This window comes from Monodon monoceros, unplaced genomic scaffold, assembly GCF_005190385.1.
Source record: "Monodon monoceros isolate NGI ecotype Baffin Bay Population unplaced genomic scaffold, NGI_Narwhal_1 Super_Scaffold_6, whole genome shotgun sequence".
In the NCBI taxonomy this organism is placed as follows: domain Eukaryota; kingdom Metazoa; phylum Chordata; class Mammalia; order Artiodactyla; family Monodontidae; genus Monodon; species Monodon monoceros.
In genome coordinates, this window is record NW_021703783.1 from 81,955,519 (window position 1) to 82,099,697 (window position 144,179).

At 43.9% G+C, this 144,179-nt stretch overlaps 2 protein-coding genes across 2 annotated transcripts; one reads left to right on the top strand and one right to left on the bottom strand.

The window, feature by feature from the left end:
* Positions 1–14,236: 14,236 nt before the first annotated feature.
* PAH (phenylalanine hydroxylase) lies at positions 14,237–85,161 on the bottom strand. The gene is made up of 13 exons (XM_029204655.1): positions 84,986–85,161; positions 77,479–77,586; positions 63,512–63,695; positions 48,081–48,169; positions 35,052–35,119; positions 28,092–28,288; positions 25,780–25,915; positions 24,652–24,721; positions 21,044–21,100; positions 18,597–18,692; positions 17,936–18,069; positions 16,444–16,559; positions 14,237–14,406 (listed from the first exon to the last, which is right to left on the bottom strand). The coding sequence occupies exons 1-13, from the start codon at positions 85,043–85,045 to the stop codon at positions 14,363–14,365; spliced, it is 1,359 nt and encodes a 452-aa protein (XP_029060488.1). The 5' UTR covers positions 85,046–85,161; the 3' UTR covers positions 14,237–14,362.
* A 24,503-nt stretch (positions 85,162–109,664) lies between these two features.
* On the top strand, positions 109,665–112,410 carry ASCL1 (achaete-scute family bHLH transcription factor 1). Its single transcript, XM_029206331.1, has 2 exons — positions 109,665–110,952; positions 111,294–112,410. The coding sequence occupies exon 1, from the start codon at positions 110,228–110,230 to the stop codon at positions 110,903–110,905; it is 678 nt and encodes a 225-aa protein (XP_029062164.1). The 5' UTR covers positions 109,665–110,227; the 3' UTR covers positions 110,906–110,952; positions 111,294–112,410.
* Positions 112,411–144,179: the final 31,769 nt, after the last annotated feature.

Below are 144,179 nucleotides of genomic sequence, written 5' to 3' on the forward strand. Positions count from 1 at the left end.
CACTGCGCCACCAGGGAAGCCCAGGAACCAGTATTGATTCTATTTGTGTGTTTTAAAAAATTTTATAGTTGTAGGTACTGAGAAACCTTATTGATGTAAGTAGGCAAATGAGAATATGAGGTTTATTATAGTAATGTCCCTCAATTATCTGAACACCTTCAGATTATTTGCCAAAAGTATAGAGTGATCTATCATCAGAAATTATTTTAATGAACAATCAGATGTTTATTTTCTTCATAGCCCTTATCACACAAAATATTGGGTTGGCCAAAAGGTTCGTTCAGGTTTTTTCCATGAGACGGTACGGAAAACCTTGAACAGTGATTCTGTTAGGACAGGGGATGAGGGAAGATTGGATGTATAGGTGACTGGGTTCTCCATGAGCTCAACTATTGAAACTTCTTTCTTCTCCATAAGTAACCTCTTTGAAGTACACTGTTGTTTCGGTAAAACAGAGATTCTCTTCCCATCCTCAAATGTGAAGCAGGGGCAGCTCTCTGATTCTCCTATAGCTCTGGCCTCAGGTACCTTGGCAGCCCTCCCCTGTCTGCTCCTCAGTAGGTCTTCTTGATAGATCTCCCAGTAGACTGAATGGCCATCTATGGTGTCCTTGGGTAATTTTAGGGTGTCTGGTATGTCCACCAAACTTTGTTCATTTCCCTACTGTGTGTCACAGCTTCTAGAAGGCTCCACTGGTACCTTAACTTACATTCCCTTGCCGTTTGAAGGTCTACAAGTTGCATTGTCATATCTGAGTTTTATTCTTACCCTGGCTTTGTGAGGTGGACAGGATTGGTTTTATCATCCTTAATTTAAAGATGAGGAAACTGAAGCCCAGGGAGGTGGAGAAACATGCTCAATATCACATCATTAGAAGATGGCTGAGTATGGGTTTGAACGCCTAGTCTAGAAGCAGTATAGAGTTCAATTTAAATCTAGTCCGCTTTAGCAATTTACTAATGGAACTACAGTACTAGGAAAGTAACTTAGCTTCTCTGAACTTCAGTTGAGGAAATTAATGTATTTACAGCTTTACCACTCACAAGTACATTGCCTTCCCTGCCATGCGTTACGCGGGCCTCTCACTGTTTTGGCCTCTCCCGTTGCGGAGCACAGGCTCCAGACGCGCAGGCTCAGCGGCCATGGCTCACGGGCCCAGCCACTCCGCGGCATGTGGGATCTTCCCGGACCAGGGCACAAACCCGTGTCCCTTGCATCGGCAGGAGGACTCTCAACCACTGTGCCACCAGGGAAGCCCTATCCCCATTTTAAAGATGAAAAACTGAGGCATAGCATAGAAGGGTAGTATAGCCTCAAATAGTATGCGCTTTGGAGTCAAGCCAGCTGAGCTCAAGTCCTGTCTTTGTCACTAACTAGTTAACTCACCTTGGGCAAGTTACTTAAAACCTGCCTGGCACAAGGTAAAAGTCAATATATATCAAATAATGTTATTAGGCAACTTGTCCAAGGCCAAAAACAAACAATGGCAGTGCTAGGGTTCAAAGCTAGTCAGTCTGATTCCAGAGATTATGCTTTGAACCATGATACTATGTTATCTTTAGAGCCAGAAATTTGGAAGGAGATAGGAAGGTAAATACGAGAGAGAGAAAGAAAAGTTTCACGGGGTGTGTGTTTGAGAGACATTAAGTACAGGAGAGAGAAAGGAGAGAAGTTTGTGGAGTATCAGGGTATTTTGTTGTAAGGAAAGAAATAGTTTCCTTTAGATGCCCTTTCCAAAGATTCCAGTAAGGAATTAAATTGCTCAACAGTGCTTCTTTATCACCAGTATGATGTTTCTTTAGAAAGCAATACTGTGATAAGATAGGCCATAAGGCAGTGCAGCTCTATTTGGGTTAAAATTTCTGAAAGAATTCCAGCAGTTCACTCTGAATAGGGCCTCAAATGTGGGCCTTTGGAGATAAGGGGCAGAAATTACTAGGGCAGATGCCAGTGTGTGTTCCACCAGCAGCAATGGGACCTGCGTATTATGGATACTCATTCTATCCTGGGAAATGATCAACCGGCCAATCAAGATTTCTACCCGGTAAGAGTGTCGAGGCAGAAGCCATGCTCCTTCTCTGTTCCTATGTACTTCCAACTCAGCGCCACACTAATGAAACCCACTCTTCCCTCTGGCAAACTGCACCCAGAGAGCCCTGCCTCCCCTTCCAAGGTAGCTAGGTCCCTGCCCACATTCTTGGCCTGGAGAAGAGAGATGGTCTCCTTTTTTCAGCTGGTGCTAGGTGTTACCTATGGCTACTTGCTGGGTGAAAATGAATAGGCTCTGCACTGGCCTGTAGCCTTAATACCTTCCATCAACTAGCTCTACCTTTCGCTTGTAGTTCCAACAGCAACACCAGCGCCAACAATCATACCTAACACGTGCTGAACAAGTGACTGCATTTGCTTGCTGAAGCCAAATGTGTGTGCTGTAGAGTGTTACCTCCCTTTATCTCAGAGGAATGCTGTACTGCAGGATGTCTATGGTCTCCTCCCCGTGTCCAGATTCTGTAAATGTATTGTATACTATACGGTCCTTTATGGTTCCTCTACAAGATGTTGTTATTATTATTAATAGTTAAAATGAGGGCTAACATTTCTTAGACACCATATGCCATTGTGTTAAGTACTTAATAGGTATTAGCATATTTAATTGCTAAAAAAAACCCCTGTGAGCTATGTATGTATGTATGATTATCCTCAATTTGCAAATGAGGAAAACCAAAGTTTAGCAAGATTAAATAAATTTCTCAAGGTTACACAGCTGGTTGTGAAAGAGCCAGGATGAAATCTCAGCCTGTCTGACTACAGGCTACCAACTCTACTATGTGGAATTTTTCCTTCCCAGGAACTCATGAACAAGAGAGTTCAATTTCCCTTTATCTGTACGTCTGGGGTTAGAGTTTGTGCAGTACATATACATTGGCCTAAATCCACGTTCACATTTCCAGCCTTATTATTAGGAAAGATAGGGGTCTGCCTACATGACAGATTCCTGCATGCCAGGGACAATAATTGTATTTATTCTCAGTGCAGCTGAGAAGCCTGCCTGGAGTCCCATTTTAGAACTTTGGAGAGTGTAAATTGTAAGCTCTGGAATGAATTTCAGACAAACAGGGTGATAGTGGTCCAAACTGTGTCCATGCTTCGTTGCCAGATGGTGGCGGTTGTTGAGAGCTTATATTTTCCTTGGAATCCAAGCAAATTTAAGAAAGAGAAATGAAGACATCTGAGTAAAGCGAGAGCAATTACATCATAGAATAAGGTTTAAGGATGGTGATTGTGGAAGAAAATATAGAAGCTCATGTGAGCATCACCTGGCACCACCATAGTCATCACTGAAACACTATAGTCCTCTCTTACTTTGGGTTCTCCCAGAAGAAGAACCCGAGAAAAGGATTCTAGTGCAAATAGTTTTTAGGAACTGAAGATAGAAAATTAGGAAAGAGAGATGGGGAAGGAAAGGTAATCATTAAAGGGAGTGTTATCGAGCAGCTCTTACTGTGGGCGACTGAGCTTAACCTCACTGAAGAAACTCTGAGAGCCAGTGTATATATACATTTAAAAAAATCCTCTACCAACTCTTATTGGTCATTGGTAGAAGACTGATGGAGGGTTATTAATTTCTAGGCATTTTTGTTCTACCATAGGGCAGGCAAAGTGCCTTAGAATCCAGTTAAAACTTTCAGGAAAAGAAATGCAGGAGCTGGCAGCTGGGAGTCAGCCTTCCTGCACTGAAGTGGATAGGGCACAGGGATATGGGTGGATCACTGAGAGTGTCTAAGCAGTTTTGATTTTAGAGGGCAAGAGAAACATAGTAGCTAACACTTCTTAATGATTAGCCTCAATTATCACAGCCACTGTATAAAGTGGGCACTATTATTGTTGTCATTTTGTAATTAACGAAAGGTACAGAGAGGTAACATAATTGCTCGTATGTAAATAGCTGGTAAATGGTAAAGCCAGGAGTTGAATCCAGTGGGTCTGACTCTAAAACCCATTATCTTATCGCATCTAAGTAGGCAGACTGTAGCTTCAGGCTCCTTAATCAATTCCCATTTCTCTAGCTCCATCCCTCTTGGTTATGCTGGGTATTTTTATCCAGAAAAAAAAAAAATCCAAGTTGCTGCCAACAGTTTTCTATTGCCCCTTGATTAGCATTTTTCTAGGCAGCGCCACAGATAATTAATGCTGCCACCTAGCACTCTCCTAAACTCTTTAGAGGTTTACCCATGAGGCATTTCCTGTCGTATTCCCACCTTACTGATGAGGAAACAGAAGCACAAGGTGGTAATAATTTGCTTGAGGCCATATATTCAGTGGATGGGAAAACCCAAGTTTCAAACTGACTTGACTCCCTTGCTTAGTCGCTATGTTCTGCTGTCTTCTTAGAAAGATTTACAAGAACGAAGTTTTGAGTAGAGGCTGCGGCACTTGGCAATTCCAGGAACTACCTTTAAAAAGAGACAAAGTTAGTGAGTATAGCCAATCCAAGGAAATGGTATCTCTACTCAGTTTTGATTCAGAAAGTATGAACAAGGAAATACAATGATATGCCTCTGGGCGAACTTGTGTATTTCTGAGCTCTTGTTTTAAGGCATCAATAGATAGGCTGGGGGCTTCCGTGGTGGCGCAGTGGTTGAGGGTCCGCCTGCCGATGCGGGGGACGCGGGTTCGTGCCCCGGTCCGGGAGGATCCCACATGCCACGGAGCGGCTGGGCCCGTGAGCCATGGCCGCTGGGCCTGCGTGTCCGGAGCCCGTGCTCTGCGACGGGAGAGGCCACAATGGTGAGAGGCCCGCATACCGCAAAAAAAAAAAAAAAAAAAAAAAAGATAGGCTGACACTGAACTTAGAAATGTCATATTCATGTAAATTTCCAGCTGGGACAAAGCACCCTTAGCCTTGGGAGCAGGTTTGGATTCTAGACAGCGGATCCTTGTTTCCAAGGACTAAAAGGGAGAGATGTATCAGTAATTGACATCTTCATGTACTTGTTTTTTCTCATTTCAGTGGTATTTGTTTCTACAGAAAATATTGAAATAAAGAAAATAAAATCAACCAAAAACGTTGAAATTTTGTCTTTAATTGCACCATCTTTTTTCTTTTCTTAAAACCACTATATAAGGTGAAGAATGAGAGCAGTCTCTGACCCCCTATCCCAGCCTCAGAAGTAACCACTGTCAACATTCTGGTGCTCACGAGTCTGTTTTTTCCTCTGTGATCGTAAAAATATACCTATAAACTAAGTACACACATGTACACCATTGACAGCCTTTTTTAAAAAAAATGAAAATGTGATCATGCTTTTTTTTTCACTTAACCATATCTCCTAGACTTCCCTGATAGTCAGTATTTACAGATTTACCTCATTTTATTTTGAGCCCCTGCACAATGCTCCAGTATATAGATTATAGTTTATCTAAACAATCTGTTATCGATGGACATTTGGCTTGTTTCAAAATATTTATTAATACAAAAAGTGCTACAGAAATCACCTTGGTGTATTTTTTTACATTGCCCAATTCATGTTTTTTTTAGAGCATTTAGCACTTGCCTGAAGGTGTCAGATGGTTGGGATTTCCACCCCCCTTGAACCACCCAGATACAGCTTAACTGAATATTTTCTTTTCAGAGTCCTAGACTCCCTTCCACAAATACTTCCTGCTTCTGATCCTAGTTTAGATGCCCACAACCAGTAGCAATAATTTAAATTATAAATCCCTAAAAGCAAGAGTGTGTCTGCATTCCCATTCTGACACCCAAACGGGAAGAAAATCCAGTGGGCATCTTCCCTCCTCCCTCCTCCCTTGTCTCTCCCCGCCCCGCTCAACCTGGTCATAGGTCCAGCCTTCCACCCTGACCACTGTCTCCTGGGCCAGCCCTGAGTACTTTTGGGGTTCGCAGAGATCAAAACCTTAGAAGATGCTGCTCAGTTGAACTGAAATATGCTTCCCGTGCTTCCTGCCATCCACCGACCCCAGATACACAAAGAAAGCTCCAGCTCCTTGAACAAAGGTTATATCTGTGGAAAGCTTCTTCAGACTTGTATGAACAGGAAGCCTTTTTCTCCTTGAGCTCTGCCTCTACACTTAGAATGGAAACCAGTAGAGAAGGCCAATCTGAAGCAGAAGGATCTCACGTTCTCTTCCCACCTTCCAACAAAAGGCAAGCACCCCCAGACCTCAACCCCCAGCTGGGCCCTGGTAACCAGGCCTCCCTCTCAGTTCTTTCTACAGGACCTGGGGATCCTGGGATCTGGAAAGAGAGGAGGTGGGCGTGAGGCAATCACCCAGTGGTTGGCGAAATGGGGACACTGGGACGAAAGACTAATACGGGTGAGGGAATTCCACACCTGGCCACCCCTCCCCACAAAGAGCCATGTTAAGAGGGATGGGGTGTGGAGGGGAAAACGGAGGGACTGAGCTTACCTGGGAAAGCTCAGCGTCCTGGGAAATCTCAGCTCCACTGCACGGAGAGGCTTCCAGAATATCTCTCTCCCTTCCCTCACTTTGAAGGGAAGGGGTACCTTGATGACTTGGGCAGCCTTTGACAAGGCAGCAGCCCTCGGGGGGGGGGGGGAAGCAAGGTCACCTTCACCCTGTCGTCTCCTGGGTCCTGCGGCCGCCTTTTCCCCTCTGTCATCTCCCTGGGTGCTGCCTCTCGGGCGCGGAAGCTGAGCTCCCAGCGCTGCAGACCTCGGTACTCATGGGGCGCCCCTTCTTGGCTCTCTGGTTCTGACCCTTCATAGGGCACTTAGCTCAAGGCGGGACTCCAGGCTCCCAGAAGTCACCGTTGGTGGTGGGGAGAGCAGAGCAAGAGAGGGCCGATTCCGGAGCCACAGTCCTCCCGGGTGGAACTGGAGACTGCCCCGGGCTGGGAGGACAGAGGGACCTGGAGGCGGCAGCTCTCCGTGGTCCTGCCCGACTTCAACGCGCGGATACTTAAGACCAACAGCATCCCGCCCATCTTCCGCTAAAACGGATGGAGTCCGGGGCTGTGGTACCGGAAATGGTTTTAATTAACCCGCTTGTAGGCGGGCTAATTGAAGTCTGCGTGCCGCGTTTCCGCACCCTCCCAACCGTGTGTCAATTGCCAGGGCGGATCTGAAAGTTTCTTTTCACTTCCCCCCCTCAGTGCTATCTCCCCTTGTGAACTAAAACGATGTGGACGCTTCCCACCCTCTCACCCTGCTTCCTCCTCGAAGCAATTCCGCCTCGGGCACCCTTACCTGCCCTGCCTCTCTGTGCAGGCGGAAAAGCGGAAGGTGAGGGCTGCGTAGCCACGTGCTCGTTTCCTGCTTTACTCGCGATCCCCAAGCCGCCAACCTGGTCCTGGAAGCTGCAGGGTGGAATGAGTCTGGAACTGGCTTAAAATCCACGGCCCTGGTCTGTGTGTCGGGGGATGCAACTTTAATTTCACCAAATAGAAACTAGATCTTTGGATCGGTGGGGTTTGAACCCCTTAAAAATGGAGCATGTGTTTCGGTTCCCTCCGAGCTGAATCTGAGCCAGGACTAAAACACGGGAAGTGCTCCCTTTTAGTTCGGCGAGCTCCTGGGAGGGAAGAGAAAAGGAGGTTTGGAAATGGGGTGGTGCAAAGGTGGAAACACACCAGTTAAACCAGCTTCCGCGTTGTCCTCGCAGTAATCATTTTAATGCGCCTGGTCCCGGGCTGAGCAGGAAGTAGACAGGCAAATAAATACTTGTTGAATAAAACCCGAAAAGTGTAATAAATTGCGTTTTAAAGCTTTGTATATTGGTTGATTCTTTCTTCCCTCTGTCAAAGTATACAGCCGATGGCAGATTTTGGAGACATTTATTCTCATCTTTTATGACGATGCTTTCTTACAACGTCCGCATCTTTGAGGGACTAATTCATTCTCTTCTATTTTGCAAGAATTGTTATTTCCATTTGGCCCTCTACATTGGCTGTTTCTTGGGTCGGCTTTGGAGCAAAATGTTCAGAGCGGGAGATGGCTTGACCATAGTACCAACTACTATTATTTTAAAAATTGGTCTCTACTTCCTGCCCCTGGAAAGACAAAAAGCCTGCCAACTCCCATGTCCCAAGGCGACCTTAAAATTGGGCAGCAAAGTGAAGGTAGGTTTTCTTGTGTTGGTTCCTCAGTAAAACAACATATCTAGAGAATGATGATTTTCAAGACAATTTCGTTTATATTAGCCATGTCACGGAATGAGCACAGCAGGATATTCCCAGCAGAAAAGAGTGGCATTAGCAGCAGAGTGAATGCTGGCCTTTTGGAGGTTATGGTTTAAAAGAGTGCTGGTAATGCCATAGGTCCAGAAGGAAAAAGAGAGCACACAAATGTGTGGGAATGTCAGAAATGGGATTAAAGGAGTGAAGGTCTATTGCGAGCTTTAAACAGGAAATTTCCATCTCAATCTCCAAAGTTATCTTTTTCAAGATATAGTTTTAGCTTCAAGTTGATGCACATTTCATTATTTTATTGCTCACAGCTTTAAAGTATATAGTATGTACAGCTGGATTGTGTTGAAAGGTTTAAATTCTGCTTTAGTCAAACTCCTTTCTCAAGTGTAAGCCAAAGAGTCTTTATGTAGGGCACCTCCACAATCATCCATCTCTTTGGAATGATGGGGTCAATTGGGATCATTTTGCTGGACCCAAACAACCATAATAATAATAACCAGTTCTTATGGGAGTTCATTTGTGCTTTATGCCAGCATAATAAACATTTAAAATTGTTAGAATGTTACTGAAAGTGGTTGAGAGGCATCTATAAACAAAATATGTTGTTTGATTTTTGTGACAATCTTATAAGGTAGGCATTTCTCTTCCCCATTTTACAGAGGAGGAAATTGAGACTCAGGGAGATTAAGAGTCTGTCCAAGTAGGTTCAACTTGATGGAAAAACTGGCACTTGAATTGGGGTCGCCAGAGCAATGCTACTGAAAGATGCTACATCTTCCGATCTCAAATAGTATCATGTGGGAGTGCACCACTAACAAAAACACGATACCCAAGTTTCATTTGTATAAAGTGCGAAACACTGGACGTTGTCACCAAGGGGACCGCATCACACTTGTCCACTTTGCCTTTCCAATATTCAGCCAAAATTTATTCAGAGTCTGTAATGAGGAAGACTACCATCAGAGTCATGCCTCTTGATCTTTGTACTTACTCCTTCTAGACTCTTTACCCCTCCTTACTTTTGCTTAGTAAAAGGATAGACTTCGGGCTTTTCCATCCTCTTCCAGGCCAGTAATTTCCATGCTGGGTGTGGGTACTGTCCGTGGTGCTGAGAAACGCGGCTTAGGGAGGCGCGGTTAGTCTGTTCCTCTCCCTCCTCTCCAGCCTCAGGCACGTTCTAGCTCTCTTACCTGGCACTTCACTGTCATAAAACCGCTCTTTTATAATCCCAGCCTGCCCTTTGCACTGGGAAGCGATTTTTTCTCCCTGTCGCCAGGACATTCTGGGAATGGAAAGTTTGGGAAAGTTTCTGTTTCCTCCTTCCTCACTCGAAAATTTGATTTTTTTTTTTTGGCCAATTTTAGATAGTTAATTTTTATTCTGTTTAAGGGGCAAAATTCTTGTCCATAAATATAGTTCCGCAAAGATCATCTATTTCTTTTTTTAAAAACATCTTTACTGGAGTATAATTGCTTTACAATGGTGTGTTCATTTCTGCTGGAAATTTGATTTTTTGTTAGGCCAAAGAAACAGAGCTCATTGGGCTCCACAGCTCTAGGGCTGGCGGTGTGAGGAGTATTTGGACACTGGAGGAGACTGAAAGCCTTCCTAGGCCAGCAGTTACCCTTTGCAAGTAATGCTGTTGTTCCAGGCTGATTCTCTACTTCTGGGTGGTGCCAATGGCTGGAGGCTCTCTAAGAAACAGATTTAAAACATGTTCTCCTTCAAATATGTTCTCTGTGCCTTCGTTGGCAGAGACCTCAACTCAGCCCCAACTCATCTTTTATAAAATCTCTTAGAGGTCAAAGGAATGGTGTGTGTATGTGTGTGTGTGTGTGTGTGTGTGTGTGTGTGTGATAGGATGAGTGACTTTTCAAAGAAACCCAAGGGCTGCAATTTTGAAAACAGAGACATAAGGGAGAAACTCAAAAACACAAAGGAATATACATTCCTGATCACTTCTTTCGAAGTCCAAACTCCACTCTCCCCTGACAACTCACAAGGAATAGTGGAAATCATCCTTTTGCCAGCACTCTCTCCATTTGAAATGTCATTGCAGAAAAGGACAGGATGCAGCTGACATTTCTTTGAGAACCTTTAGGAATAAAGAGGCCTCAGAGAAGACTAAGTTTATTTCTTCTTTAATAGATATTCCTTAATTTGCTTCTGGGAAGAATAAACCATAGACATCCAAAGTATGCACTAATTTTAATAACCTCCATGAAAGAGACTGATCCACTTACTCTCATTGGGCATCACCCACCTCCTAAGAATGATCTGAGGAAAAATACAGACTGCAGTTCAAGGGAATCACCATTCACCTTTCATCCACTTTGACAAACCTGAAAATGAGCAGGTATTATGCTTCCTGCAGTATCATCTCCTTCTTCTGGAAGACTTAAGTCCATCTCTCAGAGAAGCACATCTTCTTGTCTCTTTATTTTTCATAAATGTTCTATTATTTAGAGATTGTTTTCATAAAAGAAACCATGTGCAAGAAATATACAAAACAAATATTGTTAAAGAGTACCCTGAACAATTATGAATAATGTTATAGAGGAGAGTTGTATATACCCTGGAGGGCTAGAATCCATCTTCTCCGCAATTGCTTATCACTCTGAGCTTATTCTTTAAAGCAGCGGTCCCCAAGCTTTTTGGCACCGGGGCCGGTTTCGTGGAAGACAATTTTTCCACGGATGGGGGCGGGGAGCGGGGTGGGGAGGGAGGAGGGTTCAGGCGGTGATGCAAGTGATGGAGAGCGATGCGGGGCGGCAGATGAAGCTTCGCTGGCTCGCCTGCCACTCACCTCCTGCTGTGCGGCCCGGTTCCTAACAGGCCGAGTATCGGTCCTCGGCCCGGGGTTGGGGACCCCTGCTTTAAAGGAATTGTGCTTACTACAGGTGAGAAGGTAAATTGTGCCTTGAAGCTAGCGAAGTTGCAAGATTACAAATGAGGAGAAAATTCAAGGCACAGAAACTACTAGGTTCATTTATAGCATGTATCAAGCCTACTACTGTTTATGGTTTTTGAAACTGAACGGGAAAGCTATTAAAAAGCAGTGACTGTGTGTGTAGGTGCAGACTCCGTTGAGAAGAGAAAGGTTTGATCACATTTCTTTCTTTTTCTATTGAAAAGTCCATTTTTTACTAAGCTTTCTTCTTTTGTCTCCTCTGTGCTTTTTTGCAATTATTAGGCAAGTCGTTCATGGCTTTCTGACCATTTCAGCCCCACTGTGGATAACTAAGAAGTTTCACTGATGCAATTTTGTCCCCTTTATTCATTGACATTTATTAAGCACTACCATATGTCAGTTGTTGAAGCAGTATAAATACAAACTATCTAGCCATAACCTAGCCTATACAAGGGGTAATATCTTTCTTTAAAAAAGAAATCATAGCTTAGACTAAGATGCAAAACTTTCAATAGCTTTTAAAAGGGAAAATTGCACGTTTAGTTGTTTATCAATTTTTTCTTGCAAAGTAGTTCGTGAGAGACAATCTTCACTACACTCCCTGTGATTCAACTCAGAAAAATTTTTAAAAGATTTTGAGCACCTACCATGTGCTACGTGCTGAGGCTTTCAGAGGTGAAGACGATAATCAACGCTGTTGTATTATGAAGCTGCTACTTTAGTGGTAGATTCTTTGAAGCACAACTAAACGATATAACTTAGAAATCTAGAATTAAAATCGTTTCCTCCTTTCAAAAACTCATTGAACACTAATGTTACACGGTTTTAATATTCTTCCATATATTCCTTTTGTTTGGACACACCAAGATTAGCTGTCAGTAAAACATTAATATTGTTTCTTTCCAAACTGCTCGCTTATTATATATTAAATAGATAGTAATACTAACACATGGAAATATATTGAATTCCATCGCTATAGCTTTTATATCCAGATAAAAAGTACTGAGTAACACATGAAAATTTCAGAGACTATATCTTCCATTCAGTGTGTAACTTCTTCCTGCCAAAATTACAACCTAAACCTAAGCTTTGACTTAGAACACACTAAATTATCTTCAGTAGGACTAAAAATCACTATAAAATAAAATTTCCAGTCTAAAATACTATACAATATTTCAGTTCCAGAGTCAAGAAATTTTCTAATTTGCATTTAACGTAAAGAAACATTTATCAAAATAGTCCCTTTGCAGAGTGTTTGGGCACTAAAGGAACACCAGAGAAAAAGCCCGCTTCCACTTTTAGAATCAGTGCTTGTCAATGGGTTCTTCAAAGGCATGAGGAAATACATACAGACAAGAAAATCCCAGCTTCAAAGCAATGAAACCTCAGACACATTCAGACCAAATTGCTCTTTCCGCCCTGCTGGCATACTTAGGCGGGTATTATTACACCCTATTAATACATTAGGGACAGTTGTTTAAAGACACATGTTAGCATGTGAAATGTATTTCAAGGCTGGAAGGGATCTTGAGTCATCCAGTTTAACACCTCATTGTTAGAGTTAAACTGAGGTCCAAAGAGGGGAAGTGACTTATGCAAGGTGACCTAATTGGCAAGTGGCAGAACTGACCACCAGAAGTCAGGTTTTCTCAAACTTGATGTACCCAGTAGATTTGACTGAGCATAAAAGAATCGCTTGGGGTACTTAAAAACACAGGTCTCTGTGTCCCATCCCCAGGTATTCTATTTGGGTAAGCTGGGATGGCACCTAGGATTTACTGTGGATGATGATACAACTGGTCTGAGAATCACACTTGAAGAAGTACTACAAAAATCCTTTAACTATTTCCAAAATAATACGGTAGAGTGGTGTGAAAATTTAAAGCAAAGCTTTTAAGGCATTGTTACTCTCCCCACTGTTTCTCATATTCGTGTGAAATGCACAACCAATAAAAGTAAAAATCTGTTGACCTGACTTGGATTATCACAATGAGCCCCTGCGATGGGTTGGAAATCTGGGAATCGGATCATTCTTTCAGCACAAGTTTATCCAGATAATATATTTCTAAGGGCAGTGAGAGGACTATTTCATTCCAGGAAATATTTGAAACTACAAAATTGTGTAACCCCTAAAGTTTTTTTAAACATAATTAAAATTCTCACATCTGTTGAAGATTTGATGTTTAATAATGCATTCCTCTATTCATTCAATGAATATTTACTGAATATCTACCAGCCAGGCTTTTAATTAACATCTATTGCATCTTAAGGGTCTTCAAAATGTCTCCAAAAGCAGACTTGACAATCAACTGGAGAGTGACACTGCACGTTGCAGGAGTTAGATGGGGAGCTCTACTACCCTCCACAGTAGCATTTATGATTACAATAAAGCATACAGAAATATTTTGATTTTACACTTTGAACTTTAATATTTATAACTATTTTAATAGGCTCCTGAATTAAAGAAAATCTCCACAGGCAAAATAACAAAGCAGTAATTAGAATCATAGTTCCCTGAAATAGAAAATGATCTTTGCCACAGGAATAAAGACGCAGACATAGAGAATGGACTTGAGGACATGGGGAAGGGGAAGGGGAAGCTGGGACGAAGTGAGAGAGTGGCATGGACATATATACACTACCAAACGTAAAACAGATAGCTAGTGGGAAGCAGCTGCATAGCACAGGGAGATCAGCTCGGTGCTTTGTGACCACCTAGAGGGGTGGGATAGGGAGGGTGGGAGGGAGGCACCAGAGGGAGGGGATATGTGGATATAAGTATACGTATAGCTGATTCACTTTGTTATACAGCAGCAACTAGCACAACATTGTAAAGCAATTATACTCCAATAAAGGTGTTAATTCAATTCTGACAGACTTGTGTTTCACAACGAGTGATATATACTCCTTTAGGAATTCTCTAGAGCAAATAACAAAAGTATTTAGGAAGGTTGAATGAAGCAGGTCCTGAATTTTCATTAACTCTGATGAAATGTGACAGGTTATTGATTTTTAACTCAACCGAGAGTATGGGATTATCATCTCTAAATCAAAGATGACCCCAAAAGATCTACCATTATGCTTTTGGGTATGTATTAACATGCTGTCATTTCAGATTATTTTGATTTATTTGTTGACCCTCCATCTTGTTCTAGAAAGGATTCAAGGCTGTTATTTTGAATTAAGGTTTGCTTTTCAGACTTTTTCAGATGAAATGAAAGAAGTAGTTGGATTTCCATCAACAGATTCTCAAGTTGACAGATCAGGTTCAGTGCATGGCTTCACTTTAATTTCTGGAGGGCACTGCAAAGGATTCCAACTTCACCTACAAAGAAAAGCAAAGGAGCCACTCATACCATGAACAAACACCCTTCAAGTGTCCACAGTGTGTAAAACACTAGGGGATCAGTGGGGTGTGTGGATATACTAGGTACCACCGCAACCTTCAAGGAGCTGGCATCCTAGGATTTGGGTTGTCACAGGCGATTCCAAGTTGTAGGAGGCACTAGAGCTATTAATGTAATTAGTTTCCCTTTTCCATAGGCTGTTTCTCAGGGAAGGAGTTAATCATTTTCTCCCCGGGAAATCACTAGCTGTTCTGTTTCTCTTTTACATGACCAACCACAGATGCTTGCAAGGAGCTAAGCCACACAAACCCGCTGTGTCGGAATCACCTGGGGCCTTATTACAAATACAAACTCCTGAGTCATATCACGCATTCAGTGAATTTAGTCTGCGGATAGGACACAGGACTATTAATTTCTAACTAGCTCTCCAAATGATTTCTAGCTCTCCAAGTGATTCTAAGGAACACGAGGTTTGAGAAGGCATGGTCCAAGCAGGTAAGTCAGCCTAGATTGCCAGACCACTGGACTAAGGAGGGTACGATGGAGCTGCTTCCATTCATGACATGTTCTCACATGCCAAGAGGCCACAGGGACACAGACTCTTCACAGAAGTGGAAGGGGCCTTGGAGACACATCAGCCTCCCTCCTTCCTAGATCCTGAGGAAAGTACAGAGTGGTGATGGGGCCTTATATTAGGTCACACAGCTCTAAGGACCCTTCAGTTCCTAAATTTGCTGTTCTGTGATTTTAAAAATCACCTTATAAACAATAGTCTTTTGCTTCCTCGGGGGAAATGAGAGAGAGAGAGCAAACAGCTATGGCCTGACCCTTCCGTCTCATACCCCAGCCTCCGGAGCCCTTGGCTGGCCTCTTTGGTGAGCAGATCTGTTCCAGCCGAGCGTCCAAACGGTGTCTATGGGGGAGAATCAGCCTTGGGCTTTTTCAAGATGGCTGATTGCAGGGGGCCATACCTAAGGAGGAATGACTATAATGGGCTAGCTCTACGTCTTAGAAGTGGCCTCAAGCAACATAAGAGGGGTAGGAGAGGGATACTTCAAGCCCACCTGCCCTTTTGGCCTTCGTTAGCATTGTTTGAGATAGAAACCTCCACTTGGCCTAGAGCTCCTCCCTTTAGGCTTGATCCTTTGGTGGTTTTAGCCATTTATTCAATAGCTCTTGAGTACCTAATATGATTTTTAGGAACAGGGCTAACTGCTAGGGGTTTGACAGCAAATCTGACGTGGCCCTCTGCTCAGGTCTAGTTGGGGAGACAAGTAAACAATTACCAAATTATAAAAAAATGTAATGATAAATGCTCTGAGAGAGGGATCTGTGGGAATGCCAAGATGTAGGAGGGACACCCAAACCAGTCTTCCTATCAGAAGAGATATCTATGAACGATTAAAAGATGAACTGGGGTTGGGACCACTAAATGAGAGTGGTAAGGAGACTATTTTAAACAAGAACTGTATGAGCGAAGGCCAGGGCCCAGGGGAAAGCATGGTGGGTGTTGCTGGAAGGGAGTCTGAAGGCTAGAAAAAAATCGGGTGATGAACAAATAACACTGTGATTTTTTAAGAGCAACTATGATAACATCCTCATTATCCAGGAAGAGTAAGTCAATAGATGAGCTACTCTATGGTTGATAAAGTAGATAGAACCTATTCCTTAGGGGTTGGTATTCCAGGCAGAGCAAGATCCAGTGGACACTTAGAGAGAAAGGGGTGAAGATGCAAAGGAGAAAGAAGGATGTGGCAGCGACAAGCCAGAGTGGAAAAGTGGTGTGATGGTAGGAGGTGGGGTGAAATCTAGGAAGGTCAAAGGAGAAAGGACACGCAAGGCAATGCTGGCCTTTTTGCCAAGTTTTTCTCTTTCAGTAAATCAGTGGCTTCCCTGGAGATGCTTTTCTTCTTAATTAAAGATTTAATACATCTCTTATCGTTCCTATGGTGAAGGTAAGAAGACACAATCCTCTAGTTATAGGAGAATGGCCTCAAAGGGTGTAAATTACTTACTATTGATGGAGTCAGCCAAAATCGTAAGTTGCTGGGTATTGTCCAAGACCTCAATCCTCTGGGCGTATGGGTCATAACGAACTGAGAAGGGCCGTGGGATTATAGCAGCAAAGTTCCTGAAACCAAACCCATAGATCTAAGTGAAGGGTACCATTCGGGGAAAAATAATTTTAAAAGGTTTTTCCGTTGCATTTCACTTGGCTCTTGGTAGCACTGAAACCTCATTAGAACAGGGGCTTTAGAACCAGGCTGAGAAGTGAAATGGAACTTTAGTGAGGTCCTCTTGGGAAGCCAGTGCATTTGTGGGCTAGCATTTTGCCTTTGCTCACCTAAGCCCAGTGCATTGAAAGCTGACATGCCCAGCTTCACAGGATCCCAGAGGCTTATACGCCTCATGCTTTTTATCCATCACCGATAAGGTATAAAACAAGTGGTAAAAAATGGCATCATGGTTGTCCTGTGCTGGTAGACCCTCTGCCTGGCCTGCCTCCTGCTGGGAGCAGAGTGGCTCAAGCAGGTTGATGGCAAGGCCATCATCGCGGAGGGCTGAGAGTCTTAGAGCCCTGGTACCACTCCATCAGCCTCTTGCTGAACTGCCTCTGAGACTGGCACATTCGTTAATTCCTTACTGAGGGCCTACTATGTGTCAGGCGCTGTGCTAGGGTCAGGGAAAGAGCAGGAAACAGAGAAGACCAAAATCCCTATCCTCGTGGACCTTAAATCATACAAGAGTTTAGACATTAATAAGTGCTAAGGAGGGGGCTTCCCAGGTGGCGCAGTGGCCGATGCAGGGGACACGGGTTCGTGCCCCGGTCCGGGAGGATCCCACATGCCACGGAGCGGCTGGGCCCGTGAGCCATGGCTGCTGGGCCTGCACGTCCGGAGACTGTGCTCCTCAACGGGAGAGGCCAGAGCAGTGAGAGGCCCGTGTACTGCAAAAAAAAAAAGTGCTAAGGAGAAAAACAAACCACAGAAGGGGATAAGGAGTGCTGGCGGGAAAGGGCTGGGTCGTGACTGTAAATAAGCTGGTTAGAGAAAGACACACAGAGAAGGTTAAATGCCGGTGAAGATTGGAAGGAGGGGAGGGGACGAGTTATGCAAGTATCTGGGAGAATAAAGCGACAGGGACTTCCCCATGTTAGAAGACTTCTAGCGCTGCTCGGTGGGCGGACCTCTGTGGCCGCCCTGTACATAGGAGAGTTCAGGTGTGGACTGGGGGGCGGCAATGAGCAAGGATCGGCTGGCAGGCTTGTCTGCAGGGCTCGGCACAGTTCAGCCAATAAGCTATGAAATAGGGTCCCGCGAGGAAAGAACTTCTCTCAGCAGAGAGTGGAAAGAGACAAAGGTGGGGAGGCTGGGAGATAACGCGGTCTGATGCATGCCCTTGCTGTAGTCATTGGAGTCCACTCTCCAGGCCACCCACAGATCAGGGGCACTAGGGCAAATCAGGAGGGTCCCAAGAGCCGTTGACCCACCTTGGTCATCACCTCACCTCACTTTCTCCTTGGCATCATTAAAGCTCTCAGCCACGTAATACAGGGGCTGGAACTCTGTGATTGTGTACTGCTGGAGAGCCGTCTTCTCCAGTTCCAGAGGAAGGAGCTTCGGCTTGCCTGACAAGCAATACTGCAGGTCCCAGATGGAAAGTTTTCATGGTTAAATCAGGGCTGGTGTTCCCTGCCGCATCCCAGAGGCCATTGGTGCATCCCCTCCCATCCCATCCTGATTCCTTCCATACCCCAGCCCAAATGCAGTAAACTAAATTATTAGGCATATACTAGAAACCTTTATAGCTCGTCTAAAGCCAGCAGTCAAGATAGAAAGGAGTATTTTACCCCAACCATTTTCAAGTAAGGTGATCAATAGACAACGTGGGGGCCAACCACATTTTCCGGCATGTGTTTGCATATATCCCAATGTACAGTTCAACCTCGGGCTCAGGAGGCCCCTCTGCACTGGAGACTTGTGTACTACCTCTAACACCCACAGTCGTGACCAAATCATAGCCACTAAGAGATCAATCACTTGAGGAGAAGCCCCCAGGTTGAATTTCAAAGTGAATACAAATGGGTTTCAACAGCGCAAAGAGAAAAAGGATGGTCTGCTGCACCCACCGCTTTCAGATCCATCCTTGGTTTCTGTTAGGGTCATACCTGTAATTCACCAAAGGATGACAGGAGCCCAGCACCATATGCCTTTATGGAGTCTCCTTGCTTGCAGAGCCCAAACTCCACAGTAAACCAGTAAATCTGAAATGGAACGTCAAGTTGAGAGCATACCTCGAGGAAGGGAAAGGCCGCAGATGACCCAGGGCCAAGGACAGGACTGCCCAGCTGGGAGTTTGTGCAGGTCTGTTCTCTGAATCAGCATGACCTGGGGTCATGGTTTTGTGTCCTATGTCTTACCCTATCCAGTCACCTGTTGAATCAAGAGTTGGCTGAATGCAAGGTGTGATGGGACGCAGTGGAGGAGTACTGAGGAAGCCCCCAGAGGATACTCCCAGCAAGCAACTCTCTCTGCGACAGGAACTCCTCCACCCCTTTTGCCTTCTCCATGGCATCAACTAGAGTGAGATGCTCCCCTAAGTTGGTTGGAGTTACCAGACAATCCCATCAGGCTCCACGGGGGAGGTAGGGGATTCGGTCATGATAGAATCAGTGAGGGGGCATCTTATCATCTGTGTGGCTGAACCACACTGACTCCATTTTGTCAGCTCCATCTAAGCCTGCAGTCCTAACCCCTCCCCTTTCTGCAAGACTGAGCTTTAGCCTATTCACAGGGAATTCACCAGACAAGTTCCTCATCTACTTTTACCCTTGCCTGATATAAAAACTTCACCTGATATGAAAAATTTTGCTGACGCAGACGGTTAATGGCTCACGAGGAATAATGGTCATGAGACCCCCTGAGGGGATGAAAAAACCCTGGCTCCTGACGGAGCGGACATGCTTCTCCCTTAGTAGTCAGATTCTATCTTTAGTTTTGGTCCCTTTAAATCCCCCCTGTACCCTTCTCCTGTGGCAGAGTGAGGCTGCAAATGCCTTTGGGCTGTTGTCCTCCTGGCCCTGCCTGTGTGTAAGTTACACACAATAAACTTCATCATTGCATTTTATGGAGTTTCCTGCTTCCTTTTTTGGCCTCAAACTTCCTTCTCAGTTCGGAGGTTATTATTTAATATCCCCACCATCCAACAATCTGTGTTAAAACCCTGTCAGTCACTGCACTTATCCTCCCCAAAAACCAAATCCTTTTCTTTCAATAGCTCCCAGTGCAACGTGCCCTAGATAAATGGCCTGGGCAATAAGGTCCTGGAAGTCTGGCACCACCCTACTGAATAGAGCCAAGAGAAAGCCAAGGCCCAGTTAGTGCTAGAGATTGTCACAGTCTTGGAGAATTAGCTGTGGGTTTCTAGTTAAGTCCGTTGATTGCACTAGAGAATGCTAAACCTGCGAAGGCTGTCAGAACTTAGTCTGACCTCCGCACATACAGATGAGAAGTCTTTAGCCCAGAGAGGTCAAGCTACATGCATACAGTGGCACAGCATCTCAAGGGCAGAGCAAGGAGCCCAAGACTGTTTCCAGCTCAGTATATCAATAATAAGATTTTTTTTTTGAGAAGCTATGTTGGTAATGAGTACTTTTATCATTGTTACAGCAAGTAACATGATGCTCTGCATTTGAGTTTCTTTTTTTCTTACAAGTGAGAGATTGTATCAAGCTCTGCAGTTTTCTTTGAAAGTTGATTTTTGTATCACTACAGCATCTGGCAGTTAAAAACTCACATTCACACAAATTTAACTCTTCAGACCCTCAAGACGATCATGATATACTTTTGAGATGGGCAGAATATAAACGATTGTGTCTATTTTTAGAGATGAGGAAGCAAAAGCCACTTGCCCAGGGTCTCAGAGCAGCTGGTCAGTGAGAAAGGATCGGAGTTTTGGGCCTTCTGATAAACTGAATTCATAAACTTCTAAACTGATACATCTTCATGATATATTTGCATTCATCTGCCGTCCCTAATTCCATTATAAAGTTTTATTTCTCATCTTCCCAGCTGAGCACATTATAAGAAATGTGGCTTAGAGGCTGGGGAGGGATGCACGCAAGCTGGAAAGGGGTCTGTAGGAAGGAAAGCCCTGTGCAGAGTCTGTGCAGAGTCACTGCCTCCATGGCTTCAAAGGATGAGCCATCACATCCACTGGGGAAGGAAGTGTTCAGTTAGAAGGGGAAAGCCCACCCCTTTTTCTACCTGGTGTCTGAGAAAGGAAAGATCTTAATGCTGGCTCCAGTGTAAAGGTAGAGAGTAAATATTCCCTCTTCAAAGCTGTGAATCCAGCTTCCCACCCACTTAGGGGGGTTCTCAAGGACTATCATTATAGGCTGTTGGTGTTTTCAAGACACTGTTTAAAATTAAATGTCTACATACAGTTGATTTCACGATCAAACCATTAAGAAGTCAAAATGTGAAATGTCACTCGTGCAAACGTAACCCAGGGCATTCTGATTTTTTTCCGCAAATGACCTGGCTTTCAGGGAAGGAGCAAAGCTTCAAAGACCTGAGGCCCTGACACCATCCACCAGGAAGAGAGAGAACTTACTGTTGCGAGTTTCTCAATGTACTCGTCGGGGGCACCCAGAGAGGCGAGGCCAATTTCCTGTAATTGTGGAGAAACAAAGTCACTGGCATGGCTGGGGTCTGCCTATCTTCAACCTTTACCCTCGGGTCCGACCTCGTACTTAACCACAGGAAAGGGATGGGTGGCTAGATGCCTTCAGAAGGGCCCAGATAGACTCTCATTGTTCTGTCAAATCTTCCTTGACCACATTTCATAAAATCACAGATCTCTAGAATGGGGGAAGCCTTTATCCATCACTTGGTCCTTTGTATTCACTTTGCAAAAGAGAAAACGGAGGCACAGAGAAGGGAGACGACCTGCTCAAGGTCACGCGATAAGTGGCATCTGAAGTTTCATGTCCTGATTATTATTCCATAGTTCAAGTGGAACATTCCTGGAGCACTAGATGAGACTTAATCATGTACCCTGAAGACACCACAGGAGACTTGCAGAGAAGTGCTTGACATCTGTCCAGGTATATACATAGCTGGATAGTCTGAGATGTCACGGACCACCTCTCATCACAGCTCCAAATCCAGGATCCCCTAGTGGTCTCTGTCTCTTTCACAGCATTTGCTCCAGCCTACCTTGTATCAGACATACCGTATATATACAAATATATATGCTTCTTTCCTACTATATGAATTTATTTATTCCAAAAATATTTATCAAATGCCTTCTGTGTGGCAGGCAGTGTACCAAATGATAAAGATCCTTGACCTTGTAAATAGTGTCTAAGTGGATAGCGAAAGACAGAAATAATAAGCTTATACATAGGTATGTTACAAGGTGGTAAGTTCTTTGGAAAGAAGAAACAAAAGGAGGAAGGGACAAGGGGGGACCCGGAGTACCAGGAAAGCGGGGGTGGGGTGGGGAGGCTGGGATTTTAAATAAGCTTCCAGGGTAAGCACCATTGGGAAGGCGATATCTGAGCAAAGACTTGATGGAAGAGAGATTGATGGCATTGCTGATATTTGAGGGAAGAGAATTGTGCAGGCCAAGTGTACAGCCCGTGGAAAAGCTCGTGAAGGAGGGGCAATGCCGGTTGGTTCAAACAACGGGGAAGGACCACTGTGGCTAGAGCAGAGTAAGGGTTAGGGGTGGCAGGTGACAGCAAAGAGGGATCTGCAGCTCAATCATGTAGGAATTCCTTGGCTGTTTTAGGGTTTAGGATTCTCCTCTCTACAACACGGGGAGCCAAGGCAGGGTTTTGAACAGAAGGGTGGCAAGATCTGATTTGTGCCATCAAAGATTCACTCTGACTGCTGTGTGAGAGTTGACTGTAGGGGGTCAAGTGTAGAGGCATAAAGACGGGTTAGGAGGCTACTGCAGTCACCAGCATGAGAAGCGATAGGGCTGAGATGAAATTGGTAGCAGTGGACGTGATGGGCAATGGTCAGATTCTACACATTTTGGAGGTAAAAGACAGAATTTTATGCAAGATTGATTGTGGGGTATGTCCGAGAGGAGTCAATAATGCTTTCGGTTTGAGCGACTGGAAGGATGGAGTTGCCATGAGCTAATACAGGGAGAGCCGTGAGTGAAGAAGGTTTGAGTGGCAAGATCAGGAGTTCCACTTTGGACAGGATGAATAGAGGTGTCCGTCGGACATCCAAGCAGAGATATTGAGTAGATGGTTGGATATGTAAGTCTCAGTTTTGGGACTGAAGTCTGGGCTAGATGTATAAATGTGTTCATCGTCAGAGTGGAGATGGTACTTAAAGCCATGAGATTGGATGGTGCTTAAAGCAGACAGAGAGAAGGACCAAGGACTGGGCCCACTTGGAAGCAAGAGGCTACATGGTCTTCATCTCTGTATCCCTCCCTGGCCAAGCCCATTACATGCAAAGAAAATGCTGTCTGATTTAGAGTAAATCAAATTCAGACACTGACTTAGCCTGGCTCCACTCTCCTGCCCCTTCCCCATCTGTGTTCCATCCACCCAGCTCAGACATGCCACGGTCCTGAATCGAACAGAAGTCATAGACAAATGCAAGGTTGAAAGAGTGCCCTGTTCTCATAGTCACCATTCTTTGTGAGCCCAGATCTTGCCTAAAACAAGGGGCCCAAAGTGCTTCATCCCCACTCCATCCTGCACTCCAGTGTCCTGCTTTTAGATCACAAAGGAATATGCTCAGGGAACTCAAAATGACTCCCTGCCTTGGAACTGTCCAGGTCAAAGTTGGAACCGTGAACACTCATGACCCAGTAGCTTCTGTCTGCTGACTCAGGTAATTGTCCTGTCTTCTGTGGGGAGTCCCCAAAATGGAACCGGCTTGGGGAGAATGGCCACTTGGCCTCTGACTGGGCAGAATAACCTCTGGTGATGAGAATTAAAAGTTCCTATTCCCCGAGGAAAAAACTGATCTTCCTTTGGCCGTGTTAACAAATCCTGGTTTGAAAGCTATCCCAAGCAATCAATGACATCTTAGAAGCAGGAACCACACTTCTGAAAGTCAGCTGGTCGGCAAATAGCCTCGGTCCCATGGTGAGGCTTTCACAGTTAAAGTTCACCTAATCTCTAAACACTCCCACTTCTAAAAGTCCAACAATCTCTGAACTTCACAATCCCCCCAAACCCACAAAAAAGCAATCATTGTCTTTGTTTAGAGAGGCAGTGTCTAACAAGTGCAGTTTTCCCTTGGTTAGCAAGCAGTTAATTCTGCTTTCTGTTTGTTAGTTTGTTTCAGCTACTCAGTGGTAGCCTCTTCATTCAAGAGTGAAAATAGTTATTTCTTTCTGCTGAGGGGAAATGCTTGTGAAATTCACACACACGTGGCCCAGCCTTTGCTCATGGGTCATTCCATTTGATCCTCATTCTTCCTTGTGAGGAAGAAAACTGTCAGGGAGGGCTTTTATTGATGCACGTCTCTGTGACCCAGGCACAGGGTGGCCTGGCAACGTGCCCCCCCGGCAGCACCATTCAACTCTCCCATGATCGCAGTTACCCAGTCATGGTTTAGGGCTGCCTCTCAGTGCCAGGAGAGACTTACTAGGATCCTTTCACTCATCCAAAAAGCATTTTCGAGCCTGCTCACCACTGTGCTAGATGAATCAAAGCCTAGCCTGCTGCTTTGATGATGGTGACGAGGCAACTGGCTCTTTATTTTTTGTCAGCTATGAGTCAGGCTATTGGCATTGGATTCTTGTCAAATGCCATCTTACTTAATGAAAGCATATACAAAACTGACTGCCTGACAGGGGAGAAAGTGGCAAAGGCCCTAAAGAGGACGGGAAAAAAAAATGCCCGGAGAACTTGGAAGATGGTAAGGTTACTTCTGCATGGAGATCAGGGAGGTTTTCACGGATGAAAAGGCTCTTAAACTACACCCGGTAGGACAAGTGAGATTAGCTAAGTCAATAACACACAATTCAGAGGATGACTGAGCCACCAATTCCATGCTGTGGTCCCTGGGATTGGCAATTGGCCAGCTCCATGGGACCACATACCCATCTGTGATGGGATCACAGAACTGTACCTGGTTTCTACCCTTGCAGAGGACATGAAGGCCCCTCCATGGATTCAATTTACCTTGAGCAGTCCAGGTCTCACCCCTGTAAGTAGAAGGCTAGAGAGATCAGTTCCTCACCTGCGAAAACTGGGCAAAGCTGCGATCTGAAAACAAGGGTACATGTCCCAACAGCTCATGGCAGATGTCACTGAAAAACAGAAAGCACAGAGCTTGGAGGGGAGGAGGGTTATAAGCCATGACAGACTCAGTCTCTCTACGTGAGGAATGGGCGGAAGAAAGGAAGCAACTCATTCAGTCTTACAAACTCATTCCTAAGAATAAGTGGTGTGTAAAGCTTGCTATCAGTTGAGACAAGGTACAAGAGAAAAGGGAGAAGGGGAAAGAAAAGTAAGGGACAGGGCAGGGCACGGCAGCCAGGCGGTCTTTGGTGTACGCCCAGTGGGATGCAGAACAAAAGAGGCAATATTCCTATGAGCATCCTCCCATACGCCTGCGCGAGCTGTGGATCACAAACACTTCCCATCCCAAGTCTTCTCGTTGGTATTGACATCCCTGGGCAGATACAATATGCTCAGTTAGTTATTCCTCATGGGAACTAAATAATAATAGTAATAATAATGACAGAGTCCTCTCTTATTCTGGAGAGGGCAGCCGTTGGTCAGAGAAGAAAACAACATTTATTTAACACTTTCGGCACCAGGTTTATTAGGAACAGGTCTTTTCTGGTTTACAGTAATGAACTTTGCAGGCTGGGAAAGATCATTTGGGGCATCCTGCTGACTTTTCATATCAATTGCTTAAGTTCTATCTGACTAAGAAGATGGCTAAAAGCATGGCGGCTAGTCATTCATTACCTCCAGCCAAGACACAATCTAGGCAAAGAGAGATTAGAATCATCTAGGTGTGATTCAGAAATGAGGAGGTGTTGAGACAGCCTGGCCGTCACTTGTTCCTGTTCCCCTTGGGCACTTCACAGCTCTGACTTCTACCGTCTCTTTGGAATTTGAATGTGAGCTCTCATTCTCTCATTCGGAGGAGATCTGAACCTTTGAGTCACAAGATACCTAAATTTCCAATCAGTACAATCTATTCCGACAGAGAAAATCCCCAGAAGAGATGAGTTTCCCTTGTCGTACTGTTGTCATCCAGGCAACTGGTCCCATGGACCAGCCCACAGTGTGCCCGGAGCAGGGAGAGATGGCACTCACTGTGGCTGGCAACTGATAGCAGAAGGACGATACTCACGGTTCAGGCGTATACATGGGCTTGGACCCATGTCTGATGTACTGAGTGCAGTGGAAGACTCGAAAGGCCAGGCCACCCAAGAAATCCCGAGAGGAAAGCAGGCCAGCCACAGGTCGGAGGCGGAAACCAGTACAAGCTGGGAAGCAAAGGAGAAAGAAAACTGAAAGCCCATCACAGGGAACCAAAAGGGCCTAAAGACCTTTAGGGGGGGAACAAGTACACTCAACTGTCCAGGAGCATGGGTGTCGATGCCAAGCAGACTTGGCTTCAAATCTATGCCCCAGTACTTTCTAGCTGGGTGATTTGAGTCAAGGAGTTTCACTTCTCTGAGCCTCAGTTTTCTCATCTGCAAAATGGGGGTAGATACTTCTTAGGGTTAGTCTGAGAATCAGAAGAGCTAATAAATATAAAATACTTAGAGCCTAGCACATTGGAAACATCCAATAAATTTAGCTTTCATTATTGTTTGTTAGGGTGGAATGCTTATCCCCTACTTCTCATGTTTCCAGAGTGGGGAGGGAATTTTCACTCTACTTCCCAAGACGGAAGAATATGAAAGGAACACTTCTAGCTTTTCTATATGTGCTTCACACAGGACACCCCTTGAGGAACAGTGACTTCTCTGATTGAAGGATCTGAGAAGAGGAAATGAATATTCTCAATTTAACCCTCTCTGCCCTTTCTCTCTTCACGATCCACACAGGAGCTCATTCTGGTCTGCTCTTGGCCAGGCAATGGACTACACACTGCACCAAGTAAGTTTACCTAATCCAGGGGTGAAATATTAGGAAATCCATTTTGGTTGCACATCTATACCACATTCTCTAAGTAGCTTCTATCAGTAATACAGCTGACATTTTGATCACCCATCTCTCTGGTTCCTATATCTGTCTCTCAATTTGTTCCAAACCTGGAAGGAGAATAGTAATGACAGTGATAATGGTAATAATAGCTAACACTATATAATACCTACCACATGTCAGACACAGCTCTAATCACTTTATATATATTCATTAACCCTCATCCTAACTCTAGGAGGTAGATGCTCTTATTAGCTCCACTTTACAGATGGGGAAGCTGAGGCATACAGAGGTTAAGGCTCCTGCCCAAGGTCATAGCTACCAACAGTCTGGCTTCAGAGTCTGTTTCCTTAATTGCTACTCTATACCTCCCCAACTGCTAGTATTACTGCTGTATTCTTCTTGTTATTGGCCGTAGCAACCTGCGTAATTAATCAAAGAATGTCTTTAAGACTCCTTTGTCCCTCCGCTTACGTGCCTTAGAACCTCAGGCTAAAGTTCATTCTGCTTGGGCTCCCCGATCCTCTCTTTATCTGAGAAGTAAAGACTCTAAACGGAAGGGATTCAAAAGGTCATCTAGCCGCCCCCTCTCCCAATCTATCCTAGCTACCACTTCCCTCCCTGACACGTAGCTTCCCTGGCTTTTTGCCCCAGAGCTAGCCATAGCATCTCTGCATAGTTCAGAGGCACGGAAAACTCTTTCTATAACCCTGTGGTCTGTATCCCCACTTTCCCTCATTTTACCTGGCACGTAATAGGTGTTTAATATGTTTTGTCTGTTTATTTTGATTTTGCTGAGTCAACACCACCTGGCAGAAAGGAAAACATTTATCTCCCCTGGAAATGATGGGTAGGTCAACCCGATCACGAATTTACCCACTGAGTTACTCAGATTCCAACGAAGCCCAAATTCAATGAGCACCTGCCGTAACACTAGGTAACACTATGCTTTCACATTCAATATCTTATTTCATTCTCACAATTTCCCTAGGAGAAAGGCTAAAAGGCTGACAGTCTCCATTTGACAGATGACTAAACTGAGGTAGTTTTTCCCAACTAGAGAGGATCAAAGCAAGATTCCAGATACCAGATGCATAGACTTAGAGCTCAGGTATCTCGGCACAAATCTCATTTTCTTACACAAACGCACACTGCAGCCAGCTCGTACGTAAAGCAGCAGGAGCTGCAGGAAGAACCTGGACGAGGCACCTTGGGCTTTGAGTGTTAAAAAATCCTTTCAGGGGGCTTCCCTGGTGGCGCAGTGGTTGAGAGTCCGCCTGCCAATGCAGGGGACACGGGTTCGTGCCCCGGTCCGGGAAGATCCCACATGCTGCAGAGCGGCTGGGCCCGTGAGCCGTGGCCGCTGAGCCTGCGCATCCGGAGCCTGTGCAATCCCGGTTTTCTTGGGACAAGCAACCTGCCTGCATCAGCATGAACCCACTCACCTCCATTTACTTTTCTTCCCCTCCCCATCCTCCCCACACCGACCTTTTGACCCTGATGTGGACTTACTCTGCAGAAACTGAGAAACCTCTTCGAGCTGGGGGATGTTATCTTCGCGGAAGCCACAGTACTTTTCCAGAAGTGGGAAAATGTGGTTGTGCTCGTAGCAAGCATGGGTTTTGTACAAGGACTTCAGGGTCCTGAACACTATCCCCCATGTTTTCTTTTCTTCCTCCGTGTATTCCACTCGAGGGATGGGCTGCCCACTAGGATACAGACATGAAATATTTGTCTGCTGCAGGGCAGGTGCAAGAGTAGAGGATGAAGGAGCCGTAGCAGAGGGAGACGGGTTCAGAGTCTGTGAGCTGCCGCCCCCGACCACAGCGGATTTCATATTTCATAAGTGATTTGAAAGAGGGAAATTCCATTTCTTGATATAGCAAACATTCATGTGACTTGGTTAAGCAAGGATACAAGCTCTCACCTCATCCACTGCACCAAGGATTTCCTCTCACTTTGGGAAACCACTTGGCTTTTCTGTTCTCCTATCTCCTATTCTTTACCCAGTGTGGAAATTCACTTACCTTCGGGAGCCTGTAATATAAATGTGTGAAGTAGCAGGTATAGATAGGAGGGCAGAGGCTGAGTCAAGTGAAGAATACATCCTCTTTCTAAACAAAGGCATCCAAGTTCAAGCAAACTAAAGCAATTCTACCTGTTGGCTAAAGTGGATTTAATATGTGTACCGTGAGTTTGAGATCCCTTGTTTAATGGGCATGTACTTGCTGGATTTGATATTTCTGCCCCTAGGAAGTTATAAAGGTACTTAAATGCATGCTAGGTGCAAGATCTGCTTACCTAGCATCTTCCGCTATGACATAACAAAAGTACGGGGAGCTTATTAAAGTATCTGCCCCTCAGATCCGGAACCTGTGGGGAAGGGGAGGGCCCGGGCATCTGGATTCCAATAAGTTCCCAGGTGACACATTATAATTTGAGAGTCATTAGTTCGATAGGTCCTTCTGAAAACCATCTAAGAGTGAGCTGTGTCCTGAACAGCAAAAACAAATGAAAACCAAACAAAGCCTGACTTCAAAGGCCCGTGACTGTTCTCTGGGCTACAGGCCTGTTTCCTAACAGGGTACACGGTGTCTGGGACAAGGCGAGACTGTTTACCTTAGAATTATGGATCATCTTCAGGCTCCAAACTAGGTCCCTCCTGCCCTTTCAGAGCTGTCGCTCTTCCAAGGACATTAAAGCAAAGTCATCATTATGTTCCACGGAAAGATGGGCAGGGATTAGGGGAAAAAGACAGACTGTTGCTTCAGAATTGAAAGGAAGACAAGCCCAGAGGGTTCTATAATGGCGTAGGGACTGAAAAGAACATCAGGAAAGCCCCTGCCTATGGATGCACCATTGTTTCAGGGCTAAGTGCCGATGCAGGGAAAGAACAGGCTTTGGAAACTGACAGAGATGGGTTCACTGCTTCGCTCCGCCATTGCCTAGCTGAATGGCCTCAAGCAATTTAGTAAACCTCTTTGAGCCTAGTCTGCATAGCCGTTAGGTGGGCTAATGCCAACTAACTCTTTGGAGGGTATGGAAGAGAGTTAACTGAAATGCTACGTATACAATACAGATGTTAAAAAATTAAAAAAAAATTTTTAAATTAAAAAGAAAAGAAATGCTATGTATAAAGTACGTAACACTGGTGCTGACAATAATACCATTGGATAGTTGGTAATTATCATGATAATGGATTCTCATTTAGAAAGAAAGGTATCTGCTATTTCTGCAACAAATTTTCAAGAGTTAGTAACGTCCTAGGCACCGAGCTGTCCCCCTGGTTGACATTTACCATGCCAGGGGTTCAATATCCATTCCCATTCTTCCAGTAAAGCACCCTTCTCCCATCTCAGTCTGCAGGTTCAGGTAAGAGGAGACTCCACCACTCCTACCTTCAGAGGTGGGCATGTGACCAGGCCCAGTCAATTAGAGTGTCTCATTTCCCTGGCCACAGTGACTGGCTGAGAGATGGGCCCATGTCCTGATGAGAGCCAATGAGACTCAATGAGAGAACTTTTGTTGATTGTGTTGAAAAGAGACAGAATCTCTGGTTGGGCTGTGGTGTCAGCCTGGCGGTGCTGGGGTCCACCTCCAAGAGACATGAGGCCAGTGCCTCTGAGCAAGGCCACTACAGAGGACACCAGAGTCAGGGGGAGGGAGAGAGAATGAGACGCTGAGTCCCAGACCCACCTGTGCCTCAATTACTTCCCTTAAACTTTTCACTTATAGGAGCCAAGAAAAGCCTCCTTTTTGTCTGAGTTGACTTGCAGCTGAAAGATATAAATCCCTATAGTCCACTTAGCGTATTCTTACATAAAATTTTAAAGCCTAACCCCCACCCCAGTAACATAATCCAAACCTGCTGCAGCTGCCTTCTAGGTGATTCTCGGCACAATTCCCAGCTCCATCTCTGACTCACCACTTTGAATCTTTACCGTATGGTCTCTTAGGTTCATGCATTCATTTATTCATTCAACAAATATTTATTGAACACTCATGATGCTCTGGGAATATAGCAGTGAACAAAACAGTCAAAAATCCCTACCACTTACAATGGAATGTTACTCAGCACTAAAAAAGAAGGAAATCCTGCCGCATGCAAACACATGGATGAACTTTGAGGATATTATGCTAAGTGAATCTAGCCAGTCACTAAAGGACAAATCCTGCATGATTCCACTTACATGAGGTACATAAAAGAGTCAAACACACAGAAGCAGAGAGTTGAATGGAGGTTGCCAGAGGCTGTGGGGAGGGAAAAACAGAAGGCTGTGGTTCAACGGGTATTAAATTTCAGTTATGCAAGATGATTAATTTCTAGAGATTTGCTGTACAATATTGTCTATAGTTAATATTATTGTATTGTATGCTTAAATTTTTGTTAAGAAACTAGATCTCCTGTTAAATATTTTTACCACATCAAAAAAGAAACATCCCTGCCCTGTGGAGCCCACATTTCTAGTGGGGGGGGAGACAGAAAATCCACACAATTCTGTTAGATGATGAAAAGTGTAAGGGAGAAAAAGAAGAGCAAAGGTCCCTATGGGGAGTGTTAGGGAGGGGTTTCAGTCTTACATGGGACATTGGAGAAGACCTGGCTGAGAAGGTGCCATTTGTATAAAGACCCAAGGAGGTGAGGGTTCACTCTGGAGCCCTCATTTCACCTGCACTTGCCTGTTTGAGGTTCTGACTCAGACTTCCTGCAGATTCAGCCTGACAGCACCCATCCTTACAGTCTGGGGCAGTGACAGCTCTGTGCTCTTTACATGCCTCCTGGGGCAGCTCATCCCAACCTAGATGTGAGTGGCCCAGGGGCCCCTGCTTTCCTGGGAAGAGGCAGGAGAATCTGAGCTGTAACTCTGCAGCTTCCCAGCTGTGTCAGACCTTGGGCAAGTTATTGCCACTCTCTGATATCTATATCTATATCTGTACCTGTATCTATATATTTTTTTCAAAATAAGGATAATCAAACCTACCTAGTAACATTGTAGTGATAATCAAGTAAGCAATGTGTGAAATGCTGCCTGGATATAGTAAATACTTCAGAATTTTGTTTTATACACACACACACACACACACACACACACACACACACACCAGCTTCCATAGTCTACTTAGGAATTGAACTCAGCACATTTTTTCCATCTTCTCCTTCTACCAAGAGGCCTGAGATTCTACAAGATCCTCAGTCTTTGAATATATCGTCAATTAATTTTTTAAAACTATGATCTCATTAAGTAAAATAAACTAAGATATTTTGGGAAGAGTATCAATTTGGCTTGAAATAAAAGGATTTCTAGTTCAGCCAATTAGAATCCCTCTTCCAAAAAAAAAAAAAAACATGTTTTAAGGAGAAGACACTGCTTTTGAATTATTCCACCAACCAAAGATGGCATTCAAGGTACTCCAGCACCTGGCATAGCCTTCCTCACTCAGTCTTATTTTACACCAAGTCCCCACACATGGAATTATTACCAGGACAAATAATTTGGTGCCCGCAAAACACAACAGTAATCAGTGCCTCTTTAAAGTGATGTTTTAAGACTTTTGTTAAATATTCTTCTGGAGGAGAGTCAAAGCATCACACGGTAGATGGGCCTAGAAGAGGGTGGCAAACAGGAGCAGGGTTTAGCTGCTTCCTTACTGTCTCCAGTAATTCAGCTCTGTCCCCAGATATATACTGATACATCTACTAATAAAACAAAAGCCCTGTTTCTAACCAGACCTGCCCTCTCATCCACTATCCTCATTCTCTTCAGCTGATAAACTCCTACTCAATCTTCAATTCTCAGTCTAAATATCACTTCCTCTAACCAATTCCCCCGGTCTACATTAAAGTTCCTAATTATGTGGCCTCATGACACTTGTGTTTTGACTTTAGTCATACCTATTGCGTTTATTGTTCTTTTTGTTATTGTCTGTCTTTCTCAATGATCCCCCAGAAGACACAGAGTCTGTTTGTCTTGCTCTTGGCATGGGTCCTGGAACACAGTAAACACATTGTATCAACTGATCCTGTGATTCTAGGACTCAAGGGGCAGGAGTTTGAGCCCCATGTGGTAGGATGACTGGGAAGGCGCTAGAGACCAGAATGCGGGGCTGTTGGCATGGAGGGTGGCAGAGCCCAAGGAAGAGGGTCAAAGCTGAGTCCTGAAAGGCATGACAATTTCTGGGGTGGGAGGAGGAGGCCAGAGGAGACTGAGAAGAAGCCTCAAAGAGGAAGGAGGGAAACCAGCAGAGAGCAGAGTAGAGCTGATTCTCGTTTTTGGCGGCAGTTCTGTTCCATAAAGTCACCATGAACTCTGAGTGAGTACTGAACCATAGCTCCTGCGGGAAATGCAGGACACAACTGATAATCCCTTCCTTGTCTTGTGTGTGCTTCTGGTTAAAGACACCTTGGTTAACATATTTGTTGATAGATTCACACTGAACTCACAGCCAACAGCACTACAACAACTCAGGCCTGAAGGAAGCGTATCTAACACATTCTCCCCATTAAGCACGTCAGAGCCGTCCTGTACTTAGGAACACTAGCCAGCACTTCAGCACTACGCTGGAGGGCCATTTTAAACAGCAAAATTACTGACAAAAAGAACAAAAATTCAACAAATGTGGCAGGGGACACATTTTTCCCTGCTCTGTGCATGTCTGGGAATGAATGTGAAAGTGTCCCAAGTTTGGGGGTCTCAAATAAATTTAAGCAAGTAATCTTCAAAGAATGAGAATCAATTGTACCAGATACCGAGATAAAAGAAAATTGCAAAGAAGGAAGGGGTAGTAAATAGCATCAAAAGTTCAAAAAAGATGAGCTGAGATGAGGCTGGAAATAGGCTTTGAATTGGAGGACAAGTTCAGTCCCTAATGAGATATATGACCTTGAGTACATCACTTAACCATTTGGGATTCATCTATACAAGGTAGAAAATTGACTGGAAGATCTCTGGTATTCCTCTGAGTACCAGCCATCTATGAATAGTTTTCAAAAACCAGTTTAACTTATCTGATGACCATCCAGAATCAGGAGGCATTCAACCAATTCCATACTTCTTCGTCAGGTGTAACATTTTTATGGAAAGGAGGTGGATTTGAGTTTTTCCCCTTCAAATCCCAGCAGCCAAGAAGGAGTGAATGTATCTCATAAGCAGCTCCTGGATTATGTGGAGAAATGTGGTCTCCTGACTCAGAGATCCCCAGACACTCAGGGAAGTGGTTGAGAACAACTTTGCAGTTAAACAAGCCTGCGTTCAAAACCAGACTATGCCACCTACTAGTTCTATAACTTTGGCAAGTTACTTAATCTTTTTTAAGCTTTAGTTTTTCCACCTGAAAAATGGGGAGTTATTATTAAAACTAAATGAAATAATGTAAACTAAGCATTTAGCAAAGCCCCAGACATAGCAAGGAGATGATAAATATGACTTATTATTACTGGCTATCTCAAGAAGGACTCTTGTCTGTACCTGATTTGATGGTGTCTACCTGTCCATGCTGGGGCCACGGTGGGGACAGGGGAGAGAGGTCACCATGTTCTGTGATTCCTGCTTGCCACAAGCCAAGGCCCAGCTGGGTCTAGATATGACCAAGGTCTGCACTATTCTGGATCTTTCTACTACCAGGACTCTTTCAGAGAAAGGAATTTTCTCATTTTCTCTGGAAGTCTTTCCCTTTGGAAGGTAGGCTTTTATTCAGTATACAGAGCCCTAGCATCTCCTTTATCTCCCTCATATCCTAGCAAAGCTGTTAAAATACCATCACCTCAGTGTTCTTAACAACCTGTTCCTTTCTTCTTGGGCATGTCTTTTCTCACACTCTTAACTCAGGAATGGAGCTCAGGTCCCAAAACACTGAGTTTCTCATGGGAGCGTTTCTGTAGTTTCTGAGGACTCAAAATAGCAAAGTGGTTCTCTTCCCAAATAACATATTTGACATTTGCATTTTCCTTTGACTGAAATCTTGTAGAGGAGGAGCACAGAACCCCAGATAGAAAAAAATAAACTCATCCTAAAATTGCCCTTCACATCTGGGTCAGATCAGATAAAAGTAGAACCCTGAGGCTTGGCTCTCCTGAAACCTCCAATGCTTCACTATTTCAGTAAAGCAGCCAACTCCCTCTTGAATGTAAATAATTCTCTTTTGCCAGCTTCCGGTTCAATGTGGAGAATACCAGAGGCTATTTTATTCAGGACTGAGGCCTTTTATAATTACTTCAGACATTCCTGCGTAATTACACAACAAAGCCTGGGAGAGAGCTGGGCCCTGGCACAGAGGGTAATTTTGTTTTGTGTTGCGGTCGATTTTTTAAAATGTGTGTTATTCAAGGGAGGGTTTAAACACACACACACACACACAGGGGAGGATTCTCTACACCGGTAGTTTCCCTTTGGGCGAGGGAGAGGCAGGCTAGGAGTTGTTCTTCTCACGCCCCTCACTCCCTGCTCCACCTCCCACCCTGAAGAGCAGACTTACTGTCGATAGCTGTAGGCAATGTCAGCAAATTCCTTCCGTCTTGCTCGGTACACAGGATCTTTAAAGCCCTAGGAAGAAAGGAGATACTTGATTTCTCCAGGCTTTTGTGGAAGAGACCTGGCATATCTATGCATGTTTTGAATGGGGGGGTCCTTGAGCTCTGACAGTGCATCTCTCCTTCCCCTGATTATACTCTGAAAATAAAGTCTCAGTTAAACTGAGGGTAAGCTCTCCCACTAAATATCGTGAGTGACGCATTACTAGCAATGCTTTCAACTCAGTGTGAGCCTCTGCCTTGGGATTCCAAAGTGCAAACAGTGTCCAGGTTTTAAAGATATTTCATCTACAGCACTCTAACTTGTAAACTTGCTAAACTCGGCAGAGTTATTAGGATGAATGCCTATGAAGAAGATATACAATAGCCGCTAAATTCCTGACCAATGGTATGTGTCTAGCACTGCCTCCTAACTTCTTGAGAGACAAACAGGTACATGATTACTGCTATTGCAATTTAGAAAAAAATGCCATTTATTGAGTGTCTATTATGTACTAGTCTACGCGTGCTATGAACTTATTTTATTTATAACTCTCACAACAAATGTGTAAGGTAGGCCAGTATGATTATCCCTTTCTTTCCAGAATAAACACTGGCTCAGAGAAGTGCAGTCCGGTGAAGTTGAAGCCAGGATTTGAATCACCCAGTTCTTGCTCTTTTCACTTCACTTCAGTAAATGTCAACCTTTACAACTTGGCAGGGGCTCAACTCACTGAGATCCTGCCTTAGTACATAGAAAGGATGATAATAATTTCTCCTCTGAGGCTGACTTGCAGGCAGCCTTTCCTCAGCAATTTGCAAGCACCACACTTCTGAGTGAAAAGAGGCCAAGTGTGTCTTTCAGTGTTGGGGGTGTAGGGGGAGGTCACATCCCTGAGATGGACATGATCCCAATTGGTTAAAAGGACATTTTCCTTATATTTTCTTCTTAGAGTTTTATTGTTTCAGGTCTTACATTTAAGTCTTTAATGCATTTCAAATTCATTTTTTGTGAGTGGTGTAAGATAGGGGATTAATTTCATTCTTTTGCATGTTAATATCCAGTTTTCCCAACATCATTTACTGAAGAGACTATTCTTTTCCCCATTGAGTATTCTTGGCTCCCTTGTCAAATATTAGTTGACTGTATGTGCATGAGTTCATATGTAGGCTCTTGATCCTGTTCTATTAGTCTGTCTGCTTTTATGCCAGTACCATGCTGTTTTGATTACTATAGCTTTGTAATATAGTTTGAAATCAGGACATGTGATTCCTCCAGCTTTGTTCTTCTTTCTCTAGATTGCTCCTTGACATTGGTCTAGGGAAAGAATTTTTGGATATGACACCAAAAGCACAAGCAACAAAAGCAAAAGTAAATAAGTGGGACTACATCAAACAAAAAAGTTTCTGCACAACAAAAGAAACAACTAACAAAATGAAAAGGCAACCTATAAAATGGGAGAAAATATTTGCAAACCATACATCAGATAAGGAGTTAATATCCGAAGTATATAAGGAACTCATACAACTCAATGGAAAAAAAATCAAATAATCTGATTTAGAAATAGGCAGAGGAGACATACAAATGGCCAACAGGTACATGAAAAGATGCTCAACATCACTAAACATCAGTAAAATGCAAATCAAAATCACAATGAGCTATCATCTCATACTTGTTAGAATGCCTATTATCAAAAAGACAAGAGATAAGCGTTGGCAAGAATGTGGAGAAAAGGAAACCTTTGTGCACTATTGGTGGGTATGTAAACTGGTACAGCTACTTTGGGAAACAATATGGAGGTTCCTCAAAAAATTGAAAATAGAACTACCATATGATCCGGCAATATCACTTCTAGGCATATATCCAAAGAAATAAAATCACTTCCTTGGAGAGATATCTGCACCTCTATGTTCATTGAAGCCTCATTCAAATAGTCAAGACATAATAAACAACCTAAGTGTTCACTGACAGATAAATAGATAAAGAAAACGTGGTATATACAAATAATGGGATATTATTCATCCATAAAAAAGAAGGGAAACCTTCTGACAACACGAATGGAACTTGAGGACATTTTACTAAGTGAAATAAGTCAGACAGAGAAAGACAAATACTGTATGATCTCACTTATATGTGGAATCCAAAAAAGCCAAATTCATAGACAGAGAGTAGATTGGTAGTTGCCAGAGGATGGAGAGTGGGATAAACAGGGAGACCCCTTTTTGGTTAAGGGGTCAAACCTCCAGTTATAAGATGAATAAGCTCTGGATCTAATGTACAGCACGACAATTATAGTTGACAATAGTGTTTTATATACTTGAAAATTGCTAAGAGAGTAAATCTTAAATGTTTTCGCCACAGGAAAAAAACGGTAATTATGAGAAGTGATAGAGTTGTTAACTGACCTTATTATGGTAATCATTTCACAATATATACATGTATTAAATCAGCATCAAGCTTACACGATGTTGTGTCAATTATATTTCAATAAAGCTAGAAAAAAGGTCATTTTCCCCCCAAAATTGATTGTGATCTGAGTTTTAGTAAGAGAAGACACTGGTGTCACCACTGTAGAACTTTGCTTTGTTCCCTCCAAGCATTTACCGATAAACCATGCCGTCCATCACTTTAGCTTGAAATTTCTCTGTCCCACCATTCCTCCAAACCAAGACATTAGTGAATCAAAAACAAAGGCTAATGTCGCAGAGAGTAATATGTAAAGAGTTTTTTTAAAGCATAAATACTCCCTGACTTTCAGATATTGTTTTTTTGGTTTGTTTGATTGGTTGGTTGGTTATTTTTTTGTTTTTCTAAAATCCAGCTCCACCAATAATTCCAAAAACCCAGGTGTTCATGGATATAATGTAATTTCACCTGACAATCCATGGCATAGAGTCTGGCATACAGAAAGAACTACAAACACTTGCTGAAAGAGGAAAGGAATAAAAGCATAAGGGGGAGGGAGGGATAAACAAAGGGAGGGAGGGAGGGAAGAAAGGAGTTCCCTATTTTGTTTCCCAGGATATATCTTGAGAAACAGAGAAATCTAAATGTTTCACACTGGAAAAGTAAAGTAAAATTACCATACTGTTTAGTTTTTTTTGTTCTAAAACTAAATCCCAGATAAATTAAGTGATTATTCAATTTAGAAAAGATTCCAGGACATGGTCATTACAAAGTATAACTATAGTGTTTTCTCTTAAGCACTGAATGGTTTTGAATAAACAGGAAAGTTTAGGAATCTGAAAACTTAAAACTATGCTGGGCCCAGTTCTACTGGGTGAAGGTAAGTTGCTGTGGGATGATATAGTAAGAAGATTGGGCACTACCATTTGATTTCCAAGCAGCTCTAACACACCCTTTTAGGAACCTGTCTACTGGGCTAAACGAAGAACACATCTCCATACTTAGGACTCAAAATATAATGTTAATGTTTGTCAATCATTAATGCTTGACCTTTACAGTCATCCTCACCTACAAGTCTTGGCCTTCTCTAGCCCCTAAGTACAAAGCATAGACTTTTGCGCTTGTGGGGTGCCTTGGAGAATATCTATATTTGTGTTTCGATCTAGACATGAAGAAAGTGAAGCCCGTAGAGCCAATTGCCCAGGGGCCCTAAACTGCAGAAGCTGTACCTCCACTTGGGTTTTCTGGTCCTAGCCAGGTGGTAAGTTGAGGTTTGAGGGCTGAGACAGGTAACCAGGGAGACAAGCGAAGAATTCCCTTACCCAGTGGATTTCCACTTCATTATACTGTCTCCAGAATGGGATGCCCATGGCAATTTCTCTTCCCATTTATCTTTAATCTTCAATGTACTTTGTCTAGGCAGTTTAAAGACTTTTCCATCAGTGAAAAAAAAAGCTTAATATAAAATTATATATCCAGTAGGTATCAACTGTGTCAGAGGGATTATATAAATAGTATAAAAATTAAATGATGGAATAAATACAACCAAATCCAACAAAAGGTATGAAAATGGGAACTGTTTTATTCTTCTGTGCTGTTTAGGCTTTTGAATTTTTCTACTGTGAGTGTGGATTTCTTTTTCCTTTTTACAGTTTGAGTTTATTTTATTGTTTCACTTTTATTTATTTATTTGAAGTATAACTGATTTATAATATCATGTTAGTTTCAGGTATACAGCACAGTGGTTGTTATACATACATATACATATATATCTTTTTCAGTCTTTTCCCTTATAGGTTATTACAAAGTATTGATTATAGTTCCCTGTGCTATACAGTAGGTCCTTGTTGGTTATCTATTCAATATATAGTAGTGTGTAGATGTTAATCCCAACCTCCTAATTTATCCCTACTCCTTTTATAATTAGAAGAAAAGTAAAATAATCTTAAAAATCCGTCTCAGATGATTATGGGAGGTGACAGCAGATTCATACATTGAGCTACATCAACACATCCAAATATAATATAATACAAAGATTTTCTATATGGGAAGGTTTCTAACCATGGTCCTTTGCCAGCTCAAGTTTCTAAGAAGTTCATTATCAGCCTGCGAAGGGACCCTGCCAACTAGGCGGCACAGACTTTTGTTCTCTCAGTTAGCAGCGAAAATCTCCGCCTGCATCTCAGGGACTTGGTCTTGCATCCTCTGGGCTGCCAGGTGACCACGGGCCTCCGCAGACATGTGGAATACACTCTGAATTAAGCTACAGTTGGTGATGACTAATCACCCTGTCTCAATTAAGCTAATAGCAGCAATTTTGGTCGCACTGCATGTAACCAAGTATGTTTTGACAGGAAAATATATTGTTGGTGAAGGAGTGGGGAGGGGGAGGGGGAAGAGAGGAGAAATGGATGGGAGAAAAGGGAGAGAATTCTACAGGGTGCGAAGTGGTAACATCACCTGCGGTCCACAAGCAATCACTTTCTTTCATCTCAGCATTTTTGTTACTTGTGGTGTTGAAGTCTGTGCTTTTGCTTCAGCGGGGATTTTGGGGAGACTGTAACCATATGGAAAAGTCTTCCGAGTGAGTATTCTTCTAGACTGAGATCTTTATCATTTCTTGATATCATGGCGGAGATTAAACCTCAGAAATGCCATCTTTAGACTACTGAAGTTGAACACGCTGGGTTGGATTACTCACTCATTCAATCCCTAGGAGCATGGCCTGATGGTTAGTTCACCTCTCAGAGCCCTAGTTTCTTCATCAGTAAAATGAAACTAGTAACGGTAGTTACCTCGCAGTGTCGGGTGGATTAGATTAGGTAATGTAAGCAGGGTATCAAGTAAAATTCTGAGTACAAAGGAGACAGTGAAAAAATGATGCATTTGTGCACAATGGTGGGAAATCCACAAGCTGAGAAGTCTGGCTCAGAATATGAAAAGGATGTACTCTGGAATGGCTCACTCAGTCCCGTCACCCATCCCTGGGCTTTTAAAAGAGCATCTGCCGAATTCTTACCTTGCGATTTATTTTGCATCTGGGGCAATAGTGAGAGGCTTTCTGCATTCTATCAGTCCCACACCAACTGGAGGAAGGATGGTACACAGGAGACAAGAAGTTCAAAGTCGTATTTTTTAAGTACCTGCCATCGCCATGCCGTAGACACTCACCAAAGACTTGCAAGTCAATAGACAAGGACAGTGCTGACCACAACCCCTCCTCTTGCCCACTCTGCATTGCTGGCCATGGTCACCACCAATAAGGCCAAGAAGACTGTCCTGGAAAAGATTCGGATACCTGACTTCCCAAGTCAGTAATATGGGAACTGTTTTACCTCTCTCCTCTTCACATTTGATAATTTTTGTCCATTTTTCCTTCCAAATATCTTGAGTTTATCCTTTTTACTTTAATCTCACTGCTACACTTTGATTCAGGCCCCCATCATTTCTCTCCTGGACTACTACAAATAATTTCCAAGTGGCCTTTCTTTGTCTGTTCCTCATAACCCCCTCCCTCACTTCAGCCCAAGGAGACTTACAACATACAAACCTGGTAGGGTCTCTCTCTGCTCTACAAACGTTCAATGGCTTCTTACCAGTTTTAGGATAAAGTCCAAAATCCTTAACATTGTGCACAAGGTTGTACGTGATCTGGCCCTGCCTATGTTTCCAACTACAATTGCCTGTATACTACGTCTCCAAACTTATCCAAATCAGTCTTATTTGAATTCTTTGAACACACTATGCTTTTTCCCATGTTCGGGCCTTCACACATGCTGTTCCCTCTGACTGGAACACTCTTCCACACTCTCTCAGACTAACAAGCTACTACTTGGTCTTTCCAACTTGGTTTCAGCTTTTAGGAACCTACCTTGATTGTCCTGAAGTTTATTGGTTTCCCTCTACAATAGGTTCCCTCGGCAAATTGAGTGTTTCTCCTTTCAGTCATTATATTTGTTAATAATTACTAAACTCAGGAATCTGTTTATCTTACTTATCACTGGATTTTCAGGGCAAAGCGTACTTAGCATACTCCTGAGTAGGAGCTGTTAAGAAAAATTACGCAAAACTTAGGCAAAAAAAATTACTGTGTGCCTTTTCAAAGTCCTATTAGATCACTGGCTAACAAGCTCCCTGTATGCTCTGGGGCAGGTATATTTGTTTGATGTGCAATTGACTACTTAGTAAGGCCCAAACTCTTCAAACTTAGATGTTGACTTATAGAAGATTGGTAAGTTGCAAAACATTTATTTTATGATCAAGTTGCAAATGACTTCTTTCTAATAGAAAACACTCACGGTGATGGCTTATTGTTTTATAGGACGTTAATCATGTTTAACGTTAATCACGTTAATCATAATTCACCTTTTCAGTCTCATTCTGGCGTCCTACTTTTCAATGACCATATATAGGCTTTGGTCTCTTGTATCTTCCTTTGCACCATCCTTGTCATCTTGCTGTTTCCCTTACTAACCGAGTCAATGGATTTTTGACAGATGTTCACTATCTACCTGTATCTCTTTAAAAATTATGCTTTGACAGAGCAGCTTAGTAGAAGTGCAAGAAGTCTTTGATGAGGGACTTCCCCGCTGGTCCAGCGGTTAAGACTCCATGCTCCCAATGCAGGGGGCCTGGGTTCGATCCCTGGTCAGGGAACTAGATCCCGCATGCATGCCTCAACTAAGAGCCCTTGTGCCACAGCTAAGACTCAGCGCAGCCAAATAAATAAATAATTTTTTTTTTTTAAAGGAAGTCTTTGATGACTCAGCTAGCTGACTAATCCGTAAAACAGACTTTGACAGGGCTCTCGGGTGGAGAAGGATGGATGGGCAAAGGAAGAGGGAAGGAGAGAAGTACTGGAAAGACTTCCCTGCTCTTGGGGATGAGCGAGGCTCTTTTTGGAGAGCAGGGAAAATCAATATCCACGCCTTGAAAGATTGAAAAGCAGTTTGAGAGATTTAGATCAAGAAGTAGAAAGAGACACAGAAAAGCAGTTGTATTAGCTAATATTTTCTCCACCAGAAAGCCTCCCCTTGTGCAGATCTTCAGCTTAGACACAGGTGCAGGTGCCAGGGAAACTGGAGGAGGGAGCTCTGGGGTTTGGGTCTGTGTGGCAGAGGTTCCTTGTGCTCCCCAAGATCTGAGCCCCCTTGCTTTCAGAGAACATTGCTAAGCCACTGTTCCCAGCCTCCTTTGCAGGAAGTAGCAGCCCTGTGACTGAGCTGCAGTCGGTGGAATTCGAGTGAAGGTAAGTGAGTCACCTTGAATTCTGGATCATAAAAACCTCCCAGGCGTAATTTTTACTTTCTTCTCCCATGCCTGGAAGAATGGAGACAGCTTCCAGGACCCGGATGAGGGTTCTGCCATTAGATGGAAGGAGACTTGGTCTCTGCCAAGACTGCATGAAGCAATTTCCCTATTGACCAACACTGGAAATGAACTTTTATTGGGTTAATCCATAGAGATTTGGGGGTTGTTCGATAAACAGTTGGCCCTATTGACCTTGTTACTAGAGGGCTCACCTCAGACCTCCCTCTTTCCCAAAGTCCTCCCTAACCATTCCAGTCCCCAAACTGGACTGAACCTTAGAATTGATAGTGAACTTAGAACTGATACTGTATGCTATCTGACTCATTAAACCTGGTGTTTAATCATGTACTTTGTGTGTCATGATTTAACCAAATATCACCCAAGCTGTGTTTCATGGAACACTTACCACTTAAGATAATACTGCATGGTATTCCGTGAAAAAGGGGTTCCATGGGTAAATAAACTTAAGGGGCATTGGTTGAATGGGTTTCATTTTTACAGGATTTTCCAAAGCCTCTAATGAGATAATGGGACTTGTAAATTCTTAAAATGAGGTTCTAGGATACAGCCTTTCTCCCTTTGATCATGAATTTCTTTTCAAAGACTACAATTTGAGAATCATGCTCATGACCCTTGTAGAAGTCCTATGAGGTAGTGAATTTAGTTTGATCTGATACTCTGTGTTCAAAGTATAAAACACAGCGCACAGAGTTCTGCAGCATCAGTGTGAAAAGCTTGGCCTGGGGAAAGAAGTAGGGGGAAGGCTTTACGGAAACCTGGATATATGAGTTGGGCCTTAAAAGATGAAGAGAGGTTTGCCAGCAGGGAAAGAAGTGAGAGGATAAGGAAGAGTGTCCCGGAGAAAGGAAATGACATGAACAGGAGCACAGAGGCTGGGAGATGGTCAGAGAAAGGAGAGTCCGTTTTAGAAATGGGAATCCCGCAGACCCACTTGAATTCCGCCTGCCAAGCTGTATCCCAGTCCCCTCCGGCATCCCTTGGGAAGAGTGGGCACCCCTCCCTGCTCTACTCCATGACTGAAGGCCCCTGGAGGGCAGGAACCATGTCTTATGAATCATTTCAGCCCCCTTCCCTCTACGCGGTTTGGGACACAGTTCACATACACGGGAGGCCACACAGCCCTCTTTGTCTGAGATTTCCCCTCTGAAAATGAGAAAATACAATCCTCCCAGGATGGTTATAACGTTTAAATTTTGAAAATGTGGATAAAACATTTAGCACAGTGCCTGACATACAGTCCACGCGTAAGAAATGCCAGCTGTGAATGTCATTTGCTTAATAAATGTTTGTGGAAGGAAGAAAGGAAGGAGGGAAGGCGGGAGACTGCTGGCAGAAGAAAGAAGGTCAGCTACCCCATTTCACGGCCCCACTTCACTAGCGAGCTGAAAGGTAAATGCCCTTTACCCTGCATTTCAGGAACAATCTCCCTTGGCCTCGTTTCTCCAAGTGGCTGTTTTGGAGGCCCTGAAGTGAGTTGCTGGGTCCAATGCCAGCCCATGCTGCCAGGGCAGGGGGTCAGGGGGAGATCATCCTGAACACCAGGGGACCACAAGGAACGGAGGGTTCTTTCGGGGGAGGACATCCCAGCCACTCCTCACGGCGAGGCCAGGCCCTGTGAGGCCCAGAGGCTGCAGGGAAGCACCCTGGAGGGTTTACTCTTGACATTGGCCCGTGAGTTCCCGGGATCTGATGAGAAGCCACAGGAAGGAACAGAGAGAGCCTGGCCTCCTCGTCAGGGGGACTGTGTACCTCATAAATTATAGTTTTATGATAAAATGCATGACATGGAGAGGCCAGGGACCCAAAGATATGGGCTGGATCTGTAAAGACAATGAATTCCAGGGTAGTTTTAAGCCCAGCCCTGACTGCCTCTGAGGAGACATGAGGATAAAGAGAGGGAACAGGCCATATCTGAGGACTGGCCTCTTCCCCCACTGTGCCACGTGAGCCAGGCATGTGGCCAACAGATGGGACATGAGACAGGGAAGGAGGAGGCAGCTGGGGAAGAGGAGAAAACACCCCGACAGGCCCATACCGGTACGGGGTCAAGGGTGGCCAGCTTTTCTTAGAAACAGTATTTTTGGAGATGCTTTGCTCCCAGGGCAGAGCGGCCCGACACCGACTCGTCAAAGGAGATGTAAAGCTTCTCCTTGTACGACATTGGCCATCCCCAGGGCTCCATGGGACTGGGTTGCATCCTACCCAGGAAGATGGGACCAGCATCCAAATGCTCTGACTTTACCTCTAGTTTTTGCATGGAGAGGAAACTGTCAAACTCTTAGAGGAAAACATAGGCAGAACACTCTATGACATAAATCACAGCCAGATCCTTTTTGACCCACCTCCTAGAGAAATGGAAATAAAAACAAAAATAAACAAATGGGACCTAATGAAACTTAAAAGCTTTTGCACAGCAAAGGAAACCATAAACAAGACAAAAAGACAGCCCTCAGAATGGGAGAGAATATTTGCAAATGAAGCAACTGACAAAGGATTTATCTCCAAAATTTACAAGCAGCTCATGCAGTTCAATAACAAAAAAACAAACAACCCAATCCAAAAATGGGCAGAAGACCTAAATAGACATTTCTCCAAAGAAGATATACAGACTTCCAACAAACACATGAAAGAATGCTCAACACCATTAATCATTAGAGAAATGCAAATCAAAACTACAATGAGATGTCATCTCACACCAGTCAGAATGGTCATCATGAAAAAATCTAGAAACAATAAATGCTGGAGAGGGTGTGGAGAAAAGGGAACCCTCTTGCACTGTTGGTGGGAATGTAAATTGATACAGCCACTATGGAGAACAGTATGGAGGTTCCTTAAAGAACTACAAATAGAACTACCATATGACCCAGCAATCCCACTACTGGGCATATACCCTGAGAAAACCATAATTCAAAAAGAGTCAGGTACCACAATGTTCACTGCAGCTCTATTTACAATAGCCAGGAGATGGAAACAACCTAAGTGTCCATCATCGGATGAATGGATAAAGAAGATGTGGCACATATATACAATGGAATATTACTCAGCCATAAAAAGAAACGAAATTGAGCTATTTGTAATGAGGTGGACAGACCTAGAGTCTGTCATACAGAGTGAAGTAAGTCAGAAAGAGAAAGACAAATACCGTATGCTAACACATATATATGGAATTTAAGAAAAAAAAATGTCATGAAGAACCTAGGGGTAAGACAGGAATAAAGACACAGACCTACTAGAGAATGGACTTGAGGATATGGGGAGGGGGAAGGGTAAGCTGTGACAAGGCGAGAGAGAGGCATGGACATATATACACTACCAAACGTAAGGTACCAAATGTAAGGTAGATAACTAGTGGGAAGCAGCCGCATAGCACAGGGAGATCAGCTCGGTGCTTTGTGACCACCTAGAGGGGTGGGATAGGGAGGGTGGGAGGGAGGGAGATGCAAGAGGGAGGAGATATGGGAACATATGTGTATGTATAATTGATTCACTTTGTTATAAAGCAGAAACTAAGACACAATTGTAAAGCAATTATACTCCAATAATAAATAAATAAATAAATAAATAAATAAAATAAAGGTGAGGAGCCTGAAATCCAATTTCTATCCTTAGATTAAGTAACTTCACAAGTAAGAATCAAAGAAGCTCTGGGAGTTCACACACAGGTGGAAGATTCACTGCCAAATTATCATAACAGTGAAAGGCTGAAAACCTCCTACAAGCTTGCTGTTGGGGGCTGGTTAGTAAGTTATGGCACTGCATTTAACACATATATATTCATGTCTGTCTAAATAAAGAAATAAAATATTGATTATTTTTGGACAGTGTAATAGGTGATTTTTGTTTTTTCTGTTCTGAAGCCTAGGAGCAGGGGGGGAATTCACCTTTGCTTCTGTTTATAAAACACTTTCTCAGTGTAAAAAAAATGCAGAATAGTACCAAGAGAAAAAAGAGAAATAAAGAATAAATAAGATAAAAAAAGAGATTATGGATGATCTTCATTCTCTTCCTCATGCTTTTCTGTACTTTCGAGTCCATTCTAAGGGGTTTACGATTTGAATTGGAACAACAACTGTTCATATTTTAAAAGGCCAGCCTACCCCCGAAATAGCTTGCTCTTTGTCTCTGTGAAGGGGTCTGAATTTCTGCCACTGGCTAAATGTTTGTCCTCAGGCACCGTGAGCACTGAGGTAAGAGTCAAAGGATCCAAAGTTCAGCATGGGACCTTAGAAAAGTTATTTACTCATGTTGGGCCTTAATGAATCTGTCTGTAAAATGGGAACGTCAGTTTTGCTTACTGAAAAGAGCCCTTGTGAAGAGCAAGTTCACAACCTGCTCAACTGTAAAGACCACATAAATGGAAGAAGAAAACAGAGTCCTGATGAAATGCAGAGGCTCCCAGTAAGTTACAGTAACCATCGCTTTTGTGAAGGAAAACAGCTTCCATGTCATTTAAAGATTGAGGGACCATTTGCCTGGGCAGAGAATAAAAGACCATCAACGTGATGGTGGCATTTCTCACCTACTGGCTGCACCTCCCTGGAACCCTCCGCCCTAGAAAAGGGGAATGATTAAGGTCCCTGACCCCGGTCCTTCACTTAGAAATATTAAAGGACACGGGGCACAGTCCTAGTTCTCTGTCAGATACATCAGATCTTTTAAATTCTGACTACAACCCACCACCCAGGCTCATAATCTGACACTCTCAAACGCTCACACCTAACACGCCAGCCAGCCATTCCCCAAATATTCCGGATACTTTCAGAACGCTGAGCCTTTGCATATGCTGTACCCTCAGCTCATAAAACCTCTCAGTTCCTTATTGGACTAGCATCTTGTTCTCAGGCTTTGAAATCCAGTTCCAGTGTCACCACTCCCTATAGCTCCACTGTACCTGGCAGAGTTGTTAGTAGTTTAGTGTTTCCCAAACGCTTGATTTAAACCTCTGGAGTTGGACCAAGTCAGAAATAAAGATAATTTACGTGTGTGTGTGTGTGTGTGTGTGTGTGTGTGTGTGTATACACATCACTTACATACATATATGATACATAAACAATAGTTTCTGGATGTAGATAATAATCTGTATTTGCTTCAACAATAGTAACCATGATAACGATGTTGCTGAAGATGTCTAAGTAGGCACTCAATAAATGTTTGTGGTACAAGCAAACAAAGACACATTGCTCCAAAGGAAGGGCGAGGAGTCTGGTGCGGCAGGGGAGGTACTAATAGAATCTCATCAGAGGGGCCATGGACTCACGGGGTGGTCTGCATCCAGTTCCGCTCCATAGCTGAGAATCTGATTGGCAAATTTGTCGAGCTCTTGAATGGTTCTTGGGAACCAGGGCACTGCAACACAGAAAGGGCAAAGTCCTGAGCAGCAGATTGGCAGGACACGGCCAAAGGCCTCACCGAGATCAGAAGCTTGGGACCAGCTCCAATTAAAGTCCATGGTGGTGGCAAGTGGGGTCCCAGATAACCCCCAAAAGTCAAATCTTATTTTCCTTGGAAACTAATTTTATTTACTTATTCAACTTTACTGAAGTATAATCAACAAAACTTTAAGGTATTTTAAGCATATACCATGGGGATTTGATAGACATATACATGGTGAAAGGATTCTCCCCATTCACATGCATCACCTCACATATGTATCTTTTGTGGGGGGAGGATTCTACTCTCTTCGCAAATTTCATTGATGCAATACAGTGTTATCGACTATAGTCATTATGTTTTACATTAGATCCTCAGACCTTAGTCATCTTATAGCTGAAAGTTTGTACCCTTTTACCAACCTCTCCCTATTTCCCGACCCTTAAGCCCCTGGCAACCAGTTATCTACTCTCTGTTTCTATGAGTTTACCTTTTTTCTTTTTGAAGATTCCACCTAGATGTGATACCATGTGGTATTTAACTTTTTTTTTTCTGTCTGACTTATTTCACTTAGCACCTTGGAAACTAATTTGAAAACACATTCCTAAACATACTCTCTTTCCTGGAAATTTTCTCTGAATTGCCTCAAAATTCATCTCCTTTCCACCTATCGTAGCATAGTGGAGTGGTTTTTGAAGGTTTACTGTAGCAGCAGAATATTTCATGTAATATGTGTTTCAGGCATATTCCGGAATATAAATTAGGTAAAACAGAGCTGTTCTACTGTAAGCACAGATGAGCCCGTGAGCTCTCTTCTCTTGACCCCATCTTCCTATCATGAGTCTCCCTCCCAAAAGGGCCCCCCAGGGACCCCAGCAAAACCGTTTGATGCCAAAGCCAATTTGAAAGCCACTGGTGACATAGAATGAATGCAGTCCGGCAGTTTGACGATGCCTTGCAGCACCTAAAAATCTGTGGGCTTGTTCTGAAGCAGCAGCATAGCGGGAGAGAAGATGGGGTCTGTGTTGTGTGACCCACAGTGACTGGGTCCTGCAGAGGGACCCCAGGGCGAAGCGCAGGTGGTAGCTCCTAAATGGATGTGGCCTTCAAGAAAGAAGACACACTGGGAGTGGAGCCATCCTAAGAATGAACAGACGAGGACATTTTGAACTGTAAGTTCCAAGCAGTCAGGAACCAGGCAGGAGTGCACTGTAGTTCTAGGTGCATGGAGGGAAAGGAGGGAGGAAAGTTTAGGGGAAAAGATGCTGAACCTACAGCCAGTTAGGTCTGGCTTCGAATCTAGGCCCCAGCTGCCTATTCACCTCCTCTGTGTCTCAGTCCCAACTCCGTAAAACGGAGGATAGCAGCAAGAGCAATAGAAAGCATCCCAAACATTTTTTGAGACCTTACCATGTGCCAGACTCTATGCTTAGCATTTTTGGTGAAATATCTCCTTTAATCTGGGGATTGTTGCGGGGTGTAAATGAGAATGCAGGCAAAGGGTGCAGCCGAGTGGCCCACAAAAAGGTAGCTTTCCATCTCTTGCACGTTATTTCTGATTCTGGCCCTGCTCCGGTGGGGCAGGAAAGAACATGCATGCCATCTAGTGGCCAGAGTGGGGAACTGTCTTCCATGGTCTATAATAACGGCATCAGACGGGAAACAGCTGCATTCCACCAAAAGAAGATGCTTATCTGAATAGCGGTAATAACGGTCCATTTAGAGCCTCGTTTCCATAGATCTGAGATGCTAAGCTTTCTACTTCCTATGTTAGTAATAAAAACTAACACTGAGTATCATTCTAAATACTTTACTTAGTATTTGTACTATTGGTGGGTACTGTGGGTCTCCCCATATTATAAATGAGAAAACTGAGATACAGAGAGGTTAAGTGACAAACCCAAATACACACACTGCTAGGAAACAATGGATTCAGGATTGGAACTCGGGCTTGGATGACTCTGTGGTCTCAGGTCTGGACCGCAAAATCTGTCCTGCCAGGTATGGGGGTGGGGCGCACAGTGGTTGTGAGGGCTGGAGCCTGACGGCCTGATTGTCTTTACAGTTTCCCACCTGAAGGCTTCCATGCCCCTAAAACCAGCCCACTTCTCAAGGTGAGCTCCCTATGATAGTAATAATGGGAACAGACGTAGTAATTCCAGCTAATGCTTATATAGTTCTTCCTGCGTGCTAGGCACTGTCCTAAACACTTTACATACCGTACCTCACCCAATTCTAACAGACCCATGAGGTAGGAGTTATCATTATCCCCATTTTACAGAAGAGGAAACTGAGGAACAGGGAGGGTAAGTCTCTTCAAGGACCTCTGCGGTCCCAAAGGCTAGACTTTGGAGTCTGGGATGACTCAGCGCCATGTTCTGCTCACTTAGCATGGGACCTGACTTCCCACTTTGTCACCTGAATTCTCCTCAAGCTTCTCTTTCTCCTTGAATCCAGTGCCTTCCCTTGCACAATGGACCTCTGTTATCAGCACTGAAAATGGGGTCTATTCCCTACCCGAGTTTGGAAGGGCTTGAGGAAGGACATCCTATTGCAGTCAGCCAGGACTCGGGATTTCCTCCAAGACCCTTCCTGGTTCTCTAGCATGTTGTCGTCCTGTTACCTCACTTCCAAGGCAGCCCATCCCCACTCGTTCATAGTCTCTCTTTTGCCTAAAAATTATCCATAATTCTGGCAATAACAGCTGCCCCCAGCCCTTTCCTGCTGCACCCCTTTCTGACTTGGGGGGGGCGGCGTGGCCGTTAGCCCTGCCAAAGGCGTTTCCATGATTATGTACTGAGCATCCACTACTACCAGGCACTGGACGTTGAGAGGTGAATACAGAGGAGTCTTCATGCCTGTGGTGCTTATATTCTAGTGAGGGTGACAAGGAATAAACAATAAATAAATTTAAATATATAACAATGCCGGGTAGCTCCTGAAGAAGAACAAAGCAGTGCAAGGAGATGGGGATACTATTTTATATAACATCCTGTGGCTCCAGACCCCAGGGTGAGGGTCCTAGAGACATGACACGACCTTGCCATGGCTCAAAGGGACTGTAATAGCCAGAGTCTGTTCCTAGATCTGTCCCAGATCTGGTTCCCTATTTGCCTCAGGGAGACACAGACTGGTCATGGTTAAGGGCCTGGATAACAGAGCCACACAGGCTAGGCTTGAATGCTGTCTCTATATTTACCCTCTGTGGCATCCAGGACATATTATTCCTCTTTGCGCCTCAGTCTTCCCATAAGTAAAGTGGGGATAATAAAGTATACTTTATAGAAACAACATAAGTTTAAAAGAGTTAATATGTGTGATTTGTTGAGAACAGTGTCTGGTACATAGTAAATACAGACTCATGTTGGAAATATTGTGGGTCCGGCTCCAGACCACCGCAGTAAAGAGAATAGCACAATAAAGTGAGTCACGTGAATTTTGTGGTTTCCCAGTACATATAAGAGTTATGTTTACATTATACTGTAGTCTATTCAGTGTGCAATAGTATTATGTATGAAAAAACAATGTACATACCTTAAATAAAAAATACGTTATTGCTAAAAAATGCTAAGCGTCATCTGAGCCTTCAATGAGTCATAGTAGTGATAGCAAAGGTCACTGATCTCAGAACACCATAACAAATATGATCATGAAAAAGTTTGAACTATTATGCGAACTACCAAATTGGGACGCAGAGACAGGAAGTGAGCCAGTGCTGTTGGGAAAATGGCACCAATAGACTTGCTTGACACAGGGCAGCCACAAACCTTCCATTTGTAAGAAACACAGAATCTGTGAAGCACAGTAAAGCAAAGCACAACAGAAGAGGTACGTCTGTACTAGTATTATTCAGCTGCAAGCTCCAGGGATTTTTTATTTTTTCTTTTTACTCTGCCGTTAATATAGTGCAGGGAGCAGAGTAGAAAGTCTTTCCGCAAGGCCAGGAAGTCAACCACTTATTCTGTTGTGTAACTGAGTGCGTATTTTTATCGCTCAGAGCCTTAGTTTCTTTAGCCACGAAATGGATTAAAACTGTCATTCCCTATTATTGCCATCATTGCATACATTAAATGCTATAGGAAATGGGACACATCTTAGCAGAGTGACTGGCGCACACAGTAAGTGCTCAATCGGGGTTTACAATTAGGATGGGAAAAAGTTTAATGATGATGGTGAAGAAGAAAAAGGAGGAGGGGAAGAGGAGGAAAGAAGGGAGACTGGAGTTTGAAGCTCCTTTTCAATCTGGCTCTGATGTTACCAGGGTTCCTGATCTTGGGCCTCAGTTTCCCCCTGTATAAAATTCGAGCTGGGGGATTCACTAGCCACTGTAGTCCCTTTTGGGTTTCATATTCCAACTATGGAGGGCTGAGGCTGGCCAGGGGGCACATGAAAATATATTGATACTTCCAGTCAATTAATGTGTCGGCCTCGCTTGTTTCTAGAAGTAGAGCCACTGCATTTCTTCAGCATCCAAAATGCATGGCCCCCACCATTTCCCTTTCTCTCACCCAAGAAACAGGGCTTTACTCCGGAGAGAAGCTTTGTTGTCCCCGCCTCGGTTCACAGCTGGGTGTACTGGCCGGCTCCCAACTGAACGCCAGAGGGCAGCAGAGCAGCATATTTTCAGCTTTGGCTGACTTTTTTTTTTTTTTCTTCTCTCCTCCAAAGGGAAAACACTTTGTAGTTGGGCCACATGGCTTCGTTCAGACCTCTTGGTGGAAAAGAATATCAGAGAACTTGAGAGGGCTGCAAAGACTCAAAGGATTCAAGTCTTGACAAAGAGAAGGCAAAGGTCGAAGCAGCTTAGCAAGCCCCAGGACCTAGTCAGGGAGACTGTCAGGGACCCCCAGGGGAGGGGGCACTGCGAGGCCATGGGGTGCTCACCCAAGTCCAGGGGCCTTCAGTGGCTTCTGGGCCCCATCATCATATAGAAAAGGCCCAGAACAGAGCAGGCTAGAGAAGTGGCAAAGCTTTGTGGCTATAGTCACACAGACTCTGGAGCCAGACTGCCTGGGTCCAAATCTCACCACTGCTACTTTGAGACGTTGAGACTTTGTGCAAATTACTTAACCCCTTTGTTCCCCAGGTTCCTATCTGTAAAACGGCTATAATAAGAGTATGTACTTCCGAGTGTGTGAGGATTAAATGAGCTAAGGCAGGACTAGGACAGTGCTTGGCACAGATACTCACATTATGAGTATTTGGTATTATTATCACTAACGTGATCATTATTATCATTAGAGAAAGCCAGGTAATAAGGGGGGATGGGCCTGCTACACACTTTCTCCAGGCAGCAGCCCAGTGCTACCTTTGAATCGGTTCCCCCACCCCCTCCCCAGACCTCACGTGAGGTTAAGGTGTCGTCTCCCGGAGGCCCTTGGGTACAGCCTCTGTGGTAGAAAAGAGGACCCAGGCTGGGCTTGACGATTAAGAGAAGTAGTTCACCAGCTGTCAGCCTGGGGAGAAGGGACGAGCAGGGCTTAAGGAAATGAGACCCAGGAGAGGCAAGTTCTGGGTGTTGGGGGGTCAGGGGGAACCAAGGTCCTGCCATGGCTCACTGCCTGGGGAAGAGGCCCAGCTGAGCACGGCTGGGAAGCAAAACAGGGTGCGGACCGCAAGTGCTAAAGGCAAGAGACTGCAGAGAACCGACTGGAAGCCGGTAGGTCTGCGTTCAAGTTTCAGCTTTCCTACCCACCCCTCCCACAGACAAAGTTCCTTGATTCCTGAGTTTCTGGCTTCTCATCTGTGAAACAGGTGCGGCAGCCAAGCGCTCACCTACTCTTCGGTTAGGATGAGAAGCCACTGACTCCCAGTAGGTAGACCTGTGTCATCATTGCACTTGAACCTCTCACAAAAAAGTCCCAGGGACACTTGTCTGGTTAAGTAAGGTTCCGCAGGCCACTGGTGGCAGGGGCAGGGCTCATACTTGTGTCTCCATCCTCGACACCTGGGCTCTTCTAATTTCCCCAGCCCCAAAGTTACAGTTACCTATTTTTCCTTTAAAGTTACAGTTTTTGTGAGCTTCCCACACATCAAATGCTGCACTAGGCACTTTACCTCCATCGTCTGTTTTAATTCTCAGAGTAACCCTGGGGGGTAGACACGATTATTTCCGCTTCACTGATGAGCAAACTGAGGCTAAGAGAGATGAAACGACTTGTTCAAGATCACAGCGCCGGCTGGGAGGGAATCCGAACTCTGTAGCTTGTGCACTGAACTTGTGCGCTGAGCTGTGCTAGGCTGGTTTAGAATAAGGTGCAGGTGAGCGGCCCTTGACTTTAGATTTCTGTTCTCCTGCCTGGAGAGGGGAAGGAGATGACAAACTAACACAGGAATTTAGAGGGGCTTGAAGAAAATCCCTAGGACAGCCTCGGGTCCTCACCACCTTCCATCCCGAGCCCCCCTGGCTTTAGGGGAGGTAACTATTTAACACCTAAGTCCTCGGTTCCTCAAAGACACCTTCACATTTCCTTTCTCTTCTTCAGTGACACTCACAGGCCCTTCCCCTCCCACCCAGTCTCACTCACAAAGCCGGGAATCCAGACTGACCCCAGCGACCCAGGCCTCTGTTTTGAAAAGTTAAATCAGATTAGCTCATTAATGACCTTTGCAAATACATCCGCGGTGGGCTGGCCCCTGTGAGCCCCTCCACGGGCTCTCAGGCTGCGGGGCTCCGCAGTTAATGAATGGCTTGGGCAGGCTGGTGCAACAGAGGCCCTCTGTGAAGAAAGAGACATCCGGGGTGGGGGCGGGGTGCGGATCATTAATAAATATTGATTTGGCTCCAAGGGAAGCAGCCCGAGGGAGAGCTGGCCCTGGACACCCACGTCGTGGTCTCATTAAGTCGGGGTCAACGCTCAGCCTGGGCGCCGAGGGGCGGCTGGCTCAGGGGTGCTCCTGAGCAAAAGCCTTCCGCAGCCCCCAGGCCTGGCTGGAGACTGCTTCCCGAACAGCGGGTCAGAACTGGCCCATTAAATTTATAGCAGTTCAAGGTGCAGCCTGGGTCCTATCTAACCCCTTCCCTCCACCAGCCCCAGGGTGTCGCCAACAAGGCACCCAGGCTTGCCCCAGACTTCTGTCTCCAGGCTGTCTCGGGGAGAGCCATAAATCCCTTCTTCCCAGGCTCCTGGATGTCCCCTCCGAAGCCTCCTATGGCCTCCAGCTGGGCAGAGAAGCCTTTGCTGTGCTGATCACAACAGATGAAGACTTCTGAGGGGGTTAGTTTTCCCTTTTAAGGAGCTTCTATTTTCTTTTTTGAAGAAGGAACGCCCTTCAGGAAGGTCTTGGCGAGAACGGGTGACCCAAACGCTGGCCGACGGAGCCAAGCTGGTCCCTGCCTCCTGGATGGAGTGCAGGTGTGGTAGGGCAGGGCCCACTTTTATCACTGACAGCCCAGGCAAAGCCTTTGATCTCTCCGTCCACATGTCAAAATGAGAATGAGAACCAGATGAATAAAAGGAACCTAGCAGGAAGTAAAGAGTGAAATGGTGTGGAAATGAATAAATGGATGGAATGAGTGAAAGATACAAGGGAAATAATGAATAAAGAAAAGGGCATTTATTCCAATCACCAATCTAACCTGGAGCTATCCTCCTCATAGCCTTTTTAAGATGTCACTTATCTTATAAACTTACCTATTGGCAGGTTGTCCACCATATTCCCAAATACTGAATTCTGTTTTCTGAGCGCTCACATTGCCCTGAGATCTGACTACTGGCTACTTACAGCTGGAGTTACAGTCAACCTCCATTGGATCAAACAGAATGCATCTAAAGCCTTTTCCATATGTCTGTCCCCCTCCAGGAGCCCCTCCTTGGCCCTGCTCCCCCTCTCCCCACCATGCCCAAGAATGACTTCAGTGTATCTCCTAGGTGCTCCTGACACACGCCCACTTCCCTGCTCCTGCATAGACATGGCCAAACAGCAACTACCTCCTACACCATAGGACATGTGAGTCAAGGCACCACGTGTGTTGTTTTCCATACTGCATCCCTCCGTGTGCTGCCACTGAATGGATGCTCAATAAATATGAGTTGCATGAATGAATGATCAACCGAATTAGGGCATAAATGTGAATGAAAGAGAAGAAGGTGGTAAAGCAGACTCTGGTTTTTGAGAAGGAGTAGTAATAGAAAAAGGAAGAAAACCCCAATCGTCAGGATTTTAATAGGTAAGAGCCACGTAATTCATAAAATACTAAGGAAAAAGAGAATTCTAGGGGGAAAATGGCGTCAAAGGCTACAAATATTTCAAAGAGGATGAAAACAAGAAAGAGGTTACTGCTTTTGGTAATGGATGTTGTCAGGGTGGTAAGGAAGAAGAGAAGGAAAAAAGGGAGGGGGGAAAAGGGAAGGAGGGAGGGAAAAAGCAGGAAATCTGAATGTGAAGCTGTTTCCTAGACCAGTGCTATTTCCAATATAACACATGGCCAAGTGGATAATGTCAAGCGTCCAAACCATGTTCACAGGAAGTCAGCTTTGGGAATGAGATACCATTCCCAGGGCCCCTCACATCCTCCCAAAGAGGAAGTTATCTCCCTGGCTGCGAGGTGAGGCTGGCCCCAGTGAGGGGGTGACTGCCACCAACTCCCTCTGTGTTACTAGGCTGGTCAGTGTGTCCACCCGATGGAGCTGGTGGTGGCAAATAGTCTGACATTAAGCTGAGGTTATAGATCATAAAGCTCCTCCCTTATTGAGGCTTAAGGAGGAATAATATCAAGGGCCTGTTCAACTCAAGCAAGTTCAACTCAACCCATCAAACACCCTAACACGCAGAGTGCCTTGCACGAAGACCCCATGAGCCCTAGAAGGTGGCCAAGTGGGTCTTAGGTCAACTTCACAGGTGAGGAAGGAGAGGTAAAGAGGTCTCCCAGCTGGTAGGGAGTCAGATGGGATTCAAACCTAGCTGGCAGTGTACAGAATAGGAATCCAAATCCCACCTCTCGACTCTAAACTAATTGCTCTTTTTGACTTCCTACGATACTCCCTCAATCCAGCATGAATGGCAACTTGACATTCAGTTAAAATCATTTCATATTCCTTTATTACCCCTTCAGTCAAGGGAACACACCTGTCACAGACAGAAAAGGGGTTCTCAGTCTAATTATTTGTAATTTTCACAATCCCAAAAGCACATCATGGTAGCCTTTCTTTACCAAAGATCAGGAGTTTAGGGATTCTGGCTTTGCCTCAACCGTAAGATTCACCGGGTGTCCTTAGAAAAGACTCAGGGACAAGTTTACTGACCATTTTGCATGGATCCTTTATGCCAGGCACATTGTGCAAAGTGTATCACAGAATCCACACAACCTCAATGGCACACAGATATCTTCATCTTACAGACGAGAAAAGCTAGGCCTACAGAGGGCGAGTAACTTGGCCAAAACAACTACAGCCCTGGAACTGAACTGGAAAAGTGAAGACTCCAAAATCCACACCACGGCTCAAGCGCACCACTGTCTCACTTCCTAATGCTGAGGAGCATCATGTTACCTGTTGCCCTAGCTATCTGAGTTGACTGTGGCGAAGCTTCCACGAGACAGCCTAAGGGGAAAATCGTTTGGATTTGGCATGCAAATAAGGAATTCCTGTTAGAATGAAAGCCTGCTTATAACCTTATGATCTTCCTCAGCTTGAAGCCCTGCGCCCTGGCAAACAGACTGGCTACAAACACAGCATTTACTCAGGGTCTTCCCTTGCCAGTGAACAGAGCTGCCTCTGACAGATTGCGAAGCAGCAAGCCCTGGACCGGCTTCCAGTTGCAGGGTTGATGCCACCTTCCCCTCAATGGGCTTATCCTCTCAGCTGCGAGTCTGCTTGTCTCGATGAGGCAGAGTGCAAACGGAAGTCCCGTCCTCAGCTGCCAGAGGACTTCCGGCAACATCAACACAGGCAGCAAGCATCCCGGTAGACTGGAAAAGGCTGTCAGTCATTCCTGTGTGTCTTTACAAACATGCCGACCCTGGGTCTCCTGCAGGCCCAGGGCCACGAACATCTACAGCCCTGAGGCACACTTGGGGCTGAGTGAAATGCGTGGGAGGAGGTTTGGAAGTGAGGAGGGGGACAAAGGAAAGATGATGGAAACAGAACAGAGGAGCAGAGGGAGAGAGAGAGGAAAAGCAGGCACAGGTGACGGAAATGGGGAAAACCCCCGACCATCTGGACCCCCTCCTGCCCTAAGCAGCTTCTCTCTACAGGGTCTCAACTCTTTGGGAACAGTGACCCTTTTGAAAATCTTCTCTCCTAAAAAATATGCATGCAGGTACACATGTACCACTTTGCCCAAAATCCCAGGGGCTTTTCAGACTCCTCCGAGGAACCCTATCCTTCCTCCTCCCACGATGGATCTGAAACTGCAGACTTATCATGGCACTGCCTTTCACGGCAGCAATGTTGAAGCAGAAAAGGGAAAAACTCAAGAGGGCTGGGAGGGGAGAGGGGCATATACGAGGGAAGGAATAAATATAATGATGCTACTTTGTCGTCTCACAATTAAATCTTTGTCTTCTCCACTTAAATCATTGCTTCAGGAATTAATCCAAATAAGAAGACAAATAAAATCATAAGAGCCCCTAGGCTAGATATAGGTAGTAGGTAGAGAGATGAATAAATAAATAGATAGCCTTTCTACTCCCCACAGAAAATCGCAGTTGTCCTGGCAGTCTGGACTCCCTTTGTTTCCACAGCAAGACCCTTACAATCACCACCACAGCATGAACGAAATCTACTCAATGGCCAACTGCTCTTGGAAAATAACGCCAAATGGATAAATTTCTCAAAAGGTGATGATCCTACACCTCTGTCTAGCCAAGTCATTTTGTCCATCTGCTTCTCCTGGCTGCAATCTGGCTCCATGTAGGAATTTTCCATTCCCCCCGCTCAATGTAATGTCATGCAGAAGACTCAAAGGGAAAGGTAAAAGGATTAGTACATTGATCGATGGAAGATATTAATGCTCTTTCATGTTGGGTTGAAGAAGGATTTGAGGTCATCAGGAGAGAGGGTAGCCGGAGAATAGACCTCAAGTATTCAAAAGACTCTCTGGATTAAAATCCTATTAAACTCCCATCAGCTTCTCTAGGAGGCATTTTAGAAGGTTGGGGTTTCTTTAACATGTCACCATAATTAGCCTTCCCTTAAGCTGTTTTGGGTGGGGAACTTTAGCAATTAAGAAACTGAAAACTTTCATTTTCTAGCACCCGCACGGCCTTTTGAACGGTTTGAAAACTAGAATGGAAAATGGTTTAGCCTAATTGATTTGAGGGGTTCAGATCTCTCCCCTTCAACCTGCTGTCAGACTCGCCCCTGAGATCTGAGCCCCTCAATAGAAAGGGCATTTTGTCAAGTGAAAGAATCAAAGGTTCGGATCTATGATGATGCCTTTCTTCTTCTAATCATCCTCCCGTGGGGTTCAACGGAAAGAACAACTCTGCAAAAGGATGGTTGTTTCCCCTGAAAAGGTCTGTTTCTGGGCCCAGATTCCAGTTCACAAAAACTACCCCAGAAACCCAAAGGGCCCGTGTCTCTCAGCAGGTGCAAAACTGGGCTGTTTCAGCATCACTGCATGGAGATCAGCCGGTCCGTTACGTGGACATGAAGGTCAGGAAACCGTGTCAGGGAGTGGCAGCCAATATGGGACAGAGTGCACAACCATCCAAAGAAATAAGGGTCGAGAAATACGTGTTGTTTTAAAGGGTTAGTCTGAGCAGTGTTTTCCTCACTGGGTAAAGTATCAATCCAACGTTAAACATCAACGCCCTGCCATTTTGAGCCCCACCAGGGAATCAAACCTGTGTCACGTTCCACCTCTGACGAGCCCAACACCGATGACGTGGTGCCTCTGTGTCAGAACGTTGGCTTCTTCGCTTTCACGCTTGCTGGGTCCTCAGAGTCAAAAGTGGAGAAGAGGCCCAGTTCCACCAGACGTGTCTCCATCACAGCGCCCGCCCCTCTTCTGTATTCACCTGGCTGTCCTGTCATCCTCGCCAGCCTGTGAGCTCACGAGGGACGGGCCGTGCTGGCTCTCTCTCCTTCCAGCTCCAAGCACGGTGCCAGGTACGGAGCAGTGTTAGGCATCCGCTTGCCCACAGCTGCACAGAACTCACTCTGTGCCTTAAGGCAAGTCACGGCCTCCATTTTTTATGATGAAAAATGAAGGAGTCTGCTGGGCCGCCTGACCTGTGAGGTTATTTTCTAGTTCCCAGAATCTCCGAAAACGTAGCTGCGTACAGGCTGGCTTTTCATGGCTCCCGTGCTCAGGTCATAATTTATAATAACAAGGATGATAATGCTAAGAATAGAGAACTTCTGTTAAGCCCTTAAACATGCTCAGTGCTGTTCTCAATGCTCCACTGGTGTTATTTTATTAATCCTGTGAGGCAGAGACTCGTACTCCCAAGTGATACAGTGATAGACTGTGGTGATCAGTAATTTGCCCAAAGTCACACCAAGTGTGTATCCTGGTTCCGGAGTCTGGGCTCCTAACTGTTCTTCCACATCCTATTTCTGAGCCTCCCTTTCAGGCTGCCAGCCCTTCAGCTGATCTCTGTGCATCTTCCCTGCCTCCCCAGGGGGCTGCCTGCCTGCCTGTCAGTTGCTTGATTTCCTACCCCAGGGCCCCAGCTGGCCTGCCCTCTACCTGCTCTGAGCAGAGACAGAGCTTGACCCACGATTCGGCAGACCCTTTGCCCTGAGGGCCTGTGGCTCCTGTTGGGAGCAGGTGGCCGGAAAAGCGAGAGAAGGCCATCGTCATCAGGGCAGCAGCTCACTTGGGAGGTGGAAGAGGAAGGAAGGCAGATAGGGTTAATCTGAGGAGGAATTCCAAGTACGCGCCCCCAGTGACCAGAGACCGCGTGCATCGCTGTGCACCCTTGGCCAAGGCAGAAGCCCAGGATGGACTTCCTTGTCTTGGTTACAGCCACAGGAGGACACGAGCAGGAAGAGAGGAGGTCTCCTAGGATGGCCTTGGAGGTGTCTTTTGGAAAATGTTTCAATGGTCTATGCAAAGAGGTGGGTCTTGTCTCATTTTAAAGCACCTCTGCCTATTAACATACTATTTTCAGGTACAGAGCCTGAAATCCTCTTGAGCTAGTCGTCAATGTTTTGGCGAGAAAAAAAGCTTTTGATTTTACAGTAGAAAAAAATTTTTGATTATATGGGAAAAAAGTAGTTCATCTCAGCAATCACACTTCTAAGTATTTAACTTAAATGAGTCGAAAACTTTCGTCCACAGAAACACCTGCACGTGAGTGTTTAACAGCCTTACCCATGGATAAACAAGATGTGGTGCCTCTATACAATGGAACATTATTCAGTAATTACAAAGAATGAGCTATCGAGTCACAAAAAGGCATGGAGGAACCTTGCTAAATGTAAAAATAAAACAGCCTAAAAAGGATATATTCTCTATGATTCCATATTCATAATGCATGACATTCTGGAAAAGTCAAAATCATGGAGACAATAAAAAGATGAGTGGTTGCCAGGGGGAGGGGATAAGGAGGGAGGGATGAACAGGGGGAGAACGGGGCATTTTTAGGGCGTTGCAGCCATTCTGCATGAGGTGTAATGGTGGATACATGACATTATGCATTTACCAAAACCAACAGAACTACACAATACAAAGCATGATCCCTAATGTAGAGCCTTTAGTTAATAATAACGTATTAGCATGGCTCGTCGATTTAACAACCATCACATACTCTCATTTATCCAGCTGGGCACTGTTCTAAGCACCGACTATGGAAGATCTCATTTAGTCCTCACAAAAGCCCTATGAAAAATTGAGGTCAGAGCAGTTAAAGAGACTTGTCAAGGGTCTCAAAGCCAATAAGTGGAAAAAGTAGGACTTGAACTGAAGCCTGTCCAACCCCAAGCCCATACTCCTAATTCCTTCGCTCTACTGCCCTACTCCCCTCCAGGGCACATCAATTACATTTTGTAATAGGGAAGAACAAATCTGACTCCATATTAGAGCTGTTTCTTTTACTTTAACCTTTGTACTCTGTTGCTTGTGCTTAGTCATGACGGCTTTGCACGTTTTGTAAAAGAATGTTAGTCATGACGGCTTTGCACGCTTTGTAAAAGAATGTTGCCTATAGCCTGAAATATACAGGATAGCCTATTCTCAGGGCTCTGACCTTTAAGAGTTCATACATACAGGGATAACTAGTTGCAGAACAGAGAACAGTATTTGTTTTGTTGGAGGTTTATAGGAATATCATGACCTGACCTATGTGGACACCTGCAAGAACAAAGGATTCCTGCACCAAGAAGTTTGCAACAAACAAACTCTTTCACCTTTTTAGTTTCAAAGAAGGCCTGAATTCTTCGATAAGGTAAGATGGTTCTTTGAGACACTAGGCTGCTATCATCTCGGTCTGAGGGCTTTCTGAATAAAGTCGTTACTCCTTGCCCTAACAACTGGTCTCCTGATTTATTGGCCTGACATGACCCGAGCAGAACAAGTTTGGACTCAGTAGCAATTTCAGTAAGTAAATAAGGGGGCAGAACAAGTCATGACAACTGCTCTGTTTAGCCATCACTCACAAGCATTTGCTGAGGGCTATATATTAAACACTGTACTAAACTCTGAGGATATTAACATAGGCAAGAGACTCTCCCTGCCCACAAGGAGCTTGTAATCTAGTGGAAGAGACAGAGAGACAGTGAAAGACCTAAGAACAGAGCCAAGGAGCTCCAGCTCCAGAATTGACATGTCATGAGAAGGACTTGGGGAGAGGCTATGAGATGAAATGGAGGTAACTAAAGAATTTGTCTCGAAATTATATTTATATAGAAAGCACCCTGGATACCCTAATCATCCTACCTCTAGAAATCACGAAATTGACAGCAAAATAATCCACGAATGAGAAATATATGAAAATTGCAGCAGAAGACAACTAATATAAGAAACAGCTATCTTGAGGAAGGGGGAAAAGAACATTTATTAAATGTCTAAATATGCCAGGTACTGTCTGAGTCCCTAACCTATATCCTCTCACTTAATCCTGGTCTTCCAGGGTAGAGATTATTATTATTATTATTATTATTTGTAGTACGCGGGCCTCTCACTGCTGTGGCCTCTCCCGTTGCGGAGCATAGGCTCCGGACGCGCAGGCTCAGCGGCCATGGCTCACGGGCCCAGCCGCTCCGCGGCATGTGGGATCTTCGCGGACCGGGAAACAAACCCGTGTCCCCTGCATCGGCAGGCGGACTCTCAACCATTGCGCCACCAGGCAAGCCCGGTAGAGATTATTTTTGCCATTATTTTATGATGAGAATGTAGGGTCATCTGTGTTGCAACATTGCTGTCTCTTACCTGTGTCTTTCTTCTTATCCCGGGAAAGCTCGTGCACAGTGGCCCCAATTTCATGCCTCAAGATTCTGATGATGTTTGCCAGAGCGGGCATGCTGCGTTTATCCAGATAGGTGAAAAATTCATACTCATCTTTCTTTAAACGTGAAGGTCTTGATTCAATGTGGGTCAGGTTTATATCATTCTCCTAGAAAACAGGTGTAAGGGAGTATGTGAAGGGGGCAGTCACTGGAACTGACACAGACCAAACACTCAAAACCAGAGCAAAACACAACGAAAGGAGAAGAGATGAGGAAGAGTAGTTCTTTTTTTTTTTTTTGTCTTTTGTTTTTTAAATATAAGAATAGAAGAAAGTCTTCAACACTGCAAAAGTTGTTTACCTTTTCTTCTGCAAAACCAAATAACTAATCACAAGAGGTGGGGGAGATAGTTCAAATGCCACAGAATCTAATCACGTGGAAATCTGCTCAGGGCTTAGAGTTGCAAACATAAGATTTCATTGGGTCAGTGGTTGCCAAAAATATTTACACAGGAAAACCTCCTTTCCTGAATGACATCTCACAGAATCTCAGTAATAGTACCTCAATAAATAAATCCATAAATACAAGCAACATTGTTCTGCTTGAATAGAGTCCACAGGAGTCAGGCTTCTTGGGTTTAAATCAAAGTTCTTAATTATATTGGCTACGAGACCTTATAAAATGTACTTTCACATTTCTAACCGTCAGTTTCTCCACCTGTAATTTGGTGGTACTATGGTACCCGCTTCGTAAATTTGTTGGAAACATTGGATGAGATGATACAAACACATTGCCAGGTACTTAGTAAATGCTCAGTTAAAATTATCCAGTATAAAATCATTCATATTTTTATATAATTACTTTTCATTCAAGTTATGCCACAAATGTATATGTAGCACCTACTAGGTACTGATCACTCTGCAACGTGGTTGGGATATATCAGTGAACAAAACAGACAAAGATATTTTCCTTTATAAAGCTTCCATTCAAGTTGTGAAGAGACAAACAACAAACATCAAAGATAACCGATTTGTGTATTATTTTATAATGATTATAATGACAAAGGCTAAGGAAAAAATACAAAGCAGAGCAGGATGAAGGGAACGGGCAGTCCTGGGATGGAATGAGGGAGATTACAGTATTTAATAGAGCGGACACATGAGGCCTCATTGAGAAGGGAAGGCTCATGTACAGGCATTCATTAAATACCACAAAAATAATACTCACTTAATAAAATGTCTCAACTTCAATGTCTTTAGCTGGTGGTACTTTAGTTATGATGGGGTTTGTCATTTAAGAGGAACTATTTACTTAAATTGGTCCTCAAATTTGAATGTGTGGCAGTCATCTGCTACTTATTCAAAGGTCTGATCTCATTGACAGCACTGCTCTTTGTGAGGAACACCAAGCCTCCTTACTTTATTAAAATAAAAATAAAAGGGGGTTGCTCCAAACATTGAAATGGACAAAATGTACCCAGAAAAAAATGTTTAACTTGAATAACTCTATAATTTCAAAGAAATGAAATTCATCGACCTTGTAGTTCAAGAAGTGTATCTTTCTTCTTGATGGTTAGTGGCATATGGTTGAAGAGCACAGGGGTACTTACAATAACAATACCTTTTTGTATTTGAATATCACTTTACAGTTTAGAATTATTTTCTGTGACCTTCCCAACAAACCTCTGAAGAGGTTAAGGAACATGTAAAAAATGAAATCAGAGATAAAGATGCTTTGTTAAAAGTGGCTGGAGAGGGAGGCCCTTTTCCTCTAATCTCAGACATTGGTCTTCTAACCACACAGCCTTTCCTGCCAGAGAGAACGGTGAGCATCCCTCAGATATCAGCTTTTATCGTTGTTATTGCTATTATGCCAACCCCCCCCCCCCATGAAACCTCTGGGTATAGTAAACACAGTAAAAAGCATTCCTACGCAGGCACCCTTCCTGCTCTTTCTTCCTCATGATTTTCAGGCGTACGTGATGGAGCTATTATTTATGGGCACCAGCTGCAAAGAACACACCCCCTGACCAGGTAACCCAATGTGGGAGTCCCGACTAGAGACAGAGTATGTGGAGGAGAGAAGGCCAGAGAGATAGCGGTTGCTCCAAAGCTTTTTACGCAAACAGAGGTGACCTCCTAAACGCAGCCAAGAGCAGTGTCATCCTTCTTGGCTCATGATGATAGAGAATGGTTAAGCTCCGCCCGCTATTTACCTAAGTTGAAACTTCAAATGAAGAGATAACCAATTTCTGCCTTGTGTAGAGCAGAGAAAACAGCAAAGCCAAGAGCCAGGAGTGCACACACCTTCGGCATGGTTATTTGCGAGACAGTGTGGGAGGGCGGGTGGCGTAGGAGGTGAGAAAGGATGTAGAGTGAAAAAAAGGCTGGCAAGGCAGACTACAGGCTGATAATGTTCCCCACCCATACCCCACCGCTCCCGACGTGACAGCACTTCCAGAGAGAAGACTCGCACTTTGGGAATAGCCATAAGACAATGTGTGCCCCGTGACTCGGTCTTTATAATCCTGGAGACCTAACTTATGGGAAAAATTTTTACCTCAATGTGTAAGCTGACTAAATTCCCATAATAGGGGAATGGTTAGGTGGACTGCAGTGTACTGATTCAGTGGAGGTTATGCAACTATTAGAAAGGAACCAACAGCCACATGCACAAAACACAGCGCCAGTAAGCACTCCAGGATGGGAGTGACAGTCTCTAGGTGATGGGCCTAGGGGTGATTTTTGTCTCCTTTCTATTTTCTTTTTTATCACAGTTCAACTTTTCTAAAAACAACACTTATTACTTTTATAATGAAAATTTAACTTTCTGTCTTAAGTGGTTGTAATGACAGCCACTTGGGAAAATACGGTGGATATAGATATGTGATCATTAAAATATGTTTTAAAAAAGTATGCCCAGGCCAAGGAAAAAAAGACTAGAATGAAATGCGTCATGATGAGTTATGACGAGATTATGTGTATCTTCTAGTTATTTGCCAAATGTCTTATAATATTACGCATATAATGAAAATTAAATTATATCTTTGAAATGTGAGTGAAATTTCTGGCTAAGAATATCCAGCCAAATTTTTTAAACGACTTCTTTCCCATTTGAATCAATTTGTTAACAATTAACTCTCTAGCTTGGCATGAAATTTCCTTAGTGGAGTTTTTCCAGTGTGATAGTGTGGATTGTTAGATAGATACCAATAACTTTGGTGGCTAAGAGAGGCTTTAGAAATGAACCTCCAAACCTGATTATGATCTTAGTTACCTTTTAGTAAATGAATTTTTATTTTTAAACAAGGGCTCTATGCAGGTTAAAAATTGACCCCTACACACTCACCACACCTTGGGGGAGGGATAAAGAAAGAATTCTTTGTGTTAATACACGTGGACATCTTAGCAGAGGCAAGAAAGGTTTAGAGTTAGACATTCCGAAGACAATTTCACAATTTGTCCAGTACTTAATTTCTGCGTACAAGATGGCTGAGCAACAACTTGATTACTCAGGACTCTTGAACAGACAGTGTGGGGACCAGAGAAAAGCAAAGTGGAATGAACAGTCTACTTGAACAAGGATTGACCAGAAACCCGCTTCTGCTCCCATCCATGAGGAAATCTTCCTAAAAGGGGATTCGTCACAAGTGGATGAAGCTATAGATACACAGAATGAATATGATGAATTGTGGAAAACAGATTCATGCTTCTGGACCTTTTCTTGACCTCCAGCTTAGGGCCCCTTCCTCTCCTCCTCCGTTTCATTCCTCGAAGAAAGAATGGTACAGCGAAAAGCATGTGAGCTTTGGAACTAATCTGAGTTCAAATTCTGTTCTGCTACTCACTACCTTTGGATACTTTAGTTGGCCATTCTCAACTTTTGTTTGTCTGTGTTTAAAATAAAAATCATAATATTACCTGGCAGCTTAATAAGAATTAAAAAGAGGGAAAGTACCTAGCACAATTGTGGCTTCGCTCACAGATACTCAGTAAGAACTCATTATACACTACCTTTCTCAACCTGGTATAGAGACACATTTCCCTGGGAATTGAAACACATTAAGCTAATGAGTCATTTTACCCTTTCATATTTGCTTTACCTTAAACTTTTCTCAGCTTTTTCCCTGAGAGCATGTTTTAGAAAGGAGAAGGAAGTGCTGAGCATATTGTTAGATGAGACTAGACTGGAAAGGGGGAGTTTCTTGGACCCCCTACGTGCTGTTGCCTTGGCATAAGTGCAAATGAAGTTATGTCCTGGCCTGTTTCAGAGCTTTCTGGGGGCAACATCAAAGACAGTCGCAAACGATGTCCCACGTCATTGGTCTCAAGCAAACGGACAGGAGGCTTTCATAACTCAGCCGATCCAACACCTTCCTTGTGCCAAACACTGTCCTAGGTGCTGGGCTACAACAGCGAACAAACCCGGAAAAACCTGGGGACTTCCCTGGTGGCCCAGTGGTTAAGACTCCATGCTCCCAATGCAGGGGGTGAGAGTTCGATCCCTGGTCGAGGAACTAAGATCCCACATGACACATGGCGTGGCAAAAACAAAGAAAAAGAAAAACAAACAAAACAGCAGGAAAAATCTCCGTCCTCCTGGAGCTTACATTCTTGAAGGAAGAGACAAACAATGACTATGATAAATAAATAAAATATACTGACTTCAGATGGAACAGACAGAAATAAGCAGGAAAGAGGGACAGAATATTCCAGGGCTTCAATGCAAGTGCCATTTAAACAATGGGGTCAGGAAGTCCTCAAACAATAAACAGGTGACATGTAAGCATAGACCTGAGGTCAATGAGGGAGTAGGACATGAGGGAACAGCAAGTGCAACGGTCCTGGGGTCAGACATTGTGCAATATGACTGAGGACCATCAACGAGGCCAGCGTGACAGGGGCAGAGTGAGCACGGGGCAGGAGGCAATAGGACATGAGGCAGAGAAGTAACCAAGAATGACCTATCGGCCGTTATCTTAACTTTAATTTTCACTTGGAGTGATATTAAGAAACTACAAGAGGTAATAGGGCAGAGAGAGAGAGACATCCTTTGACTCATGTTTTCAAAGGAGCAGTCTGGCAGCTATTTTAAGAATAGACTGGGGACTTCCCTGGCGGTCCAGTGGTTAGGACTCTGGGCTTCCACTGCAGGGGTCATGGGTTCGATCCCTGGTCGGAGAACTAAGATCCCAGAAGCCGCATGGCGCAGTCAAAAAAAAAGAAAAAGAAGAAGAAGAAGAAGAACGGACTGTTGTGGGACAAAGGCAGAAACAGTGTGGGGACTACGTCAACATTTGGGGTGAGAAATGGTAACTACAAAGATAAGTCTCATGGAAGTACAGGCAGGGCTTCCTGTATATTTTTTACTGATCTCTGCTCACGAGAGGGCCAGCAACAGCCCTAGCTGACCAGGAGTCTGAAAATTAAACCCACTGGGCTGAACAGGAAAGCAGAAGAAGCACAATTAAATTCTAGAGGGAGCTCAAGATCATCTCCCACTCTACTGTGGAGGAGAGTTCTTGGGCAGGTTCCAGCTGAACTTTCAGAAGGATTCACGCCCTGGAGACCATCTTTTGGGATCCCACTCTTGCTTCTCCTGGAAGGGTCTCTGTTGTAATCTCTTGGTCTTTTCTCCCCTCAGTCTTGTCCCTCTTTGTTAGGTTATTTCTTCCCCCACCCTCCCTTTCATGTGGTCGGGATTGTGTCCAACTCGGAGGGAACCCCTTCCTGGAGAAGAGCCGGGCTAGCAGCTTAATCCAGGCTCTTTTCAAGGCTTTAGAGAAAAGAGCTTTCTTGTCCCAAGTTCCCCTTTCTCCCTTTTCTTGCCACTGGAGAGAGAAAATCAAAATGGCCCCATGGCCTGTTTCAGTCCAGGCTACTGATGTGCAATCACAAGTCATGTGCCATCAATGGACCACAGCACTCTGTCTACATTTTCACAGCGTGGGATCTAACTTCATGATGAAAATTTAGAAAGTCAGCTCCGTGTTGCTGTTTCTCAAATATGCCCAGCTTTGAACAGGTCAGCAGCTGAAAACAGTGCCAGTTTTCCATCTGAGGTTCTTCTATTCAATAGCTAGATCATCAAACCTACACAAAATGTTTAGGGTAGCATCATTTGCATGGACAGATAATGGGAGCTAGCTAAATGTCCACCAATAGGAAATACGGTCACACGATGGAAGATATGGGAAAATGAGCAAGAATATATGTGCAATATCAAAATAATGTTCCCCACCATCTCCCCAAAAAGAAAACTGCAGAGGGATGGTTATAATACGATTCCAATTTTATGAAGATTAAAAGCTTGCAGGATAAACAACAAGGTCCTACTGTATAGCACAGGGAACTATATACAATATCCTGTGATAAACCATAATGGAAAAGAATAAGAAATGTATATATTTTTTATATATTTATTCATTTGTATATTCTTTTATATATGTAAATGAATCACTTTGCTGTACACCAGAAATTAACACATTGTAAATCAATTATACCTCAAAAAAATAAAACAAAACTTGCCAAACCATGCCATATATCTTAATGGATATGTTTGTATAACAAAAGTCTAAAAAGATGCATGGGGGGCTTCCCTGGTGGCGCAGTGGTTGAGGGTCCGCCTGCCGATGCAGGGGACATGGGTTCGTGCCCTGGTCCGGGAAGATCCCACGTGCCGCGGAGCGGCTGGGCCCGTGAGCCATGGCCGCTGAGCCAGTGCGTCCGGAGCCTGTGCTCCGCAACGGGAGAGGCCACAACAGTGAGAGGCCCACGTAACGCAAAAAAAAAAAAAAAAAAAAAAAAAAGATGCATGGGAATAGTATGTATCAAATTCAGATTAACAGCTACCTCTGAGGAGGGACATGCATGGGGAAGAGATACCCAGGGACTGTAGTCATTTCTGTAATGATGTATTTCTTAAGCAGGGAGTGAGTTACATGGGCGTTCTTTATATCATTATCTATATTTGGGGGGTTAAATAAGATGAAAAAGTCATCTGGGTTGTAAGAACTTTCTTCCCCCCAGTGGAACTCAAGGCTCTTCTTACTTTGATTAAAGATGGAACGTTCCCTGTAAACATTTTACTGCCATAACTGCTCTGGACCTAAGGCCAAAGGGGCAAAAGTAACCCTTGTGATTCACTCTTGATTCTGTCCTGCTCACCAGACCCAGGGGTCATAGGCAGGGCCTTAAAGTCCAAACTTTAAAGTAATAAACATCTCGTATCTGACCGAATGTCCCCTCTGCGATCCCACCTCTATCTCCAGGAACACTGAGGTTGGTAGATGGTGAGGGGATTTGAGGATTCTGTGACCTGGACACTTGTTTATTCTCTCAACTCAAGTCATCTGTTTCTTCATTCTGGAATGTACGTCCCCCCTTCCTCTCCCGTAGCCAACCCTCTAGGTTTCAGCTTAAACATTGTATCTGCAAGAAACCTCCCCTGGCCAATTTTTCCCTAAGCCTGGGTTAAGAAAGCTCATGGAAACTTGAGCTCTTCCACGTTCTAAAGGGGCAGAGACTGACTGCCTGGCTCTTCGCAGTCTCCTCAGCACCTATATACGGTCTGACAACAGCCGATACCTAGAGACTGTCATACAGAGTGAAGTAAGTCAGAAAGAGGAAGACAAATACTGTATATTAACGCATATATGTGGAACCTAGAAAAATGGTATAGATGATCTTATTTGCAAGGCAGAGATAGAGACACAGAGTAGAGAACAAATGTATGGCCACCCGGGGGGAAACAGGGGTGGGATGAATTGGGAGATTGGGACTGACATATATACACTATTGATACTATGTATAAAAGAGATAACTAATGAGAACCTACTGTATAGCACAGGGAACTCTACTCGATGCTCTGTGCTGACCTAAGTGGGAAGGAAATCCAAAAAAGAGGGGATTATATGTATATGCATAGCTGATTCACTTTGCTGTACAGTGGAAACACAACATTGTAAAGCAGCTATACGCCAATAAAAACAAATAAACAAACAAAACCCAGCCGATACTCAAAGTACATTAATTGAATGCATAAATGAGAAAATAAGAGCTCATTGACTATCAGATGAGGGGAAGGCGTGGGTCATCTGGGCAGAGGTCACACATAGAAAGTGAATGCGACAAACATAGACTGTATATATCACATTTAGACTATAAACAAATATATAGATTTGTTTTCAAAAGACCAATCTACCATGAAAATGGAAGGTGAACTTGGAAGCAGTTTTTACCTCTAAGTGTCCAGTCTTGGGCAGCTTGCTTAGTCTGAACCTGTGTGTCTCCATCACTTAAATGATGACAACTGAACACACCCATGTATTGATACTTTAGATCTCTGTATATCTGCCTGTTTGCTTGTTCCCTCCCCTGGCGAATTCACGGTAAAACGATTAGCGGAGTGCTGGCAGAGGAAGGGAGACCTCTTCTTTGCAACTTCCCCCAGGAGCCTGCTTCTAATTTTATAGCCCATTACTAAGCCCATTACTAAGAGAGGTATGGAAAATGCAGAGAATTGAGAGATGAATCTTCTGAGGACAGTGGGATGTTTGTGGGTTGGCAGATAGAGCGTTGGGTATGTTTCTCATCGTTTGGCCCAATTCACTAAACCATCTGCTTCACTGTCCCTACCACCCACCCAATACGTGTAAACACTACACATCTGTATCTTCATTATAATAATCAAGCCTATTGTGTTGCATTCTGATGTTGTTGCTAGCTGAAGTCTAGTAGACCACAAGCCCATTGGCAGGCAACATCATCCCTTAATGGGATGATGACTTTGATGTTAATCATCTAAGGAAAAGACGGCAGTGCTCATTAATCATGGAGGTGACTGCAGGAGTACTTAGCAAGGGACTCACAGGGAGCAGGTGATTCTCCCATAGGGAATGTTTCTCCTCCATTGCCAATCTTGGAGGAGCTGGAATGTTTTTTTTTTTTTTTTTATCTTGGCCATGCTGTGTAGCTTTCGGGATCTCAGTTCCCCCACCAGGGATTGAACCTGGGCCACGGCAGTGAAAGCCCAAATCCTAACCACTAGACAACAGGGAATCCTTGGAATAGATTTTTATCTTCTGTCTTTATTAAGGAAAGGTAAGTTTATTTATACCATAATTTTTGCTTTGATTCTGCCCTGCCTTTTATTAGCTGTTTTGATAGTAATAATGCTTGAAATCAATGGCTTCCAGCACGCTTCTACAGTAGAGATGTTTCCTTCAAGTGATTTGAAATATGCTTCCTATAATTTCTATGCTTTGCCCTTTTGTCACTGAAGTAATAAAAATAACTAATATTCTTCTTCCACAATGGCCCTTCAAATATTTGAATGAACCTATTGTTTCCTCACCCCATCTTCCCTCTTCAAGCCAATTAAACTTAATCCTTTTTTTAAAGAAAAAAATTATTAATTAAATAATTTATTTATTATTTATTTATTTTGGCTGCACCAGTTCTTACTTGAGGCATGCGGGCTTCTTAGTTGCGGCATGCATGCAGGATCTCGTTCCCTGACCAGGGATCAAACTTGGGCCCCCTGCATTGGGAGTGTGGCGTCTTACCCACCGGACAACCAGGGAAGTCCCGTTAATCCTTTTTTTTTTTTTTTTTTTTTGTGGTACGCGGGCCTCTCCCTGCTATGGCCTCTCCCATTGCGGAGCACAGGCTCCGGATGTGCAGGCTCAGCAGCCATGGCTCACGGGCCCAGCCGCTCCGCAGCACGTGGGATCTTCCCGGACCGGGGCACGAACCCGCGTCCCCTGCATCGGCAGGCGGACCCGCAACCACTGCGCCACCAGGGAAGCCCCCGTTAATTCTTTAACTATTTCTCGTAGAGCTAAGAATTTAAGAGTCTCTGATGCTCCATGACTCTCCAAAATTATGGTGCATAGAAATAATGAGAGCAAACATTTATTGAGCTCTTACTCTGTGCCAGATACTTTAATAAGTACTTTGCATGTATTAATTCATTTAATTTTCACAACAGCCCTATAAAGCAAGCTTATTATTACCTTCATTTTAAAAATGAGGAAACTAAGCCACCAAGAGGATAAATAACTTTCCTAAGGTGACCCAGCTCACAGGTGGCACAACTGGTTTTTCAACCGAAACAGTTTTGTTCCAGACAACATAGTCTTAATCCCAATGCTGCTCTACTCCTCAGGGTCCCAAACCTATGTTATGACTGATAGTCTGGAGCTCCTAACTCTAAAATAGCATAAGTTCAGTGGAACACTAGTGCCTGCAAAATGGTAATAGGTCTTTCTTGCACGAGGTTCCATGACCAAAAATGTTTGGGAAATTCTGAGTAAGATAGCATTGAAGAGGTTTCCACTCTGCAGGGCTTTCCATCGTCTTTAATATTTTCACAGCCATGATGGCTTTCCAAAATCTAGATGCAGAATTTTCCAGCCATATTTACCCTTGTAACTCTCTAGTAAAACATCTACTAACTTGTGGCATTCAACAGAATATTGCTTAGAAAACACTGCCCAAAAGTTGTAGTTTAGGTTTTTCCTGTTTCTTTTTCTTTCTTTTTTTTGCCATTTATTACCTTTGATTTCATTTTATATGGTCTAGAAGTTTAGTGTCAACTACACAGTTTAAAGGGTTTGTCTGTAATTTTATCTAACACTTACTTCTCCATCTCGTTCAGATACCATGAAAGACATGAAGTACACAAACACACTGTGGCCACCATAATCCCTTGGTTCTACTAAGCTACTCTGCTTTTCTTTAATGGCGCTGCCCTGACTCTTGGTCATTGCCATTTGCTATAAATGTTCACAAAATATACTAAGTAATTCATTCTAAGTTTTGGGGTGTTTTTTTTTTACTTTTTTGGGGAAAAAATTTTTAAATCAAGGCTTTTGACTGTCTCTAGTCATCTTTCTCCTCTTCACATGTTCTCAAAGATTTCTGATAGGTTTCATAGAACACATGTGGAAAGAGTAAAGGAATAGATATCGTATGAGCGTCATCTGTGGGCTCAGTCATACCACGCATTTCACATAGCACACAAAATCTCATGGCCCCAGGGAGGTATGGATCATTAGCCCTACTTTATAGGTGAGTAAACAAAGGCGCACATGTTAAACAACCTGTCAAGGTCAATGAACTCTGGGATTCAACCATCCCACATACAGTCCATGCTCCTTGGGTGCATTCATCCTAGTAATTTAGCTACTTGTGGCTTATTTATTAGGTTGAAAACATCTTGTTAATTTACTATTATTTAATTTATTAACCCTGACTAAGGCCTGACCTCTTACAAGGAAATGCTAATGAACCGTATAACACAAAGACTAGAATGTGACATTCCTATATTTTACAGATATATTCTTTCTTACAACCAGCTTGTCATTCAGACAGCACTCTGCCTCTCTTTTCTGCTCATCTACTCATTTCTTGCTCTCATTCAGGCAGACATTTTCTTCCTCCTTTTGGATATCCAAGTTTAATTTCTTTAAAATAGACTATTTTTTAGATCAATTTTATATTTACAGAAAAAATTGAGAGGATAGTACAGAGAATTCCCATACACTCTATATCCGGTTTCCCCTAATATTAATGTCTTGTATTAGTATGGAACAAGTGTTACAATTAATGAACCAATGTTGATACCTTATCACAAACTAAAGACCATACTTTATTTGAATTGCTTCAGTTTATATCTCATGTACTTTTTCTGCTCTACAATCCCACTCAGGACGCTATATTATGTTTAGCTGTCATATTCCTTTAGGTTCCTTTACACTGTGACATCTTCTCAGACACTTCTTGTTTTTGATGACCTTGACAGTTTTGAAGAGTACTGGTCAAGTGTTTTGTATTCTGTCCCTTAACTGGAGTTTGCCTGATGTTTTCCTCATGGTTAGACTGGGGTTATGGGTTTGGGGGAGGAAGGCCACAGAGGTAAAAGGCCATTTCTTCAAGTCACTCTCCATGGCCCAGACCTAAGGAGTGGGGAGCTATGCTCTCCTTCTCTGACTCCAGAGGATCTACTTAAATTATTTGGCATTCCTCTGCCTGGGAGATTGGTCTCTTCTCCATCTATTTATGTATTGCAGTCACCAGGTAGAATTTAATTAAAGTACTAGGGGTAAAAAATTACTTGCTTCAAAAATATTCCTTCTTAAAATCCAGGGCAAAAGTGTTGTTTTTTGTTTGTTTGCTTTTAAAGACCTTCTTGTTAAAATTAATTTTGGCTGCATTGGATCTTTATTGCTGCACACAGGCTTTCTCTAGTTGCAGCGAGCAGGGGCTACTCTTCGTTGCGGTGCGCGGACTTCTCATTGCGGTGGCTTCTCTTGCCGCAGAGCACGGGCTCTAGGTGTGCGGGCTTCAGTAGTTGTGACTCGTGGGCTCTAGAGCGCAGGCTCAGCAGTTGTGGCACATGGGTTTAGTTGCTCTGCGGCATGTGGGATCTTCCCGGACCAGGGCTCGAACCCATGTCCCCGGCATTGGCGGGCGAATTCTTAACCACTGCGCCACCATGGAAGCCCCCGAAAGTGTTTTTGAAAAGTCTAATTTCCTTTGCTCATATTTAAATTAAATTTCACTCTTAGTTGAACATTTAATATATATATTGAAACTGAGTCTGCCAGCAATCCCACTACTGGGCATATACCCTGAGAAAACCATAATTCAAAAAGAGTCATGTACCACAATGTTCATTGCAGCACTATTTACAATAGTCAGGACGTGGAGGCAACCTAAGTGTCCATCAACAGATGAGTGGATAAAGAAGATGTGGCACATATATACAACGGAATGTTACTCAGCTGTACAAAGAAACGAAACTGAGTTATTTGTAGTGAGGTGGATGGACATAGAGTCTCTCATACAGAGTGAAGTAAGTCAGAAAGAGAAAAACAAATACCGTATGCTAACACATATATATGGAATCTAAAAAAAAAAAAAGGTTCTGATGAACCTAGGGGCAGGACAGGAATAAAGATGCAGATGTAGAGAATGGACTTGAGGACACAGGGAGGGGGAAGGGTAAGCTGGGATGAAGTGAGAGAGTGGCATGGACATATATACACTACCAAATGTAAAATAGATAGCTAGTGGGAAGCAGCTGCATGGCACAGGGAGATCAGCGCAGTGCTTTGCGACCACCTGGTGGGGGGGATAAGGAGGGTGGGAGGGAGGCTCAAGAGGGAGGGGATATGGGGATATACGTATGCATATATCTGATTCACTTTGTTATACAGCAGAAACTAACACAACACTGTAAAGCAATTATACTCTAATAAAGATGTTAAAAGAAAAACAAACAAACAAAAAAACTGAGTCTGACACAAAGATGACTCACACAAGGCTCCTTGCCTGAAGAAACTATCCTCGGGGTCAAACAGAAATGTATACATTTCACAAGGCAAATAAGTGCTGCAGTTAAAAGTTAAAGAGTGCCTCGGGAACACTGAGAGGATAGCACAGGTGTCCTTCTGTATCCATGCAGAAACAGTTCCAGGACCCCATGGCTACCAAAATCCTCGGATGCTCAAGACCCTTACAGAAGATGGTGATAGTGGTACAATGAATACAGTCTGCCCTCCCTACCAATGGGCTGCATACCTGCGGATTCAGCCAAACCCAGATCGAAATTTTGGTTGAATCCGAGGGATGTAGGACTCGCAAACATGAAGGCTTGACTGTAATTAATTCAAGGAAATTTTGATGAAAGAAGAGTGAGTCCAACACTGGCTTCCCGGTGTGCAGCCAGTGATTGCGAATGATCCTAATTATGAAATGGAGAAGCCTTAGCTCAGAGAGAGTGAAAGACTTAACTAAGTTCACACAGTTGGGTCATGTATGAGCCTAAGCTGAAAATCAAGTCTTCCAATTCCAGATCCTATGTCCTTTTAGCTACATCAAACTAGAAGATAACACAGAAGTCTGCTATGCCATTATTCAAGGCGGAAATGAATAAAGCACTTACCTCAAATAAACGTAAGACTTTGGCCAGCGCACCAACTTCTTCTTTGAGTGAGAAGATCAGGGATATGGCACCATTTTGATTGGAGTTGTCTTCAATATAGCTTGTTTCCTACAGGATTAAATGCATTTGGGTAAAATGTTTTTCACAGCTCAGCAATTCATTCCTGTGAAGCCTCCAAGGAAGAGGCGAGCATGAACTTCCTCTTCTGGTTAAGTCTTGGAATACAATGAGCTACATATATTCTCTACAGAAGTATATGTGTGGTGGAAAATAAGAAATCAAGGGAAGTGAAATGTTCAGTGGTGCTCTTAGATCAGACTTCAACTTTAGAAAGCTCTAATTGTTCACAAATGTCACCAGTTACACTATAGATTCACTGCCTTTTTAATGAGCACCTACCAAGTGCTAGGTACAATTAGGGCTCTGAGAGAAACAAAGATGAATGAGAGGATGCCCCATTCATCAGAAGTTCAAATTCTGACTTAGTAGACACATACACAGCAAATGAGGTAAATTGAAAAAGATCTTAGAGGTGGTATAATATGGTACAATAATTGTCCCAGGAAAACATTGAGAAATACAGGGTGGAAAATACTAAAAATAGAACACACACAGGCTTTTGAGTCCAAAGACATGGGTTGGAATCCTCTCTCTTCCATTTACCAACCAGAACACTTTGGGATAGCTTAGGCTTCTGAACTTCCTCGTGTGTGAAAGCAGGCTAATCTGCAATCATGACAAGCCCTGTCCAAACAGTATTCAGACGATGAAAAAGATAACATAGTTTAAATATAATATTAAGAGAAATATGTAAAAATGATGGAAATATTAAGAATACCCACGAATGATTTCTTGGCCTTTGGCAAAGATGTCATGGGAACATTAAACTTGTTCCCAGATGCTGGGATCTGAGACACCAATTGTTGAAAAAGAGTCACTAAGTACATAAGAGCACATATGTAACTTATTGGAAGATGGATGCCTTAAAACAGCAAAGAATGTCAAGGATCTAGCAACTTTCTACATGCATGTGACAGCAAATTAAGGTGGAACTAGGGTTGCCATTCCAGAAAGGGTTTGCCAAAATCTTTTAAAATTTTAAAGTTAAGTGTTAAATTAAGTTTTACAATAATACATAGAGTTCCATGTGTGCTTTCAAATAAACAGCATATACCTAAAACTGGGGGGGGGGGAAACCCATGCAGAACAATTACTCTCTTGTAAGCAAGTTAATGAAATTAGTGGAATGGCTGTTACATCATCTCCATGAGAAGGCTGTGCTGGGCAGGGTCTCAGTGGCTTAGCATCATAAACCCTGTATGAACACGGATGACCCTCAGGATGAAATTCTTTTAATTCAGATTTTCCCAGAACCTTACCTGAAACAGAGGTGCAGGGGAAGAACCAGAATTATCAGCAAGTGTGATTAGAGGAAGCCTTAAATGAATTGCAAAACTGAACTGCTATATATCCTTATATGGACCATGATATTATCTTTCTAAAAATTTTTTTAATCTACCGTACATTAAAAGCCCTTATAATGTCCCAGATATTATAATAAGCACTTGATTTGGATTATCTCATTTAATTTTTTTTTTTTTTTTTTTGCGGTACGTGGGCCTCTCACTGTTGTGGCCTCTCCCGTTGCAGAGCAACAGGCTCTGGACGCGCAGGCTCAGCGGCCATGGCTCACGGGCCCAGCCGCTCCGCGGCACGTGGGATCTTCCCGGACCGGGGCACGAACCCGCGTCCCCTGCATCGGCAGGTGGACTCTCGACCACTGCGCCACCAGGGAAGCCCTATCTCATTTAATTTTGATAACAATCTAGAAAGTAGGTTTTACTACTTTCCAAGTGCCCCTTTTATTGATGACAAAATGAAGGTTTAGAGAAGTTAAGTAACTTGTCCAGAGTTGCATGGTTAGCAGTGGAACCCATGCCACTGGATCCCAGCATGCTGTCCATGAATCACAGCTTCCTGCAGGCTCTGCTCTACCTTCTGTCTCTAGTAAACTCTGCCAGAGACACGCAGAGCAGCCTCTGATGTCAGTCTTCTTCCTAGGAGAGGACACTGAGCCCTCAGTTCTTTCCAGTTTCCTTGAAATGACAAAAGATTTCCATTTCTAGTTCACTTGGCAACATTCTCCTCTCCTGTTGGCCTCCAAGAAAGGGAGCATATTTCTGACACACCTCAATGGATGTCACCTATGACTGGGGCAATTCCGACGTGAACGCACCGTGCTCGAAACTGTCATCCACCACTTTCCCACTCCTGTGTGTGTCCAGCCAATCACCAAGTCCAGTCTGACCTTCTCCAGAAATGATGCTCGGGGTCAGGTCCTTCTTTGGTTCCCACTGCCACCACAGTAATCCAGCTCTTAGTGATCTGCAGTGATTGAGCCCTGCTAGCAGAATTTTGCTCACGTCCTTATTCTACACAGTATTCTTTAGGGGCTCCCCATGGCCAACAGGATACAAGACCTCTTTGTGATATTCAAAAGTCCCCTTAGTACCCCACCTCCTGAGCTTCACCCACAGGAACCTCCCCTCCAGAAAACTGGTTCCTCCTTGCCCTTTCAACTCCTCATTAGAGTAAATGCACTGCATCCCTCCCTCTACCCCTTTCAAATACATCATCTTTCCTCAAAAGCCCTCTTGGGTCTCACTTCTCTCAGAAAACCTATATACTCCTCAGCCAAGGTGAACAATCCCTCCTTGATCTGTTTGTTCCATTTGGCCTCTGATACCCACATGGGACTTGATAACTGACTCAAAGAGGTGGACTTGTCTTAAGAGCTCGTCTAGTTCCACACTCTCATTTTTCATATGGGGAGACTATGGGCCACCTGAGATCATCACACAGGCAGTGGGTGGCAGATTAAGAACTCAGGCTCCTGCTATGGAAAACAGTATGGAGTTTCCTCAAAGAACTAAAAATAGAATTGCCATATGATCCAGCAATCCCACTCCTGGGCATACATCCAGACAAAACTCTAATTCGAAAAGATACATGCACGCCAATGTTCACAGCAGCCAAGACATGGAAACAACCTAAATGTGCATCAACAGATGAATGGATAAAGAAGATGTGGTACATATATACAATGGAATATTACTCAGCCATTAAAAAGAATGAAATAATGCCATTTGCAGCAACATGGATGGGAGCTAGAGAGTGTCATATAAAGTGAAGAAATTCAGACAGAGAAAGAGAAATATTGTATGATATCGCTTATATGTGGAATCTAAAAAAAAATGAACTTATTTCAGACTCACAGACTTAGAGAATGAACTTATGGTTGCCAGTGGGGGAAGGGTGAGGGGAAGGGATAGTTAGGGAGTTTGGGATTGACGTGTACACACTGCTGTATTTAAAATGGATAACCAACAAGGACCTACAGTATAGCACAGGGAACTCTGCTCAATACTCTGTAACAACCTAATTAGGAAAAGAATTTGAAAAAGAATAGATACTTGTATATGTATAGCTGAATCACTTTGCTGTACACCTGAAACTAACACAACATTGTTAATCAACTATACTCCCATGTAAGATAAAAAGTGAAATAAAAAAGAAGTGTTATGATGGAGAAAAAAAAAAGAAGATGTGGTGTATATATATATACAATGGAATATTACTCAGCCATGAAAAGAATGAAATAATGCCATTTGCAGCAACATGGATGGACCTAGAGAGTATCATACTAAGTGAAGTAAGCCAGACAGAAAAAGACAAATACCATACGATATCACTTATATGTGGAATCTAAAATATGACATAAATGAACTTCCAAGCAATAGAAATAGACTCACAGACATAGAGAGCAGACTTGCGGTTGCCAAGGGGGAGAGGGGGGTGGGGGAGGGATGGATTGAGAGTTTGGGATTGGCAGATGCAAACTATTATATATGGAACGGATAAACAATGTCTTACTGTATAGCACAGGGAACTATATTCAGTATCCTGTGATAAACCATAACGGAAAAGAATATGTATGTATAAGTCTGGCTGAATCACTTGGCTGTACAGCAGGAACTAGCACAGCGTTCTGAATCAACTATACTTCAATAAAATTAATTAATTAACAAAAAAAGAACTCAGGCTCCTAAATGTCATTCATTCTATACAATTCCCTCTGCTATGGACACAATGTCCACATTAAAGGCTCTGTTTCTTGCATAGTAAGGGCTGTACTCTGGTCCAATCACCAGAAGGTTACTCAATACCACTCCTAACAGCCTATACCTTACCCACGTCTGTCCCCTTTCACTTTCGTCATTCTCCCCATATACTTTCTAGATCAGGGTTTCTAAGTGGGTGTTCCTTGGGTCTCCACTCCAAAATTACCTCGTGATTCCTTGTTTGAATGCAGATTCCTGGGCCCCACCCAAACCTACCAAATCAGAATATTTGGTGTAGGATCTTAGAATCTGCATTTTCAAAAGCATCGCAGAGGACTCTTAACCATGGAAGATTTTGAAACCACTGATAAATATATAGCCTATTTTTTTTAATTATGACTTTTCTCATCTGTGTCTGCAAATTCACATTTACCATAAGGCACTACTCTTTATTGTTATTAATATTGAAAGTAGAGCCGGCCATGACTGAGTACCCACCATGTGCCTGGAGCCATATCTGGTACTTTTAACAGTTAATAAACATCACCATTGGTAGAAACTAGCGCTGGCAGAAAAGAAGAGTTTACATATAATAGCTTATTCAGTCCTCACGATTGCCCCATGAGATGGGTGCTGTTATTTTGAAAATGAAGGAATAGACTCAGCGAGACTAAGTAGCTTGTCCAAGGACAGTCAGCTAACGAGTGGCAGAGTCTGCATGTGAACCCAGGTCCAACAACTCCAAAATCCTTAATCCACCCCCCAGTGACCCAACTGGGACAATAGCTTCCCTTTTCAAAGCTTGAGGGACTTGAAATGAAAGGAAGCCCATGGAATTTTGTAAAATGGTGTGGCCTTGAGTGGATTCTGATTCCAGCATTGTTATGCGGATCAGCATGAGATCTTGGACAGACCTCTTCCAGAACATGTTTATAATGGCTCATAATCTATACTTTATTTGTTTCCAATAGACATATGAGTTGACTTAGAAAGACATGTACACTCAGGACGCACAAAGGTAGAGAAAAGTAGCTCCGAAACTAGAAAAGAAGGAAGAACAGGGAGAAAAAACTTTACTAGCAACCAAGAAGGAAAGGATTTTGATCACTGAGCAATACCCTTAACAATAGAAATACATTCTCTTTGGTTGTGTCTAATAAATATATTCTGTTATCTTTGGAAAAGAGCAGTTTTCACAATTACCAGCAATTTATCTGTAGCAAGGATATTCCAGCGGCACTGACTTTCAATTGTAGTGCTTTTTGGGGTCATGGGAGGAGGTGTGTATTCACATGTGTGATTATACATACACACATCTACAGTGTAAGACACCCAAAAACAAGATGCAGACATCCTGCCTTGGACATACTCTGCCTCTGTACTCCAGAATTTATCTACAGGAGGAAGCAGTGTAGTGGAGGAGTGCACAGGGTGTTGGGAGTCACATCTGGGTTTGAAACCTGGCTTTGTGCCATTCAGAGCTGTGATTTCTGAGTTCCCTTAATCTTTTAATCCATCACCCTGTTCTATGTTCTTTACAGCACTTATCTCTACATGAAAGTATATGTTCATTTGGTGAATTTATTTTACTGTCTGTCTCCTCCACAAGAATGTAATTTTCATCAGGGCAGAGGTTCTACTGTGCCTGGCTCAGAGTAGGTGCTCAGTAAGTCTTTGCTGAGTGGATGAATGAGCTGAACATCTTTCGCAGGATTGCTGTGCTCGCAGGTGGAGACCAGCCTTATGTCAGGATTACATCTAATGTGTTCTGTTCATAAATGTGTCTTTTTTGCAGATCGTCAGAGCTGGAAGGAGTCCTGAAGACTATTCTAGTTCAAAATCCGCACCCCCCCCCCCAATTTTACAGATACCAGACTGAGCCTCTCCAGCCCGATTAGGTGACTTTCCAGTACATAGCTTCAGTAAACCAAACACGAGAGCCCACAACTCCTAATTCCTGGTCCGGCATCTTTCCACTGCAAAGCTCCACCAGCCACTGTGCTTGACCCAGTGTGTGTTCCTCCTGCCAATGTTCTGATGCATTCTGTTGAACAAACAAATCATTTCTGGCTAGACACCCCTGGCACTTTCCTGTGCTCCAGGAAGTGTGCTAAGACCTTTATAGACATTATTTCACTTGATTCTCATACTAACTCTAGAATGTGCATATTTTTATTCCAATGTTTCATATGAATAGACCTGAGGATCTGCAAAGTTAAATCCCTTGCTTTCAACACGCGGGTGTTACAGAGCACTCTCTAAACCCTCCTCTTTACCCCCAGTCACCGACAGTGACAATTTGTGGTTCTCCATCTTCTAAGTGCTCTACAAATAAAACTTTAGTCCCCAGAGCTCCCTAACCAGATCGCTGGCCCTAACCTCCGCCATAGTCACGGGGGCCCCACGGCCAGCAGCACAGAAGCTAAATGATGGCAAAGCTGGCATCTGTTCTGGGATCTGACGCCCATGCCGTCCCTCTTCAACACGAAGTTCTGTCTCCCAAGCCCTACGTACCATTTTCAAAGGAAGTCTTTCTTTCAGGACTCAAAAAAAGTTAGTCCAAAGTTCTGCAGTCTCTAGTTATACTAAAACATCAATCATCCTCTCCTGTCCAGGCTCCCTGTTCTCTAGATTGTTCTCACTAATCCTACAGATGACAGATGCCTTAGACCCACGTTATCTCCCAGGGCTGGGCTTTAAGTCTGAACCCCAGAATCCGGGAGTGTGATCAGTCAATTAGAGTGTGTTCTGCAGTCGTTCACCTCAAGGGAAAGGCAAGAGTTCTAGCGAACGGAATACACCCTGGACATTATCCCTGCCTGCCACGTTTAGGGCTCTCTTACATTCCAAGTCCAAGGCTAACTCTTGTGCATTTTCCTCTCTTTTTAATTTTCTTCTTCCTCAGGTCTGAGTAAGTGTGAGACGTCTTCATACCCCATTTTCTCCCAAAGGTGAAAAAAAGCTACAATTTCTCATAATTTTGCCATTTTGATACCTGGCTGAGAACACTTATAAACATCAAAGAAGAGCAGATCTGCCTGGACCCCAACTGCCACTCCAGATTGTCAAGGACCAGTTTACAGAAGATACAGGCAGTGATTTGTCCAAAGACAGGCAACTAGCTGGTGGCAGCTCTGGAAGCCAGCTCCCTGACTCCTCAAGCCGCGCTCTTTCCCTGAAAGCCACACGGGACAGATGTCCTCTCACTGGGAAACATCTGTTGAGCACGTGTTATCTGTCAACTTCCTAGACATTTTCATCATCTTCAAGTGAATTCAGCCTTCCTGGTGAGCTCACGGGAGTAGGAAAACCCAACACTCCTCAGACCTCTTTCCACCGGGGGCCAAACTCCCCTCCCTGCGCAGCTAAGGCCCGCCCTGGCTCACCTGTCCGAAGTCGCTGAGTTTCCTGACCGAGCCTCCGTTCTCCAGGACCACGGCTGACATGCTAGCTCCCGGCGCGTGCGGTCTCCGGAGCTCTGGGGCGTCAGTCGCAGGCGGGTTTGCAAACAGTGCAAACAGCACGTGGTGCTGAGGTTTTTAACCTGGCGTTAGGGAGGAGAGATTCCAAGGTGTCTCCTGCCGCGCTTACCCGCCACAGTCACGCCCCCGGTGGGCGTTGTCCTGACGCGGCGAGCTCCGGGTCACCCCCGCCTGGACCGCTCGGAGGGGAGGGGCAGGGGGAGCGGGCCGGGGAGGGTGTGGCTGGTGACGGGAGTACGGACTTGGCTTGCCCGCCTTGGATGGAGGAAGGCCAACAAGAGAACGCAGGGCCAAATGTGCCCTGGCGATTAGACAGGTTTGGCACTTCTGGGACTCTCAGAAGCCTGGGCACGGGTTCTCTGCGATTGGTGAAAACCTGTGACAGCCGGATGATAACCTTTATAAGAAACAGAGCCAAGATCTCAACTGAGATGGGGGAGGGGGGATTCCTTTCTATGTTACCACTAAGGAAGCTGCCTTTTTTGTGCTCTGACTTCAGAACATTACTTATAGGTGATGCTGTGAACGCTGGGCACAGTGGCTAAGGAGCAAAGAGAATAATAAGATAAACGACCTGGGTTGAAATGCAGCCATGTGTCCCGGAGCTGTTTACATCACTGCTGGGAGCACCCAGAAGAGGACGCAAGCTCAGTCTTGCCAGGATGTTTTAAGAATGTGGATAAGAGAAAGAATGAGGTGATGCATTTAACACTTAGTACAGTTCATGCCATATAGTTAAACACTCCATAACTAGAAGTTATTGCTTAAAAGTATGCAACAACAAATGCTTACTGCGGACCCCTCTGTTGTATGCCAGGTGGTACTGGGGGTACAGCAGTGAAATAAGTGGAGGACCCTGCCTCCTGCCCACACCCGTGCTGCCATTCTGGGAGGGAGACAGAAAACAAACAAATAAGTTTAGGCAGAGCTAAGCCTTCTGAAGAAAATAAAATAGGGAGATGGGCTAGTAGGCAGGAAAATGTCATTCACCTCAGTTTTTTCAGACCCAGGAACTGAGACGAGGCATTCATTGCCACCAGGCAAAACAAAATATAAAAGAGCACTGCAGAGTCAGAAGTTCAGAAAGGATGTGAAAAAATCAAGGGCATCAAGACCTTGAGTGCCTGCCTAATATTTAGCCAGGAGAGGGCAATGGGCTAAGAGAAAACAAGCCAATAATAGAGGTTGCTAGAAATCCGCCCCCTCCCCTCCCATAATCCTTTGACGGAATGACCAAGCACCTTCCAAAAGAGAAAAAAAATCTCAGATTCAGGATTCAAAACAAACAGATGAACTCCTGATTCCACCACTGATTAACTTTGGTCAAGTCCATGCCTCAGTTTCTTTGTCTTTAAAATGGGGCTTTAAGCGTTGCTGTTTAGGATTCTTTGAGCCTGTATGATGTGCCAGGCTTTCTACTGGCTGCTAAGAAGACAGATATACATTAAGTGTAATTTCTGTCCAAAAGAAGTCCTTGGGTGTGTGATTAATATTCTCTGTGGTAAGTTGGAAGATCAGTGTTTTTGAACATGGAAGGGCAAGACCTTGACTTCCACCCTCAGGAGAATCGGTATCCTTTATCTGACTCCAGTGGTTTTCTAGTGTGGTAGACATGAAATGAAGAGTTTTACTGCACCCTAGGATTGCCTTGCAAACATCACGTCAACCCTTGATGTTGCTGGCATACTAAGGAGAGCAATGAATGTGACAGCGCCTGTTGTATTGCCATATAACAGGCATGCAATGAATGAAAACAGCAGTAACAGCTACTTACTTACATGCACATTGTATGTTAGACACTGCCAAGCTCTCCCCATGCATGATTTCATTTCTTCCCTCATAAACTTGAACCGTGCACCCCCACTTTATAAATAAGGAAACTGAGACACAGAAAGTTTAGATAAGTAGTTCAAAGTCAAACTACATTTCACCCAATTCCAAGACACTGGCTCATAAATACTCTTCCTTCCCTTTTTAAAATAAGACCGACGCTGACTTTTAGGACAACAAAATAATAGCACACTTCTCTTTTCTTTTCACACCTCCTAAAAATGGAATTCTTAATTTCCTCTCGCATAAAAATGCCCCGGATCTGTGTTGGGAGGAGAGCACAACTAGTTGTCTGCTACTTCAGAGAAAATCACTTAACAGCTTCTTTTAAAAATTATTCTGGCAAAAAGGGAAAATGTATCCATGAAATAAGAGAAAACCTCACTTGGGATGAGATTGATGGTGACATGAATTTTGTAGATGATTTTCAAACTATCATTTTAATTGGGATGGAATATAATGTGTTGCTGTTATGAACAAGGGCAGTGCTGAGTCCTAAGAAAATTGATGTAGAAGGAACCTTCAAGAATTCAGCCTATAGACCACTGAGATATTGTGAATGGCCAGAGAGGGGTGGGCACCATGTCGCAAGATGTGCAGTTGTGTACCTGGTAAACTTAGGGCTGACCTTCATTGATTTGGAAGTTGAAGATTTCCCAGTCACTGCATGTTATCAATCACTTTTCATTTAACCTCACAGGTAGAGAAGTAAGTTAATCATAACCTCTGAGTTCATGGCCAAAAATCAAAGCTTCCAAGGCTCCTCTCTTGTTTTATTTATTCATTCTCTTTTATCTTCATTCCCCACTCCCATTCCGTTACCCCAGAGGCCACATCCTTAACATGTTTTAATATTTAGCCATGGATTTGTTAAACGCAGGGAAATATTGGAGTGTGTATGTATTTTTCATGGATATGAGTGATGTCGTAGTATAGATTTACTATGGTATATACATGTACTATAGATTTCATGGTTTCTAACTTTTTTCTTTCGGCTGTGTTCTTAGGATGTAGCCATGCTGCTGAATGTACTGGTTCTTTGTACTTTTAACTGGAGTAGAGTATTCCACCGTGTGTATCCACCACATTTGATTTCTCCATTCCCCAGTGATGGACACCTAGGCTATCTCTAATTTTCCACCACCCCAAACAATACTGCAGGAGGCATCCTCATCCTTGTCCACTTATACACCTGTGTGAGAATTTTTCTGGGATAGAAGGGTAGGTTCCTGAATCATGGGGAATGTGCGTTCGTAATTTCACAAAGTACTGCCAGACTGCCCCTTTGAACAGCTTGTACTCAGTCCACACTCCCACAGGTAGGGCAAAAGAGTTCCTGTTGCTGGGTATCCTCAGTATTTGGCTTTTTCCAAGTGTCTGATTCTTTGCCAGTCTACTCAGTGTGAAAAGGTATGTTCTTGCTGTTTTTAATTTGCATCCCTCCTCTAACGAATGAGTTTGAGTACCTCTTTCTACACCATGCCACATAAGATTTCCCATACTTTCAATAGTTCATTATCAAATACTTTGCCTATTTTTCTGTTGGGTTTCCTGGTTTTTGTCTTGATTTGCAGGAATAATTTGTATGGTCTAGATATTACCCTCGTGCCTCTCTCAAGTCACAAAGATACCATCTCCCAATCTATCACTCTCAGTTAACTGTCAGCTGATGTCTTTCCTTGGGAAAAAATATAATTCAGATGTAATAAAAATCCATCTTAAAATAATGCTGTGGTTTGTGCTATTGGGGTCTTTTTTAAGAAGTCCTTCCTCATCCCTAAGTTGCTAAGATATTCTCTTCTTCCTTCTGTCATCCTTAGAGTTTTCTCTTTCACATTCAGATCTTTAATCTTTCTATATCTCTTGTATATGGGATATGGTAATCACCCAGTTGTTTTTTCTTCTCCCTCCATATTATGAGTCAGTTTTTCAATAACATGGGCAAAGACTTTTCCCCAATTTTTAGGTCAGAATTTTCTGAGTTGAGATGAAATTGCCATTTCTACCTGAGTCTTTCTCTAAAGCTTAATTTTATTCCATCGGTTTATTGCATTATGTCTCCTCTTGCATCCATATCATACTGCATTTATTATTACAATATGGTTTGGTAGTATATCTTAATATCTGGTTGTCAAGTCTCCCTTCTTGACTGTATTTTTTCCCAAAGTTTATTTGTCTATTAATGCACACTTATTCTTCCATATTTCAGCTGAGACATTAATTGCTTTAACTCTGAATGTATTGGCTAATCTAGGGACACTTGTGTTAAACAGGAGTAGTCAAGAGTAGACATACATGCTAGGTCCCAATTTGTTATGAATGCAGCCAAAGTTTCTCCATCAATATTATGCTAAATGTATGTTTTTGATGTTATAACCATCATCAGATTTATGAAACCCTCTCTTCCCCCTGTGTGCTGAGGCTTATTTTTGTCATAAAGCAATGAATTTAGAAAATGCTTTTTCTGCATCTACTGAGAAAATTATGTGACGTATTCCTTTTAGTCTATTAATGTGATGAATCACATTGGTAGATTTTTTTAGATGTTAAACTCTTCTTACAAACTAGGATAAACCTTCCTTAATTATGATATATTAATTTTTATTACACTATTAGATATGGTTATCTTATGTTTTATGTAGGATTTTCCCATCTCTGTTTATTAGTGAAATGGAACTGCAGTTTTATTACTTGTACCATCATCATCCTATTTTGACATCAAGATTACAGTAGCCCTACAAGAGGACTTGTACAACTTTCCCCGTTTTTATAGTTTCTGGAACAACCTATAAGATAGAAATTATTTGTTTCGTGAAGATTTGGTAGGGTAGGACCTCTTGTAAATATACTGGACCTGAAAGTTTGGGAGGCAGGAAAAGTAATAGATTATAGTTCAACTTATTTAACTATTATTGGCATATTTATGTTTTCTGTTTCTTCTCATTTTATATTTTTTTCAGAAATTAATTCAGTCTGCAAGGTCTCAACAAAACTAACATATTATTGTTCAAAACATTCTTTTCTTATTTTGTGAAGTTCTATTGTGTCTACATTTATTTTTCCTGTTTCATTTTGTATTTTGTTTATTTGAATCTTCTCTTATCCTGCCAGATGTTTGTCCAATGTGAGTCAGCATTACATAAGACTGCTCCTCTTTATTTTTTGTGTTGTCATTTATTTCATTGTTTCTCCCCACTTTTCTTTATTATGCCTTTGTTTGAGCTTGTTTTGTTGTTCTTTTCCCAACTTCTTGAGTTGAACACTTATTTGTTTTCAATCTTCTTTTTTTCCTGATAAATGCATTTAAAATGAAATGTTTCTAAGTACTGCTTTGGCTGTGTCTCATTAATTTGATACAGTCAGTGTTTTTTACTATTGTTTGGTTCTAAATTTTGAATATACTTTTCTCAATAATCCAAGGGTTATTAGTAATCTACTATTTAATTCAAGGTACTTGACATATTTTTAACTTTCATTTTTTAATTTTTAACTGAATTACATCATGGTTAAAGAGCCCAGTCTTTATGATTATGATTTTTTGGAGTTTATTGAAGCTTTCTTGGTGGCCAAGCACATGTGGTCAATTTTTGTAAATGTTCGGGCATGCTAGCAAAGAATAGGTATTCTTTATTTCTTGGAGATAGGTAGATAGATAGATATAGATATTTTAACATACTCATTTCAGAAGTTAATAAATCAGACAAAAATGATGTAGAACACAAACAATACATTCAAACGTTTACACATAGATTATAAGTATGTATGTATACATACATATCTTGTGTTTTAATCTAATCTGATAATTTCATCTTTTTATTAGAAAGTTTAACCCATTTACATTTATTATAACAACTTTTATGGTAAGACCTACTTCTGCTATTTTATTTCATATTTTCTATTTCCTGCACTTTTTATTTCATTTCCTCCTTTTAAACCTTTCTAACCTTTCTATAGAAGAATAGATCAAATTTTCTTCTTATGATTAAGAAGTTATCCTTTCTATTTGTTTTTCTTTGCTGATTGTTATGACCTGAAACATTTGTGTCCCCCCAAAATTTATATGTTGAAGCTTAATCCTCAATGTGATGGTATTTGGAACTGAAGACTTTGGGAGATAATTAGGTCATAAAGGTAGAGCCCTCATGAGTGGGATTAGTGCCCTTATAAGAAAAGACATGAGAGAGTTTGTTCCTTCTCTCTCTGTTCTTCACTATGTGTAATATAATGAGAAGATGGCTATCTGAAAACCAGGAAGGGGGCTCTCACCAAACAGTAGATCTGCCGACAGCTTGATCTTGGACTTCCCAGCCTCCAAAACAGTAAGGAAAAAAAAAATTTGCTGTTTTATCCACCCAACCTATGTATGGTATATTTATTATAGCAAACCAAAACTGACTAAGATACTGGTTATCTCTGTTATTTATTTTTTCCATTGAGATATGATTTTTAATTTCATTTTTTGTGTTTGAAGAGTTAAACACTCATGTGGATCAAAAATCCAAAAGTAAAAGCATAAATAGTGAAAATTCTGTCACACTCCCATATCCTTCAGGCACCTGATTCTCTTCCCCAAAGACAGCCAATGTTATTATTTTCTTCCAGAGACTTTTAAGCAAATATGTGTTTGTATTTGTGTGTGTACATGTATTCTTTCTCCTCCTTTCAAATAGTAGCACAATATACATGGTATCTTGTCATTTTGAAATTTTAACTTAATAATATGTCTTGAAATTACCCTGTTTACTACGTATACCTTCCTCATTCTTTTTTAATAGCTCCATTGTACTTCTTTCTATGAATTATCATAATTTAATTGGTACTCTGTTAATTAACATTATTGTAGTTTCCAATCTTTTGCCATTACAAATAATGCTGTGATGAATAACTTTGTATATGCATCATTTTACACATAAGTTAGAATATGTCTGTATGAAAAAAAGACCCTAGGTAGAATTTCTGGGTCAGAGGAGTGGGACATTTATCATTTCAATAGATATTAAAAATTATTAATTATCCTCCAGAGGGTAACCATATAATTTATCATCCAAACTGGAATTTTTTGATAGTGAAAGGAGTGCTAGTGATAATTACACTGACACAACAGATATAAATTGGAACTATCCCAGGCAAATCATTATGTGTAGTTTCCCAATCCATATGGGTTCTACCAATTTATACACTACCAGAAAAATGTGAGAGTGTCTATTTCCTATAATTTTCCAACCTAATATGAGGTTGCTTACCTCAGTATTGACAAATCTTGACAAGTAGGTTCAGATACACAGAAAGACCAGACATCACTTGAGTAAATCAAATAAATCAGCTGAGTCAGGATTCACAGCAAAAAGGTTATCAACATTATCTAGGGAGAAGCAGGGCTATAGCCCTCACAAGTGAGTACACACACATGGATGGTAACATCTGAGTGAATGAGAGATATATCAACTTCATGGAAGCTTGGCACTCGCCTTCACACCAACCTGATGACCATGAGACTAAAACACGTCTGGACAGAGCCTTGCCTGGATCAAACAGAACTCATTGAATGACAAAATATTGATAATTACTGAAGCTAGGTGATAGGTAATTATTTTATTATCTCACTTTTATTGTATTTTTTGTCAATTTCCATAATAAAAACTTTTAAAAAGAGAAAAAAAACAGAACTTATTAACCTCATCCATACATTGCATAAGCTTATGAAGACACTACAGCACAAAACCTAGAACCAACTTCCCACTTATCAATCTCTTCACACTAATATAAACTGCTTAAGCCAAGAACATTTATGAATTTATTGCTGTGGGAGCAGAACAAATGTTAGATACCCAGACATGTGGCCTTTAGGCCAGCCATGAGGCCTCTTCTGCACTTAACAAATTTTAAAATCCTTGACAATCTGGAGGAAAAAGAAACTCATTATGGTTTTAATTAGAATATCTTTTATTTTGAGCAGGTTTCTATTTACTTTTCTGTGAACTATTTATACCTTGAGTTATACCCCTGCCCTTTACATTTTAAATCATCAGGCAGCACAGAGGCTTGGGCTTTATCCCAAAACCCTGCCCCCAGCCCCAGTTACACTGCACTGTGGATGATACCTGTTCTCCATGGAAGCATCTATAGTTATAATCTGGTACTGTTGTTCTCTGGCACACACACACAAAAGATGTCCAAATTATGATTATTTCTTTAATGGGGAGTTTTGTATTTAGCATGAAGATTTCCCATTGGGGGATTTTAAACATGGTTCTGTGGTCTGGGTGATAGCTTCTGACTTAGAGAGGTTCAGCCCACAATAAATTGTCTCTTTGGGGTCATCTCACCATGCAGTCAAGTTCAAGTAAAACATACCCTTGTCCTGCCAATGGTGGAGTCTAGCTTGCTCTCACTGTGGCCATCCATCCATGTTCAATATTCAAATAAGCTAGAGAGTTTCTTGCCTTTATACATGAGTTAGGCATAGTCCCTACATCCCCCAAATTCCAGAGAACAAAGGCCAAGCTCTCTGTTAGGTTCTTTTTAACCACCCTAACTTGGTATAACGTGAAGAGGAAAGATGTCTGGAAAGAAAGGAGAAATGTGACAGCACACTTATCAATGGAAAGAAAAAATTTCACAGCACACTAACAAATCTCTCTCTAATGAAATTCTCTATTCCGATCGTTTGTGTTGGTCTCTTAGACTCCTCTTATAAATCCTTAAAGTGAGTGATGAGTTGAAGGTTGCAAAATGGGCCTCACCATCTCTTAGAGTTTCCCGTAAGAGTCTCAGACTCCAAAGCAACAACCACAAAACAATGACATTTAATATACCATTAGAGTAGTAGCAGAGCCTATGGGTCTCAAACAAATTCAGATGTTCCTTCAAGTGTGTAACTAGGGCCATGCATTTATGTAGAATTTAGAAAAGGGGAACGTTGGGAGGTAATTTCCCCGGCATTTCTACATGTCTTGGACTACTTTTCCAAGGGTATTTGCACAGCAAACAGCCTTGGAAGTGGGAGATAGTATCTCCCTCTGGGTCAAAGGGCAGATTTGTTTCCTGATCAGCATAATAGATAGAGAACCTCTCCATCCCTGAAGAAATTCTATCATAATAAAATCTTTCTCCTCTCCCCAGAGAAGATTTTTGTTGTTCCAGGGTAAAGAGAATGCCTCTCTTTGGAGAGGAGGATGGGAAAGTTGCCATCAACCCTTAAATAAGACCAGAGTTTCCTAAGCTCAGTATTCCTCAGCTGTGACACAGATCCAGTGTGTGCTCAGCACCCACCCAGATTCACTCTGCTTTGACGCCCATGGACTTGAGGGACAAGGGGAGCCAATGTAAACCTGAAACATGTTGCCTATTTTGCTCCGAGCAATTTACTGCTTAAATTCATTTGGGCTTGTTGTTTCCTCACTGGCCAATTTCTGGAAGTTTGGCATGGTCTGGTAGTTACACTGATATTTGGGAACTCCTCAACCCACTTGATGCAGAAGAAACAAAGACGTGGCATATGTGGCGAGCTGCCCCATTTTCTTTCCTTCTCTCTCAGGAAATAGAAGCTCTGGATGTTAGCTAGCCAGCCCCAAGGCCTCCCAGAACAAAAGCATTTCCCAGGCTTCCTTGCAGCTAGATGTAATTACAGGTCTAACATTTGACCAAGGAAATGCAAAGAGAAGTGGTCTGTGTAACATCTAAGAATTGTTCCTAAAGGAAGCTGCCCTTCTCCTTCTATTTTCTCCTTTTTGTGGGTCAGAATGTAGAAATGCTGACTGGAGTTCGAGGAGCCATATTGGATTATGAGGTAAAAGTAGGAATAGGAGCCATGCGTTTCAGAGCAAAAATAGAGAGGGATCAAGATAGAAGGAACCTGGTTCTTGACACCATGGACCATCACTCCAGCAGCCTTGGACTGCTGACTTAGACATTGACATAAGAGAAAAATTAACTTCTATTTCTGTTTTGTTTATACCCATGTATAATTTTGAAATTTCTGCCACTCACAACCGAATCTACTTCCAGCAATAGAAGAGACGTGGGGATGTTCTTTAAGATGGATTTATCTGTCCAAGCACTACTCCTTCCTTATCAGAATTTAAAGAACAATGCAATGTCTCACTGGAAAAATGTAGGAATCCCACCCTTCCACCCCGCACCCTGCACAGGCAGCTGGCTGTGAGCTTCCTCAGAACCTCACTTCTATGGTCTGCTTCTTTTTAGTCTAACTTTTCCCACACAGACAACCCAGAAATCTGAAGATTGCTATCAGTCAATGCCCACACAAACTAACAATTAATGTATGAAGAAGTTTTCATCAAAATAAAAATGAAGGCAGGCTATTCTAGGAATTCTCAGCAGAACTTAGACATTTCCTTGGGGTATAATAAAATCAGTTGGTAAACCAAATGCACTTGATCAAATTTATTAAATGTACATATATAAAATCTTAAGACTCTGGAGCCATTACTTTAGCATCCTTCTTGGCGATCAGATTGAAGTCACTGTGCTGTCATTCATACACTCATTCATTAAATAAACATTTGTTGAGTATATTCTATATGTTGGTCACTGTTCTAGACAGTGATGAGCAGGATATTCCATGCTCTCATTGATTTCACATTCTATTAGGGGACATGACCAGTAAACAGGAAAAGAACAACAACAACAAAAAAAACCAAGGTACACTCACTACTGATATGGCCAAGAAGAGATCAAGTCTTAAAAAGAGGTATTATAAAAGAGATAAACTGTTTTGAAGAGGCTGACTTAAGTCGGATGCACAAGGAAGACCTATTCAACAAGGTAATATTTGAAATGAGAACTGAATTATGAGACGGTGCCACTCCAGATGCAAAGATATGAGGGGAGAAGGGTCCCACTGGAGGAAACATCTGCACAAAATCTCTAATACAATGAACAGGGGAATATTTTGAGGAACAGACAGAGGGCAGTTGTGGCTGAAGTAGAGAGGGAAGGGGAGAGAGGGAAGAGCTGAGTCTGGAGAGGTGGGCAGGACCAGTTCATGTATTTATAACCAGCGGTGTACTAAAGCCAGCTCATATAGTTGTGAGGGAGCTGATTCTTCAGTTCTGTGAGCCTGTTGCTAAACACATCCCTGATTATAAACTAAATTATATCAACTTAAAATTAAATAAATTACATTTAAGACAAAGGTTATAAATCCTCAAGATTTAATTATTTCATAATTACTTTACTCAATTTTATCCTCCATGCTCTTAAGGTTATTTACGCCCATTTTATCTGGGTGGTAGAAATACTACATAATAATATGCTACCACACCTCTCTTCTCAACATCATACGTACATTGATAGCTTGAAATCTGCCAAAGTGGGAATGTTTACTCCATGGAAATCAGCAAACACTACAAGTCAGGGGTGAAGTCAGTGGGTTGTTAAACATTTACCACCATCCCACCAACAATAGTGACAGCAGCAAAGCCACAAGTAGGACTGGATCGAAGTCAGATGCCTCAGAGGCAGGACAACAATGTCAGTCAGGGATTGAAGACACGTTGGGGCAGAGTGCGCTCAGCTACTGGTCAGTAGAGCTATGGCATCAAATCCAAGCAGATAAGGGTAAGATTCGGTTTAAGAAAAATCCAAGGTCAAAGCCAGGGGAAGCTGCCGCAATAGTGGGGCTTGGCAAGGGCTGGTGCTCACTCAGCTGGTCAACACAAGTACTGCCTCTTCCAAAAAGCACTTCCTCCAGGTGGGAGCCATCACCCCTCCTTGACTCAGCTAGCATCTTGACTTTTCTTCTGTAACTAAACACATAAATTCTCTCGTTGTCTTGTTTTCACTATTCTGTCTCCTCCTTCTAGATTAAGAACTCTCAGACTAGAGACCAAATCTTAGTCTTTCTAAATTCCAGGACTAAGCACGGTGTCTGGTGCATAATACTGAGTACTCAATTCATATTAGTTTAATCAGAAATATAGAAAAATATGTACAAAAATGTTCAGGTCAGAAAACTTTGCAGGGGGGTAGTGAAAACTTCATCAACAGGGGAAATAATCAAATTACATTTCATTCACATAGTAGCCATACAAATTATTTTTAAAATCATAAACATTTATCATACTTAAAATGCACACAATTCAACCCATGACAAATAAAAGTAAAATATAAAGTTTTGTATTCCCCATTGTGTAAATATGCCAGGAAGAATACAAAAACAACAAAAAAGAATGAGAAAGAGGCGTTTTCTTTAGACTGTGGGATTGGGAGAGAGGTTTTTTTTTGTTGTCTTTGTTGTTATCTCTTCCATTTAAATGTCTATGAGGAAGGAAATTTGCAAAGAAAGAAGGTAGCTTGCCTAGCCAAGAAGGTAGCTTGCCTAGCTCCCAAAGCCATGTTGGATTTCTAATTAGACGTAAATGAGCTATCCTTCAGCTTTATTCTTTCCATCTCATCCTCTCTGGAAAGAGAAAGGGACAAATATTTATTCTGCATTTAAATATTTATTCAGTATCAGGCATATTGCAAAGGTTGTCTTACTTAATTCATTCTATTGTATAAGCCAGTGAGAGAGATTTTGAATATTCCCGTTGTATGGATGAGGAATCTGAGATATTGTGGTCTTGTAGGAGAGGAGGCAAAAGACCTGGGGTGGTGATGTTAGTCTTGAGAAAAATACTCGTCATCCTTTCCTGTTTACTCTTGAGTGACAGAAGAGCTCTCTGTGGAAGGTGAGGGTGGTATAAACACCCCTGTCCACTCAGAGACCCCTCTTCCCTGTAGAGCCTTGGTAGGTTTGACCATTTGAAAGCTAGGGTCTTGGTGGCTGCTGTCATTATTCATTGAGTGATAAATTTGGGAAACACATCTACTGAGGCCCACAGCCTACCAGACCAATGGGATGCTCAGTTTCTTGGTAAAACACATGCATGATCTTAGACATAGATTCTTTTTCTAATTCTTCTGCATCTGTCTCACCAGGGGGAAGCTGGCTGAACTCTAAGGTTGAGGAGACACTTGGGGGACTAGAAGTGAGTGAGATTCATCCATACGACCTAAAAATATATGTTAAGCTCTTGCTGCAATACTGGCACTGTTTTAGATTCAAGGATGTAACTGCCTCCCTGAGTTTCTGTTCTTTTTAGGATGTGGACCTTAATAAAATTATAGGAATAAATTCAAATTTACAGCTGTAACAGAGGACATGAAGGAGATGTACATGATACTGAAAGAGCCTTTCCCCAGGAGGTTTTCTTGATCTCAGAATATGAAGTAGAACATACCCAGATGAAAGAGGAAGGGAGGAACCTGGAACTGTCTGGAAATTTCCAGGCAGAAGGAGCAGCATATGCAAAAGTATGTGGTGGAAACAGTGGAGAACGTGGTTGAAGATGCAACTGGAGAGCTAGAGAAAGCCAGACCATGCAGAGCCTTGTAGACCATTTTAAGATTTTTTTTTTTTTAAATCTTTAGACCGAAAGAGTTGCAAAGCCATTGAAGTATGTAGTGAGAGGGTGTTCCTCTGAGATTTGCATTATCACGAGATCACTCTGGCTGAAGTGTGGAGAGTGGAGGTGGGGTTGGGGGCAGGGCAAGAGCAGTTAAGACGTGATTACATTTGTCCTGGTGAGAAATGGCCATGATTCCTTGGACTAGAATTGTACTGATGGTAGAGACGAAGAAAGTAGGATGCATTTGAGAAAGACTTAGAAGGTATCCATTTAGATATGGTGGGTGAGGGTGAAAAACAAGTCAAAGATGATTCCTAGGCTGCTGAGTCGATGGGGAGAGTGCCATTCACAGAGATGGCTCCATGTTTGCTCTTGACAGACCAAAGAGATCCATTGAGTTGGGCTCTCCAGGCTAACCATTGAGAAGATGCCTGTGGAACTGAAACTCACTGGGATATTAAGTTAAAGGTGGAGAACCTAGACCTTCCTTTATGTGTGGTGTTTCTAAAAACAATTTTTCTATTTTGTATTTTATTTTTTGATTTAGAGAGTATTTTCACATACATTATCTGTAAGATACAAATTATTCTTTCCATTTTGAAAATGAGGAAAAAATTAAGTGATTTGTCCAAAGTCACACAGGCTATCTTGAGTCCAAATTCCATGCTCTTGTTCCCTAACTTCAGCCATTCAATCATTCATTCATTCATTCATTCAATATATGTCTACCATTAACTCACAGGCACTGGAGGCAGATTTATTATGGAGCTTATGAAGCTAAAGCATTAGGGTCCTGCACGTACATAGACTCCTTCACGGCTCCTGGAGGGACTCTAGCAATGGTTCATATATAGACATATATTTCTGTAAAATTTTCCAAAGAGAGTTAAACCACAATCAGGTAAGACTGCTGTCTCTTTCCACTCTGATGTCCTCTTCATCACACTTTTCATGCCCAGTGGCCCAGACATCATTGAGATCAAGCTAAGGAGAAGTTAAGATGAAGTTACACTTATCGAATAGTTTGCATTTAGTGGATGCATTTACGTCATCTGCAGTCATTTTCATGGATAGCTCTCGCTGCTTGTCTACCTGTAAGAAGTGTTTCAGGAACACTCCTACTGTTCACTGCCCTGGGTCACTGAGTCTTAAGGTTCGAGGCCAGAAGCCTTGAGAGTGTGGTCTAAGTGTCCAGTTTTCTTCAGCCCCTGGTCAAAACAGTTTCCTTTCCGGAGATCTAATGCACAACAAAGTGACTATAGTTAACAATACTGTATCGTATACGTGGAATTTACTAAGCAGGTGGATCTTATGTGTGCTCACCACATGCGTGTGCACACGCACACACACACACACACACACACAGAGGAAAGAAGAAAAAGAAAATGGTAATTATGTGAGGTGATAAGTATGTTAATTAACTTGATTGTGGCGATATGAACAGCAAAACATCAAGTTGTACACCTTAAATATACACAATTTTAATTTGTCAATTAGTTATACCTCCATAAAGTTGGGAGAGATATCATATGCTTGGGCAACTCCCCCTAACCCCCCAATTTAAAAAAAAATCGAATTTCTTTCCTTGTTAGGAATATACTGGATAATAAAGCATGAGGATGAGAAGGAATCGATGGAAAGTTAAGATTTCCAAGGTGGAGCTTCTCTGAGTGCAGACAACACCCAAGATATAGCCTCGAAAGAGCATAGCCAGAGAGGAGTGGAGGTTAAGCTTGTTGGAGTCTCAAAAGTCGAGGAAACGAGAGGCTCTGTGCTCGGTATGTTGTTCCAACGGCCCTTTTCTTCCCACTGCAAATTTTTGCCAATTCTTCAGGGCCAGCATCAAAGACCATCCTTTAATAACTTACCAATCCTCTCCACCCCCTTCAGAAGTCAGCAGGACACCACTTAACCCGAAGAAAGTATATTCATGGGACTAGTGTAACGTCTTTATCAGAAGAGATTAATTCTTCATAGCTCTGAATAATGGAGACTGTGTCTTATCACCTGAAATGCCTCTAGAGTACTAGTTCTCCATCTTCAGTGTACAAAAGGACTACTCCATAGCTTGTTAAAAAGGCCAACTGGCCAGATTATGACTTGGTGGGTCTGGGATGAAGCTTCATAATCTGAACATTAACAGCACGTCATGTATTTCTAATGTAGGTATTGTGTGGACGTGATACACACAGCACGGTGCTCTGTGCTTGAACTGAATTGTATGGGATAGAACTAGTAAAGAGTAAAATCAACTTGCAATGAAATGAATGGAATTACAAGATTTTCACGCAGTCTTCACTGCAGTTCAATAAATAACCGGCAGGTGGCGAGAGACTCACACAGCCCACCTAGGAGGACTTGGAGCTTCCATGGCCGCCAAATCCCAAACCAAAAACTGCTCGGGCAGTCAAAGGGAATCCTGTGACCCAAGCAAAGCCGCCTTTAGCCAGAGTGGTGAGTTTCTCCTCTTTGCATGTGAATCCTGATGAGCCAATGGCCCATCTCTTACTCTGGCCCCCAGGGCTGAAGTTATGCTGACCCCATAATGCAGCCTCTGGCCCCTAGGAGCCATAATCCTGGCACTAGCAAGGACTGGTCTCCATCATGAAGTGGTATGAGGTCATGTGCCTTCTGAAGGTCCTTGCAGTAAAGATCAGCAAAAGATGTTTGTCTGCTCAAAGAGCGAAGCTGTTGCCAATAGAGGGTCACGTGGTCGTGCCTGTATTGTCTGTGTAGTCAGAGCTGAAGGGGAAGCATTTTACTCAGTCCCCTTATTTTTTAGATGGAGAATTGTCTAGGAGAGAGTAAGCAATTTGCCCAAGGGCACAGAGATAGAAAGTTCCAGAACCTGGAGTCTGTCTGACTTCAAGTGGCTTGCCTTTTCACTGCACTTGATACTACAGGTGTTAACGGGTGTGTGCGTGTGTGTGTTTACTTCATTAGTGTCTGCTCATGAATTATTGTCATACAGGAGAAGCTGGGGGTGACCATCTGGTTGGGGAAGAGGGGTTGGATGTGTTTGCATCAACAAGTCCACTTTTTACTTAGATCGTGTATTTACTTGGGGGTAACCTGGAGGATGAGGGAGGGTGAGAGTACACACTAACAGAGCATGAGGGGAGAGGGCAGAGGGCTCTCCACTGTTTTTAAACTGTGTTTTAATGGACCTTCTTGTCTTATACTCCTCCTTTTCTGTCTACTAAACTAGAAGCTGACTGAAGGCAGATTGTCTTATTTATCTCTGATTATATTCAATAGTTATTTGACGAATCAGTGAGCATGTCAACCTTGATCATTTTGGGATCAAAGCAATATTTTCTAACATCTGAGATGAATAGCACATACCTCCTGTGATGTATTTCAGTATGCTTATATTTACTTGAGAAATGCATATACAGTGTTCACTCGGTGCCCAGCACGGTTCTCAGCATTTTACAAATATTAACTCATTTAATTTTGTTTTTGTTGCTGTTTATTTAAGGTTCCACGACAACGAATAACCATGTATCAGAAATTACCCTCTTCCTCTCCCTCCACCTCCTACCCCAAAAGACTCTGCAAATGCTAGGTCTAGGGAAGGGGGAGCGGGGAGGAAAGAGTTCAACTGTCCCACTTTGGGGGCCCACAGTTGCCCAAGTAGACCCTGGGCCCTGGCAGCGGCCTCTTTCTTGCTAACCTGGTGCGAGCAAACTTTCCCCTTGGCCGGCTGGGGCCAGCGTCCAGGTCTGCACCGAGGTGCAGACAGCTCGCAGCCGCTGGCTGATTTATAGGCCAGAGCATTCCCCGGCCGCGCCGCAAGGAGTCGGGCTGAGCTCGGACTTTGGGGAGGTGATGATGGACACAGGACACGTGGCCACACAATGGGGACACACGACTGACCTCAGTCACTTCGGCAAACTGCCCCTGTTTTCAGGAGGCGGCAGGAGCGTTTCAGGAGCTCCAGCTCTAGGGCCCCGGGCGGCGCCTGCGTTCCTCTCCCCAGCAGGCAGCGCCCCTCGCCCGCCCCGGTGAGCGCAGAGGGCGCCCAAGGGCCTGCTGGGCCCCCGGAGCTCTCAGAGGCCTCTGACCCTCAGCCCCAAAGTCCTTCCCTCAGCATGCGAGCCTTGGTGCGTTCCATATTTTGTAAAGAAAGGCACACGAACCATCTCCGCTTGGGGGCTGAGACTGGCCAGGGCGCGCTGGGACTGAACTTTCCCGGCTGGTCAGATAGGGACAACCCGGGTATTTTGCGATGTCACCACGCGGCCGGGCAGGGCCTGGGTGACAGAGGAAGGGTCAAAAGGGGGTGGAGTGTGCGTGTTGTGTGTGTGGCAGGAGGTGGGGGGCTGTGAGGAGAGGGAATCAGGGGAATGAATAGGGGGTTGGGGACGCCTGCATTTGAGAAGAAGCAATCAAGATACGGAAAAAATAAACGGATTTTTTTTTCTTCCCTGCTATATGCAAACTGTCACTTCGGGTTAGACTGAGCCTTTATCTGGCTCATTAGCATGAGCTGTGGCTAACGCGCTTAAACCCTCTAATTATTTATCATGCCGTCACGGAGCGGGTCACCAGCCCGGGGCGCATCGCCACCCCGGGGCGCACTTGCGGGGACCCGGGGCGCAGCGCGCAGTCTGGCTGTGCGCTACCGGGAAAGACCCTCCCCGCCAGGGCCCCGCGGGGCGCTGCTCCACGAGACAGCTTTGCAGAGTTGTTGGGGTGTATCAGAAGTGCCCTGTCCCCAAAACTCACCCGCGGGGAGCTGATGCAGCACTCAACTCTCGTCTACACTCGCGCCCGATCTTCTCTATTGCCACCCGAAGCTGGAGCGACGGGGAACAGGATTTTTGCAAAACTGGAAGGCAAATTAGGAGCTGGGTGGTGTGTTGGGTGCACTCTTTAGAAGGACCTCGGGGAGAGCTCAAAGGCTTTAGGAGTCCTCCTTCCAACCCTCCTCCCCACCGAGTTCCAAGAGAGTTCAGAAAGTCGCGGGTGGGCGGGGGTGGGGGGTGGGGAATGCGCTGGGCTGACAGCCGGCCCACTCACGTCCAGGGTCCTATTCAGAAAACAGTTTCAAAATAAGTTAACCTCCATCGGGTGTTTTTTCCCCCCTCCCTTTCTAATTGTCCCCCCTTCCCCCTCCGTCTCTCCGTTCTCATCTGTTTTATGTTCCTCTGCGTTCTGCCAACTATTTTATCTTTATTCCTTCTCTTTCTCTCTGGCCATTCATTCCTTTTTTGTGTGTGTGGCTTCCCCGGCTGATGTGAGGGCTCGTTACCACCCACTGCACGCTCACTCCTGTAGCTGAGGTGTTTCTATACAAACTGGAGCGTCCAGTTGTCATATTAATTATTACACTGAGTAATGACTGAAATGGTCAAAATAAGGGGAGAGTCGAGAGCGCTTTTTCTTGCTGCTCAAAGATTCAGCAAAGAAGCCGTGCAACAAAGCACTAATTGGTCCCCAGAAACACTCCGACAAGGCATGGAAGATAGGTTTCATAGAACCCGGCGATTGTGAAGGGGGGAAAGCGCTGAATGGACCCCACGCTCCTTTTCTAAACTCTCTTGCTGAGCAAAAAATGGACCTCTGTTTGAATACTGCCCTGATCCTTGAATACTATACCCAGCAGAGAAAAAATGCACCATTTATTGTAAGTTTTTTTTTTTCTTCTCCAGCTATTCATGGGTTCTCTGTGAAGAATCAGCTGGTTTTGTTTACCGTGAAAGACCTTTACTTTATTTCCTTTCTTGGAGGAGGTGGGGAAGCAGGGGGGAGGGAAGGAGAGCCATGTGCCTAGACAGAGAGGAGCTGGTCTACTGTAACAAAATAGGGTGTAACAAATCCTACAAAAGTTTCGAATGTATTGATTCTTTGGAGAGCTATATAGATTAACGACTTTCTTTATGCTTATCCGAGGAAGGTATTTAATCATAATGTAAATGGGGCTTTAGAAAAAATAAAGACTTAGCAGCGTTATTTCTCCTTATTTGAAGAACTTCAAAAGGATTTGTGGGGTTGGCTGCAAATTACCCCCTCCCCCTCCCGACCTCCCCTCCTTCACCAAAAAGCCACGAGAAAATAATAGTTTGTGCTTTTTTTGTTTTGTTTTTCCAGTTTCCCCCCCCCCCTTTGTAAGGCGTATGGAAAAAGCAAATAGATTGGTTTGGAGCATGGATTCCTTAATGCAGGTGCATGCCTGGCTGCTGTGACCAAGAAGCTCAGCCAGGTCTCTGGTTTGTGTACTTCTGCCCCCGACTGCAACAGCCCATCCCAGGCTGGTCAGACTCAACCCAGGCTGGGCAGCGCCGCTTCCGAACTTACCTTGGGAAGGGTGTATTGGAGACAGCAGACTTCACAGTAATGAACTTCTCATTTCCCCTGGGTAAGACAGTGTCAAGCACAGGCTTGGAGCCGCACACATCCCAGGACAGAGGCCCTGTGTTACAGCTACTGGAGGTGGGTGTCTGCTCTGAATTCCTTGCACGCGCACTTTTCTCAAAGAACCCCGGGTTTATGGGGCTTAACACTCACCAACATTGAAGGCTGCACCAAAAATCTCCTGTTCAAATCAAGGCTCTGAGGCCTGCGTTCATCTTTGTACTCCCTTTGCCTTTTATTCAGGATCCACTATAAATATAATTGTATTAAATGATTCATTCAATGGGAAACCTAGTTTCACTTTCAATATGAACTCCCCTCCCTCCAGAGAAAAAGCACCAAAGGCACTTTTAGAAAGGAGGCCTGTCTCCTTCCCACAGAGAGAAGGTGCACAATTACGGAGCCTGAGGGTAGCCTGTGAGCAAAGGTGGCCTGGCCTTCAGCTGCGGGTGGAAAGAAAGTGGCGGGAGATTTGGGGCCTCAGCACCTCGGGTCTCCCGGGCAGCCGATTGCTATGCATCACTAGGAAAGTCATCTCCCCGTGTAGATCCTGGTGTTGAATGCAGTTTTAATCTAAGGTATGGTCCAGCTTCAGGGTTCCCTAACATAGAAGAGGGGTCTGAAGGTGCAGAAACTGAGGCCTTTATTGTACTGGAGGAGAAAGAGGAACCTCCCCATTTCTCTGGGATATCTATATTATGGGCAATACACACCAAAGAGGGTGAGTGTCCTGCCTCCCCATCACAAGAATGGTAACCCCTGATATGCGTGGAAGAATTTGCAAAATGAATTCACAAAAAAACAACAGATTTAATTCTCCTGCAGGCCTTGACAGATAAGCAAAGGGAGTGCCACTACTCCATTTATGAATGAAAGCATGGAACCCTCCTTTTGTGAGTTGTTTTCTTCTCCCTCCACTTCTAGATAAATGGGACCTTGAGTGTCCTGGTCAAGAAAAGCCTGGAAATTTGCTCAGAGTCAGGTCCACTGGGTGTCAAAGGAGCCACAGACAGCTGGGGGGCAGGGCCACTGGCTCTGCTGAAGCCCTTTCCCTCTGCCAGCCATGAAGCTTGTCTGTATTCCATCTGACTTGTTACTGTTTGTGTTTAAAACAAACAAACACACACTTGGTTTCTATCTTTATCACCCCAGTTTGCCAGCAAGCATCACCACCATTCCTCAAAAAGGACAGGAATTACCCATTCCCAGGTTCTGGGACAGTGGGACAGGGTGGCATTTGACCTCCAATGGCTGGAGCAATTAGCACAGTGCCGTTCCAGGAAGCTGACAGCCAGGCGTCCTCTTCCCACAAAACCCTTCCTGGGTGGGTTGTGTGAGCAGGGCCTTCCTCCTCGTTTTGGAAAAGGCCATTCCTGTTAATCCCTTTCCATTTGACCTAGTTCTGAGAGCTCCACGTACATCTCTTTGAAATCTCACAACTATTGGAGGTAGGTGCTATAACCATGGGCATGTAAGGATGAGGAAACCGAAACTCAGAGTGTCGGCTCTTTGCTCAAACTCCCAGCTCTGAAGTAACAGAGCCTGGATACCAAATTAGCCTCTGCTTTATCCCCCAGTATAAGGTCTGGAGTTCCCTGGGCCTGGGAGAGTATGTGGCAGCTCTCTTAGGTGTGTGAGTGTATGTGCTGGGGAGGTCAAATGTAGGTCACAGAATCAGAGGCAGGATTCTAATTGGCGCTTGAGCCTCAGTCCTTTGCTCCAAATTGGTGAAACAACCAGAACGCCAATTTCAGTGGAAGAACATGTTAAACTACCCCTGAGGGCTTCCCTGGTGGCGCAGTGGTTGAGAGTCCGCCTGCCGATGCAGGGGATGCGGGTTTGTGCCCCGGTCCGGGAGGATCCCACATGCCGCGAAGCGGCTGGGCCCGTGAGCCATGGCCGCTGAGCCTGCGCGTCCGGAGCCTGTGCTCCGCAACGGGAGAGGCCACAGCAGTGAGAGGCCCGCGTACCACAAAACAAACAAACAAACAAAACAAAAAAACAAAAAAAAAAACTACCCTTGATAGTGCACAGTCCCCAAGGGCCGAGGCTAAGCCCCTAAGAAAAGATTCTAGACTGCTCTACCTTAGGGTTGGAGAAGGTGGAGAGGAGAGCGTCCGGCTGGGAGCACTCTTTGTGTTGAGTGGGAGGAAGAGAAAGCCTGGGTTCCTGGAGGTTCTGCAAAGCATGTAAGGAAATAGGCTGAGGATGTGGGAGTGGGGAGGGTGAGGACGGGATTTTGGCTCGGGGCTGGGGCGGGAAGAATAAGGACAAATGTTCCGTGGCTTTGGCCGGAAGGATCCCAGCGCCCGCTGTCTTTTCTCCTGGGCGGAGGCCAAAGCGTAGGGCCGCTACAATGCGCGGCTTCACTAGTTGGCCCTTCTCTTTGAACGCCCATTACATGGCGCGCGTCTCTGTGTGTGTGTGTGTGTGTGTGTGTGTGTGTGTGTGTGTGTGTGGTTGGGAGTAGGCTCTGGCCTTGAAGTCCCTGATAAGGAGCATCTCTGTGCACCCGTGGAGCCCGCACCCTAGAAGGATACTGAGAACACGTTCTGGCCATCAGCAAATTTCCCCCGCTCGCAGATACGGTTCGAAATGAGCTGGCGGACGCCGCTCTGGCACAGATGGGGAAACCGAGGGCCTTAGCGGTTGTTTAAGTTTACAACGTGAAATGGTGGTAGAGCCAGGATTATGGGCCTTTGTAAAGTGTGGAAGGATAGAGTCTGAATTGGAAGGAATACAGCTTAATGTGAAGGAAAGTGCCCTTTAGATGCGTTGATATTGACGACCCGCCCCGTACGCCACGCACGCCCCGCCCCCCCCAGCCCCTATTCTGCTCAGGAGGGTGGATGCCTCCTAGCGGCCCGCACCCGGGGCGCACAGCTGGGGCAAACGGGTTGCGGAATGTGCCTGATAGCGGTATCCTGCCAGGTGGTCTGAGGCTTCCTCCTGTTGGAAAGCGGGTAATGCGACTCTGCTTTAGGCTTCATGGCCTCCTATACTTCCTGGAAGAGGAGACATATGTAATCTGGAGCCCTCTCATCTCCTTTCCTGGGGTGGGGGAGTGGCGGGGGGAGAGGCCAGAGGTGTAAATCCCACGGAGTTCACCCCGGTCCTTTGGGGTCAGCAGGCCATAGGCTACTGTAGGGGAGGGGGCCGTGTGGGTGGGAAGTTTACAGAACTGATCTCTGTCCTATGCTTCCTAAACACATCTGTTTTAAAGAAGAAACTGAGGCTGAGATGTGATTCACCTCGGGACCCGACACCACTGCCCTCACCACCACTATTGTTCCGACAGCACTCATAGCCACTCGCCCATACCAGAGGAGGTTCCCCGGTCACCCACACGATCTTTTAGAGAGAGACCCATCTCCACAAAGGGAAGTTCAATGAGAAGCAATTATTGGGATAAGTCAAAACGAGCATCCCTGTACCCAGGTCTCTAACCCAAACTGCCTATTTCTAGTGGACAAATCAACCGGATGGTGACACTCTGCTTTTTCCCGGCTGTGTACACGCCACCTGAGACGCGCCCCAGTCTCCTTCTTCTCCGTCCACCAGAGCGGTACAGTTTGCTCCGTTTGCTCCGTCCGCTTTCTCCGCAGCGCCGCGTCCCAAGGAGCCCCGAAGCTGGACCAGGCTCTGGCCAGACAGGGCCAGGGCCGACGGCCCAGGAAGGGCGCCTGGGTGGGCGCCGTCCAAGCGGCCGAGCGACGGCTGCAAGCGCCTCCTCCTCCCTCGCGGCGCCAGCACGCGGCCCGGCCGGGCTCGGCTCCCAGTCGCCTGCCACCGGCCCGCCGGGCACACGCCTGGGGCGGGATGGAGGCTGAGCCAAGGCCGCCGAGATGCCTGCAGCAGCGCCGAACAACCAGCGAAGCTGCTCCGCCCCCACCCCCAAGCTCCATCACCTCCCCCCATCTCCTTTCTCAGATCCACCCTGGGAATACCCCAAAGAGCTCCTCTCTTTATACACCCCCTTAGCCGGTCCGGAAATAATCCTTTTTTTGGGGGGGGGGGGACGGGGCGCGGCGGTGATGCTACAGGCAGCTAGGTCATCCTGGAAGAGTATCCCGGCTATACACACCTGTCTCCCTACAGCTCTGGTTACCACCACCCCTCAAAGCGATCACCTCCCTTCTTCTTGGCCTCCTCCACACTTGTTCAGTTGTAGGGGGCATATCCTAGATTTCACAACTGGATGGGACGTTAGAGACCATCTAATCCAACCTTCTGTTGTTACAGACGAGCAAACTGAGGCTCAGAGTGGATGTCACTTACTAAGGGTCACGGAGCTAGTGAGAGGATGCACTGGGACCAGAACCTAAGTCTTAACAGTACTTTAACAGTCCCACGGAGTCCTCCCCATCTCTCTGAACTTCAGTAGCAAATTTCCTTCCGCTCCCAAGAGCATCGAAAACCCCCAAGAGAGTGACAGTGGGGTAGGAGAAGAAAACAGGGAAAAATGGAGCCTTACTGCCCCCAACTTCCACACCGCCCCGTGTCACATTTTCTGCCCAAACCCTTCCCTGTGATTTTCCCCAAGTTCTCAGGAGAATCCCGGGACACTTCACCCCAAACCTTTCCACCCATACACCCCCAATTTCCAGAGCTATTGGCCCGTCGGCGACGCTGCCCTCCCCCTCCCCACCCCCCCTTCTAGAACCACCCCCGGCTGCCGCCCGCCCTGAGCGCGCCGCCTGTTTATTCAGCCGGGAGTCCGGCACGCGCCAGGCGCACGCACTGCAACAACAAACCCAGCTGAATGGAGAGTTTGCAAGGAACGGGCTCGGGGGACGGGCGGGGGGAGGGAAGGGGAGGAGGGGGAGTTTAGGGAGGGGGTGGGAGGAGGAGGTAAGAGGAGGGGGGCGGGGGGGCTGCAGCCGCTCGCTGCAGCAGCGGGGAGTGGGGGGCGAGGCGGGGCCAGGGCTGCGCGTGGGGCTGGGTGTCCCATTGAAAAGGCGGCCGCACTCCAGCCGCCCAGCACTCTCTCACTTCTGGCCAGGGAACGTGGAAGGCGCAGCGACGGGGAGCCGGCCAAGGAGGGCGAGTGAAAGAAGGAAATAAGAAAGAAAGAAAGGGGGTTAACAAAATAATACAAACAGCCCGAGCCGCGGCTGGAGAGACCGAGACCCGGCGCAAGAGAGCGCAGCCCTAAGGGGAGAGGAACAGAAGACTCAGCAGAGCGCGCTCACCACCGACTTTTGCTTCTTCTGCTGTTTTTTTTTTTGTTTTTTTTTTAACAAGAAGGCGCTAGCGGCAGCCTCACACGCGAGCGCCACGCGAGGCTCCCGAAGCCAACCTGCGAAGGGAGGAGGGGAGGGGGGAGGAGGAGAAGCAGTTACACCTTCCTTGCTCCCACCCTAAGAAGTCTCCCGGGGATTTTGTATTTTTGTAACTTCTCCCCGGGCTCCCTCTTCATCTCTCCCCTTCTCTCCCTCTCTGTTCGTGGCCCTCCGGTCCTGTCTGTGTCCCCCCAGCGCGCGCCCCGCACCTCGCGTCCCCGGATCGCTCCGATCCCGCGACTCCTCGCCGGCCGCTGCGCATGGAGAGCTCTGCCAAGATGGAGAGCGGAGGCGCAGGCCCGCAGCCCTTCCTGCCGCCCGCAGCCTGCTTCTTTGCCACGGCCGCGGCGGCGGCTGCGGCGGCAGCGGCGGCGCAGAGCGCGCAGCAGCAGCCGCCGCCGCCGCAGCCGCAGGCGCCTCAGCTGAGCCCCGCGGCCGACGGCCAGCCCTCAGGGGGCGGTCACAAGTCAGCGCCCAAGCAAGTCAAGCGGCAGCGCTCGTCCTCGCCCGAACTGATGCGCTGCAAACGCCGGCTCAACTTCAGCGGCTTCGGCTACAGCCTGCCGCAGCAGCAGCCGGCTGCCGTGGCGCGCCGCAACGAGCGCGAGCGCAACCGCGTCAAGCTGGTCAACCTGGGCTTCGCCACCCTTCGGGAGCACGTCCCCAACGGCGCGGCCAACAAGAAGATGAGCAAGGTGGAGACGCTGCGCTCCGCCGTCGAGTACATCCGCGCGCTGCAGCAGCTGCTGGACGAGCACGACGCGGTGAGCGCCGCCTTCCAGGCGGGCGTCCTGTCGCCCACCATCTCCCCCAACTACTCCAACGACATGAACTCCATGGCCGGGTCGCCGGTCTCATCCTACTCGTCGGACGAGGGCTCCTACGACCCTCTCAGCCCCGAGGAGCAAGAACTGCTCGACTTCACCAACTGGTTCTGAGGGGCTCGGCCTGCTCAGGCCCTGGTGCGAATGGACTTCGGAAGCAGGTAGGTTGCACTATGGAGGGAATGGGGGGAGATTTTCTTGCATTCATCCTTTTTCTTCTGTAGGAGGGGGACTGTCTCCACGGAGATGAGGGAGGGGGGTTGATTTAAAGGATTTGTTAAAGTCCGTCGATTTCAAATCCTGGTATGTTAGTTTCAGCCTTGGCTTCTGAGAGTGGCTCTGTCCAGGTCTCCAAAACTGGAGGGTAGAGCTGAGGCGGGGAACAGAGTACTAAGACCTGTCAAAAGAGGCGCTCTACCTGACAGATCTCTCTCCAAACCTCCTTTTGCTCCCACTACTGGCCTCCAAGTGCACACTAACCTCTCCCGTTTTTATGTTACAGGGCCACCGCGCAACCTGCATCTTTAGTGCTTTCTTGTCAGCGATGTTGAAAGGGAGAAAAAAGAAGAAAGAGGAAGAAGAGAAGAAGAAAACAAACAAATCCAGGCAACCAACCCCTACGCCAACTAAGCGCCGCGTGCCTGAGAAGCAAGGCTCTCGCAAAACAGGAATGCGCTCAGAACAGTATCTGTGCACTCCAGTCATTCACGGAGATAGAAAGAGTGACTAGGACCCGAGTCAATGCACAAAATGCAGCTTGTGTGCAAAAACAGCGGGCTCCTGGCGGAAGGGAGCAGCACACGCCCTGTAGAAACTCCCACCCACCACTAACAGGCAGAGCTGACCTCCCCGCCCCCTCTGAAAGCGCAGTTCTTAGCCCTCTAGAAATGGGTTGGTGTCTTTCGTCTCTGTATCCTCCATCCCGATAAGCTGTGGACATTTGTCTGCAGTGAAAGTATGCTCTTTGAAACCCCAATCTTCTGCAGGGGGGGGGGGCTCCCTCTCCAAGCTCCACTCCCTCACACCATCTTTTCTACTTTTTTCATCATAGAATGCTTCCAATCTTTTGTGAATTTTTTTTATTATAAGAAAAATCTATTTGTATCTATCCTAACCAGTTTGGGGATATATTAAGATATTTTTGTACATAAGAGAGAGAGAAAAAATTTATAGAGTTTTGTACAAATGGTTTAAAATGTGTATATCTTGATACTTTAACATGTAATGCTATTACCTCTGCATATTTTAGATGTGTAGTTCACCTTACAACTGCCATTTTCCCTATGTGGTTTTGTAAAGAACTGTCCTCATAGGTGAGATCAAAAGGCCACCAGATGTACTTCAGCACCAATGTGTCTTACTTTATAGAAACTTTGTTAATGTATTAATGATGCTATTAAATACTGTTCAAGAAGAACAAAGTTTATGCAGCTACTGTCCAAACGCAAAGCGGCAGCCAGTTGGCTTTGATGGGTTGCCTTTTGGGAAATTTCTATCACTGCCTTTTTTTTTTTTCTTACTGTTTTATTACAAACTTACAAAAAAAAAACCCCATGTATAACCCTGTTTTATACAAACTAGTTTCATAATAAAACTTTTTCTTTTTTTACAAATGAAAATGATCAGCCGCCCCTGAGTCTTCTTTGATGCCACTGCCCCTGCCCAAGTTATTACGAAAATGCCAAAGGGAAAGACGGGGGAGAAGAAGGCGGTAAGAAACATGCTAAGTGGCAGAAATGACAAAGATAAGTGCTATGACCAGTCCTATCCGAGATGATTCTATGATGAATGTACATATATATATATATATATATATATATACACACACACGTATATGGTTTTTCTCCACGTTCGTGTTGCAAATGTACACAGACACCTAGAGGATGGGTGGTGATTAATGGCTACATCGCCTTTTGATAACATGACTTTACACTGAAAAGATACCTCCAAAAGTGAACTGGAAAGAGAAGGTCCTCAGCCCAGTTTCTAACCCTTACCCCCATTCCGAGTTTCTCATCGTGAAACTGTGGAAGGGCTGGATGAGATAACGAACACTAGGGGTGAGAGAAAGGGTGGTGGTGCCTGAGGCTGGGCTTGGGGGAGGTAGCCCTGTCCACGCTCCCAGTGGTAGGTGTGTTCTTCCTTCACTGCCAGGCGTGCATTTTCCACTCCTCTTCCCCACAGCACACACTTTCCACATTGGTTTTAAGTGAAGGGCACGTATGATGTAAATTTCTTACCGGAGTTAGATTTAAATAAAAGCCTTAGAAATGTGTGGTCGCTTTGAGACACTGGCCTATCTAAGCTTGTGACTCTATCCGAATGGCGTGAGCTGCGTGTAAAAGTACCCAATTACCAAGATTCAAAAAGAAATTGGTGGGTTTTTGGCTGGCTTGCTTCTTGTCAGTTAGCAAGGACGTGATCAGAATCCTACGCCGCCTCTCGCCGGCTCCGCGCTCGCCGCTTGCATTGCTTGCAGATTCAGTGAGCGTGTCTCCAGCCAAGCGGAAAGCCGAGCGCAAAATGCATCTTACAAAACCCAACAAAGAGCAGGGAGCCAGCACGTCTTCCAGAGTTAAAAATCTAGTCTGTGTTGGTACATCTATACCATTTAGTGGCACAGAATAATCATTTTTTAAAGCCGCGATGCGCGGAGCACGCCACAGCGTCTGATGTCATTTTGCTAAATGACCCTCTATAGAATGCACATTGAGGCTTCAGTCCCTTTCAAAGAGATGAGCGTAATTAAGGCGAAAAAAAAAATCAGTAAATTCCTCATCGCCATAAATAATCGGACTTTCTGCCAGCAGTGGGCCAATTTAGAGCTTACTTGAGGGAAGTAATGCTTTTGTGATGCCTGCTTTATTTTTTATCTTCTCATTTGGAGGACCAGAGCTGGGTCCCCCTCTCCCCCCACCCACCCCCGCCATGCATTTCTTATTCTTTTAATTTAGCTCCTTTGCAAGTTTCCAGATAAGGTACGCAAAGAAAGTGTAGCAAGTCATTTATGGCTATGAATATAGCATTAGGATAATGTTTCAGTCCCCACAAAGGGGATGTTTCCCCCCTTCTCCTTGTGAAGACAGGTGTTCTTTTACTCACTTCTGAATGGGAGATATCCAGTCTCGTTAAACTCGGGGCAAAGTTAGCCGTTGTTTGCCACAATGCGGAGGCAAACTCTAAAAATTCACAAACACACACACAATTTTGCCGAAGCTAGGAAAGGGCAAAGCGGGGATTGGGCAAAATCTCATTACATCTGCTCTAATCGCTTAGCAACACAAAGCCGGGGCTTGTGCGGCGAAGGGAAGCCATTCAGGGCGCTCTGACAGGCCGCATTCAGCCAGCATTAGTCAGCTCCATAAATCACCGCAGCCCATTGGCTGCGCGGCGGGCTTTGGAGCGGCCCTGGGCTGTCAGCGAAATACAAAACGTAGACCCCGGCGGCTAGCAGTCGCGGCCTCTCCCCCGTCTTAGCCCCAACTCCCGCTTTCTTTTCTGGGGGGAGGAGGGTGCTGGGGAAGAAAACTGCCTTGACGTTATTGACTGAGAAATCTTACCTATTCAAAAAAAAATGGCCTGGAGACCACCGAATTCAGACTGGAGCCGCCTGAAATTGACCAGGAGGAGCGGGGAGTGCCAGAGAGAAAGAAAAAAAAATAGACCCGCCGCTGGCTGCAAAACTGTTGAATGCGAGTATTATCAGAGGCTGTGCTGGAGCTACTGGGACACACGTCTCACCTCCCTGACTCTGCCTTTCACATTGTTAAATTGGGAGTAGGGGGTTGTGCATGGAGAAATATCTATGTCAAGTTCATATCAGACGGGCCCACCGAAGAAGGAAGACACCGGCCCGCCCTCTGCCTAGAGCGTCAAAGGGCTAGGACTGAGGCTAGTAAGAAAGAGAGAGTAGAGCATGCATTTACACTTCGCTGTTCTTGCAGGGCTTGGGATGTTCGAGCAGGGAATCGACATCCCCTTCCTTCTAAGCTTCAGTATTCTTGTTTATAACATGAGGCTGATGGTACCCACAGCAGCAACAGGAGGCTATATGAAGGACTTAGCACAGGGCCTTGTAGGGGAGCTTACAAGTTATTTGTAACTATGAGCACTTGGTGGTGTTATTCTAGTCTCTCATCTTCATGGGGACTGGTTAGTTGATGCATCTAAATCAGCCTAGATTTGAGGCTTACCCACAAACCACATAAAAAGAAGTCTGGGAGTAGATGTGGAGTCAAGGTAGGCTTCTCGGGGAAGTCCAGGTCACCTTACCTCAAACATCACCTCCTCTGAGAAGCCTTCCTTGATCATCCTATCTAAAGCAGCTTTCCCCTGGCCACAGTCACTCTTTATCCATTATGCTGTTTCTCCTTCCTGGCATCTAGTACTACCCAAACAAAACAAGACAAAAAACCCAACAAACAAACAAAAAAATACCTGTTTGTTTATACAATTGCCCCCTCCTAGAAGGTACACTTCATGAGGACAGGGACCTTACTTGTCTTGTTCACTGGAATCTCTCCAGCTCCTGCCCTGCTCTGCATCTCAGGAAGCTGATTTTGTGGACCTGTTCACTAGGTCTCTCTTGTCCTCTGGCTTCCTGCTGGGTTTGGCCACTAGCAGGCACCACTAGGAATTTGTGAGGTAGGAGTGGGGGTAGGTCAGGACACTTTTATCCCTGCTTCTCCCTGCAAAGCTCCTCAGTTGCTTTGGCGGTGGCTCTTGGTCTCAGGACAGCTCTTGTCAGGAGGCTTCTCTCCCATCGCAACAGCTCTTGCTGAGGTAATAGCTTCCTCTTCTGTCCCCTGCAAGCCAGAGATGGTAAGGCTCCCCCTCGTTCCTAGTCTCTGGGTGCTGCAACCTTTTGATTCCTTTAGTTCCACCCACCTCCGTCTCTCCACTAAACTCTTTTCATTTGCCCTTTCAAGTGTGCTACCGGCTCCTGCTGACCCTGGCTGATACCCAGGTTATTCCCCCACAGGACCTCAGGGATATACTCGTTTTGTGTAAGATTTTCAGGGACTCATAGAAACTTCGTAGGGCAGAGGTGAACTTAGCTCTGGAAGATCACTTTACCTTTTGGCGCTGGGAATGACTTACTTGAAAGTTTGTAAAAGAAGTCAGTTTCACTTCTGGAAAATGCCTTCCCTTGTATAGATCACCAGATGAATAGAAAATGAAAGGGCTTTAGAGCTGTCCCTGACTATATCAGCACAAGGGATACCGCTTCTCATGAGCTTCCTGAACCAGGTAGAGAGATGGTGCTGGGAACTTTCCACCAAGATAAACAAAGACCATGCTGCTGTTGCGCAGCCATTCATGCTTTCATTCACCCATTCATTCCCTCATCCATTTACGCACTCATTTAAAAAGGGAGGGACACATGATTAAGTTTTGTCAACATTTCTAGGACTTGTCTTATTTTATATCTTCTAGAGCGAGCTCTCCGAGCTTGTTTTACGGCAACCTCTTTTTAAAACACTATGGATGCTTCTCTGATGTACTAAATGCCCTCAACGCTGTTTCCCTTTTCCTATCGTTGAGAAGTCTCTGAACTTTTTTCTCCCTCTCTCCACTCCTGGACCAAGAAATGATTTGTTTTCGGATTTCCTCAGAAACTCCCGGTTATCCGGACTCAAAGGTAAGGAGGGAAGTGGATTCGCTGACACTAACGTTCTTTTTCCCACTGCGAATGCCAAGGGCTGGGCTACAGCGCAGGTTGAAGTTATATTCCTACTTCCTTTGTATGCAAGATTAGGTTGTTACAAAAGAGGGTGTGTAGGTTAATGGCAGGAAGCAAGTTGCAGCGCAGAGCGCGGGCCCGAGCGCGTGTCAGGCTTAATGATTTATTCAAGCAGCAGCGCATCCGGGCATTGATTGGCTGCAGGCATGCGTCCGCTGTCAGCTGCGCGCGCCTGGGCCTCGCCCGGCTACCTGACGGCAGGGATGGGGGAGGTGGGGGGGGAGGGGAGAGAAAGCTTGGTCCCCCGCTTGGAGGGGAGAGGTGGGGAAAAGGAAGAGGACGGAGGTGAGAGAGAAAGAGAGAGAGAGACAGGTGGAGGAAGGGAGAGAGGGAGAAGGGATGGAGAGAAAAAGGAGAGCGAGAGGAAGAGATTGGAAGAGAGGGAGAGGGAGAGAAGGGAGGGGGGAGAAGAGAGGAGGAGGAGGGAAAAAACGAGGAAAGGTGGGGGAGGGGAGGAGAGAGGGAGGGATGGAGAGATAAAGACGAGGAGAAAAACAAGAGGGAGATAGAGACAAAGCAGGAGAGGAGAGAAGAATGAATGAAAGAAGAGAGAGAGGTTGGAGAGGGGAGCGGGACGCGCTCCCAGAACGTCCCACGTGCGCCCCCCTCCAGGCAGCCTGCAGGCGGCCGCTCACAAAGCCGCCTTTGATGCGCTGGCGACCAGGGCTATTTTGGGGACGAGATGGGGGGAAAGGCGCCAACCCGCACTCCTTGAAGGGAGTCACTTTCTGCACAGTACGTTGGAGAGGACTGGGCCCTGGGTCCGGGCTGTCCGGGCAGGAAGTGGATGCAGGGGACAAAAGCTTGGCACCTGCCAAAAGCGAGAGCACTTGGAGAGCACCTCTCGCCCAACCCACTCCCTGCTCCCCTGCAGGCAGGGAAGCTGCACCGCCGCTGGGGCCTGCCCAGCACCACCGCCTCTGGGCTCCTAAATCCTTTCCTGGGCGCAGCACTTCTGCCTGCCTTTCTTTGGGTCTCTAACGATCATCCGAGTCACCTTCTCCCTCTCCTTTCTTCACTTATTTGCTCTTTGCCGTCGTTATTTACAATAATAACAATAAAAGACAGCACCACCCAAACACTTGTAGACTGGAACCTTCTCCAGCCAGTGGGCCCTTTGGAAGGAGGGAGTGCAGTGGACACTCGTAGACTGGAAACTTCTCCAGCCAGTGGGCCCTTTGGAAGGAGGGAGTGCAGTGGGGAGACAGAGCAGAAGAAAGCTATTTGGAGGGGAAGGGAGTGTGGCATTTGAAGAGCAAACGGGAGAACCAGCAGCTGTGTGCACTTTCATGGATGAAGTTGTAGAGCCTAGAAATTCAGCAGTCAGAGGGTGACTGCCTGTGTTGGGGGGAGCTGGAAATTCTATCAGTAACCACCCCTCTGCCCAAGATCGGGACAGAAGTAAACCTGCCCACCCCCGCCCAGCCCTCCCTTCCCACCCCCAGGACACACAGCCCTCGGCCTCCCCCAGCTCTGCTCTTGTACCAGGAAAAACAGTCTGCGTCCATTGTCCAGGTGCCAGCGGCGCCTTTGGCGAAAGGGAGGCCGGCCAGCCCTCTGATCAAACTCAAAGTTTAGTTAAAAGACAAAAACAGCTGAAAATCTTCATGAATAATGCTGGGCCAGCATCGGCCCCCGGACCCCCCTCCTCCCCCCAGCTCAGTGTAGTGCAAGCCCGGCTCAATGCCCTCCCATTTTGTTATGCCGCTCGCCTAAGTCAGAATTTCACAGAAAGCCCAAGAAGAAAAGCTCCCACAATTAGGGGTCGCCTGTCAGAAAACATTAACGCCTTCCTCTCCCAGCCTGTCAGCCCGGCTGCAGATACAAACCGCCATGGCGAATTGGCCCTCCACCGCTTGAAGCGCCCGACAGCCAAAGGAGCAGGGGTTTCAAAGCCAAAGAAGCCGGAGGCCACCTGAGTGCGGTTTCAGCAGTGTCAGATGCGAGGGGATACTCCCAGCTTCTTCTTTGGAAGAATCAGTACAAGATGCCTGGGAGAGGTCATAGGAGATGGGTGTGAGGATGGACAGATGAGCAGACCTCCCGGCGCAGAGCAGGAGAGCGAGGCCTTTTCCTACAAAGGACATAGTTAAAGTGGCTACACCCTCATCTCCTGTTACTGAGCATTTTCCAAGCGCCGGGCATCTTATTTTGCTCATAATCAGGGCAATCCTATAAGGTGGTGGATTATTATATATATTTGCCTTACGGATGAAAACACTGAGGGGCTGAGGGACGTTACGTGACTTGTCCATGATCACAAAGCCAGGTAGTGGCAGGGTCAGAATTTGAACTCACGTTTGTCTGACTCCAAATTCCATGTTCTGTCCACCATAATCCAGCCCATAGTTTCTCCAATGAGATCCGAAGACCAACTCGATGCTTGTCTGCTTCTGAAAACCCCACCAGTACGAGAGCATGTTCTCTGCCATCTTCCCTGGATTGCCAAAAATATTCCCTGCTTTCAGAATGTTCTGGCACATGCCTGACACTCGAAAGCATGTGGAAGCAAGGCAAGAGGGAAGAAAGGGAGAAATGAAAGGAGGGAGGAAGGGAGGGATTCCTTAGATTCCTTTTGATTTTCTTTGAACATAATTTTGTGCTGGAAGATACTTGATTTGGGGATCAAGAGACTTTGCTGGGATTCTCCATGCATCATCACAAATCTTTGTTTCCTCATCTGCGTAAGTGGAGATAATAACACCTCTGTGTGAGGCTAATTATAAAGATAGAATGAAATAGACTATGCAGAAGTGCCTAGCATAGTATCTAGCACATAGTAGGTGCTCAAGAAAATTCTGTTGAAAAATGAAATAGGATTTGGCCTTTTGTTTTTGTGTATCAGGAAGTTATATGTCACATATGCAATTACATTCGTGAAACATATATAGTGAAAACATCAGGGAATTTTGTCTTCTGTTGTTCTGTGGTGGTCAGGCCACAAGGATGGTGTGAGCTAAAGTAGAGTCCATGTTCATGGGTGTTAGGGAGACTGCCTGGTGGCGTGGAAGTGTTTCAGTGCCTCTGAGAGGTGAGCGGTCATTCTCTGGTTTTTCTGTTGCTTACCACCCTTGGTGAGGCAGGGAGGAAATCTCAGCCCAGTTCGTGGGAGACAAAAATGAAGCTCCAAGGAGTGATGGCTTTGCTGGAAGAAAGTGAGCTCTAGAGGCTAGAACTGGCCACTGGGCTCCCCTCCAGGAGCCTTGTTCTCTCAGCATTCTGAAGTACTTCTGAGCTCTGGCCTCTTCCCAGGTCTTAGAAGGAAAATCTTCAGAAAACCATTCATAGAAATTCAAGGAATGGCCACCACTTCCATTGCATCTGTTGCAATTATTTACATTATTTAGATGTGCATCAACTCCCAAACCTCCAGGCTTGCTGTTGCCACCCAGCAGTCAGCTCTTCCAAGTTCCAAGATACCAATTAAAAATAAAAAAAAAAAAAAAGCAAGCAAGCAAGAAAAGTTTATAATCCAGGGAATGTTTCCCAATTCTGCAACAGGTGGTCAGCTTCCCAGTGATTGTTTTTCCACTGATTCCTGGTGTGAATGGTTTGGTTTCCAGAGAGTAGGGATGAGCTTCATGGCCTTCTTTGTGTCTCCCACATTTTCCTGTTTTCCTCCTTCTCTGAGTAACCTTCTTCATCTTCCCGAAGACAGATTCTGTCCTTGATATACAATCATTACCTCACAGACTGCTGGCCATGAATAATGGAGGAGTGTAAACACAAGGTCTACTTCTGAGGTATTTTATGAAAATATTCCATTGGTTAAAGATGTTTAGAATGCAATCATGTTTGAAATGCAGACCAGCTGTATGAACACGCCATCCCCCAAGCATCTAATGTAAGACTGCTGAAGTGAAAACTGTACAGTTTGTCTAACCACAGCAATGTAGCCAAAGGTGGTTTGTATAAACTAACAATGGGATCTTTCCCATGAAAAGACAGAATGAGCAAACACCACAGCCCTAGGAGGGGGCCAGGCTGGACCGGTCCAGCAACAGCATTCGGATAGTTCATAATATCTCCACTTCCCAAGGGCACGGAAACTAAACTTGGGAGAGAAGCCACACCTGTACCAGGCAGTCTCCTTCCCCAGTCTTTTCCTGTTGGACCAACCAAGAAGAGGCCTACACCCATCTCCCCCCATCTCCCCATTCTCAAGAATATTACCCTGCTTCTCTGGGACACACAAATGAAGGGGATTTATTCTGTGGCGTCTGAAGAGGGTATATATTTCAGAGAACAGCTAATTAGTTGCTAGAGAGCCTCTACAGATGAAAACAGACATGCTAATTCTAATTCTAGGTACTTTTTCTAAGGAAAACCATCAGACGTGCTCAAAAGACACACAGCAAAGAATGTCTGTTGTTGTAGTAGTAGTATTTTTTATAGTGTTGAAGAACATAACACAACCTGAAACTTCAGTGTGGAAGTATTTGTTCAAATATATATTGGCAGGCTCATAGAAAGCTATATGGTACAGAATTTTAAATGGTGATGTAGATTTATGTTTAATAACATGGAAATATATCTGTGATATAATAAGTATCCTGTTATAAGTGAAAAGAAGAGAATAGCCATCGCCTATAACTCTACCAACCAAAGGAAACCACTCAGTCTAATTATCTATATATTTTTTGACAAAGTGGCATCCTACAATTCACTTTTTAAACTATGAACATATTTTTAAAAAATATGAACATTAATCAGTTTAGTCATTAATTCAGCAAATATTTTCCCAGGCCCTATTCTAGGCCCTCAGGGTACAGCACTGGAAAAGACCAACACAATTCCAGCCCTTACGGTTTATGAGGTAAGAAAGACACTCCAAAATCTGGTAGTTACGCATTTCTGAATCCTCAAATAGTCTTCTACAACATAATTTTAAATGTTGATAGAATAACATCTTAAACAATCTGTAGTTTTACACAGAGAGGTTTCTTTCTCTTTATTTTATTTTTTTGCTATTTGTGAATAAATTCTGAAATGAAAAACCTTATGACCAAACAATTACACAAGATTACGTCCCCAAGACACATCTGAAGGAGAACTGTTTTGTTAAAGGAAACGTGCTTTCTGAAGGCTTTTGGATTCATATCGCCTACCATTGCTTTCAGACAGGTGGAATCAGTTACAATTTCACCAGCAGTGATGAGTACCCACTAGATATTATTGTATTTTAAACAAACAAACAACTTTACCAATTGTAAGTGATGTCGCATTCTTTCATGCTGCTTGTTCCCCATCCCAGTGACGTTCAAATACTTTTTTATATCTATTTACATCAGTGATTCTCATACACTGGACCGAGACGACGGCTTTATAATGAACGCAGGAGGATGTCTGCTTGAAATACGTGTTCCTGGAGATCCTGATTAACTACATGCTCTGGACAGTGGTTTTAATTGTAGCCCTTCTGGAGATATGTCAGATAACTAACTTTAGAAGCAACAACAATGATAAAACCGCCAGTTGGATAAAGGTGACTTCTATTCCAAATTTACTTTTCCCAGGTGCCGGGGGTCGAATGTCCCCAGTGGTAATCCGTGCATGGGGAATACAGAGGATTACTCTAGACTCTGACTCCCTTCCATTCTCTGCCTATCCATGCTGACCTCCCAGCCCTGCCCCCCACCTGCTGCTGGCCTAGAGAAGAAAGCCATTTCCATTGGCCTTGGCTGCCTGGGGAGATCTATATTACTCTGGGGAAGAAGAGAGCTGTCCCCATCTTGGTAAAGTGTGAAATTCGGTTTTGATTGCAAAGGGAAGCCATTTCAACGGGATTACACCGTGACCATGTAGATTAAACTCAGCCATATGGCCTGGGGACGCTTCTTCCTACTGTCAGGTAACAGTGCATTGCTAATGACGTGGTGATGACATTTTCAAATGAAAAAATAAAGCCACCTGGACTTAGAATAAAGGAGGTGAAAAATGACAAGATGCTGGTAAGCAGAAACAGAGCTTTCAGCCCTCTGTGGGCTTTGAAGAAGAGAAGGGATTTGTTTAATTGATAAGTGAAACCGATGAGCATGTGCCTGATGTTATATAAAAGGAGTTCTGCCTGTTTGGCACAGTAGAAAGGGATTCCAGTGTTGACTCAAAGAGATCGCTTAACCTCACTTAGCCTCAGCTTCTTCATCTGTTAAGTGGGCATAAAACCACACTTCACAGGGTTGTCACAAGAACAGAACAGGTTATGCGATGCTGATTTGTAATCTGCTAGTTGCTCTACGAACATTAAAAAGAGTAGATGTTTTTATCCATCAGAGCTCACAGTTGCAAGCAACAGAAATAAACTCTGGCTGATTGAAACTGAAAAGAAATTTATCAGGAGGCTTTGAGTCATTCCTGGAATTACTGAAAAGGCTAATTTGAGGGTCAGAAAGAGGGCTAGAAAAGGTGAGGCTGAGCAGAAGCCAAAATCATGGATAAAACCATTCCCCACAATCGCGGGATGAGGCTGCCTCCACTCTGCCTCCAGCCTCTGGACACCACTGTCTATACTGACACCATCTCCAGGACTCGACACTGGATGTCCTGCTGGGACTGATGGGGCCACTGCTGCCTAGAAACTGGCTGGCTGTAGCCGTAGCCCCCCAGCTGCCATTGTGACAAAGGTGGATTCTCTGCTGTCCTTGCTTCTTTATGACACTAGCTATCAAGTCTACATCTGGGGAGGGAGCTTCTGATTACTTGAGACATATTGTAGATGCAAGGGAGGCCAGGAAGGTGGTGTCTGACCTTGCCCACTTTTATAGTAGGAGACAGACTCTGCTTTCTACCAAAATGCTGAAGAACCTCCAATGGAAAAGTGCTCAGATGCTGGGCAGCCGCAAACAAAACCAAACCAAATAACAAACAACAACAGCAAAAAGACAAGCAGCTTTTAGAGCAGGGGTCGGTCAACTATTTCCATAAAGGGTAGCAAGTAAATATTTTCTGCTATTTTAGTACAAGAGCAACAGGAACAATATGTAAATTTAAAAGTATGGTTGTGTTCCAATAATTTTTTTTTAATACAGAAACAGGCTTTGGCTTTCAGATCATAGATTTCATATCCTTGCTCTAGGGTGTTGATGGTGGTGACAACTTAGGGCAACTTGAGAAACTTGCCTTTGAGTTACGGCTGGAGATGGATTCATGTGGTGATAGCCGCAATTCTTTAAATTGCACTGTGGCAAGACATCTCTCATCTGATGATTTTGCTCCTGGTAACTGCTGGTTCCACTATGAAAACTCTTTCCTAGGTAGGGGGTTAATATCTTGTAAATAGAATTGTAGTTCAGATCTGAAGTTCAGTTGAGGCCCCTCCAGGTGAGGAGTGTGGAAGAGGAGAAGGAGAAGAGCCTCCTTCATCTTCTGTCCTCCTGCACGATCACCCCAGGGCGCCCCTGGGTCTCCCAGGTACTCCTCTCCTAAGCTCTGCTGCACCGTCACACCTTTTAGGGCAAGTGTCATCATTGCTGGGTATGGATGGTATCAGAAGGGCATTTAGTTTACTCCAGGAGCCTGGCTATTAGTTTTTCCTCACGGACATGTCGGCCACACTGGTGAAATAATCAATAGCTTCTTATGTGTTCTATGTGATGTCCCCATAGACTGGTTTTATGTGACCTGGGGAGGGAGGAGAGTCAGTCCAATGGACTTAATGGCAAATCATCAGGTGTGAATGTTTGCTATCATAGAGGTAAAATAACTCCTTGGTGGGAAAAGATGGTTTCCTCTTTTCATCATTAATTTAAGTCATAGAAATTGTGACCCTGAAGTATGCCATGTCTGCACTGAGCAGTGGGGCTATAAAGATGAAGAAAACATGGTCTCTGTCCTAGAGGACATTCAATTAGTTTTGTCTTTTTTTTTTTTCTGGGGGCACTCATTTATTGTCTCTGTTTCTCCCCAGCACATGTTGCAGAGAAATGGGCTTAAGCATCCCTCTATGAGGGAGGTCAGTCATCACTTTTACCAGAAATAGGTTTGATGGTGTGTGCAGGAAATCCAATCTGTGATGGTAAAACGAAATGTGAGGGATCTTCCTTCCTCCCTCCCGAGGAAGAAGCTGGATATAGTAATCGAGGTTAGTATGATGGCCCACAATGCTCTCAGGCCACAGGTGCTGACTAGCTTTCCATCCTCACTTAGCGTTGGCTTCGTGTCTTGTGGTCCCGGGATGATTGTTCTGGCTCCAGATCATGTCTGCTTTCTAGGCAAGAAGGGGAAAAATAAAGAGCAGAAGGGTTGTGCTGGCTAAAGCTGCTCTCCTCTAAAATGCTTTCCTGTAAGTCCCCTCAGTAAGTCCCAATTATACCTCTTAGGTCAGAACTATATCCAATGGCTAATGGAAGGGGCCAAAGAAGCCAGGAATAGGCTTTTAAAGCCAGGGATATTGCTGCTTCAAGCACAAGTGGGATTCTGTTAATAAAGTAGAAGATGAGGATGGATACTGGGTCTCAAGGAGATTCAAGGTCCCTTTACGGTAGATTTTACCCCAGGAGTTGCTTTGCACCAGTTCGTGAACCCAACCGACAAGCTGGCATCCGCTCCAAATCCTTTCAGTCTTCTTTATTTGTTTGTACTTTGAAGTTGGAAAATAGGTCAGACTTCTCAACACAGTGTCATCAGTTTTACTTATGGAGCCATTGCATGTTTAAAGGTGGAAGCACTTAAGAGGTCGCCTCAATCTCTTGAGCTACAGATGACGAAATGGCATCCTGGAGTTATCAAATGACTTGCCCAACATCACACAGCTAGTAAGGGGTACATCCAAGATTAGAATGCATGGAGAGAATGCCAGGTATATCCTTTTGAAATTATGTTCTCAGTCAGATTGCAAGGATTTCAAACCATCAAGACTGTGAGAATCTGGACTTCCCTGGTGGCGCAGTGGTTAAGAATCCGCCTGCCAATGCAGGGGACACGGGTTCAAGCTCTGGTCTGGGAAGATTCCACATGCCACAGAGCAACTAAGCCTGTGAGCCACAACTGAAGCCCCCGCGCCTAGAGCCCATGCTCCGCAACAAGAGAAGCCACTGCACCGCAACAAAGAGCAGCCCCCGCTCGCCGCAACTAGAGAAGAGCCCTTGCGCAGCAACAAAGACCCAAAGCAGCCGAAAATAAATTAAAAAAAAAAAAGACTGGGAGAATCTTTTCTAACTAGTTCCTTTCGTTACTACAATCTGCATTTAAGCCCGTAGCACTGGCATTGATGTTTGAACTATATTCTCAGTCTTTCCTATTTTTTCCCATTCCTATCACTTCTAAGGGTCTCAATCCACCCCTCATTAGGCGTTTAGTAGGCTCTGAATATGTTGGTTGAAAGAACTTACCAGTTTGCTTTCTAAATCTTGGTTTCTGATATTGCCACTCACTCAGTATCTTCAACCAGAAACTCAAGAATCATTTCTAATCCTCTCTCTCATCCTCTCTGACTGGCACCTGCTGAGCAACCCTAAATCCAAAAGATTCTATATTATAATGTCTGAAAATCTATAAAAACAGGGAAAATATTCCATTTTTTATTGGACTTTCCCCCCAGATTAATGATTACACCCATGAGGCTTTAAATTTAGAGATATTTTGCCTGTAAAGGTATCTGGAGGTTGAAGGAAACATACGAAGCATGTTATTTGAAAACGTAACAAAAGTATTGATTAAATACATTTTTTTCTCTGTTTCCAGACTTTTAATATACCCTCTATTTATTTCTTAGATTCAGCTCCTGCTTTCTCAGCCCCATTGTTTCTGCCTCTGATCAGGACCTTACCATTTCTCCCTGGACCTCTAACTCTTAAAGAATCTCCTTGTTCTTGTCACTCTAACCCATCCTCCACATTGTGGCCACTGATTCCTTTAGAAACGATATGTAGACACCAAAGTGATCTTTCCGACACGTGATCATATATATATCTCTTGTTTAAAACGTTTCTATGGTTTCACCACTGCTCATGAAAGTAGCTAATTTACTGACTCTACAAATATTCATGGAGCTTCCAACTACGTGCCAGTATCAAGCTAGGCAGTGTCCAAACAATGCTGAATAAAGCAAACATGGTGGATACTCTCATGGAACTTCTATTCTAATGAATGGTTGACGACCTAACTTCTGCTGCAGTCCCACCCAAATCTCCGTCATCCCTGTTGACCTTTATATCCTAGCAATACCAAACAGCTTATAGTCCTGCAAACGCCCTGCTTTTCCTTCTCACCACCTTTGCACACATCCTCTTTTGTTGGTCTGGTGTATTCATTTGCCCTTTAAGTTCCAGCTCAAACATCACTTCCCCCAGGAAGGCTTCCTTGACCTAACCTTACACAGATTAATCACTTTTTCTCTGGAACTTTTACATATTCTGTTGTTATTTAGTTGCCCTTATCACAATTTTCCCTAACTTATTTGATTACAGTCCTTCCTTTTTTCTAAGAGTGGAGAAATGAGAAAAATAAAAGGATTGTTATTGCATTTAAAATCCAGAAAAATTGCCAGAATCACTTTTTTTTTTTTTTTAAAGTAGACTCTGCTGTATCAAGAAGAGAAATGTTGACAATTTTTACATTGACCACCAGGAGTTTCACTGAGCATTTTGCAACTCTGAGAACAATAGCTTTTAAGAAAAGGAGCCAGGAAACTCCATGATGTCTCATCTCACTCAACTATAACAATTTGTGAATTCTCATTAATTGTCTAACAATGTTTCATGAGTCTTAAAAGTAACTGAAATAAAAGGGACTATTAGCGTGTGCTTCATAATAGGGAGAAACCCTCAATTTTCAGAACACAAAAAGAGAACTATTCATTTTTTCTCTTTAGGTGTCAGAAGGTCTAGGGAACAGAAAGAATAGCCTATAGCAAAATGCAAGCTGACTTGGGACTTTTATTTCTCAGCTTAAAAAAATCCTAGCAGGAAAATAAGCATGTGGAGGGAAAATTTAAGGAAAACTGATTCATGTAAAGGAGACGCTCATATTTCTATTCTCGTATGTATGTGTATATATATATATTTTTTTTTTCTATAAAAAGGGGCTTTTATATTTTGTTTTCACACTAGACTGTTAGGTACTTGGGAAAGAGGCTGTGCTTTATATACTCAATGCTTAGTGCAGACACATAGTAGGTGCTCAGTAAATGCAGATTTTAATTAAATAACATTGTAATGCTGGTGACTGGTTTTGATGGAAAAAGATCTAAACTCTAAGAATGATAGAAATGGCATGAAAAAATACTCGCTGTGTAAAGCCACAGGTCACAGGGGATTTCCTAGTTCTATATTTGGGGCAGGCAGGACCTGGGCCCAGCAGTGTACGTACACACAGATAGCACAAGGCAGATGGGCCATAAACATATGTACATATATACGTAACTTAAGACCTGTTTATCTGGAAGTCTCAACAATCCCCTTCTCTTTTGCTGCCTTTGTCAGTGACATGGAAATATATTCCCGCATTTTATTTTCAACTTTTCAAACAGTCCAGGTGTGAAAGAAGTGGAGAAGTCCTCTGCTTCGCTCTGGCCCATTGGGGCAGGGTTTCGGCTTCCATTCTTTCCATCCCTAATTCATAATTTTTCATTTTGTTCTTGGAGCCCTCTTCTTTATAAATCCATTCAGCAAAAAAAAATTTTTTTAATTTATACAAATTCAGTGTGTGTGTGGGTTTTGGGTGGGCTGTGGAAATTGATTTACGAGTCAACCACTTTTTTCTTGCCATCTCCCGCTTGAGTGGTTTGTCGGCTCCGGGCCTTTCTTTCACTGGAGGAGAATAAGGTTGTCTGTGGAAGAGGTCAGCATTTCAAATTGGTGGAGTTCAACTGCACAAATGACATAGAACTGACAAGAAAAGACAGGGGGTTTGGAGGTCACAGACTGCATAGGTCTTGCTTAGGGTTTTTGCTTTGTGATGAACCCTGGCACCAAAATGAATTAAATAACAGGCTTAAGGACTATTGAGAGAGGACTGAATGCAAATCAAAGATAAGTAGAAGTTTTCTTTCCTAAAAGGGGAATGATTTTTTTCCTTCCCTTTCCCCCTTCCATATCTATGCCGGCAAGAGCTGCATGTTAAACGTGATTTCGCTGGCATTATGCTGGGTGCTTTCACCGCGCTTGTGGCTGCGATGGCCTATCTTGGCCTATGATTAATGACCTGCTAGGCAATTTGGAAGCCATAATAACTCCGCGGTCCACACACAAACTATATAGTCGCATTCCTTTTGCGGATTTGCCAAGCTGTTACCAAGGGGCCCGCGTAGGAGCTGGATTGCTTGAGAGATAGTGAAGCATTTCTGCAAATGCCATTTGGGCCTTATCTTACTGAAAAGTGCGATGAGCAGCGGGCTCATTTACAAAATCCAAAGCGCAGATCTCAGGGCTTTTTTTTTTTTTTTTTTCAGCCCAGATTAAGGAAAACAAAAAACCAAAAATTGCTCCAAAAAAAAAAAAAAAAAAAGCCTGGTAAAAACTGATCTCTAGGTTCTGAGTGATTACATGGACAGCAGACAGCAGTGTTCCCAAATCTTGAATCGGATTCATCAAAGCCTAATGCTGATAATGCCCTCCAAAAGCAAAAAGTGGATTTTTGAAAACTCTAGGTGGAAACAAAGGCTCCTCTTCCGGGTGTGCTGTTTCGAAGTGTTTGCACATGTCGAAACGGTAAACCTGTGTGTGGGAGTGAAAGTGTATAAGGTTGGTCGTGCGTTGAGCCACTGCCTTGCACTGTGACCCTGGATACATTTCTTCTCCTCTCTGGGCTGCAATTTTCTCATGAGTTCAATGAGAAGGTTGGGTTTAGCAAACAAGCCAGTAGGCTTTTTCTGGCTCTAATTTTTATTCATGTAGCAAATATTTACTGAGTGCCCACCATGTACTTGGCACTCTTCCAGGCTCTTGAGTTATTTAGGGAAGAAAGAAGACAAAGATCCCTGTACCCAAGAAGCTTACATTCTAAAGGGGTGAGACAATCATTAACAATAAAGATAATTAATAAGTAAATTGTATGTGTAGAAGATAATGAATACTATGGAAAAGGAAAAATTAGGACAGAAAAAGGGTGAACAGGAGCATCATGGGGTGGGCATTGGAGGTAGACTGCTTATGAAACATGGTGGTCAGGGTAGGCCTTGGCAAGGAAGTGGAATTTGGCCGTGATCTTTAGGAGATGAGAGAGTCAGTCAAGCATATATCAAAGGGGCGAAGCATTCTGGCAGAAAGAACATTCTAGAACAAAGTCCTTAACAGTCTAAGACTCTACTGATGCTGTGTCACTTTCTTTGAGATTGACTGGCCTTCAGTTACTTAGCTAGCTGGTGACAGTTTTATCGCCAAGCTCCGTGTTTTTCAGCTTTGGCTGCATGTTGAAAGTACCTTGGGAACTAGAAAAATATCAAGGCCTGGGTCCCACTTCCAGACATTCTGAGTTAATTTGTCTGGGGTGTATCCTGGACATCAAGAGTTTATGAAGCTCCCCAGGTGTCAAGGTCAAGAACCACGGATCTAGAGCAAGCAGGTCAACTCCACCATAACCTTTCTAGGGCTGTCATTGAGGAAAGCCATCTTACAATTCGCAGTGTCAGAACAATTGTCACTCAGTACACAGGCACTATCTCATTAAAAATCTTCTATGCACAGGAGAGCGAGCCATCCAAAGGAGAGTGGGATCGTCCATGCCTTTGGGGAGTTCAGAGAGTATGGAGAAGACAGGTGTAAAAACGATTCTTCAGACACTGAGTTTGGTACAGAATAACAGAGCCTGTTGTATAATGCTGAAGGTCAGTTTTTTTCAAACATAACTCATTCAATTATGACTTCATTACATTTGCCGTATCCATGTAAAATTGACTCATGCCTTTAATTTAAATTTTTACTTTATCATAGTCCTAATTGATAACATCCGTAAGATCCCTTGTTTGATGTGCTAATTATATATATATTATAGGTCGGTGTAAATGAATCGTCTCACTAAAACAAAATAGCTGCATGAAGTTTCAAAGTATGCATCTACATCCTAAAGACAGATGTTGTTTGTCCATGTTGCCCGAGTATCCATGCAAATACTCCCCTTAGCACATAACCTTGTCATACATTGATGAGTTTGTCTCTAGGATAGATACTGAAAAGTAAAATTGCTGTGTTATAGGGCATTAGCATTTTTAACTTTAATATATACTGCCAAACTGACCTCCAAAATAACCTAACCAACTCACACCAGGCTGTTAGGGTCATGTACCATTTCTCAGTTGTGTCTTTCATGCAGTGCCACTGTTTATAGGTGACACACCCATTGAAGTCTTCTCACCTACTATAGTTGGGATTTATTCATCCAGATCTATCCATGTTCCCATTTGCAGCACAGAGGAGTTTGCTAGAGGTGGTTGGAAACGGTGTGGAATTATCTAGCCCAGGCAGGGGTGGTACTCCTGATCTGAGCACTGTGCTTTGGCCAACTGAGCTAAGCAGTGGTCCAGCATCTTAAGAGTTAGGGACTGAAAATCGCAGTAACCATGACACCTTCTTGGCACATACGCGTTGCACTAATAAAGATATAAGATGTTAGGATATAGAACAGAGACCCAAAATAATAGTGGCTAAAATAAGCTTAGAAAATGAATTCTCTCACATAACTGTCGAAGTATAATAAGTTCGGGGATGGTACTGAAGAGTCACCTCTCTTAAGGTGTTGTCCTGATTCATCTGGCCCAAGACAGTGCATGGCCACATCCACGTTCCAACCAAGGTGAAGAAGAGGGCGCACCCAGAAGTCACATTCGATCTGCTGACGCACAGAGTTTAGTCACATGGCCACATCTATCTGCAAAGGGATCTGGGAAATTTTTTTTGATAACCATACACTTGGCTGAAAAAATCAGTGGTTCTATTATTGTGAAAGACAAGAATTGGTGGACAATAGCTGTCTTGCTGCATATGTCAAAAGGGCCACTGCAGGTACATTTTTACAACGCATTTTCATATATGTGGTCTCATTTTACTCTCACATAATCCTGTGAATTAGAAAATCAAAGAGGGGAGAAGTCAAGAACCAACAGAATGGATGGTTCAGAAAATCACAGTATGAGCAGCCATTATCAACTGCTACACCTAACTCAAAAGCCTCATTTGGTCCTTAATGAAACACACACCTATTAGCCAGATACTTGCTAATGCCGGAAAAGATAATATTTCTGAAAGTAGTGGAGAGCTTTCTTTTCAGGATGCGGAAATGAAAGCTAGTTGGAAATAACTATGTAAGGATGAGAGGTGGAAGATTCAGGGATCATGATTTGAGGCTCTCAGCAGACAGACAGGGCCACAGACATGGATGGCATTTTGAAGAGATGCACCGATTTTGTTCTGAAATTTGTGGTGGGTAGAGGGGCTGAGCAGAATCTACTGGAGATCCCTCCTGGGCAGCAACAGTGGCTTTCTGTACCTCTTGAGGTGGATTCTCGGTAAAGGGGCCACCATTGTTCCCCTCCCTGTGTCCAAGCCCCTTTACCACATGACTGCCATCTTCCCATCAAAAGATGGATTTTATTTCCCCGGTTTGAATCTGGACTGGTCTTGTGACTTTTTTGGCTAATGGAATATGGCAAAAATGCCTCGCCAATTCCAACTCTAGATCTTAAAAGGCTTTGTGTGTTTCTGCCCTGTGTGCCTCTGGAACTCTGTCCTTTTGCCATCCGAAGTAAACCCCGCAAGGCTTCTGGAGGATAAGAGACCCAGTGATGCAGGGAGTCAGCTACTTCCTAGCTGACTCAGCGCCTGACTGCACATGCATGAATGAGTCTGCCAGGACTAGAAGAACTGCTCAGCTGAGCCCAGCCCAGATTGCTGACCATATAATCATTAGCTAAATAAATAGCTGTTGTTTTAACCCACTAAACATTGTGCTGGTTTTATTTTTCAGGCTATATATATATATATATATATATATTATATAATATATATATATATATATATATATATATTATGCTTAGCTCAGTATCTGGCCATAGTAAGCCCTCAATGATGACCTATAGTTAGGTATTTAAAAGCATTTTCTAAAGTGCAAAGTTCTAATTAATGCCAATTTTTAAAATAGCATTGTATTTTGGGTTTGATGGGATCATGTGCTCTCTGAGGCCATAGCAATTTCTCTGGGTTTTTTCCTAACTGAACATCACCCAGGTTTGACCATAGATTCTGAGTCAACCTTAAAGGCAGAGCTACTCTCTTGGTTGGAGATTGGCCACATAGGAGGACGAAAGCTCTTGCCACAAAGTCCTGAATGTTCAACTCCTGGGGAGGGGGAGGGCCGTCGGCTCATCATAGGCTCTGCAAGGTCTCAGGGTCTCTAACAAGTCCCTCATTAGTTCCTCCTTGTCTGCACACTTTGTGACCTGCACAGCCTCCATCAGTCTGGGGTTATTCCAAGTTACCACGTGGCTGGCTTCTCTAGACCTCTTTCAGCATGAGCAGCTAAGGCAAGACAAACTATCTATCAATGTGTTCTCCAGGGTGCTCTCTAATCAGCCTTGAAAACATTTGCCTGGCTCCCTCTGCCGATACCCCTGGGGATCCCTCATTTGTGAACTTGGCCTTTTAGCTTCCATCTCCAGCCCTTCTCCATCTCACCCTCACTTCTTTCTCACTCAGACAAGGGCTGGTCCATGTGCAGTGTTCAGGGATGCTGCTGTACCAACAGCCCTCTCTGAGGGAAGTCACTTTACACAGAAATCTTGATGCTTTCTAGCCATGTAAATTTGACCACAGCTATTTAGATCAGGGATCAGTGCTGCCCCCAAGGGAAGCTATGTGTAGGCAGTCTAAGAAGTAGCATGGCTTAAGATTTCTGACCAGCAAGGGAGCTCTATACCTTATGGTGACCCCAGCACCCAGAGAACTCTTAACTCCTGAGGAGGTTAGATTGGAGACACCCGAAAAGAAATATGGACAATGAAGTGGCACCAGCCAAGGGAAAGCAGTAAACAGAAGCCACTAGGAAGCAGAAACTAAGAGACAGAGGGCAGTCCTGTCCTGAGAGAAGTGGAGTAGAAGTAGGCAGAAGGGGAGTGAGCCTTGAACACAGAGGAGTTGTGAGTAGGACCATATAAGGAGACTGTAAGTCACGTGGCTTTTGAGTCGCCAGAAACTTTTCAAAGCATTACCGAAGAGTAATCTAGAGTAATCTAGAGTCTGTTATTTTGTTCTTAGATGGCACGCAACACAAACGAACTCTGGTAACTTGAAGAAACCGGAAGTGTGTTGGAAAGATGTGGGAAGGCTTTTAGAACTAGAGTCGCTAAAGACATAGGCTTGGTGAAGAGCACAAGGCAGAGGTCTCCTGAAAGCCAGGAATCAAGACCCTCCTGAGTTTTAACGCTGCAATAAGTCAAGTTCAACTCCAACTTCACTCTGCCTAAGAGTTAAAATCACTGAGATAGTCTGAATGCCTCATCTGGACCTGTCTATTGTTGGAGAATTGTAGGAAATCTTATTTGACAGAAATTAGGCTTCTTTAACTAAAATACAGGGTACTGGATGATGGCAGGGCCAATGAAATAGTCATTTTGTCCTCTGAGGGCTGGCTCTGTGGCTGCTGACACTGATTGCTGAGTTTTCATCTTTTCATTTGCAACCTCCTGTCACCTGAGATTACCTGAGCCTGTTTCACAGAAGTGGTGTTCCTTGATCTTCTCCAGTTTTGCAAATCTTACCCATTCCGAAATGGTATTTTCTCTTTTGTTTATTGGTCAGTTCTTTTCCTCAGGGGTTTTACCATCTTATATTCCCACTAGCAATGTATGAGTTATCTAGTGTCTTCACATGCCTACCATCATTTTTTGTTGTAACAATTTTAAATTTTAGTCATTCTTGTAGGCCTGTAGTGATATCTCCTTATGGTTTTAATGTGTATTTTTCTGATGGCTAACGATTGCTTGATTACTGGTAAATTTGGAAAGTTTCTTACATATTATACATTGCTGTCTTTTGCTGGGTATATAGTTTGCAAATATTTTCTCCCAGGCTGCAGCTTGTCTTTTGATCCTTTTCACATGGGCTTTCATAGAGTAGAAATTTCTAAGTTTCTAATTTTGTTGCCGTTTGATTTATTAACTTTTCCTTCTATGGATCACACTTTTGGTGTCAAGTCTAAGAATTCTTTGCCTAGTCCTAAGTTGCAAAGATTTTCTCTTATTTTTATTTCTAAAAGTTTCATAGTTTTACATTTTATGCTTACATTTACGATCTATTTTGAGTTAATTTTTATATAAAGTGTGAGGTTTAGGTTAAGGTTCATTTTTACGACTATGGATGTCCAGTTGCTCTAGCACTGTTTGTTGAAAAGGCAGTCTTTCCTCCATTGTGTTGTTTTTACACCTTTGTCAAAAATTAGTTGGGCATGTTTACGTGGGACTATTTTGAGGTTCTTTCTTCTGTTCCATTACTCTATGTATTGATCTCTCCATCAGTACCGCACTACCTTGATTACTATTATATGTATATAGTAAAACTCAATATTGGGTAGAGTGGTTCTTCCCACTTTATTCTTCTTTGTCAAGATTATTTTAGCTATCCTAGAATTCAGAGTCATGGTTGATCGTTTTTCCTTTCAGCACTTCAAAAATGTTGTGCCCCTTCCTTCTGACCTCCACTGTTACAGATGGTAAGTCCATTGTCAGTCAAATTGGTATTTCCCTATAGGTACCGTGTATGTTCAAGATTTTATATTTGTGTTTAGTTTTCAAAAGGTTATATTGTGTCTTGGTATGGATTTCTTTGGGATTGTTCTCTTTGGGTTTCACTCAGCTTCTTAGATCCATAGATTTGTGTCCTTTGCTAAATTTGGGACATTTTCAGAAATTATTTCTTCAAATCCCCTTTAAAACCCCTCTTTTTCTCCTCTCTTTCTGATAGGAATATTGGATCTTTTGTTATTGTTTCACAGGTCCCTGAGGCTCTGCTCAGTTGTTTTTCAGTCTATTTTTATTTTGTTGATATAATTTTTGATGTGATCATAAACAGCACTGGTTTTGTAAAATTTCAATTTCTATTTGTTCATTGCTAATATATCAAAATACAATTGACTTTTGTATTTTGATTTTATATTCTACAACCTATTAGTTCTAGTTTATTGTAGCTTTGTTGTAGATACTGTCTGATTTTCCACATTGACAATTATGTCATCTACAAATGCAGATTTACATTATCCTTTCCAATTTAGATGCTTTTTTTTTCCTTGCCTTATTGCACTTGCTAGAACCTCCAGTACAGTGTTGAATAGAATGCCCTTTTTTTCTGATCTTAGCAGAAAAGCATCTAGTTTTTCCCCATTAAGTATGACATCAGCTGTAAGTGTTTCATAGATGCCATTTACCAAGTTTAGGAACTTCCTTCTAGTCCTAATTTTCCAAGGGTTTTTCTTTTTTAAATCAGGAATGAATGTTAAATTTTGCAAAACACTTTCTTTCATTATCTATTGACATTATCATAAGTTTTTTCTGTATTAGTCTATTAATATGGTGAATTACATTGATGGATTTTAAAATATTAAGCTAACTTTGCATTTCTGGGGTAAATTCCACTTGGTCATGATCTATTGATAAATTTGTTTTTGAAAGAGATTTCCACCAAGTTCAGAATTCTGGGTTAGCAGGGTTTTTTTTTTTTCTTTTTCTTTCCCTTTTAGTACTATAAGGATGTTAGTCCATTATCTTCTCATTTATATACTTTTCTGATGAGTTTTCTGATGTAATCCTTATGTTTGTTTCTCTGTATGTAATGTGCCTTTTCCCCCTCTGTTTGATTTTAAGATTTTCTTCTCATAACTGGTTTTAAACAATTTGATAATGATGTGCCTTGGTATCATTTTTTTCATGTTTCTTTACTTAGGACTTGTTGAGAGTCTTGGAACTTTGAGTTTATAGCTTTCTTTAAATTTGGAAAAATATTGGCCATTATTTCTTTAAATATTTTTTCTAGATGCTCTCCTCACCCAACCCCTGAAATTTTGGGACTCCATTTATGTGTGTATATGGCCACATGTCTTTTCTCACGACCTATTGATGTTCTATTTATTTTTCTAGTCTTTTTTTCCCTCTCATTTCATTTTAGTCGCTTCTATTGTTATGTCTTCACATTCAGTAACCTTCAATGTCTAATCTGCCACTAATCCAATCAGCGCTTTTTTTTTTCACCTGAGGCATTATAATTTTCATGTCTCGAAGTTCAATTTAGGTTAAAAGTAAATTTAGACTAAACCTTTTCTATTCCTATGCTTGACTCCTCACTTACAGTCTAAATTCCTACAGATCAAGGACCAAATATAATTTCTTTGTGTCTCTCCTTGCAACTAAAAGCAATATATGGCTGAATGACTTTGGAAACATTTTAAAAAATACTTTTTTGAGTCTCAATTTCTTTGTTTATAAAAATGGAGATAATATTATCAGGTTATTATGATGATTATTAAATGCCATAGTTTATCTAAAGTATGTCCTAGTGCCTTCACATACTATGGTCTTAACAAATATGAGTCCCTTTTGTCTCATGCATTGTAAGTAGTCCAGTAAAATTTTCTATAGTCCTGTAGTCAGGATTCACTAAGGATGTTCTGGAAAATATTTAACAATTGGTTCTTTAGCAGGGGGGAAACAACAGCCTGATCTGTAGTATTTTCCATTATCTGGAAATCCTCTTGTTGCAGCTGATTTCAAGCAATCAACATGACATCACTGAACACAGAGTTGGGAAAAGTTGAATAGTAACACAGCATTATGTAATATTTCCCTCATAGAGCTACAGATACAATAGATGAAAATAACCTCAATAGCATAGATAATAATATGTAGTAAAATAGGAAGTAATGAATTTTGGATATAACTTATTTTGATATAATTTTGGTGTAAGTTAATTTAACTTTTAATAGTGGCTATATTTAAAAACTGGCTCACCAAATTCAGGAAAATTTAGCAATTGGCTCTTGTAAGGCAGTACCAGCCAACTTTCATACCCTATTGTATTTCATCTCCCACTTCCCCAGCCCACCTTTCTAGGGCTTTCTTCCTTGAATATATAGTTGGAAAAGTGGGAGTTTTCCTCGGAGGTTTCTCTGCAACTGAGCTTTGGAATCTGCTGCTCAGTGTCCTGTATTTTTCTATCACCCCCACTTCTACCCTGTGTCACAGCTCGATTTTATGCAGAACACCAGAGAAATTGGTGAGGGCAGACCACTCTCTTCTCTAACTGTCCTTCCCCTTTAACCTCCCAGCACCACTCCACACAGAGCTGCAGGGGTGATTATGGCTTCCCTTAACGAAGAGTTAAAGAGTAATTAGGAAAAATTATAATGTTGGAAGGGAAAAAATCTAAAAGCTGTATGATAACTGTGACTTCTCCCGAGTCCAAGAGAAAGCATATAAAACACTAAATCCTTCACTTTTTAAATTCAAGAGCTATTTGACATTTGCTCTGCGCTAGGCATGGTGTTAGATCCATTTAATAAGGGGACACATTCCAAGGTTTGAATTTGGCTATCCTATTCTCGGTTTCTATTCTCTCCCAAAGAAGCTATTTTTTCTAACCTCCTTAAGGTGAACTTCTCCTCTCTGCTGTCCAGGAGGAATTCTATTCCCTGATAGCCCCACCTTCTGCAGTCCTTTTCTCTAATTTGGTATCAAACTGTCTCAGTCTCATACTAGATGAGGTATGAGGGCGATGGGGGCTTTTCAGAATGTATATTGATGACCTCTCGCATCTGGGATTCCACCAAAGACACTGGACTAAGGTAGGTTTGGGGCTCCGAGTTTATAGAGAATTGCAGAAACCTTCCAGGTATAGTCTCCTTTGAGATATTCCCATCAGTGAAAATTATAGTCATACCTATTTATTCTCTTTAATATTTTGCATGCAAACATTAACCTATTTCATTAAGCACATAAACGTATCTCTGAAGGACAAACACTAATTCTCAGTGCCAGCAAACCCCAAGCCCCTAAGGAGGAATAAAATGTTTACCCAGTGGTCTTACAACTTGCTAGGAACGTCTTGTCATGGAGTAAGAAAACCTTATTGTTATGCAGAGGAGTTGAGTTCCTTTGTTTTACCCCGTTATTCCTAAATACACCTGCTCATGCCTTCCAAGATAAGGAACAAGCACATTGCTGGTCTACTTTGCTCCTTAGGCCTCTCACAGATAATGCTTCAAATTGGGTTTCAGGTGTTAAGAATAAAGAGATGAAATGAGACACAGTCCCTGTGGGGAAAACACAGGTATGCAAATGAAAGACCATGATATGATGTGATAAATATCATAACAGCATAAACTAAATGGTGTGGAATCACAGAGTGGATCGTTCCAACTGGAAATGTAGAGGGGCTTGGGAAGTCTTCACACTGGCATTGACAGTGAAAGATTAGAAGAGGTTCGCTGGTAAAGAAGAGTGAGGGTAAAGGGCATGCAAGGTGCAGAAAGCATTTACAAAGAGATAGAATCCTTTGAGTGGGGCAATTGTGTGACGTCTACTCTGATAATAGTGCGTGTGTGTGTGTGCATGCGTGTGTGCATATGATGGGAAGGAGTGATAAGGCATGAGACCAAAAACGGTAGAGTGAAATGCCAAGGGTATTTGAATATGTTATGGGTTTGAACTTTATTCTGTAGGTGTGTTGGTCCTAGGTGATATAGCTAATTTATGTTTTCAAGTAAGAGACTGATATGCTCAGGTATCAGAGATAATGTTGTTGGGATTGTTGACTAGACTTGTTGGGAGAGACTGGAGGCAGGGAGGCTATTAGGAGGCTGTGAGGACAATCTACTTAAGTTTCTTAAATGAGCCATTTCCAGGTAGGTGGTGAGGCTGTTAACATGAGAGTGTACACAGGCAGAGGAGCAAGAGAGGGGGATGACAGTCACGTGTTGAATTTAAAGAACCTGGAAAGCACCAAGGTGGAGATATCCAAGTCATCAGTTACAAATGACTGTTGGAGCTCAGGACAGAGGTCAGAATGGAAGGTTAATGGATTAGGGGAAAATAGGGGTTATACTAACTTCCAGCTGATACTGTAATAACTTACTACAAACTTAGGGGCTTAACACAAATTTATTATCTTTCAGAAGCCTGATATGAGTCTTTCAAGGCTAAAATCAAGGTGTCAGCAGAGCTGCATTCTTTCTGGAGGCTTTAGGGAGAGATTTTGTTTCCTTACCCTTTCCAGCTTCTAGAATTTGCCTTCATTCCTTGGCTCATGGCCTCTTTTTTTTTTTTTTTTTTAAAGATTTATTTATTTATTTTGTCTGCGTTGGGTCTTTGTTGCTGCGTGCGGGCTTTCTCTAGTTGCGGCGAGCTGGGGTTACTCTTCGTTGTGGTGCGCGGGCTTCTCATTGAGGTGCTTCTCTTGTTGCTCTTGTTGTGGAGCATGGGCTCTAGGCGCACGGGCTTCAGTAGTTGCAGCACGTGGGCTCGGTATATGTGACTCGTGGGCTCTAGAGCGCAGGCTCAGTAGTGGTGGCGCATGGGCTTAGCTGCTCCGCAACATGTGGGATCTTCCCGGACCAGGGATTGAACCGGTGTCCCCTGCATTGGCAGGCAGATTCTTAACCACTGCGCCACCAGGGAAGTCCCATGGCCTCTTATTTCATCTTCAAAGCGCATCACCTAACTTCTGCTTCTCTTGTCATATCATCTTCTCTGATTCTGACCCCCCTTCTGATCTAGATAATCCAATAAATCTCTCATCTCAAGATATTAATTTAAGCATATCTGAAAAATCCCTTTTGTCACAGAAGGAAACATATTCACAGGGTTCCAGGGATTAGGATGTGAACATCTTTGAGGGGGAGATTTTTCAGCCTCCACAGGGGCAGATGGGAAAAAAGTGGTAGAATGAGGGAATAGAAGGGCTGACTGCAAAAATCTGGGGCACGTGAATGGCAGAAAGAGATAGGAAATACCTGGACAGTAAGTGTTTCTCAGAAGTCAATGGATCAAGAAATTTCTAAAAGAAGGAATTAAAACACTCTAACAGTCTTCCCTGCCTCAGACCCTGTAAGCCTGCCAATCAGTAGGTTTGCCTTGTTGCTGACCTATAAAAGGAACAAAAACACCAAATGGCATATGATTCAATCATGCAGGACCTATTTATCAGTTCCTGATATATTAGCTCTCCAGGCCTTCCCTAATCAGCTCTAACCTCCTGACTTGGCTCTCAGATCTAAATCCAGACATGATATTCAGGAATGTGGCCCTTGACCTTCCTTTCAGAATTCAGGTTGACTTGCCCTCTGGTTTCATTCTTTTTCAATGTGGTAGCAGAGGGTAACAGCAGTCTTCAAGATCCCTAGGGAAGTTCAACTTCTAAAATTAATTCTTCCTTCCCTCAGGCCCCTTGAGTAGAAGTGGAGGCATGGGTTCCAGAGGTGTCAGTTGATCTTTAAAATGTAGAAGCACCCAGAAGAAGGCTCTTCTCTGTTACTTTGGGGCCATGTGCTTCATCTCTGGTGCAATGAATTGGCCAGCGTTTGTCTGTGCCTAGGTTATCTGTCCTCCATCTAGGTGAAAAGTAGGATACTCTGATTGCAATAATTGCAGGACCACATGGAATAGGGAGCTAGTCCCCCTAAGAAGAGGGGGTTACTATAACTACAAGAAGGAAAGGAAGGATGCCGGGCAGGCAACAAAGCAGATGTCCACTATACTGGGGATAGGCTACTAGCTTTTCTACGAAGGAGACAACGGAATTCATGTAGCATCATCAAGAACTCTACACATAGATAATGTATATCAGAGAGGTCAAATAACGATTATGCCTTTAATCACGCAACCTACAAAGAGTACACTTCATTCAGTACCTGGTACTGATGTATAAATGCTATGAAAATAATATATCTTTGTAGCCCCTAGCACAGTGCTTGGCACATAGGAGGGACTCAGTGAACACTTGTTGAATGAGTGAATGCATAAATGAACATAATGCAGACAGATATGTTGGCCCTTAATCTATAGGTGCTTTCAGGAGGCAGTGCTGATTTTTTTTTAAATGAAGAATTTATTTTGTGGACCTATGTCTAGCAGTAAATATCAAAATTTTTGACTTCTGAGCCAGCATTTTAGAAACTCTACTTTATCCTCACACACTGGCATTGGTAACCAAGAACATCTGAAAGCTTTTGTATAATCTGATTAAGAGCTGAATAAGAAGAGGCAAGGGGTTAACGATCAGTGGTTTAACACCACATTTACCTAAGCTGAAAGGGTTTTTCTAAAGATCTTTTTAAAAAACCTCTGTGAAGTATGTAATATGAGGGCTGGGCTTGAAGCCCAAAGTTAACACATCCACCATCCTTTCTGCCCATTCTTGTCACTCTCAATGGTTAGAATTCTTCTACACCTAAGCTCTGAGACAATCCTCCTCCATTTTCTTCTGGGGCAGAATTAATTCCCTGGTTTTACAGCGCTGTCAGGAATCCGTAAGCTTTTACTCTGAGTGACTGTGTTAGTTATAACATGCATTCTCAAGGGAGGCGACATCACTCTTAAAGAGGCAAAAATTGGGGAAAAATTTCCTTAGGGTGGGGAAATCTTAGACGTTACGATGATTTGCAGCCCTTCAAAGGGCCATAGTACATAAATAGATATATAGCATATCTTTGATAATTTCATTGGGGCCAATGAGGCAAAAACAATCTTAAAAGGCTCCTTTAGTGGGGCAATAATAATACTTTTTTAAGGGTTGGGAAACACTGGGTTATAAGGAAGTACTTAAAAACACATGAACGCTGTTCCTTTTCTCATCCCACAATGCCCTCAAGAAAAGGATATCGCATCAGGAGTTAGGAGACTTGAGTTCTAACTTTCATATCTACCACCAGTGAGCAAACGCCTTCATTTATTTATTCATCAAATATTCATTGAGTACCTTCTATGTTCCAGACACTGCACTAGACTCTGGAGGTACAATGATTATCAAGGTGTAGAGTTCTCATAGAGTTTATGTTTGGGAAAGGAGCAGATAATAAATAAGATCCAAATATCTATAAATAATGATGATGACGATAAATGTAATAGATGTCTATGGTAGATAATAATTAATTATAAAAAATTATAATACATGCTATAAAGAATTTTTTTTTTTTTTTTTTTTTTGCGGTACGCGGGCCTCTCACTGTTGTGGCCTCTCCCGTTGCAGAGCACAGGCTCCGGACGCGCAGGCTCAGAGGCCATGGCTCACGGGCCCAGCCGCTCCACGGCACATGGGATCTGCCCCGACCGGGGAACAAACCCGTGTCCCCTGCATCGGCAAGTGGGCTCTCAACCACTGCGCCACCAGGGAAGCCCTCTATAAAGAATTTTTAAAAGAACAACAGAAAGTTAAGCTGGTAGAATGTGAACAGAGATGGTCTTCCTGAGACAGCGACCTATGAGCTGAGTCTTGAGTGGTGAGAGGATCCAGCCCCATGAAGATCTGGGGCAGAGTTTCCAGGCAGAGAGAAGAGCAAAGATGAAAGTCCCGAGGCAGGGGTGAGTTTGCCCTGTACAGAGAATGGAAAGATGTAGCTGGAATGAGCTGAGTTGGGAGGACAGGAGATGGGCCAGGCCAGATCATGCAGGGCCATACAGGCCGTGGGAAAGAGCTTGATCTTATGCTAAGTGCTCTGTGACTTTGGGCAAGTCGTTCAATTTCTGTCAAATGGTGAGTGTGGGGTGTAGGGGTGGAGCAACTGAATGGCTGTGTGTTCTAGAATGCTAAGTTGAGCCTCACCTAACCTAGGACCTGGGAGAGATGCCCCAAATCTCTACAGGGAGGAAAGTAAGGCAGCAAATAAAACTTAGACACCTCCAAGGATGCTCCTGGCTGGGCTGGGGCAAACTCACGTTTCACCTAGAAAGGAGGGAGTGGGAAGAAACTTAGGGCTGGGATGCCGCATTCCTCTGAAAGCAGAAGCTGCCCTCCTTCCATTTTCAGTTTTTGAGGTGCACACACTGTGTTTCTCTCACTCTGCCAATCTGCTTCTCGTGTTACTTTGGAGCTGCATAGTGAGGAAAAGCACAGGACTGTGGGCCAGGGGCCTTGAGCTCTGGAGCCCCATCTGTTCTTAAATAACTCTGTGACATGAGCAAGTCCATTCCCGGATCTGGGCCTCCAGACCCTCATCTGGGGACCATGATTAGGATTCCTTCTAGAACAGACTCTCTGATTCTATTATTTTCCTTTCCACCAGAGGCGGGGACTAACATAAATCGCGCATGCAAGTGCACCCAAACCCTCCTAAAATAATAAGGCAATTTCCTTTGAAATGGTTGAGAAGGAAAGTCGGGAGGCCTTGGCAGAAAATGATGAAACCCAGTCCCAGCTGAATATTAAGTTAGAGAGAGGTCTGCAAGCGGGCCGGGGGGCGGCGAGAGGGGGAGATGCCAGGGTCGGGGAGAGAGAAATTTTAATTGCGATTGTTTGGCCTGCTGATCCTAGGGAAATGACAAGGAGCCCTCAAGCAGCCTCAAACACGGATATTTGAAAAGCAGAGACGGCTGGGCTCCCTCCCCTCTGAGGCTGTTTGAGGAGCCTCTGCAGCGCTGACAAGCACGGGTTTTGGAGGCCATTGAAAAGTTTTGGGCCTAAATAGGGTAGGCAGCTTGGCTTAAGTGTTGCTATGGAATACCTGGCAACCGGCAACAAT

Coding starts and splice junctions, on each gene's coding strand:
- PAH (XM_029204655.1), bottom strand. CDS start 85,045: ATGTCAGCCGTGGTCCTGGAGAACGGAGGCTCGGTCAGGAAACTCAGC. Junction 24,722..25,779: donor CCCATGTATACGCCTGAACC/GTGAGTATCGTC, acceptor TCTGTTTTTCAG/TGACATCTGCCATGAGCTGT. Junction 18,070..18,596: donor CATCCTTTGGTGAATTACAG/GTATGACCCTAA, acceptor TGGGACCTGCAG/TATTGCTTGTCAGGCAAGCC.
- ASCL1 (XM_029206331.1), top strand. CDS start 110,228: ATGGAGAGCTCTGCCAAGATGGAGAGCGGAGGCGCAGGCCCGCAGCCC.